Source organism: Lynx canadensis, chromosome B4 (assembly GCF_007474595.2).
Source record: "Lynx canadensis isolate LIC74 chromosome B4, mLynCan4.pri.v2, whole genome shotgun sequence".
NCBI classification, from domain to species: domain Eukaryota; kingdom Metazoa; phylum Chordata; class Mammalia; order Carnivora; family Felidae; genus Lynx; species Lynx canadensis.
Window position 1 is genome coordinate 25,216,773 of NC_044309.1, and position 140,961 is coordinate 25,357,733.

Below are 140,961 nucleotides of genomic sequence, written 5' to 3' on the forward strand. Positions count from 1 at the left end.
GAATCAGCCCAGACCCCAAGTGTCCTGCAGGAAGTACAGGGGTTCGCCTTGGAGAGAGGGGTTTCATGAAGAGCTTGAACACCGTCTGAAAATCCGGGTATATTCTGGAACCTGGATTCTTAGCTCTTCCTTTTCTGCCTCCCTCCCTGAGGCCCAGACTCCATCTACTATTTCTCTGGTGTGTGGACCTGACTCTTGGGGTGTGGGGTGGTGGTGGCAGTGATGGTGGTGATGGACCTAGAACCTCACCTCTCACAGTGGAGACTGGGCTCGCAAGGGGATGGGCGCAGTGAGTCAGGTCACCCAAGACCTCCTGAAGGGCCAGACTTTTTTCCTGATTTTCCAGAAAATTGTGAGGGAAAAGCCAAATAACTTAGTTGATAAAATATTTTAAAGTTATCATTTCTAAACTTGAAAACAAACCCAGGTATATGATGGAATGGTAAATTTAATCGACATACCCCTTGACAGTCTTAGCCTCCAATGAAGACGCTGCTTTACCATGAGTTTCCTTCACTCACCCCTCGGAATTAGAGTACTTTGGGGGTAACTTTGAGAAGAAATGGTCTATAACACTTACTATGGCTTCTCTCTCTACCCTGCTAGGTGAACAGGGTTGATATAAATTTCCTTGCTGAAGAAAATAACTAACTTTTGTTGATAAATTCAGCCTTGCCAGAAGGGAGCATATCATGCAACCCCAATGAAAGAAGCCACCTTCTTCCTCCTCCTTCTCTCCTCACATTTTCTGTCCTAAGTTACCGTAAAGCCACACTGGGGATACTTTCAAATGCCTGGGCCCATGTCATTAAGTCTGGGCTCCAGGCTTCCTCAAGAATCGCTCTGACCACCAGGATTTCTTTCTTCTTCTTTCTTCTTCTTCTTCTTCTTCTTCTTCTTCTTCTTCTTCTTCTTCTATCTTCTTATTTTTTAATGTTTATTTATTTTTGAGAGAGAGAGAGCTCGATCAAGGAAGGGGCAGAGAGAGAGGGAGACACAGAATCCAAAGTAGGCTCCAGGCTCTGAGATGTCAGCACAGGGTCCGACACGGGGCTTGAACCCACGAACCATGAGATCATGACCTGAGCCCAAGTTGGAGGCTTGACTGAATGAGTCACCCAGGTGCCCCTGACCACCAGGATTTCTGCCCAACTTGCTCCTAAGATCCCCCCATATGAAGCAGTCGCCACGAAGAGCTGTTTTGAAGACCCTCTACTAGCCACAGCAGGGAGCTTGCTGCTGTGATTTTTTCCATCCGAGAACTAGGATGTCCCTTGTTTTCATTACACAGTTCCATAAAACTCTGTATGCCAGGGTCAGTGATTTTTTTCCAAGTGCCAGTGAAATCAAGCCAATGTCTGGCTCTCCAGTGATTTCCCATGAGCTCAGAACAAAACGCAAACTCCTCCTGCCTGTCTCCTCAGACCCTACCATGCTCCCCATCACGGTGGTTTTCTTTCTCTTCCATGATGTGCCCAGCTTACTGTTATCTGAGGGAGCAGGCGCTGTGTGAAGTGTTGTATCACCGAGATCTTTGCATAGCTTGCCACTTTCTATCACTTCTGTCTCTGCTCAAACATCACCCCTCTGAAGCCTCTTGGTCAACTAACTCCATCAACTGGCCTCCCCACCCCCCCCACCCCCCGCCAGGTCTGCGTTCAGAAACATAGCACCTTCCTTTCTTCACGGAATTTACCAGTATCTGAAGCTGTGTTTTATCCACTGAATTGGTTACTTCTACACTGGTTACTTCTATCCCTTCTCCGTCCCCAGCCCCCAGCCCTGAATTTCAGCACTGTGAGAACAGAGGAGCCTTTTTCTGCCCCCACACTACACGGTATCCCCAGTGCCTGGCACAGATCCTGTTAAATAGAAGAAGCGCCGTGATCATTTGTTGAATGAATGAATGAATGAATGAATGAAAGTGTCAGACACTGTGCTGGTGGCTGTGGATCAGCAGTGAGTGAGACCTGACCCCCCACCCCCATGTGGTTTGCAGGCCAGTGGAGGAGACAGGAAATTGAATGGTCACCCCACACGCTGTCTTGCGGTAAATGCTGTGAGGGAAAAATGTCGGGGTGGAGGACAGGCTTGAACGGGACACTGGTCTAATGGAGGGATCCAGGGGGCTTCCCTGGGGAAGTGATATAATCTGAAGCATGAGAAGATCTTTCCACTTGATCATTTGGTGCTAACTTGGTAATTAGCCTGGCTCTAAGAAGATAACAGAGTGGAAGGGAGTGAGTGGCTCCCCGGAGTAGCCTCTCCAAGCCCGGTGGACTTTAGTTCACAGGTCTTTTTACATCTGAATCCACCGACCCGTCCCTTGTCTTTTCTTCTTTCTCTTTCATTCCTTTTTGTTTTTGAAAAGTATTAAACTCTCCTCATGGAAGACACTGATTTTTTTTTTCAAACTGTATTTGCTTCCCCTTAACCCCCCCCCCCCAGTTGTTTATGTTTCCAACACAGGTGCTTTAAAAATGTCTTTTCTTACGCATTTTGATCTTTTCTGCTGGTCAGTCACGGTCTCCTGCGTGTGTGATTGGAGTGGAGCTGTTCCACCTCCTTCCCAAGTCGGCTCAGCACCGCGCGTCCCTGTCACACACTAGCAGCCTCCGGAGCGCTGGAGCCACTGGCTTTTCAGAGGGATAACAAACTGGAACCCAGCCAGACTCTGCCAGGCCCCTTTTTGTTTCTCCTTAAATTCTGTGTGCGCTTCAAAGGAAATGTCTTCTGCAGGTTTCCCCTTTTAGATCAGTTCCTGCAAATGGTGGTTGGTAGAGCTATCTGAAGCTCAGCCAAGTTTCTCTGCACCTTTCTACCTTCCCCTGGGGCAGGCAGACCAGGAGCCTAGAGATTTAGGAGACAAGAGGTGTCAAAACAAACAAACAAACCAACGGGCTGCAAGAGGTTTCACATGCTCAAGCCTGGGAAAATGAGCCGTCCCTTCTCCATTCTCTGGGCTACTGCCGGTGAATCTTCCTTTCAGCTGTCTCAACCTCAAAGTGAGGGAAGCACTGAGGTGACCCAGTCCTGCCCTCTGTGCATTGATGACCTACATGTGCAGGTCAAGGAAAGGACTTCACGTCCTCAGTCAGAGAGGTTTCAGTTACGGCCAGTAAGAAAATGCTACTTCCCCAGGCCAGTAGTTCAAGTTCCAGCTGTTAGAGTGATGCATGCGTTCCTGGTTAGCCCACTGCACCCTCCAGGTGGGTGGAGGATGGAGCCCTGCAGCCTGCATCTGTGGAAGGTTCTGGGTGCCATGCACCAGATGGTCCCAGGCTCTCGGGACACCGAGTTCCCCATGTGCCTCTTAAACACAAAGAAAAAATGTCCCTTTTAGGGGTTTTTTGGGGATGCATGCTGGGCGCTTACCCCTCCACAGCAGCAATGGGAGGATGATGATTGTTTAAAGTTTTTGAACTTTGAACAATTAATTGAATGTAAAGTGGACGTTTACAATAATCTGAGAAACACACATTTTCAGGTAAAAGGGTCAGATCTTTGTAGGCAGCGATTATTACAAACAACAAAAAAAAATCCCGCTTTATGGGTAAAGGTGTTTGGAAATCAAGGAGTGAAGATATGCTGGAATGAAAACTTTTCCTGAGATATTCTTGTGAGGAAAGATTGGTCTCACTTTAGGTGGAAGTTGAGATGGAAAGAAAAACACATCCAGGGAAACAAAAAGCTTACAACAGGGTTTTGGAAATGAGGTCTTTTTAGACAGATGGATGTCGTTTTGGAATTGTTTTTTTGCAAATTGTTTTTTAACTCTCTGACCTGAAATCGTGCTTGGAATTTTGCAGAGTGAGGAATCCTTTGTGGTGTTGGTTTTATCACGTCCTGTTAAGAATTTAGTATCTATTTTATCAAGAGATCTATTTGATCTAAGAAGATCAGAAGATTTTCTTTCTCTTCCAGTTTCTTCAGATTGAGAGAACAAGAATTCAGTCTAAACGAAAGAAAACTATGATGTTCATCCCTCAGGGGAGAGCGGTCTTCTTTAACGATGCTGGTGGCTTCTCCCGCTTGGGGAAAAGGGCGCATTAGGCCGCTTTGCTTTTCTGGAGGACCTACATCAGTATCTGTTTTTGCTAACCGATAGAAATCTGAAGAGAGTTTTTGCTTTTATGGAAAAAGATGAAAAGCCCAAATGGCTTTCAGTGTTTGTTTGACGGTGAGCCATTACAGAGGCAGCAGCGGCCCCACCGATTTCCCTCCCCGGAACCTCTCTGTGCGTCTCAGCACCAAGCCACGTCTGCGAGCATGCGTGCTTTACCTCGATTTATTCGGTATATCCGTTAGCAAGATGTGTCCTGAGGTATCAGGAAAACCTAAGAGAACTTATTTTTTGGGTCTTGGACAAAAACTTGTCCATGTAAATTCCTGGTAATTGCTTCTTCACTCTACGCCATTTCAACTCATGAAGCATTTCCTAGGAACTCTCTGTCTTCATGGGGTGGGGGAAACCTGTGATCTCAAGAACCAGAGCACAGGTAAATAGGAGGAAGACGAAGAGGTTCTTGAAACCCCTGGTTCAAGATGAAGTTATATTCACAGCACTAGGAATAAGTCCTTCATTCTTTGCTTCAGAAAATTTCACAGGTATTTCTGAAGTTCAGTTCCCGTATTTAACGGATTTAAAAAAGTGTGCTGGAGTTCTCCCACATGCTAGATTCTTCCATACATGTTTCTTGTCAGATGGACCCAGTGTGTTTTAGCTTTTGCTTGTTAAAGTTATTTACATGGCCTAAGGTCAAATGGTGTTGTTTCACGTCTTGCTTGATGGAAACGTCACTGGACTCCATTGTTTTTATAGGAAAAGATCAGTTTCAATGAGGTGGTAGAGAACTTCACTTCTAATGTATCTGTTTAGCAATACATTCACCTGGCATTCAAATCTTCTGGAGAAGACATAAAACAATGAGGTCGGTATCTGGAGTTTCAGTGTGGTGGTTCCTGATCTGAGCGGGGCTGGTTCACACGTTGTCGTGCTCACATACCAGCAAGGGAGAAGGTCAAGCGTAACATTCTTTCCAACAGAGGCAATGGAGCGGTGGCTCTGCTTGCTCGAGAATTATGTAAGAAATTGAGATGTCTGGAGGTCATCGATGGTAACCGGAGGAGAAAATTGAACTGAACAGGCTGCTTCCACTTAGTGAGGCTCCTCTAGGAGATTATTTACAAGTCTCAGAGTCCAGCTCTGGTAGAGCTCAGTTTCACAGAGTCAGAGAAAAGCTGTAAAATAAGCTTGAATCAGCCCATCCAACATTTGAAAAGGGCAAGGGACGGGGGAGGGGGTAAAGGAACAAAGGGGGAGGGAAGAAAGAGGCCTCATTCCAAAATCCGCTTAATTTATTCCTTCCCTCTTGTCTTTGTCTCCTTGGCTCTCATCTCTTTCACCACCAAGTCTGCAAGTAGAGCAAAGGGGGGTGAATAGCCAAAATGGTAGCCATCTCTGCTGGTCTGGTAGCAAAGCCTCTGGACTTAGGCGGCCATTTTCCCTTGGATCATGGATGTCCAAAGTCACATTCTATTAGCTCAGCAGCACATGCAAAATAATAACCATAAACCCAGAAATGTGCTGTGGAATTTTCTCCAGCTCTCTTAACGAGCTTTGCAAAGCTCCTCTGTCAAGGAGAGTGGGGAATGTGTAATTTCAAACACATTTTTAATAGTTTCTCTTGGCTCTCTCCGAAGAAGAGGGAGGCATGCTGACGCGGCTGTAGGAGAGGCAGCAACTTTACAAGAGTAATGTTAAACAAATCACCCAGGTGCTAGTAGCACTTGGAAAGCACGGGGAGCTGCCTGGGAAGCTGGGGCTCATCAGGCGGAGAACAGCGCTGGAATTTGATGTGTGGCTCTAGAAGTCAAACCATTACGGCATATGGCAGGTACAGATGAAGACAGGCACCTTCAAGCTCTCTGTCCAAATCCTTCTCAGGTGCTTCCACTTTCCAAAGTCCATTTTCTTTCCTCTTACCCCCAAGCAAGATTTTGTAAAACAGAGGAAAGGGGTAGAAGGAGTGGAAAATGGGAGCAGGTGCCAGACCACCAAGGAGAATCAGCTAGGATGCCCAGAGCTCTTGGTCCTTGGCTCTAGCAGCAGATAACTTCATGGTGTAACTCAATGTCTTAGACACATTGCTGAGAATTGAGAACTCCTAGAGATGGGGTGAAGGAAGCGTTGGACTCTTGGGCTTCTCTTACTCGAGAGCCAACCCCCTGACCCCGCCACCGAAAATGTATCAGAAAGATGTGAAGAACTGACAAAAAACCATCATGCTGAGGATAAAAGCAGTCGTAGGAAGAATTCCACGACCTCCTGCCGGTCTCCATTTTCCCAGCAATATTGACACCTGACCAGTTTCCTAACTGAAAACCAGAACTCGTGGTAAGATAGCAGGTCAGAATATTTGAAATCAAGATGATTTTGAAAAATCTGTGACTATGGTTATATGGTTATGTAAATTTCATTCAATGAAGCTACTGAAGTCATTATGGTTTTCAAATTTTAGGAAACGCTAACTTGAAAAAAACCTTTCCTATTTTTTATCCAATAATCGGTAATGGCAAAGTTACTTCCTCATGATCAATTTCACTGTGCGTCTGTTTTTAAGGGAGAGAGGGAATAGAGATTTATTGAATCAGGGGGCTAAAAAAGATGCTGGGGTCATCTATTCCAAGCCCCTCGTTTTACAGACTGGGGCTCAAGGAGATGACAAAATCAGCGGCTAAGAAACCCAGGGCCCCTGTTTCCAACCTCGGTGTTATTTCTACCACCTACTGCAGCCCATTGTGCGTCTACTTTATCGGAGCCAGTTCTGCCTCAAGGGGTTGTGCTCCCGGCCATCCATCCTCCCCCGTTTCTGTCTGCAGTGGAAGACAGTGAGCTTTGTCCTTGACTCCCAGACCTTAAGCAGCATCGTGGCTCACGTGGGATCCCCAGGAAGGAAGAAGCTGAGTGGGGTCTGGCGTTCCGACAAGTAGGCTAATCGTGGTGAGTGGCTGGTAGGAGCTGCGAGGAAGACACGAGCTCCCTGCAGCACCGTTTTCCCCCCAGCCCTGAGTTTACCCTCCCTGTCTCTAGGTCATCCATTTCTTCCCTGACAAAAACATCTGGTTGTTTCCAAACTGAAATTTTTATGCATTTCAGCTCATGTAGGAATGTCGAAAAGCTGTTCTGAAAAACATAGCTCCTCCCTGTGCCAAACCAGTTGGGCTGGAATGAACAACTGTTGTTATAAATCTCTACTCTGCCTCTTCAACGGCCCCAGAAGGTACAAAATAGAATGTTTCATGAGACCGGCCAGACGGATTGAGTAAGACCTGCCCAGAGGAGCCCTGTGCCTAAAGAGTATGGAAATACCCCTTCCTCTCCACTCCTCTCCTCCGCCCTCTGACTCTCTCTTTCAGACAATTTCTGGTACCACTGGCAAGATGACAGCATGTCTCTGTGTTCACAACAAATTCTTTTGTGTCCTTAAGTGGAAAAAGATTTTATGACACGGCACAGCAACTGCTTGTTCTATGAGTGATTCACAAAGAAAACTCAGCGACCTAATGATGTGTGTCCTCGCCAAGACCCAGACAGGGAAAGGGAAAGAAAAAAAAAAAGTGGCCCAGAATCAAAAGGCTGAGAGGGACTTTGGAAGTCATTGAGGATGCTCGGCCACCTTTCCGCTTAGAAGTTCCCACCGTGGACTGTGGGATTGCCTGACTGGCTGCCTGTTATTTTGAACCCACTCCAGAGGTATCCTTGTCCACGGGGTGAAACACCTGCATGTGAATTCCACGCACAAAATCTCCAGTCCCCTGGGGCCTTGTTCTCCTGAATTACTCACTGTTTCCTAGCAGTGTGCATTCTCAAGTTGGTCTGTTGCAGCTCTTGGTGTTCGATATAATTAAGTGCTAGAAATAAAGGCTCCTTGACTTCTTCCTGCAAAATGTCTGTCTGCCGATGACTTTGACCAGGTCTTGCCCCCACGGGGAGCTCACTACTGCAACAAGACAGCCCATGCCGTTGTTAAATGGCTGTCATTGCTAGGAAATGCTTCCTTCTCTTGCTGAACAAGTCTGTCCCCCTGTCACTTGGACTGCCTGCTGCAACATCTCCTCCTTCTTTTTGACAAATGGCCCTATCAATATTTGAAGAGAGCACTCACATTTCCCCAGCTTTCTTTTCCAAGCAACACATCCTCTATTTTTTTCAGCTACTTCTCATGTTCTTCAGAACTCTACCCATTCAGTCTTCCACCTCTCCTCACCTTCTAGTTGTTCTTAATCCCTCTGATCTCTTTCCTATGAATTCATGCCAGCCTGAGTCTCCTCCATTCTGTTCTTCAGTGATTTCGTTTTGGAGACTAAGTGTAAGACTTTACCCTTTTCTTCTTTTTTCTTTTTTTCTGTGTTAAGGGTTCATGCCGCCAGTTTCAGCCAAAATTTGAGCCTGTTGACGGCGTGTTGAATCCCAAGTCTGTCGTCTACGGCACTGGCGCTCTCTTGATTTGTTTTCACTTGCAACATTGATACTGTCTTTCTTCCTAAAAGTCACTGAGGAGGGGCGCCTGGGTGGCTCAGTCGGTTAAGCGTCCAACTTCGGCTCAGGTCATGATCTCTCGTTCCGTGAGTTCAAGCCCGTCGTCGGGCTCTGTGCTGACAGCTCAGAGCCTAGAGCCTGTTTCAGATTCTGTGTCTCCCTCTCTCTGCCCCTCCCCCATTCGTGCTCTGTCTCTCTCTGTCTCAAAAATAAATAAACGTTAAAAATCTTTTTTTCTAAAAGTCACTGAGGAAGAAGTTAAAAGTTCAGACACAACTCTCTAGATGTTAGCAAGCCATGACTCATTCTTCAGATTCAATTGTTCACCAATCTCAAATGCAGCCGATCTTGTTCACATCCAGCCTGTATTTCACCCTATTTTCTACACAAATCTGAATGGGTGTTTTTCATCACGTGTTTTGCTGAAATCGTTGCATAACGTGTCCACCGCGGCTTCTTCCTCTGTCAGCCTGGAGATGCTGTCAAAAATGGAACTAAATGGAGTAGAGGGACCTATATTATTGGCAGTGTGGCGGCAGCTTTCTAAACACCTTTCTCCTGAACCTGTTTGGTTAGCTAGCTTTGCTGCTGGTATCCTCCTTGATTTCCCTGGGGGGGAGACCCTTTTCTTCTGCATTCAGAGCACCAAGATGCCTTCTGTGGACCGTCCAAGCATTTATCCGCCCCATCCCCTAAACCCACGCCAGGCTGCCTTCCAAGGTCACGTCTGCATTCCAGTGGCAGCCCTCTGTGCCTCATCCAAAAAGAGCGAAAGAAAAATTTGCGGCGACCCCAGTGACTGGTGTGACCACAGCTGGAGTCTGCTGGTTCTGTAAAGCCAGGCTTCTCATCAAAATCTCCTTCTTTGTGCATCTGGCAACTCTCCCCAGGCAACCAGACCTCTCCCCCCAACAAGGCCGACAGGCACTCCTGTCACACGGCGGGGATCTTTGAGGAGGCTCAGGCCGTGCGTCTTTTAACCAGTATCGAAAATGGCTTCAAGGGATTTTTTTTCCTTGGAGGTTCTTTCCTATATCATGCTAAGCCAAGTTAGGCCAGGTGGGGTTTTAAAAACCTCCACCTCTTGTGTTTTTGTTTTTCCTTATTTCTTGACTCGACACCCTTCATCCTTAGCAGCAAGCAGAGGGCTCATATTCATTCATTCATTCATTCATTCATTCATCAAAGAGTTGTTAAGCACCTACTGTGTGTCAGTCTGAATCCCTGGGGATTCAGTGGGGAGCCACGCCCACAGAACCTTGGTGGCAGGGAGCTGCCAGTCTAACTTAGGAAGCCAGGTTTTAAATGAAAAAACAACAGTGTGAGATGAGGGTTATGGGAAGAATATGGGGCGCATCTCAGTCTAGAGGTCAGGGCAAAGGTATGTGTGGGAGATTACCTGAGCGCACCTGAAAGCCTAAGAGAAGACAGGGGTCCCTGGGAACCCTGCCGGGAGTTAGGTTCCCCCCAGACACCTTCGAATTCCCCCAAAGTTGAGGGTCCTGTCTATATTGTGGGAAAGGGATCTAATCGGATCTTCTTTCATAGCCCATCTCAATTTAAACTCTGGGGCTGTGGAAGCCTCTGTTTATCCACAGAATATTTTTTTTTTATTGTTTATTTTTGTGAGAGAGAGAGGGCAAATGGGGAGGGGCAGAGAGAGAGAGAGAGAGAGAGAGAGAGAGAATCCCAAGCAGGCTCCAGCTCTCATGTCAGCACAGAGAACGCCGTGGGGCTTTGAACCTATGAACCATGAGATCATGACCTGAGCCAAAGTCGGATACTTAACCGACTGAGCCACCCAGGCGCGCCCCGTAAGTGTGTTTTTGACAACTGTCAGCAAGACTCTGTCTAGGGCTCAGCAAGGTCACTGGAGGGTCCTTGCTGACCCTGTTTTCTGGGGGTCGACACAGGCGGACCTTGGCGCCTACTGAGCCTGCGCAGGAAGGCGACAAGCAGTATCACGAGACGCGTTTTCTCAGCCTCGTGTGTCTCGGGAAGGGGTGACTCCACTGGTGAGGGCCGGCCTCCGCCTCGGTCCCGTGCTCCTGCGGGACAAGCTGCTCCACAGCCCCTTCCTTCGCCTTCCCGCCAGGTGTCTCCTGCTTCCCACCGTCCCAGGCCGCGCCAGGGCTCGCTCCTTCCAGAAGCACCTGGACCGGGAGGCTTTGAGCGGAGACCCGGCCCCTGGCCGCCGCGGCAGACGTGGAAAATTGCCCCGTTGCCTTCTCCCTGCACATTTGACAAGAATTAAAGCTTCCCCCCGGGGGACCCGATTTCACATCTTGAAACCAAACTGTTTTTCCTTCTTCGAGTCTCTCTCCTCTCGGCCGCGGATTGAGAAGGAGCGGTTGCCTCTGCGAGCCTGCGGCCTGCGCGGCGGGTGCGGCGGGAGACGGCGCCCGCCCGGGGGCGCCCGGTTTAAATTAGGCCGCCGCGGCCGGCCGTTCGCGCTCACGGCTCTGAACGTGTTTCAGGGCTGTCACTACTCATATCCTACCGGGGCAAAACCTTGTTTTTCCCTGGAAAAATAATAAAATGCGGAGCCGGTGCCTTTTAAAATGGCTTCTGTTTCACAATTCAAGTTGAGTTTTCTGTCAGGAAATGATTAGCCGTTAGGCCTTTTAAGGTGGAGGAAGGGGGAGGTGAGGCGGGGTGGGGGGAGGGGGGACGCAGAGAAGGAGGAATTTCGGGGGGGTCTGCTCCGTCGTCTGCCCTGAGTCAGCCTGGCTTGGGCCGAACTGGGTGGGCAGGCCCTCGGCCTGTTCCTCAAAGGCTGACGGCATGGAATAATCCAGGCATGGCGGAGCCCACGCTCATGACCAAGCAGCGGCTATTCTATCACTCTTCTGTCTGTGGTGGGGTCACTTATGCAGCTCTGGGCAGGGCCCCATTCACAACGGACAGGGTCCAGCATAGCTGGACGGAATATACATCTGTAATGAAGCCAGGCAGCCACTGGATGTCAGCAGCCGGTGTCATTTCAGGACCACGGGGATGGGCCAGTGAAAAATCCCAGGCGGCCCTCTACAGGCCAGCCGCCAGGAAAACAAAAGTGGAGATGGTACGGGGCTGGGGAGAGGGGAGCGCGGGCAGACTGGGGAGGGAGCACAGCCATCAGTGTGCACGCCTGGGCGGCGAGTATTGCAAATTGAACGCTAACGCGCACGTACGTAGGGCATCGTGGAGCGCGTTGGTGAACATCCCCCAAAGGGCGGAGAGCTCAAATACACGTTTGGAATTTTCATTGGAAACACATGCACAATTAAACAAAAATGAAAGCGTATCTTAGAAAAAGTGAACTTGCACCTAGGCAATTAGCAAGCTGGTTCGTTTTGATTTGCTCCGTTGTGGGGCTCAAATCACCAACTCTTGATGCTGTGGCAGAAGTGGAAGTCTAGAAGGTTTTCAGATATGTTTAGTCCTATAGAAGCCTTTCCAGATTCAGGCTCTGGCTGGAGGGCAGGATGGAGGCTGGGCTTTTTATATTTAACACCTTGTGATTCCCAAGTTATTCGGTTTGGAAAAGGGATTTAGAGAGAAAGTATTCATCGTATTTTTAAGCTTTTCATAATGCACAGAGAAGTGTGTCTCCTCAGCTCGGTGAGTTTTCTCAAACCAAACACAACTGTGTGGTCAGCATCTAGCTCACAGGAAAGAGCACCAGCAGCCCCCCAGGAGCCCCACTCAGCTCCCTTCCTGGCACTGCTGTTTCCCCCTTGGTCATTATAGCTTAAATGACACTTTTCTGGTCAGCCACCAAGGTGATGATCGTTTATCTTGTGCCTAAACTTGAGGGCAGAGCAAGCCCAGGTCACAGGCATGCTGTGTACCCCAGAGCCCTCCACAGGCTCCCCTGGCTGTGCCTCTACTTCCCTCACACTTTCCAGTATTACCCAGAGTCTGGCTCAAATATCGCCTCCCTAAAAACTCTCCAGATTTCTACCGCCTCGATTGCAAGTGGCCCTTGGAGTTTGTAAACTCCGTCATCTTATCTTACATATTGTCTTAGTCTGTTGGGGTTTCTGCATGGAAACCTGGCTTGTAAACAACAGAAATTTATTTCTCACAGTTCTGGAGGCTGAGAAGTCTGGGATCAACGTGCCAACAGATCTGGTGTCTGGTGAGGACCTGACTCCTGGCTCATAGATGGTTGTCTTCTCCCTGTTTCCTGAAATGGTGGAAGGAATGAATGAGGTCTCTATTACAAGGGTACGAATCCCATTCATAGGACCTGTTAGGTCCCACTCTCATGACCCAATCACCTCCCAAAGGCCCCATCTCCAAATACCATTCACCTTGGGGGTTAGAATTTTAATATATGAATTTTGGGAGGATTCAAACATTCAGTCCTATCCCAAACATATTGAGAGCCAACTATTACCAGGCTCTCTGCTCTTGAGAAGCTTAGGGACCTGTGGGGGGAGAAAAACAAGTAAACCACAGGGTGTGGTCACTGCTAAGGCCATAGTCTGCACAGGGGGAGGAAGAGAACCCAAAAAGGGAACATGTAGTTTGGTCTTAAGAGGTCAAGAAAGGCTTCCTAGAAGAAGGGAAGCCTAAACAGGGACCCCGGAGGACCAACTCAGAGCCATCCAGGTAAAGGGGAAATGGAGTTCAAAGTAAGGAGAATGGTAAGGAGAATGGAGTTCAAAGCACTGACAACAGCATGTAAAAAAATGGGAGAAAGGTGAGAGGTGAGGTGGCAGAGATTGGCTGGGATCAGCTCATGAAAGTCCTCTATGCTCTGGGTGACCTGATGTCCCAGTTTGCCCTCGTATAGTCTCTACTCACTTCTCTTGTCCCAGCATAAAAGCCACCCCTGCCCCTCCTTCACTTTCAGTAGTGATTGGTTTGGACCACAAAGTGATATGGTCGCACTTTCAAGCCATACCAAAGAATCTGAATTCGATCCTGGGGACCCAAGGAGCTGGTGAAGGCCTTTGAGGAAGAGAGACACACGATCACATCTGCAGTTTAAAGACACTACTTTGGTGGCAATAGAAGAATGTTTTGAGGAAATGAATACTGGAGGGAAGAGGTGTTTCAGATTATTGCTTAAATCCAAGGTAGAGATGATGGTGGCCAGGGTGAAGAGATTGAAAGTGATGGTGGATGAATCCAAGATATATGAGAAATATGGAGAAGGAGGAATCACAAAGTCTCTGTCATTTGGCTTACTCTGTGTTCATTAGTCATTTATATGCTGCCTTCTGAGGTTTAAAACTGGATTCTGCTGGCAGCCTAGTGCTCGGGTTCCAGGAACACAGAACCCTTGGAAGAGCTGGAAGAAGAGAATGACCAGCCCAGCGTGGTGTTTTCCCTCTCTGGAATGCAGAGCTTTCTTGTGCTGAGCCGGTCCCAGCAGTGGCCTGGGTTGAAGCCAAGGTCAGGGCTGGGGCAGGGCGGTGCTGGTTTGGGGTGCCACAGACAGCGTGGTAGCGATGGGCTTCTCTGCTAAGACTTCACCCTTTGACTGGGAGGCGGGTTCACATCCTGAAAGTTTGAGGAATGTTACAGGCTTGTGAATTACATTTTAAAAAATATTTTATCAACACCTCTAACGTAGAACCAACTCCAGTCAATGCCACATGTGTTTTCCATGTGTGTTGTGACTGTAGGAAGTAACCAAACAACTCTGTATTGAACTTGTCAGAATATAATCAAAAATTCCGCTAATTACTTCAGCATGAAGCCTACCGAGCGCTCTCCCTTAATCATCAGAAGCAGGTCCTATTAGCGAGCACCGTGGCTCAATAACACCACTTTATTGTGTTTCTTGGACAACTGCAAAAGCTTATCTTTCACTGCAAGGTTTTCTCATTTTTGGAACCTTCGTCCCCATAACAGTCATCATTACTAACTACATCAAGAGAGCAGTTCTGGGAAAAGTACTGTGCAAAGAAATTCCTGAAATGGGAATGGACATTCATGTTGAAGTGGTGGTTTTTGCCAGAAAGTTAAACTCTAGCAAATGAATTGATTTTTCTAGGCGGCTGGCTTCGTTGCCTGAGCGAACGCAGCAAACAAAAATCTGCTGTGTGTACATGCTAGTTAGCACGTTTGTTTTATCTCTGAGAAGCCAGTAATAACGACAGAACAAAGTTAAAGCAGCTTTGAGGCCAGGAAGAAGAATTAAGAGGTTTGTAACATTTACAAAGAAAAACATGACTTCTCTTTAATCTTTCTTGTCTTTCATTTTGGCTCCCTTTAAGCATCTGCACAGTCTGAGGCTAGAAAGAAAGAAAGAGAGAGAGAGGGAGAGAGGGAGAGAGAGAGAGGAGGAAGAGAAGCAAGTGAAAGCAGGGAAAATAAATAGCAAGTTCCCGAATAGAGAGAATGCATAAGTATTTATATGGATAGGAGAGCCTTACTGCAGCGTCTGTAAATGTTTATATTTTGTTTTTAAATGAAATATGGGAAGCCCCATTTACTATTCAGAAATCCAAATTTATAAAACAGATTTTTTGGTTATTGTTGTTAGCGGGAAGAGGAGGTGGAAATGGGCTGGAATAGGAGTTTGTTCACAAGGCATAAAAATTCTTTACTTTGCAAAATGATTCACTGAAAGCTTCCTTTAAATAACAACTCTGCTGGTGCATTTAATTTACCAAAAAAAATCAATTTTAAACAGAACTTTAGGAATAAAGTCTGTGTTATGCGGTGGAAATGTAGTAGGCATTTAAAAATAAAAACAGACTGGAGGGAATATTAAAATAAATTTGCATTCTTTGAATAAATTCTTACTAGGCAAGTATCAGGATGTGGCCTAAGCAAGAGCCTGATGAGAGGGTCAAGTGTGTGTGTGTGTGTGGGGGGGTGGGGTGCGGCAAAGAGAAGGTTGAGGGAGTAAATTAGGATTAGGTAGGATTAGGTGAGGGAAGTTGGATTTAATTTAAAAACTGGACACAGAATCATTTAAAGAATGAGTTTTCATAGGAGACCTTGCTTCAGTAACAGTAACTGAATGGATTTCTAGTTCAAGAGGCAGAGAAACTCCCCTGCATTTAAGCATGCAGGTGATTTCCCCTCCCTGCCCAATTTCCAATTGAAGAAAGCAAATAAATACATAACTGAGAAATCTGCATCAGTGTTTACCTGGTTTCCATAAAAGCAGGAAAGACAGGAAAGAGCACTGAGGCGACGGGCAGCAGACTCTAATATTTCTGGGCTGCTACTCCTGGGAAGATTGATAGAGGTGACTTGAAAGGTCATATACAGGGGCACCTGGGTGACTCAGTGGGTTAAGGGGCTGACATCAGCTCAGGTCATGATTTCACGGTTCATGAGTTCAAGCCCTGTGTTGGGCTCTGTGCTGACAGCTGGGAGCCTGGATCCTGCTTCAGATTCTGCGTCTCCCTCGCTCTGCCCCTCCCCTGCCCACGCTCTGTCTCTCTGTATCTCAAAAATAAATAAACATTTAAAAAATAATAAAAAAAAGAAAGGCCACATGCCTAATGTAAAAAAAGTAATTAATATTAGTAATTTGGGTCTAAAAGCTTACATTATTTCAACAGTAAATGTGGAGCGGAGCTGGGGGATATAGAGTTAATAGGCTGTTTCGAATCTTGTTTTACAAGAGGGACAACAAAGAGATATGATTTCTTGCCTGTTTGTGACCAATTTTGGGGTTCAAATATTATTGAAAGGCAACCTCCTGTAAAAACAACAACATAGGAATATAGAGAGATAAAAAAATTATAGCATAAGTCATGCCAAAAAGAAAAGAGAAGACCTCGTATCGGTCTTTTCAATATAGAGAGACAATTTGGGGGAAAGACAGAAACTTAAAATCACACGCAAATAAGCATAGCGTCCAGAAAAGTTATACCCCTTTTCTAGCATGCTATGTTAATGAGTTTTGGGGATCTGCAAAGGCAGGTAGACTTGCATAGGAGCGAAGAGCTTACCTGTTACCTATGCAGAAGTAAAGGTCCCGTGAAGAAGTCAACCTTTACATGGTGGGACAATAGTCACCTGTGGAGAAAGGTGGCTGGTAAGAAATCTCTAATGTCAGGATGATCAAAGAATTTTTAAGAAGAGGTTTGCCCCATCTGATATTTTGTTTCTTAGGCTGCTGTAATTCACATTCCCTTCACCACCTTGAGTGTTCAGTAAAAGCTTCACAGAAGGTTTGGAAGTAATTAAAAGCTTGTATGAGGTTTGGAGTGACCAGAACATTGAGGGGGATTAAAGGCAGACGGGTGAGAGAACACATCTGGGCCAGAATGAAACTGTGGGTATCCCAGAGCCACGGCAAGTGCTGCAAAAAATATTGAGGGTGGAAGACACAAACGATCTGAGCAAAATTCACCATGAGAATTTAAGTTCCTAGAAATTTGCCTCATTGAATGTGGAAGAGTGGGTCAATCGTTTTGTTTTTAAAAATCAAGGAGCCATGTGACAGCTGGGGTACACAATGTCTATATTATTAGAATTAAAAAGATACATCTATGAAAAAGCAAAATGAACAACACCCACAAAGCATTAAATAAGATATACGAGGTTGGATCAAGTAAAGCAGTTGCTACATTAACTTAACTTGCTCTTAAATGACAAATACTCAGAGACTTGGCTTCGTGGCAGGATGCAGTAGGTCCCAGTTCCCTGATGTTCTCCCTGTAAAATCCAGACAAATTTAGAAATTTTCCAAAATTATATGTTTAAAGACACAGCAGAGTTGTGGAAACAAAGAGAACTAGATGGGTAGGAATTCTGGCAATTACCGGCTACTCTCTTTGCTGAGCCCACTTGCCAATTTGGTTAAAATATGAAGCTGACTGTGTGCTGTTTACAAGAGACTCACCTTAAACAAAATACTGTTTGTATGAGACTCTATTTATAAGGGCACAGGAAGATGGAAAAGTAGGAAGAAAAAAGTAGGATGGAAAAGTAGGAAAAGTAGGTTAGATACAAACACTAACCAAAACCTAGCAGATATAGCTGCATCACTGGCAAACAACAGGATTTCAGACAAGAAGTGTTAATAGGGACGGAGGGATTTCCATAAGACACAAGAGCCAATTCATCAGGGAGGCACAAAAATTTTAATTTTGTATATACCTACTGGTTATAAAAGCTATAAAGCAAATGTTGATAGACCTAAAAGTGGTAACTGATAATCCACAATTTTAGTTGGAGATTTTAATACACTGTGCTCAGTAAGTGATCATAATTGATAGTAATAAGCAGAGAAAAAAATTAACAGAAACATGGGAGATCTGAATGTAACTGACACGTAACAGAATATCACACCCAGCAACCACAGAACACACATTCTTTTCAAGGTTACATGGAACATTTACCAAAATAGACCATATGCTGGATCATATAGTAAGTGTCAAAAAATTTCAAACGACTAAGGATACACAGAGAATGTTTGTGACCACAGCAGACTTAAACTTGAAAAGAGTAATGGAAAGATAAGAAAATCTCCAACTTTGAATAACACATGTATCAAAAAAGAAATCACCCTAGTAGTTATGAGATATTTTGAAATCAATAATAATAAAAATGTGGCATACCAAAACTTGTGGAATGCCATTTCTGACCAAAGAAAAATGGATAGTTCAAATAAATATAGGGGGCGCCTGGGTGGCTCAGTCGGTTAAGCGTCCAACTTTGGCTCAGGTCACGATCTCGCGGCCTGTGAGTTCGAGCCCCGCATTGGGGGGCTGTGCTGACAGCTCAGAGGCTGGAGCCTGCTTCAGATTCTGTGTCTCCCTCTCCCTCTCTCTGCCCCTTCCCCGCTCATGCGTGCACACGCGCGCGCACTCTCTCTGTCAAAAATAAATAAACATTAAAAAAAAAGAAAAGAAAATGATGGTCAAATGAAAGTTGACATCCTCAGTTGTGAGAACTCAGCTTCCTCTTTCTTCATTTGGGTCTCAGACAACTACAGCCAACGTGAACTCACAGAAAATTAATTGATTCCTTTCTTAGAAAACCTCAGAGCTACCTTAATGAAAGACTACCTTAATCCTTTCTTGCAAGAACTCTGTGTTTTTAAAGCCCAAAGAATGGGCTTTCAACAGGACCCCAGTGAGACAGCCAGCTGGTGTCCAGGCTCTTGGTTCTCAACATTCTGCACATCACCTGGAGAGCTTATAACCAATATCCCAAACTGTCCCAGAGGCTCCACCTAATCTGGGCTTCCTACTGCATTTGGAGAAGGATTTAAGAAAATTTGATTTGAATGGTAAAAAATACAGAGTGCAGTTGACATCTGGATTATACCTATATGAAGAAAATAGCAAAAAGAGACGAATATCTTTAAAAAATTGCAACGATGTTAAGTGCACCCTAATTTAATAAATAAATCATAACATAGGTTTTAACAAAATCAGTCCAATGGTTCTAAATTTTATTCAGAATAATATAAAAGACAAAAAGTTTGAAAGGATAAGGACTTAAAAAGTAAGTAGATTTATTATATAAGATATAAAAATTAATCATAAATTTATAGGAAGTGGTATTTTACATTAGTAGGGAAAGAATAGATTGTACAATGCATTGTGTTGCTAACCACTGGAAGAGGGAAAGAGGCATGATTTGATATCTTTTCCAAAGGCTACTTAATGAAAATTCGTGAGAACGAGGGGCATCCCATGTCAAAGTTGGTAACCTTGAGTGTTCCCAGTTTCCCTATTGGTAAAGAAAACATGATTGCAATGGTTGCCTGCTAAGATCCCTCTCAGCTCAAATCCAAAGTAAGATGGTTCTGCATTTGTTTGTCCTTTTCAAAGCTCAATTGAGCGGTGGCATTTGGTAAATCAAAATAGAAAGACAAAAGTTAAAATAAACTTGTCTGGCTTTCTCTCTTGAAAGAAGAGGAAAGATGTCTGAGATGGCCCATTCTGGCCTCGGGGGCCTGAGGGACTCCTGGAGCTTTTTGACATGCACTGTTTGTTTTCAATGGGAAATTACTCAAAATGTAATAAGGAAATATTTTGCTGAGTAAATAGATTCGTTTACATCTTGTGGCATGGACGGTTAAAAAGAATCCTGGCCTTTTAGCTCACTTGGCTGAAATCCCTCATCCAAGAGAGGGATTTCTCTTTTCACTAGTACTTCTGTCTTTCCAAGGGGTTCTTCCTCCTCCTTCTTTTGAAATCAGATATTTTAAGAAATTCGAAATCCAGAGAGGGAAAATAGACTTTATTCTACTGCAATGGGGAAGAAAATTATTAATGTTTTGTGGCCAGAGCCTTTCCTGGACCTCCTGTGCCTCTCTCAAGAGAATTCTGGCTTTGTCAGCTCGGAGCCTAGGTTTAGGATGTGGAGGGAGGCAGTGGCTCAGACAGACACACAACTGGACAAGGGAGGACAGGGGGGTTGATGCTGGAAAGGGCAAGATTATTCATGAAAAAGAAAGCAGAGATGAATGGGAGGAGGAAGATGAGGAGTAGTGCAACTGGGCCACGGAGAGACCTGGGACTGGGAGCTGAGAGGGAGGGAGACCAGGTCTGGGCTCAGCTGCCATCTTGGGGGTGAGCACTGGCAGTGGGCAGCCTTGGAGACAGGACTCCGCATGACCGGCTGCACTGAGCGTGTAGCTTTCTCCACGTTTCTTGGCAATTTTTCTGTAAGTGCAAGTTGGAACTGATTTCATTTATATTTTTCAGCAGAGTGTGGTTCTTTGAATCAAAACGTATGTGCCGAAGCCGGGCCAAGTGGGTTCCAGTTATATTTGGGTTACGCCACAAAAGCCAAAGGTTGGATCACTCTTGGCCCTTGTCACTCACTTTTCTCTTGGCCTTGCCCCATCTTTTTGCCTCATATAAGGGTTCTCCTGTTCCTTGCTCATGGGTCTTCTCTCTGCAGGCTGCCCTTTCCCAATTCCTTTAATCTCTGTATAGGTAAAAATACATCAAGAAAAAAAAATTAATCTCAAATACTACCAGTGTCACCTCATCTTTGTCCTCATTTGCAGACTCTGAAGAAAATTTCTAATATATTCCTTTTCTTAAATGTTTCTGTTTTAAGACAGAGAGAATGAACAGGGGAGGGGCAGAGAGAGAGAGAGAGAGAGAGAGAGTGAGAGAGAAAGAATCCCAAACAGGCTCTGCACTATCAATGTGGAGCCCGATGAGGGACTTGAACTCATGAACTGTGAGATCAGGACCTGAGGCAAAATGAAGAGCCAGATGCTTAACTGACTGAGTCACCCAGGCGCCACTCTGGAAAAAACTGTTTGGAAATGATTACTTGTTTTAAAATGACTGCAGGATGTTCCCTACCAACTGGCTATCTACACACATAATGGTATTATTTTTGAATTACAAAACCCAGGTCTCCAGGGGCACCTGGGCGGCTCAGTTGGTTGAGTGTCCGACTTTGGCTCAGGTCGTGATCTCACGGTTCATGGGTTTGAGCCCTGCATCAGGCTCTGTGCTGACAGCTCAGAGCCTGGAACCTGCTTTGATTCTGTGTCTCCCTCTCTCTCTGCCCCTCCCCCATTCACACTGTCTCTCTCTTTCTCTCTCAAAAATAAATGAAAACATTAAAAAAACAAAACAAAACCCAAGTCTCTAGTGGAAATGTGCAATGCTGGGTCCTTGCTTCCTCTCATACCCTCCTTCTGCTTCCAAACACACAAGCACTCACTGAAAGGCAGTTGCCAACACCTACATGTTATATGCATGCTTCCATTCAATGAATAGTTATCAAATGCCCGTGTGCCAGGCACTCTCCAAGTGTGAGGATATGGCAAGACAAAAAGACAGAACAAAACAGATTAAAAAAAAATCTGCTTTCATGTGTTTACAATCTGGGGGATATATATTAGATAGATAGTGGTGAGCATTAAGAGTTAAAACTGAAGGGAGGATAAGGCTAGAAGCTATCAGAATAGATGGAGACAGTTAAGTTTTTGATGAGGTGGCCAGTGAGTTCTTACAGAGGAGGTGATGTTTAAGTAAAGACCTGAAGGACATAAGAAGGAGAGCATTTCAGTAGAAGGAACAGCTAGAGGAAGGCTGTGAGGAAGGTGCCTGCCAGAGTGTTTGAAGAAGACTGAGCGACTGGGGGAGGGGAGGCAGGGGAGCCACACAAGATGATTTCCGAGAAGTTGTGGGGGCGTAGGGGAGATCACAGGGGGCCTTGCAGGTCATAGTGAGGACTCGGGCTTTTACTTTATGTGAGATGGGAACCCACTGGAGGAATTTGAGAAGAGAAGGGACAGGATGTGACAAATTATAACAGGGTCATTTTGGCTTCTGTTTTGAGCAGAGAGTGAAGCTGAGGAGAGAAGCAAGGAGGCCAGCTATGGAGCTTCTGCAGTGATTAGATGAAAGAGGATGGAGGATGGCCCCAGGGTAATAGCACTAGAAGGGAGGAAGACTAGATTCTATTATATTTTAAGGAAAAGCTGATGAGATTCGCTGGCCATTTAGATACAGGATGTATGGGAACTAGAAGATTCAAAAGTGATTCTAGACGTTCGGTAGGATAGAGTTCCTATTCACCGAGAAAGAGGAAAACTGGATGGAGCCGACCTGGATGGGAACATCAAGAACTTGGTTTTGGGCATGTTAAGTTTAAGATATCTAGAAGACATCCAAATGGGGGTACCAGGTAGGTAGCTGTACCGATAAGTTCAGGGCAATGGCTGGGACTGTAGATGTAGATCAGGGAGCTGCCATTACATGGTTGTTATTTAAAGACACAAGACAGTTTATGATCAACAGGAGAGCGTCTATAGATGGACAAGAGAAGATACCCAAGGACGGAGAACTGGAGTACATCAATGTTTAAAAGTCAGGGAGTGAGGGAGAACCAGAAAAGGAGACTTAAAAGGTGTGGCCAGAAATGGGTTGTCCTGGAAGCACAGGGAAGAAAGCACTTCAGGAAGGACTACACGATCAGATGTCAAATGCCGCTGATGGGTCAAAGAAACTGAGGATGAGATTTGACCACTGGATGTAGCAAAGTGGAGTTTATCAGTGGCATGGACAAAAGCAATTTCAGTGGAGTGGTATGGGTGAAAATCTTGCTAAAGTGCTGCACACAAAGAGGGAAATTAATAGAAAGAGGGAAGAATTGCTGGAGCAATGTCCTTTAATACTGAAGGGAAGGCAATATCGAATGTACAAGTAAATGGGTTGGCTTCAGTTTGGTGTATGGATCCTAACTGGAGAGAATCTGGAGAATATGGGAACAAAAGAGGATTTGTGGATGGATGTGGTGATTGGAACTAGTGGAAGACCCCCCCCCCCTTCTTTTAATTTATTTATTCTTTTTATTTATTTTGAGAGAGGGAGAGAGAGAGCAGACACACAGGGGAGAGGCAGAGACAGAGAAGGGAGAGAGAATCCCAAACAGGTTCTGAGCTGTCAGCGCAGAGCCCAGTGCAGGGCTCGAACCCACAAGTCATGAGTCGAACCTATGAACTGTGAGATCATGACCTGAGCTGAAATCAAGAGTAGGATGCTTAACTGATTGAGCCACCAAGGCACTCCTAGTGGGAGACTTTTGATTACTGTCTTTCTTTTTTTTTTTTTTAAGATGAAATAAGAAGATTATAAGCTGGGAGGGAAGGTGGAGAAAGAAGCATGAAATGGTTTTCTAGGTTTTCTGAGATAGTAGGAGAGTGAACAGACTGAAAAAAAAAATCTGTTTAACCAACAAATAGCATGAAACATCCATTAGAAGTTAGTGATCACAAATTAAAACAAGACCAGTGAATGTGGTCTTAAAACAAGACCAGTGAACTCTACCCCCAGACAGCTGTTCCAAATAGAGTTGGATTTAACCACAGTTGGGATTTTGTCATGGGAATACCCTGAAGCAAGAGAAAAGCCAAGGCACTGTGGGTATATATGAGGGTGTGAGTGAAATTTTAGTTGACTAAAGAGCAAAATGAGAACATGAAGGAGGTAAGGGACGGTGGAAAGGTGGTAGGATTAATAAATCGTAAGTTCTACTGTCTAAGGACTTGCTGGTGTTGGGGTAACAGAAAGAAGGAACTGGAAGGAGAGGAGATATTGGATAGAGGACAAGAGCTTGGAACTCGAGAAAGAGGATTTGAAATTTCTGTTAATGTCAGGGTAAAACATGTGACCAAAGGAGTGAGTGACCGAGATAGGATGGTGACAAGACCACTGGAGAAGAGGTGCTGAAGGAACTGGTTTGCCAGGGTTTTGGAATGATCCTGGGAAGGGCTGAGGGTTAGGGGACAATGAGGGGTAGGAAGACATGGAATCTGAAGATAAGGGATCCACAGAGTTGTGGATAGTGGTGTGCTGGAAATCTCTAGCAATTGGCTCTCTAAATATATGTATATTGTTTATTATAGACTTTTACTGATATAAAGGATATGTAGTAGCATACAGTTAATAAATAGTAATAAAATATAAATACCTATGACAATATAAACAATAATCTTCATTCTAAATAACATACACCTGTCACTTCACTGCACCCTTTTTATCTTGCAAAATCTACTATAGTTATTTTTTATTGTGGTAAAATATACATAACACAAAACTTACCATTTTAGTCATTTTTAAGTATGCAGTTCAGTGGCATTAGCACATTCACGATGTGCAACCATCACCGCCATCTATCTCCAGAACTTTTCATTATCCTATACTGAAACTCTGTATCCATTGAATAATAACTCCCTATTCTCTCCTCCCTCTAGCCCCTGGGACATTGTTCTACTTTCAGTATCTATGAATTTGACTCTTTTAGGTCCTCATATTAGTGGACTCATACACTAATGAGTGTACCCTTTTGTGTCTTTCTTTTTTCACTTAGCATAATGTGTCCAAGTTTCATCCATTTTGTAGCATTTGTCAGAATCCTATTCCCTCTGTAAGGCTGAAAAATGTTCCACTGTATGTATATATTGCGTTTTGCTTATTTACCCCTCAATGGACACTTCAGTTGTTTCATCTTTTGGCTATTGTGAATAATGCTGCTATGAATAAGGGTGTAAAAACATCTCCTTGAGTCCCTGCATATAATTCTTTTGGGTATATACACAGAAATGGATTTGTTGGATCATATGGTGATTCTGTGTTTACTTTTTTGAGGAGCCCTCCTAGCATTCACTATGGTAACTGCACCATTTACATCCCCACCAGCAGTGCACAAAGGTTCCAGTTTCCCTAAATCCTCACTAACACTGTTTTATTTATCTATTTTTTGGTAATAGACAACATAATGGGTATGAAATGGCATCTCATGGATTTGATTTGTATCTCCCTAATGATTAGTGATGTTGAGAAACTTTTCATGTGCTTATAGGACATCTTCTATATGTTCTTTGGGGGAATGCCTATTCAATTCCTTTGTTTAGTTTTAAATTGCATTTTGGTTTTGTTTTGTTTTGTTGTAGGAGATCTTGATATATTCTGGTTACTAATCCTTTTCAGATATATGATTTGCAAATATTTTCTCCCATTCTGTGGATTCCTTTTTTTTTTCTCTGTAGATGTGTCTTTTGATTCACAAAAGCTTTGAATTTTGATGAAGTTCTATTTGTTTATTTTTTCATTCATTGCCTGTGCTTTTGGTGTCATACCCAATAAATAATTGCCAGATCCAATGTTCTGAAACTTTCCCTTATGTTTTCTTCTTAGAGTTTTATAGTTTTAGCTGTCATATTTAGGCCTTTGATTCATCTTGACTTAATTTTTATATATGGTGTTAGGTTAAGGGATCAACTTCATTCATTTGCATTTGGATATCCAGTTTGTTTGTTGGTTTGTTTTCAGCACACTTGTTGAAAATTTTCTCATTAACTGGTCTTGGCCCCCTTATTGAAAATCATTTGATCATGTATTCAAGGGGTGATTTCTGGGCTTCTTATTCTGTTCTATTGGTCTGTATGACTGTCTTTATACCAGTACCGCACTCTTTTAATTACTGTAGCTTTGCAATAAGTTTTGAAGACAAGAAGTATGAGTCCTCCAATTTGATCTTTTTCAGATTGTTTTGGCTATTCATGGTCCCTTGAGAATTTTAAAATGGATTTTTCTATTTCTGCAAAGATGACATTAGAATTTTGGCAGGGATTGTCTTGAATCTATAGGTTACTTTGAACCATATTGACATCTTGACAACATTAAATCTTCTATCCATGAACATGGGATGTCTTTCCATTTATTGATGTCCTCTTTAATATCTTTCAGCAATGTTTTGTAGTTTTCAGTGTATAAGTCTTTCAGATCCTTGGTTAAATTAACTCATAAGTATTTTGCTCCTTTTGATGCTATAGTAAATAGGATTGTTTTCTTAATTTCTTTTTTGGATTGTGGATTGTTAGCGTTTAGAAATGCAACTGATTTTGTGTGTTGGTTTTGTATCCTGATGGATTTCTTGTGGAATCTTTATGGTTTTTACATACATGATAATTTTATTTATTCCTTTCCAATTTGAATGCCTCCCCCCTTCCCTTGTTGCCTAATTGCTCTAGCCAGAGGTTCCAATACTAAGTTGGATAGAAGTGCCAAGAGCAAAAATCCTTGTCCTTATCTTAGAGGAAAAGACTTTAATCTTTCACAAGTCACCATAATGTTAGCTGTGGATTTTTCATATATGACCTTTATTATGTTGAAGTACTTTCCTTCCATTTCTAGTTTGTTGAGTGTTTTTATCATTGAAAGGTTGAATTTTTTCAAATATTTTTCTGCATCAATGGAGATGATCATGTGGATTTTTTCTTTCATTCTGTTAAAGTGCTGTTTTACACTGATTAATTTTTGTATGTTTAACATCCTTATACCCCAGGAGTAAATCCTGTTTGGTCATGCTGTATAATACTTTTAATATGTTACTGCATTTGGTTGATAGTACTTTTTTGAGGATTTTTGCATCAATATTTATCAGGGATATAGGTCTGTAGTTTGTCTGTTTTCTGTGTAGTGTCTTTGGTTATAGTATCAGAATAATGCTGGCCTCATAGAATGAATTAGGAAGTGTTTTCTCCTCTTCAACTTTTTAGGAAGGATTTGAGAAAAACTGGTGTTAGTTCTTCTGTAAATGTTTGGTATAATTCACTAATGAAGACATTTTTGATTATTGATTCTAATTCCATACTATTCAGATTTTCTCTTTCTCATGAGTTAGTTTTGATAGGTTTTATGTTTCTAAGAACTTGTCATTTCATCTAGGTTATCCAGCTTGTTGATATACAAGTGCTCATAGTACCCTCTTGTAATCCTTCTAATCCATAGAATCAGCAGTAATGTCCTTGCTTTCGCTTTGGATTTTAGTAATTTCAGGCTTATCTCTCTTTTCTTAGTTGTCTAGTTCAAGTTTGGTGAATTTTGTTGATCTCTAATAATTTTTTTTTGTTTTGTTCATTTTCTTTATTTTTCTTTTCTAGTCTCTATCTTATTTATCTTGACTCTGAGGTCTAATTTTTCCTACCTTCCATTACCTTTAGGTTTAGTTTTTTCTTCTTTTCTAGTTGCTTAAATTGCAAAGTTAGGTTGTTGATTTGAGATCTCTCTTCTTTATTGATGTATGTGGCTACAGCTATATATTTTCCTCTTAGCACTGCTTTCACAGCATCCAATAAATCTTTGATGTGTTGTGCTTTTGTTTTTATTCATTTCTAAATATTTCTAAATTTCCCTGGTGATTTCTTCTTTGATTCATTGGTTGTGTGAGTATGTTGTTTAATTTCCACTATTTGTGACTTTTCCAGTTTTATTTTTGTTATTGATTTTCAACTAGATCTTGTTGTAGTTGGAGGAGATAACTTCATATATCTATATTTCTAAATCTACAAGGCTTGTTTTGTGAACTAACATATGGTCTATTTTGAGGAATGTCCCATATGCATTCTGTAGTTGTTGGATGAATTATAAAGCATATATCTATTAGGTTTAGTTGGTTTATTGTGCTGTTTTAGTCTTCAATTTCCTTACTTCTATCTGGTTGTCTTATTCACTATTGAGAGTGGTATATTGAAATATCCAACTGTTATTGTAGAATTATTTCTCTCTTCAATTCTGTTGATTTTTGCTTCATATATTTTGAAGATCTGTTATTAGGTGCACAAGTGTTTATAATTGTTATATCTTCTTATACTGAGTTTTTTATTAGTATATAATTTCCTTCTTTGTCTTTTGTGAAGTGGTAAATTTTAATTTCTTTTTCTTTAAAGTTTAGTTATTTTGAGACAGAGAGAGAGAGAGAGAGAGTGCAAGCAGGGCAGTGGCAGAGAGAGGGAGAGAGAATCCCAAGAAGGCCCTGCTCTGTTAGCTCAGAGCCCAATGAGGGGCTCAAACTCACAGACTGTGAGATTATGACCTGACCTGAGATCAAGAGTCAGATGCTTAACTGACTGAACCACCCAGGAGCCCCTAAAATTCATTTCTATTTTGTCTTCCATTAGTATAGCCATCCAGCTTTCTTTTAGTTACTATTTGCATGAAATATCTTTTTACATCTTTTCACTTTTAATCTATGTTTCTGGATCTAAAGTGAGACTGTTGTAAAGAGCATATATTTAGAGTATATATAGTTAGATTATATATAAAAATATATAATCTAACTATATGCTCTTTCCAGGAGTCTCACTATTTATGTGTGTGTGTATTATATATATATATATATATATGTATATATATATATAGTTGTGGTTAGAGGAGATAACTTCATATATCTATCTTTCCAAATCTGCAAGGCTTGATTTGTGGACTAACATATATATATATATATATATATATATATATATATATATAAAATATATCTATCTATATCATATATATCATATATATATATATATATATATATATATATATATATATAAAACCCATTCTTCTGGTGTCTATTTTTTGATTGGACAGACTAGTCTATTTACATTTAAAGTAATTACTGATGGGACTTATTTCTGCCATTTTGTCATTTGTTTTCTCTATGCCTTATAGCTTTTTTGTTTGTTTCTTCTTTTAAAAATTTTTTAAAAAATATTTATTTATTTATTTAGAGAGAGAGAGTGTGAGTGGGTAAGGGACAGAGGGAGAAGCAAACACAGAATCTGAAGCAGGCTCGAACTCGAGAACCATGAGGTCATGACCTGAGCCAAAGTCGGATGCTCAACGAAGTTGGATGCCGAAGTCAGGCACCCAGGTGCCCCTTTTTAATTTTTTATTTCCTTCATTACTGTTTCCTTTTGTAGTGAGTTGATTTTTTTTTGTAGTGAAATACTTAAATTTATTTCTCATTTTCTTTAGTGTATAGTCTATGGCTATTCATGCTATTTTCTTCAAAGCCCTTACCATAGGCTTTACATTTAACATCATAAAGTTATAACACTCTAAGTTGACATTATACCAGCTTAATTTTAATAGCATATAAAAATTCTGTTCCAATATAGCTCTGTCCCAACCCCATCAACTTACTGATGTCACAGATTACATCTTTATACATTGTGAGTCCAAAAACTTAGAGTAATATTTTTTATTTTTTTTTAATTTTTTTTTTCAACGTTTATTTATTTTTGGGACAGAGAGAGACAGAGTATGAACGGGGGAGGGGCAGAGAGAGAGGGAGTCACAGAATCGGAAACAGGCTCCAGGCTCCGAGCCATCAGCCCAGAGCCTGACGCGGGGCTCGAACTCACGGACCGCGAGATCGTGACCTGGCTGAAGTCGGACGCTTAACCGACTGCGCCACCCAGGCGCCCCAGAGTAATATTTTTTAATAAATTAGTCTTTTTAACCATGTGGAAACTGAAAAGTGGTGTCACAAACCAAAATTATAATAAAACTAATTTTTATAATTGTCCATATATTTCCCTTTACTGAAGATATTTATTTCTTCATATAATTTATAGATACTGTCCAGCATCCTTTTATTTCAACATGAAGAATTCCCTTTTACACTTCTTATAAGGCAGATCCAGTGGTAATGAATTCCTTTAGCTTTCTTTATCTAGAAATTTCTTAATTTATCCCTCATTTTTTTTAAAAGTTTATTTATTTTGAGGGGGGGCACAAATTGGGGAGGGACAGAGCGGGGGGGGGGAGAGAGAATCCTAAGCAGGCTCTGCACTGTCAGTGCATAGCCTGACATGGGGCTTGAACTCACAAACTGTGAGATTATGACCTGAGCCATGATCAAGAGTCAGATGCTTAACCAACTGAACCACCCATGTGCCCCTATCCCTCATATTTGGAAGGACAGTTTTGCTACATAAAAGTCAAAAGTTTGAAAAGTTTTTTCTTTCAGCACTTTGAATATATCATCCCACTGTCTTCTGGCTCCAAAGTTTCTGATAAGAAATCTGCTAATCTTATTGAGACAATGTATGTGACAAGTCATTTCTCTCTTGAATATTCAAGGTTCTCTTTGTGTTTGTCTTTTGACAGTTTGATTATAATGTATTTCTGGGGGAAGTCTTTTTAAGATTATAGAACTTGTAATTTGCAAGCTTTTTGGCTTTTCAGATTCATATCTTTCATCATATTCAGGAAGTTTTTGGCCATTTCCTTTTCAAATAATCTCTCTGCCCTTTTATCTCTTCATCTTCTAAGACTCCCACAATACATGTGTTGGTTGGCTTGATGCCCAGGTTCCTTGGGCTCTATTCACTTTTCTTCGATCTTTTTTCTTTGTGCTTCTCAGAGTTAATATTTCAGTTGTCTATCTTTATATTCACTGAGCTTTCTTCTTTCTGCCTAATCTGCTTTTGAATACTTCTAGTAAATTTTTCATTTTAGTTATGTAATTTTCAACTCCAAAAATTATTTTGTTTTCTATCCCTCTCTTGATACATCTATTTTATTTTGTTCACACATTATTTTCTTGAATTTGTCAATATGTTACTTTACCCCATTAGAATCTTTAAAATAGTTATTTTAAAATCTTTGTCTAGTAAGTCTGCCATCTGATCTTCCTCATAGATGTTTTCTGTTGATTTATTTTTTCCTTTGAATTTTTTTAATGTTTATTTATTTTTGAAAGAGAGATAGAGCATGAGCGGGGGAGGAGCAGAGAGAGAGGGAGACACAGAATCTGAAATGGGCTCCAGGCTTTGAGCTGTCAGCACAGACCCCGACACAGGGCTCAAACTCACAAACCATGAGATCATGATCTGAACCGAGGATGGATGCTTAACCGAGTGAGCCACCCAGGTGCCCCAATATATTTTCTCCTTTGAATGGTACATATTTTTCTGCTTTTTAAAAAATATCTTGTGATTTTTTTGTTTGTTTAAAACTGGACATTTGAATATTATGTTAAGTCTGGAAGTCAGATGCTTCCCTATTACCAGGGTTTGATATTAAAAAAATATTATAGGGTCTCTCTGTGCTGGGAAGAAACCTAATATATAAATTTAAGATCTTCTTAGATTTTTAGATTTTTTTTCTGAGCCTATGTCTTTCCTTGAGCATATTGGTGACTGTATAAATTGCTGCACATGTTTGGTTGCTTTTGAATGTCCTAGTCCTAAATATCTGGCTCCCAAATGTAAAAAAAAAAAAAAGGGAAAAATAAAGGGGGGTTAAAAATAAGCTTGGTTTCTTTAAATTCCTAAGAAGTCACTTCAGCCAGTGGATGGGGCTTCCAACAGTGGTGGCCCACCTCTGTGTCTGCACCTCTACAATCAAGCAGCAATCAGTGATCAGAACACAGATTCCAAATATGTGAGGGACAAGGTCCTTTTTGGCTACCTTGGTTCCCACAAGTTGCTTCAGGAATGTTGGCATGGATGCCTGCCATAGGGTTAGGAGCTGGGGACTGGAAAGGCACTACTATGCTAAATGCTGATATTGACTGAATTTACCCTCAATTTACAGGCCAAGCTTTCCCCTGGAAGCTGCAAACTTTTAAATAGACTGAAGAGTTCTAAAATATGTACATCAGACAGATCCTAATAATACAGTTGTCATGTGGGTGGAGAGATGGATTTCTGGAGCTATGCACTCTGTTGTCTTCCCTGACGTCATTCCTCCACTAGCAAGTTTTATACCCGCATCATGAAATCAGGCTGGAAATAATACTTGATTACTGTATGATTTAGCAAATAAATCACCCGCATCATTAGTGTTGGTTGATATTTTTGTTTATTTTGCTTAAGACGAAAGTGAAGCAAACTAGAAGTATGCCAGAACTTCACTTGTTTGGTAATGATGTGAAAGATTTCTTTGTTGACCTGGATAATAGTTTCCGAACACTGAGAACATATTTACTCAATTTTTTGTACTATTCATAATGTAACACTAAGAGACACAACACTCTTAATTTTAATGTTTAAGAATCTGCATTCTTAACATTTCCTTCTCATTTTCCTAAATCTAGACCAGATCAGAAAACTATTTCTGTAAAGAACCACATAGTTAATATTTCTGCCTTGCAAACCATACTCTGTCTGGTGCAATGACTTAACTTTGACAATAGAGCGCAAATTAGTGATAGACAATACATAAACATGGCTATGTTCCAATACAGCTTATTTATAGATGCTAAAATTTGAATTTTTTGTACTTTTCACAAGTCATGCAATATTATTCTCTTTGTGAAATGAATGAACTAAGCATTCCTGACCACTCTTCTAATTGCACAACCTGCCCCAACTCCTCACATTCTTCCATAAACCCTCTGTTCATAGTTTTTCATACCACTCAGCACGAGCTAAAACCATTTTGTTCATTTACATGTTTTCTCGTTTACTCTCTTTCTCTCCACTTTAGAATGGGAGCTTGATGAGAACAGAGAGACCTTATGATTTAGCTTCTTGTCTCTAGCACCTATAACCGTGCCTGCCATCTGGTAAGAGCTTATGTTGATTTTTTTTTTAAAGAAAGAATGGAATTCAAGAGTAAATCCATATTCACCTTACCATCACTTTCACTCTGGTATGTATTTTTATGCGACAGGGCCAAAGAATATTTCACATTACAAATGATGTGGAGAATTCCCGCTCCATTTTGCTCCTAGAAAAGCTGCAAAGAGCCATGCCCTGAGAGCACGCTCGCGTCTGCAGGAGGTCCTATAGCTCCTTATAGAACGAAAGCACTGTTTCAGCCAGGGCAGCTATATAAGGCAACGCTCTGTTGGAAGTTGGTTGAAAAATATTTGTGAGAAATGTTTTCCTTAGTGTTCACAGCTTAATGGAAAGTTGTTATTTTAAAGGTGCTGCACGAAGCCAGTCGTGTTCCTCGAACTGGTTCTCTATGAAACAGCTCTAAATGAGTTTCAGGCTCTCTGGGGACTTTTTTGATAGAGACCAAATTTCACAGTTCCTGACTTAGCTGTGTTTGCTCAGGGAGACAGTCTTGTTTGTCCTGCTCAGTAATTGTGAGGCGGAGCTTCCTGAGAAACCAGCCAGTTTCACCAAGGCCTTGGGTGCGGGCGGGTGGCTGATGCTCCTGGCCTCCTCTCAACGTGTGTTAAATCTGTCTTCTAACTCAAGGTGGATCTGCTGACCTGTAAAACTTGGAATAGGTGTCACTGCAAGATGCATGCTAATAAAAATTATCATCTTTAAAACTGACCCGTGTCCCTGTTGTGATCATGGAAACAACATCTGCAATCATATCCAAATAGAGCATTTTCAGTATTCTTTGCCACTTTTATCATAGGTTTCAGAGTTTATAAGGCAACAGAACCTTGTTAGTTGGAATGTCAGTATTACCTAGATCAACAAAAATTCTTACAATTTGTATGTATAACTAACTGCACTCCAGAGCCATATAGTTTAAGCAGATTTTCTTTTTTTTTTTTTTTTTTATGAAATTTATTGACAAATTGGTTTCCATACAACACCCAGTGCTCATCCCAAAAGGTGCCCTCCTCAATACCCATCACCCACCCTCCCCTCCCTCCCACCCCCCATCAACCCTCAGTTTGTTCTCAGTTTTTAACAGTCTCTTATGCTTTGGCTCTCTCCCACTCTAACCTCTTTTTTTTTTTTTTCCTTCCCCTCCCCCATGGGTTCCTGTTAAGTTTCTCAGGATCCACATAAGAGTGAAACCATATGGTATCTGTCTTTCTCTGTATGGCTTATTTCACTTAGCATTACACTCTCCAGTTCCATCCACGTTGCTACAAAGGGCCATATTTCATTTTTTCTCATTGCCACATAGTACTCCATTGTGTATATATACCACAATTTCTTTATCCATTCATCAGTTGATGGACATTTAGGCTCTTTCCATAATTTGGCTATTGTTGAGAGTGCTGCTATGAACATTGGGGTACAAGTGCCCCTATGCATCAGTACTCCTGTATCCCTTGGATAAATTCCTAGCAGTGCTATTGCTGGGTCATAGGGTAGGTCTATTTTTAATTTTCTGAGGAACCTCCACACTGCTTTCCAGAGCGGCTGCACCAATTTGCATTCCCACCAACAGTTTAAGCAGATTTTCCACAAGTGTCTCAAACTCATCAAGTTAAAAAAGAAAAAGAAAAGAAAAGAAAAGAAAAGAAAAGAAAAAAGAAAGAAAAGAAAAGAAAAAAGAAAAGAAAAGAAAAGAAAAGAAAAGAAAAGAAAAGAAAAGAAACCAAACTTTCCCTCATAATACCGCTGACCTGACCTGGTTCCCATGAAATGTATGCTACCTCTGTCTTTCTTTTATTCTTCCAGTCACCCAGCTACTACTCTCCCGGACCCTCTGCCCTCATTTAGGACTGAGCGCTTTCATTTCTCTGGAAGCATCCATCAGAAGGCTCCCCACGTGCTCTGTGCTCTACTCTCCCCGCTTCCCCTGCCACAAAGCCTGCCCCCACACCCACCATTCTTCCACTTCCAGGCCTCAGGAACTATGCCCTGTCCATTTTGTGTCTTTAGAGCTTTATGGAGTCCCTGGTTGTGGTGATCTTGCAGAAAGTAAACAGAGAGGATCTCAAACTCCACGAATATCCTCTGAATCCAAGGGCAAGGAGAAGTGGCCAGAGAAGGGCACCCCTGGTTACAGTACCGTTGGCCAGCATGAAGAAGGTTTGGTCCCCAGACTTAGACAAAGGCAACCATAGCAAGGGCATGGGAACCCAGAGAGCAGCACTGGGGGAAGAGGCCACGATAAGGGTCTTCTGTCAACATATTACCTTTTAGGAGCTGGGTCAAGGGAAAGTGTGTGGCTCTGGGAGGCCCGCCGGGCCGTGGTCAGTGGTAGGCATTAGAAGGTTTTTCAAGCAGCAGCAGCAGGCAGAAGGCCAAGCAAAGAGATTGGCTGGGCTGGGAGGCCGTGGGGGCCACCATGGTGTGCAGGGGCCAGCTGTGTCTTTGAGCAGAGGTTGTTCTGGGACAGGCAGACCCAGGAGGAAGCTCAGATACCGGGAAGCCGGAGAGCAGGACACTGGCAGAGCAGCTTTGCCGGAAGCAGACTGGAGTTCCACTGCCAGGAGAGTCCCAAACCCTGTCCTCAGCCCCCAGTTAGTGGATCCCACCAGCTTAAGAATGTAAGGGGGCTTTGGAGCAGAATCCTTTTGGCATAAATACTAGGCCTGCATGGAACCCTCCTTGTTCAAAAACGAGTGGAAAGGAAACAAAAGCAGCCAACAATGTGGAGGTCATTTTTTTCCTGCTTGTTCTTAGATTCCCTGCCTCTGGAGACCGCTCTGTATCAAAGGCCTTCTTGCTCTCTGGAGGCACCAGCCAGAGACCAGAGGGAGGGAGAAAAGTAGAAACCAGGATGTTCTGTCTTTGCTTGGAAGGCCGCTCTGCAGTGGCCCCCAGAGCTCCAGCTCCCACTGGACGGCTCCTCCTTTCTCTCTGTGGTCCCAGCCCCCTGTGCAGCTAGGGCCAGGTAGCCTGGCTCCTGGCTTCCCCTAGCTCCTCTGCTCTCATCTCCTCCTTCAACCCTGCAGCTAGTTCCCTTTATATAACTTCCCAGTTTAAAATACCCCGGGTGTTTATGCTTTCCTGATTGAACCCTGACTCATACAGGATTAGGAAGAAATTCTCCAACACAAGAAGGAAAACATAGCCCTCAAAAGGCTATGGGAATGTAATTTTATAAAAGATCTGTTGCAGAAAAAGGAAGTCATATTTAGGCAGCATCTGCTAAGGACTCAATCAAATTTAAGAAAACATGGACTTTATGAAATGGGACTGAAATCAGTCATCAAGCTAAGATTCTCTTGAAAAGCTAAATGGGGTATGGAAGGAATGCTATGAAATACAAGATGAAATAAAATATCTGAATTGCTATCCTGGAATACCAAGTTAGTAATATGGAAGACAAGCTTAAAAAAAACCTCACAAAAAAGAAAAGGAGGAAAACATATTCTGAGAGAAGAAAATAGTTATAGAGGCCATCTTTCTAAACTTAGTAAAGAGTTTTATATTTTGGTTAATGCAAGATAGAACATTTATTATAAAGCCAAGGGACCTTTGGCTAAATTTCCCCTCTTCCTGTTTTTCAAATTTAAACTTTAGTTAACATATAGTGTGTTGGTTTTAGGAGTAGAATTCAGTGATTCATCACTTACGTACAACACCCAGTGCTCATCACAGCAAGTGCCCTCCTTAGTAAGAATCACCAATCTAGTCCATCTCCCACCCATCTCCCTTTGTCAACCGATAATTTGTTCTCTATCGTTAAGAGTCTCTTGCGGTTTCCTTCTCTTCTCTTCCCTGCCTCCCATATATCCATCTGTTTTATTTCTTAAATTCCACGTATGAAATCATATGGTATTCGTCTTTCTCTGATTAACTTATTTCGCCTAGCATAATACATTCTAGTTCTCTTCATGTCATTGCAAATGGCAAGATTTCATTCTTTTTTATTGTCAAGTAATATTCCATATATATATATATATATATATATATATATATGGTGGAATATCTTCTTTATCCATTCATCAGTTGATGGACATTTGGGTTCTCTCCATAGTTTGGCTATTGTTGATAATTCTGCTATAAACATCAGATGCATGTACCCCTTTGAATCTGTATATTTGTATCCTTTGGGTAAATACCTAATAGTGCAATTGCTGGATCACAGGGTAGTTCTATTTTTAGTTTCTTGAGGAACCTCCATACGGGTTTCTAGAGTGGCTATACCAGTTTGCATTCCCACCAGCAGTGTAAGAGTGTTCCCCTCTCTCCGTATCCTCACCAAACCCTGTTGTTTCTTGTGTTGTTAATTTTAGCCATCCTGACAGGTGTAAGGTGGTATCTCATCATGATTTTGATTTGTTATTCCCTGATGATGAGTGATGTTGAGCATCTTTTTCATCTTTTCATGTGTTGGTTAGCCATCTGGAAGTCTTCTTTCGAAAAGTGTCTATTCATGTCTTTTGACTATTTCTTAACTGGGTTATTTGCTTCTTGGGTGTTGAGTTTAATAAGTTCTTTATAGATTCTGCATACTCGCCCTTTGTCAGATATGTCATTTGCAAATATTTTCTCCCATTCTGGAAGCTGCTTTTTAGTTTTGTTGATTGTTTCCTTTGCAGTGCAGAAAATTTTATCTTATTAAGGTCCCAATAGTTCATGTTTCTTTTGTTTCCCTCACCTTCAGCAATGTGTCTAGTAAGAAATTGCTCTGGCTGATGTCAAAGAGGTTGCTGTCTGTGTTCTCCTCTAGGATTTTGATGGCTCCCTGTCTCACATTTAGGTCTTTCATCCATTTTGAATTTGTTTTTGGATATGGTGTAAGAAAGTGGTCCAGTTTCATTCTTCTGCATGTTGCCATCCAGTTTTCCCAACACCGTTTATTGAAAAGACTGTCTTTTTTCCATTGGATATCCTTTCCTGCTTTTTCAAAGATTAGTTGATCATATAGTTGTTGATTGGCTAAATTTTTTAAAAGTTAGATTTTGAGCAAGATATAAATGTGTGTCATGTGGAACGCCTGGGTGGCTCAGTCGCTTAAGCATCCGACTTCGGCTCAGGTCATGATCTCACAGTCCGTGAGTTCAAGCCCCGCGTCAGGGTCTGTGCTGACAGCTCAGAGCCTGGAGCCTATTTCAGATTGTGTTGTCTCCCTCTCTCTCTGACCCTCCCCCGTTCATGCTCTGTCTCTCTCTGTCTCAAAAATAAATAAAAATGTTAAAAAAATTTAAATGTGTGTCATAGTTTGTATCAGGAATTCTAAAAGCCAGTTGTGAATCAGATTCACCTGAGAACTGTTAACAAACAAAAAATTCATGAACCCTAGCCTCAGACGGTTTTTGAGTAGGTCTGGGACAGAGCATGAGACTCTGTAATTCAAAAAATGATCTCAGCTCATTTTGACACAGCTGGCTCTGACCAGGGTTTTAAAACTATGGGTTTGAACAAAAAGTTAAATTACTGCACCATCTGGTGGCAGGATACCCTAACTGCAGATTCTGTGTGTTGATGGTGGGGGTGGTTCCTGTCTGGAATAGGTCCTGATTTCTCTTTCTTCTTTCTTTCTTGCTTTCTTGCTTTCTTTCTTTCTTCTTTCTCTTTTTAAAGTTTATTTATTTACTTAATTTTAGTAACCTCTACTTCCAGTGTGGGACTCAAACCGATGACACTGAGATCAAGAGTCCCATGATCTTCCAACCGAGCCAGTCAGATGTGCTGGCCCTGATTTCTTTTAACCGAGTTAATGCTATTGAACAAAAATTAGGCTCAGGTCATGATATCGCAGTGTGTGAGTTTGAGCCCCACGTGGGCCTCGCATTGGGCTCACCACTGTCAGCACAGAGCTTGCTTCAGATCCTGTCTCCCTCTCTCTCTGCCCCTCCCCTGCTTGCTTGCTTGGTCTCTCTCAAAAATAAACACTTAAAAAAATTATCTCAATAGATGTGAAATAAACATGTATTAACGTTCAATATTCATTCATGATATTGGCTGCAAATGTTTGGGGAAGGAAGAAGGAGATCACTAAGTGAGTTGGGCATGAAAAGACAAAAGAAGCACCAACGTCCATAATGAATTAAGGCCCAAATACCCTTCCGTTAGTTTTCAAGCGGGATGCTCTTTTTTGAGAGAGGTCCTAAGCCTCTCCCTGCCATAGACACTCTGCTGTCAGGGTCATGCTGGCCTCTGGGACTCACTGAATCCTTAAGGCACTCAGGCCTAAAAAATGGCAAAGAGGTCAAAAATTGACTCCCTGAGAAAAATTCTTCAATCATGGATAAGGATAACCAAAGGGAAAAAAAATGTACAAAATACTGAAAATGAAGGGAGTTTACCTTGTGTGGTAGTGTGCGGCCCAAGTCACAGCCACTTGTGGGACACCTGAGTATCAAATCCAGCCTTGTTTTGAGACTTTCTTTTCTGGGTGTCAATTCAAAAATGCCATATTTAACAACCACCATTCAGGAGTGTTTTCCCCCTCCCCCTGCAGATGTTAGACCCTGTGATGTTCCGACCAAGAAAAGCTGAACCCTATTTCACACCTACCTAGGTCCGTGCTCTTGGTTCCAATTTCCTTTTTTGAAGCTCAGCTTCTTTCCCAAAAAAGCTGGCCCAAGAATCACTCCATCTTTCCAGTGAGACTCCACCTACCAACGAGGGTGCAATCCAGCCCTTGTGGATTCAACAGTAAAACCATATTAAAACACAACACGACCATGTCATTTTCATCCTACAAGACACCCAAATATGGTAAAGAGTTGTTTACAGAAAGAAGTGTTCACACTGGGGCTGTTGGTGTATGTGTGCATGCGTGTGTGTGTGTGTGTGTGTTAAGTTTGTTTTTAGTATCAGAATGCTGACTTCAACTCAGAAATGAATTGCTAAGTAGCTATATAAAGAAGAAAAAGGAGACAGAAAAGGAAAATAATTAATTAAAAAGGAGTCAGAAAGTAAAACCAAAGGGTGGGGCTCGGTTAAAAAAATCGTGTGCTTGCATAGGCTATTTCTGAGGACAATGGTGGAGGAGAGAGTGAAATGTAATTCCAGATACTTTATTGCAGCTACACTTTGAGCTAAGAGGGCAGCACAGGAAGCAGTCAGCTCCGTTCTGGTTTAACGTGATCAGGAGCCTTCCCTCTGGGATGAGATGCTAAATCCACTGGCTCCTTTCTGAAAGGTCTTAATGAGCCAGCTCAAAGTTGAAGCTGTTTCTCCATTGGTCAATGGCAAAAGTATGGAAAATTCCAGACAGTAGATAAACAAAAATCTTCGAATGTATTTGGCTTTGGGGGTGCATGATATATGATGGTAGAGTTTTCAGTAGCAGATTTCCTTCCTAATGATGTTTTTCTTCGGCTAATAAGGCAGTCCCCCTCTCTGTGCCTGCACATTTGTGGCTGCACCAGCTCACCCTGCCTCAGAAGCTCTGCCACTCTGGTTTTCGCCACTGTCACCTGCTCATGTGCAAGTCCTTCTGATGATTTTTAACAAATGTAAGCAGATAAATGCAGTTAAGCTCTACTTATTGTAGAAGCTGGAACCTGGCATTGTCTGTGGTGACTGGGTAAAATAACTTAAATATTTGGTATACATATTGGTATGCTCTCTCTCTCTCTCTCTCTCTCTCTCTTTTGTGTCTATGTGACAAATACGATTTCCTGAGAAATCTGAACATAAGCTTTATAGGAACCAGCATTGACTCTAACTGGGAGTCATTGGGTAGAGACTCCAACGACATGAAAGCAAAGTCACTAAATGTCAATTCACTTCATGACCAATTTCCTCAATTAATGAGGATTTCTTCCCAAGTTTGGTGTTGCTTTGACCTGGCCACAGGTCTCTGACCCTGCCCGCTTCTGTCCTTGTCACTTGTGTATGCAAGTGGCCAGCTTTCCGGTAACTACACAAGATGCTGACTGTCTTCTACTCCAACAGATTTTGCCCCTGACCTGGTATTTGCGTTTTCAGCAGTATCTGCCCCTGCCTCTATAGCGTTTTAGAGAGAGGAGGATCCTTCCTGAAACAGGGCCCTCTCTGTTTTTGCTGATTTGACCACTGCTTCTGCAGCCCCACCCTTGCCAGGTGCCTGTACCTGCCGCCTGCCTCTGGCAGTGAGACCGCAGCAAACTGGTCGCCTGGTGTGAGGGATTTAGGGCCTGGGCAGAGGTCACACTGGTCACCAGCCCACTTGGTGATTTGGAACACTGGCTCCGTGATTTGCCTGCTTCGTGGCCCCACCGCCTGCCGAGGCTGTGACTCTTCATGGCCACGGTTGGGGAGGGGTTGCAGAGGGACAGGAGCCTGGTGATGGTACCTGCCCAGGTCTCCACGCCCCCCAGGGAACTGGGCAAGTGCTTTTGTTAAATCTCAGCGGTGTCCAAGGGAATTGCCTCAGTGTCCATGGCAGGGGGACTACTCAAGCGGGTGTCACAGACTGCCTGCGAAGAGAGGCAGGGGGACCCAGGGTGGGACTGTTTGGGGGGGGGGGAAGTGTGGGAGACAGAGGTCAAGGTGGCACCTCCAGGAGGACGGCCCAGGAATGGAGAAATGGTGGAGCCGGGTGGAGAGAGATCCACCCGCACATAGTCAAAGGGCCTCTGGTTCTGAGTGAGGACAGAGGATCCAGGGGCAGGACGGTAATGATGTACATTTACTCAGGTTCTCTCGGAAAAGGTAAATGTGAGGGGTGCCTGGGCGGCTCAGTCGGTTAAACACCCAACTTTTGGTTTAGGCTCAGGTCATGATCTCCCAAACTGAGATCGAGCCCCCCCATCCAGCTCTGCACTGGCCGCGTGGAGCCTGCTTGGGATCCTCTCTCTGCCCCTCCCCTACTCTCTGTGTCTCTCGCTCTCAAAAATAAATAATTAAATCTTAAAAAAAAGAGAGAGAGAAAAAGAAAAGGTAAATGTAGAGGAAGTAAAAGTCCTGAAGTTACTTTCTGATGTCTTTTTATTACTTTTTTACTTTTTACTTCTTATTTTTTTAACTTTTTTTTTTTTTTGAGAGAGAGAGGGTGCAAGTGTGTGAGGGGGCAGAGAGAGAGGGAGAGAGAGAGAAGTAGGGTTCACCTGGAGCGGGGCTCAAGCTTGCAAGCCATGAGATTATGACGGTATATATAATGTATGTAATATATATATATATATATATATATAATATATATATAACCGAAAAACACAGAAATACGATTTTTAAGTGTACAATTAAGTGGCATTAATTACATCCATAATGTACAACCATCACCACTATCTATTTCCAGCATTTCCTTACTTCCAACAAGAAACTCTGTACCCATTAAGCAGTAACTGTGCATTGCCTCTTCCTTGGCTCCTGGTGACCTTTATTCTACTTTCTGTCTCTGTGAATTCATCTCTTCTAGATACCTCAGTTAGGTGGAATCATAAAATATCTTTCCTCTAGTGTTTGGCTTCTGTTACTTAGCATAATGTCTTCAAGGTTCATCTATGTTGTACATGTGCAAAATTTCTTTCGGTTTTATGGCTGAATAATATTCGATGTCTCTTTTTTGACCACCGGATTTCTCCCACTTTGCAAAAACACAGAGTACTCCATGGCATACACGAAGCCGTGCACATCATTGAAGGCTTTGTCTTAAAAAAAGACACCAGGGCTGGTGGCGAAGCGGCCCCTGGAAGTTCAGCTGCTGAAGAGAAGAGTTGCCGCCTTAATAAATCCACTCTTTCTTTCCACGGACATCTCCTCCCCATCAAGAACTGACCACATTTGACCTTTCTGAGTTGGGCAAACTTGGAAGAATGGCCCGGCAAGGAGTTAAATATATGGAGAAAGATGATTCAGAGTCCATTTTAATCTTTGCCTACACCTGAAAGGAAAAGAAATGTTCCTAATTTGTGGTTATTTACAGCACTGTAAATCAAGCAAATGCCATGAAGTGCCAATAAAAATTTTTAAAAATCAGCCTTAAATAGCTAAACTCTCAACAGCAGCTCATAAAGTGAGGCTTGGCAGTTGTTAGGTAGTTATGGTTAAATTGACAGTCCTTTGGGGAGTTAAGATATCCAAGAAGCAGAGGTAGTTCAGACTATAGTGATAAATGGTTGGGCTTGTTGGTTGAAGAGATTTTATAGCACACATTTAAGCTTCACCGCCTGTGAGAAGGTGAACAGGAAAAAGAGGTTATCACTTCTTCATAGCCGCTCCATTCATTATCGACCTCAGGGGGTCTTGCGGCACCCGAGAAAAGGCAAGGCGGAGGCTATTTAAAGGCGGAAATCATTTCTAGGTAATGTGATATTGTCAGGCAGAGAGAGAGATAGGGAGGGAGGGAGTTAGAGAGTTGTGCAAATCTAGTAAAGATCCAAAAAGAGAACGTTAAAAAAAAACAATATATCAGAAAAGGAATTTTTAAGACCACAATAAAGAAAAATAACAAAAATGTAATTTCCTCTGAGACTTTCTGACAGAAGATGGTAGGGCACAGTTATACTGACTCCACTCCCTATGCTAGAAGCTCCCCAAATAACAAGAAGAAAAGCAAAACAAAAGAGGGCACGGTTCCATAGTTGATGAAACTTGGCTTGGGCTCAACCACAGAGTATGATGAATATCTGTTGTATGCCGTGACATTTTCACCAGATGAGTCCTACCTCTCAGGCAGGGGAGTGCTCTGAAAGCAAGTGGAACAAAATGCTAAAATAGCCAACTAACTATCCCTTACTTAGAAAGACAAGGACTTGGGTCATGAGGAGACACAGGAAAAAGTGTAAATCCTGATGGGCTTTTCGTTTCTTAACCTAGAGCTAGAGGGAAGGGGGCTGCCAGACTTATTTCCCCCTATCCAGAAATGGATGAGAAGTGAGACAGGCCTGAACAAAAGACAGAAAACATGACCTGGCTTCCAGTCGCTTACCTGAGTCAGTTGAACAAAGAAGTCAATGGTGAGAGCTGCCATATTTCACTATGAGCTTTTTCAAGTCCTGCCTGGGACACCTGCTCCTCCTGGAGAGAGGAGTTATGCCCTCATACAGAGCAGATTGCCTGAGAAATATGAGCCCAATGTTGTTTTGAAGCACATACCTGGACTGAAGTTGCCAGGGACACTTTGCCCTCCCTGGTCCCACAACCATTTTTTAAAGTTTATTTATTTATTGGGGGGGGGGGGTCAGAGAGAGAGGGAGAGGGAGAGAATCCCCAACAGGCTCCACCCTGTCAGCATAGAGCCCAACATGGAGCTCGAACTCACGAACCATGAGATCATGACCCGAGCTGAAACCAAGAGTTGAAGGCTTAACTAACTGAGCCGCCCAGGTGCCCTGGTCCCACACCATTTTTGAGCAAAGAGTAGTAGTAAGTTTAAGGACAAAAGGTGGGACCTGAATGTTATTTTCAAAAAGGACAAAATCAAACAGAACAAGCAAAAAGCAAGTGCAGAACCTATATGAAAAGAAAATTTCCAGAAAAAGAATAACATTTATGACAAATATTACTCTATGTACTCTACCCAGAAACTAAAAAGGAAATACATTTTGAAAAGCAGTCTCAAAGAGGATATAAATGATACAATTATCACAGAGGAGAGAATAATAAGGGCATGAAAAGTGAGCCTCCTAAGGGCAAGAAAGAAATACAAGATAATTTAAAAAACAAAACAGGGGTGCCTGGGTGGCTCAGTCGGTTGAGCATCCGACTTTGGCTCAGGTCATGATCTCACGGTTTGTGAGTTCGAGTCCTGCGACAAGTTCTGTGCTGACAGCTTGGAACCTGGAGGCTGCTTTGGATTCTGTGTCTCCCTCTCTCTCTGCCCCTCCCTCCCTGGCACTACGTCTCTCTCTATCTCTCTCAAAAATAAATAAACATTAAAAAATTGAAAACAACAACAACAACAACAACACCCATAGAGATGTGAAAACAGAAAAAGGAAAACTCAATACCACTAAACTTAAGATGAAAGACTGAAATAGGAGATTTAACTAGAATTTGACTCTACTCTGTTAGTATGCATGACTGATACCCAACACCTAGTAGAGTTTCTGGTGCAGTGTAGGTACATATCATTGAATAAATGAATCAGGAAAATGGCAATTTCGAAGAAGGGAACAGAAAAGGGAACTGAAGAAATAATTTAGATATAAGAATTTTTTTTTCCTGAAATAAATTAGATTTCAGTCTGTAGACCCAGAAGACACAGAATGCTGTAGAATGCTTCAGACGGTTAAGTTGCTGAACTTTTAAGTGTAAACAAAGAGTTGTATGGGCCTTCGGGCAAAAACAAAACAAAACAAAAGACAAAAACAAAAACAAGTAATGTATTGACGAGAATATAGATAATGTAGGGCTGGCCTCAGAGTTTCCCACCACAACATCTCATTAGTCAGTTAGTAGTGGAGCAGTGACAAGAGTTCCAAGTGGGAAAGTAAGACCCAGACTCATATACTTTTCTAGATTGTTATGAATGTATAAGGGAACAAAGGACAGCTTCCACCTGAGGGAATACAACATTCACGAGCCCGTCTTGGAAAAAGAAAACTATAAAAAACAAAATCCATCCAATCACATGATAAATGAGAATAGAGAACTCAGGAAAGGGAAGCAGTGTATAAAAGGACTCATAGTGAGCGTTAAACCCATTTCTGTAACAGTGGGACCTATGATTTCAGAGAATAAGTAGCACAAATACCAACAATGTAAAATTAACAAGAAAAGTGTTTAAATGGCCTGTGAGAATGAAAAGAAGTATGAGTTTTAGTGACTTCATCCTTCATATTGAGGATTCAGCAGATAGTATTTAAAGTGTGTAGCTCTAGAAATAGAGAAGGGGAAGATGCAGTACACGTGTGCTTCTCAGCTGCCCTTTCCCCCGCTGCTGGTTCCTACTCAATGCCTGAAGAAGCTGCTCTTACGTTGTCAGGCAGAACCTACGGAGTTAAGAGGAAAGAGAGAGAGGGAGAGGGAGGGAGATTGCAAGGAGAAGAGGGAGAGAAAACCAAGGAAGAGTAGGAAGGGGAGGAGAGAAGGAAGTGGGGGAGGGAGGTGATTTATTTGTTTCCTTTTGTCCAGACCAGAACCTAGAGAAGAGCCCCAAGGTGAGTATGGAGCTCCAAGTTCTTAAAGAAAGTCTACCTTGTGAAAATAGAGAGCTCTCTGAGAAGGCAGCTTAGGCAGGGTGAGGCCCTGACCTTCAAAGCACTCTGGGATTGCTAAGCAATTAGCCAGGGTCTTCTTTTTTGTGGTTCTGCAGTCTGGTGAGCAGAAGGGATGACTGTAGGTGCCTTAACAGGGCATTACAGCTTGCCAGGTGGTCCATCTCCTGATCACAAGGGCTGAAAGTGTCTGTCCCATCCCCATAACCCATAAGTTGTCCACTGCCTAAGATGAACTTGGGTTCACATCGAAGAAAGTCTTGAGCAGGCAATGAAAATGGGGATTGAGCAGCTAGAGAAAGAATAACAAACACAGTCAATGAAACAGGCAGTTTCTACTGAAACGATGGCTGGAGGAGAACTATTACAACTGGATAACAAACAAATAGACAAACAAATGCATTTAAGGAAGTTCAAGCATAGTATTTTGCAAGATATTTTCTGTAAGAAACCTCCTACATACACACACACACATACATACACATGAACACAAACATGCACATCTGCATATCCAGAATGTACTAAGAAACACTTTAAAATCAGTGAGAAAAGGACAACCCAATAAAACAATGGGCAAAAAAGTTGAAAAGGCACTCCACAATATCCAAATAGTCGATACATAACAAACCCACAAATTAAATATTAATTAAATTTAATATTAAATGGTATTAATATTAAATAATATGAATCTATAATATTATTTTGTTTTAATATTAAAAAAACAAATTAAAACTACAGTGAGAGGCCTCTGCAAATCTACCATAATGACTAAAACATTAAAAACTGTGTAGCAAATAGGTCTCTCAGATCCTGCTTGTGGAGATGTAATCTGGTGCACTGTAATGGAAAATTGTTTGATAATATCCACTGAAACTAAAATATAACTCAGTAAGTTCACTTCTATCTGGCAGAAATACATACCTAAATTTACCAAAAGAAATGTACAAGAATGTGTTTATAGTAGCATTATTTGTCATAGCCCCCTAATCGGAAACCAATCCGAATGTCCATCAAGAGTAGGATATATTAGGGCTGCCTGTGTGGCTCAGTTGGTTTAAATGTCTGACTGTTGATTTCGGCTCAGGTCATGATTTCACGGTTGGTGGGTTCAAGCCCCACACTGGGCTCTGTATTGACGGCATGAAGCCTGATTGGGATTCTGTCTTCCTCTCTGTCTGCTCCTCCCCCTGCTCACACATCCATCTCAAAATAAATAAACATTTCAAAAAAAGGGTAGGATGTATTAATAATTTGTGGTATATTCATATAATGATGTAATAATATATAGCAATAAAAAAAATGAATCGGGGCGCCTGCGTGGTTCAGTTGGTTAAGTGTCTTGATTTTGGCTCAGGTCTGTGAGTTCCAGCCCTGCCTCTGGCTCCACACTGATAAAATGGAGCCTGCTTAGGATTCTCTCTCTCCCTCTCTCTCTGCCTCTCCTCCGCTCATGTGCTCACTTTCTCTCTCTCTCTTTCAAAATAAATAAGCTTTATTTATTTATTTATTTATTTATTTAATTTTTAAAATTTTATTTATTTTTGAGAGAGACAGACAAAGCGAGCATGAGCAGGGGAGGGGCAGAGAGAGAAGGAGACAAAGAATCCGAAGCAAACTCCAGGCTCCAGCTGTCAGCACAGAGCCTAACTCAGGGCTCAAACTCACCAACCCCAAATCATGACTAGAGCCAAAGTTGGATGCTTAACAGACTGAACCACTCAGGCACTCCTAAATAAACTATTTTAAAAAGAAGACTGAATTGCTGCTATATGCAACAAGAGGGATGAATCTCACAAATCCAATACCGAGCAAAAGAAGACAGAAAAAAGGGTATAACTCTATGACTCCATTTATTTAAATTTCAAAAATAGGCAGAAGTCAGACAAATGTTTACCTTTAGGGGGGAGCTTCTGGAATATTTCTAATGATTTTTATCTTCATTGTGTTTGGTTATACAATTATATTCCCTTTGTAGAAGTTTGTTGAATTGTACAAATCTATGATTTGTGAAGTTTTCTATAATTTAATTAAAATGTTTAGAAAAAATCAACATGCATTTATAATAAAATCTTTCAGTAAATCAAGAATGAAAGAATATTGTGAAAATATAAAAAAACTAACACTACAAACCAATATCTTTTATTACATATCATATTTAAATACTACCAGTGAGCCCATTAATGTCAGGAAAAATACAAGGAAGCTCACTATCACTTATATCATTAAAAAATTGTTCTGGTGGAAAAAATGTTCTGGGAATGTTAGTCAACCCTGCAGGTAAGAGAAATAGAGTATAAATATCAGAAAGGGGTCAATAAATTTCATTATTTGGGAATAATATGATTGTATACCTGGAAATCCAAATGATACATCTGAAAAATTAATTTAAAGACTAGGTGAGATGGCTAGCTAAAAAAACCCTCAATATTTAAATATCAATAGTTTGTCTATAGACAAATGATAATTAAGATCATAAAAAATAGAAAAATCACATTCACAATGTAATACAAAAATAAATATCAGTGAATAAAAATTAAGATATATGAAGAAAAATAAAACTGTTGAGGATCAAATGAAAGAAGAAAATTAGACAATAAAACTCAATATTGCAAAGTGTCAATTGCCCTATATATTCATGCAATCCATAAATACCCACACAATTCTGGGAAGAGTGGGGATTTGACAAAATAACTTATCATGTTTATCTCTAAAAGTTAAGATGAGGAGGGGCACCTAGGTGGCTCAGTAGGTTCAGTGTCGAACTCTTGATTTCGGCTCAGGTCATGATCTCACAGTTTGTGAGACTGAGCCCCACTTCAGGCTCTGTGCTAACAGCATGGAGCCTGCTTGGGATTCTCTCTTTCCTTCTCTCTCTGCCTCTCCACTACTCATGCGTTCTCTCTCTCTCTCTCTCTCTCTCAAAATAATAAATAAACTTAAAATTAAAAAAGTTAGGATGAGGAAAACAGGAAAATTATGAGAAGGGATAATAAAAATGAACTCTATACTCACTACTATAATAAGAAACTGAATAGAGAGTTCAAAAGCAACTATTTAGATTAGTGGATTATCTAGCAAATTGTTTTGAGACACCAGCTAGGTTTTCTTTTGTGGGATGGGGGTGGGGGTATTTGGTGAAGAACCAGATACCTAGTTCACTTTTTAAAATGTAAAACCTTTTTATTTAGACTTTATCTTTTTAAAGCAGTTTTAAGTTCACAGCAAAATTGAGGGGAAAGGTACAGAGATTTGCCATATGCACCATGTCCCTACACATGCATATCTTCTTTCATGTTCAACATCCTCCACCAGAGTAGTACATTTGTTACAATTGATGAACCTACATTGACACATCATTACACTGAAAGCCCATAGTTTACATTACAGTTCACTCTTGGTGTTGTACATTCTATGGGTTGTACAAATGTGTAATGACACGTGTCCATCATTATGGTATCACACAGAGTGTATTAAATGCTCTATAACTCTTCTGGGCACTGCCTACTCACCCCTCCCCATCCCCACCTCCTGAAAACCACTGATCTTTTTTCCATCTCCATAGTTTTGCCTATTCTAGAATACTATATTGCTGGAATCATACAGTATGTACCCTATTTCACATATTACTAAGTGAAAGTTTGGCTATTTTCCTCTGTGTCTTTTCATGGCTTGATAGCTCATTGCTTTTTAGCACTGAATCATTCTACTGTCTGGTTATACCACAGGTTATTTATTCATTCATCTTCTGAAGAACATTTTTGGCTGCTTCCAAGTTTGGGCAATTATGAATAAAGCTTCATCTTTGTGTGTAAGTTTTTGTGCGGACATAAGTTTCCAACTTTTTTAGGTAACTAACAAGGAGTGTGATTACTGGTTCATACGGTATGCCTAGTTTTATAAGAAACTTTCCACTGTCTTCCAAAGTGGCTATATCATTTATGCTAGCAATGAATGAGGACTTCTTGCTGTTCCATACTCTTGCCAGCATTTAGTGTGGTCGGTGTTCTGGACATTGGCCATCCTAATAGGTATATAGTTGTATCTATTGCTGTTTTAATTTCAACTTCCTGATGACATATGATGTGGAGCATCTTTTCCCATGTTTAGTTGCCATGTGGGTATCTTTGATGAGTAGTCAGAAAAGGTCCTTGGCCCATTTAAAACCTAATCAGGCTTTCTTATTGTTAAGTTTTAGGAGTTCATTGTATACTTTGGATAAAAGTCATATTTATCAGTCATAGTTATCATATGTGTCTTTTGCAATTTTTTTTTTCAGTCTGTAGCTTGTCTGCTCATTCTCTTGGCATTGTCTTTCAGAAGATTTTAATTTTAATGAAGTACAGTTTACTTATTGTTTCGTTTATTGTGCCTTTGGTGTTGTATCTAAAATGTCATCGTCAGCCCTAAGGTCAGCTAGATTTTCTCTTTATGTTATCTTCTAGGACTTTTATAGTTTTGCATTTTACATTTAGGTCTACATTTTGAATTAGTTTTTGTGAAAGATGTAAAGTCTGTGCCTAAGTTTATTATTTTTTGCATGTGGGTATCCAATTGTTCCAGCACCATTTTCTCAATTTTATCTTTTCTTTCAAAAATTCTTGAAATTTACCATTTTATCTTCTTCATTTTATTGCCTTTGCTACTTTGTTAAATATAAGTTGTATATAGTTGTGTGGGCCCATTTCTGGGTTCTGTATTCTGTTTCATCATTTAATTTGTACATTTTTTCACCCATACCATGCTGCCTTGATTACTGTTTAAGTAATCTAATTAAGTAAGTGATTTAATTTAGGTAAGCTAATTACTATTAGCTTTATAGTAGATCTTAAAGTCTGGTAATGTCAGTCCTCCACCTTTGCTGTTCTTCAATGTTATATTGGCTATTCTGGGTCTTTTGCCTCTCCATATAAACTTTAGAGTCATTTTGTTGATATCCACAATATAACTTGCTGGGATTTTGAGTGGGATTACACTGAATCTATAGATCAAGCTGGGAAGAATTGACATCTCAGCAGTATTGAGTCTTTCCATCTATGAACATGGACTATCTCTCCATTTATTTAGTTCTTATTTAATTTCATTAATCAGTGTTGTCATTTTATTCATATGGTTCTTGTACATTATTTTGTTAGGCTTATAAATAAAGATTTCATTTTGAGAGGGGTGCCTGGATCATTTTTTTATGCCAAAATAAATTGCCAATGGATATAAGGTTTAAACATACAAAAGTAAACCATAATACTAACAGCAGAAAAGATGGATGAATTTTTGTATGATCTTGGCACTAAGTGTGAGGTACTATGATTGCAAGTGCTTTATATGTAATAGCTAATTTAATCCTCACAACTCTACTAAGTAATCATTTTTATGGTCCCTATGTTACAGATAAGGAAACAGAGGCTAGATAGGTTAAGTGTCTTGTCCAAGATTATAGAACTAGTAAGCAGAAGAGATAAGATTTGAATATCAGAAGTCTAGCTCCAGAGTTTGTGTTTGGAATACTACACTGCTTCTCTGGTAACCAAATATATGCAGTGCCCTCCTACACATCCTATGTATATGCACAGATGATATTTAAGTTTCTGAATTTAAAAACATTACGCAAAGTAAAAAATATTTATAAAAAGCAATCTTGGAAAATATTTACACTATATATTATAGACAAGGTACAGAATTTTCAAATATGCAAATAATGTACAAAGCACTAACAAACGGATGACAGAAAGGAAGGAAAAAGAAGCCAACAAAAATAGAAAGACATGAATAAGCTGTTCATTGAAAACAAATACCAATGGCCAATAAGCTTATATGTGCCATTCATCTTGAAAAAGTACCAGTTAAAACAATGATAAAATATCACTTTTGTCTACCACACTGTCAAGTATTGAAAAGTTTAATAAAAATCAAGGTTTTGAACAAGTTGAGGAAAAACAGACACATCCTACTGTCAAAAGTGTAAACTGGTAGAAGTTTGACATGGTGATTTGGCAGCATCCATCAAAAAAATTAACATAACTATCATTTGACCCATTAATTACACTTCTAAGTATTTATTCCATAGATGGAATGAGTGGCTGAAGATACATATGCACCAGAATGTTTGCTGCATCAGTATTTATAACAGTGGTGTTGAAGTATAGTCTATATGATGATGACAACTCACCAGTTGTCGGTTATTAGTCTGTGAGGAGATAAGGGATCGGAATATACATCAACTAAGAGTACTGTGAGTTCACGTGACATTTTTTTTCATAGAAGTTTTTCTTGCAGTATGTTGGTTTATATTAGGGCAAGCTCCTTTGCTCAGTGTGAAATAGCACTTTGAATAGCACTAGTTTATAATAACTAAAAAATGGAAATAACCCAAAAGTCCACCCAGGAGGTATTTGCTAAGCAAATTATATTAGATACAAAATAAAATTCTACATATTCATTTAAAATAATGAACTCTACACACACACACACACACACACACACACACACACTCACGATGGAATGGAAAAAAATATTGCAGAACAATATGAATATAGTAAGAAGTGCAAGATGAAAAAGTACAAGTTTGTGTATGCATTGAGTTTCCGAAAATACACACAAGACATTGTTAACCATGGTTATCTTTGGGGTGTGGGATTGGGGTCATGGGGAGATAGGGTATGGGGTTTTTTATCTTATGCCCTTCTACACTGCTTACATGTTTCTACAACTAGCATAAGTTACATTTGTACTTTTTCAAAACATGATTTCAAATTTTAAATTTTATTTAAAAGTTGTGAATATAAGTCAGAATGAGACTCACTGCAGATCAAATTTCCAGAAACTGGCTTTGGGCTGCAGTTTGTTTCAGAAGACTTACTGAGGCAATCTTTGCATGAATTTCCACGGAGTCATCTGTGTAAAGATGTAAAAAGCACATCAGCTTGTTTGTCCAAACTCAGAAGTTGGTTTTTCTCACCTTAAAAAAAAAGAGTTTATTATGGGCAATGCATACACTTCTCAAACCAAATTTTTAGTCCGTTTCTAAGATGTGTCTGAATAGTCAGGATTCTGTCCCCGCAGTGTGACAATCGCTCACCTTATTCGGACCATAATTGTTATAAAGAAGTATAGGATCAGAAGACTGTTCAGGAAGGCCCAAAGATGGCAGACCACAGTATGAATTGGACAAAATCTGGGGGTCCTACATGCTTCATGGACGCCACGGTTTATATTACCAAAACTTACGGGATATTAGGCCTTTCTGAGTCATCTGGAACACATTAATAATCATTACCAGTTGTACAGTACATGCAGTTTGCAAAGTGCTTTTATATCCACTGTCTTACTTAATCCTCACAACAGATCTTTGGAGTAGGTAAATTTCATAGATCAAATTTTATAGATGCAAACACTGGGTATACAAGGCTTATTGCTTATTCCCCAAAGTCACTAAGCAGCGAAGAGGCAAAGCCAGGTTATGCCAGTCCAAGTTCTTACCACCACCCCACACTGCTTTCCAAGGCATGGCCGACCTAAGCTGCCCCAGACAGAAGAGTCTGGGAGGCTTGCTTATTCTCTGTGTTTATTTGCATGATGTTATGCTGTTGAGCTGGAGGAGTTTAAAAGCAGACCATGGCTGTTGCCACTGTTTGTTAAACACTGCTACTTGGAGCAAGCAGAGAACACAGACCGCAGCTTGAGTTCTTAGTCATCTTGAAGAAGATCAGGCAGGATGAATACAGGGAAAAGCAATTCTAGTTGATATGGATGAAGGAAGCTCTCGCACATGCTGTTTTCTATTGGTATGTCTGTTCTTTCCTACCTTTGTTCTACTTTGTGCTTTTCTCCATGACGTTCAAAGTAATGATAATAAAATGATCTTTCTCGAAGGTGTTCCCAACTCTGATCCCAACTGTTAGTACTTCAAATGTTTATTTATATTTTTCAGGGAAAGAGTGCATGTACATGTTGGGGGAGGGGCAGAGGAAGAAGGAGAGACAGAGAATTCCAAGAAGGCTCCATGTTCTCAGCACAGAGCCTCATGCGGGGCTTGATCTCACGAACCATGAGATCATGACCTGAGCCGAAGCCAAGAGTGGGATGCTTAGCTGATTGAATCACCCAGGAACCCCAACTATTATTACCTCACAGCAGTCTTTCGTGTCAGATAGCTTTCCTTTCCCAAGGCTCTTCATTAAACTATCCTTTTCTCATATTCCATGTGTATTTCTACTTGCACTCAAACCTTATATAGAGGAATTATAATTATATGATAACACTTTCCATTTATTAAGCACCTTTCAATACCAGGCACTGTGGTAGGCACTTTATATATCCTATATGATGATCTCTAAACCTTGTATCAAATCAAGGTATGACTCATTCTTCTCACTTTGCAGATGAAGAAACCCAAGCCCAGAAGTGACTGAATCTGGATCTTATAGTAGTGAGTGGGAAGAGCTGAGATTCAAACATAGATCTGTCTAGCTTCAAAGTCAAGATTGTCTCCAGTACATACATAGCACGTGGTAATAATGCTTACTGTCATAGCTACTGAAAGAAGGTATTTAGTGAAAATGTTCATTTTGAAGTTATGTATTTTAACAGCATCATACTCTCTTTTCCTCGGCTCTTAAAAGGTGGGTTGGTGGTCTAAGGTGATGAAAGTCAAACCTAATACAAATGCAGTACTCCCATATCATATCCCTTACCAACCTAAAGAGAGTTACAACATATAATGGACCCTTCTGTTCTTTCTCCACCTGGTCAACTCTCAAAGGAAAACAAAATTCATATGATCATTGAGGTCTAGAAATTAACTTTTATTTTCAATCTGTCAAGAACTCCTGGCAGTTATTAATTTTATTAAAATGATTACATATGGCAAAACAAAGAATAGAGGTAATTCTATTTCTCTACAACATAAATTATGAGTTAGATTCTTAGCTGCTGGCTCAGCATTGTTCAGGATTCTTTTAAAGGATTTGGGAGGGGAGACTTTAATTTCCAGAAAATGTTAAAGCAGCAAGAGAAAAAATAAATTAAAAGTAATTGCAAATGGAGATATTGCCAAGGATGTCCTAATTATAAAATCTTCTTGATGTGTTTATAGGCCAGATTCCAAGCTTTGGTATTAAAAAAAAAATCATGTGAAAGCTCTCCTATATTGGCTTGTCATCCATATTTTATATCATAGAGCAAATCTGCTGATTCTTTTTAAAAAGATGGCAAAAGTGAATTATGACTAATTCAAACAAAAAACAACCAGCATCCATTCATCTAACTGAAGTATGTCAAAACAAAATCAATTTTATTAAAATATTTAATACCAGAATAACTTATAATAGTATGAAAAAGAGTGAAGTACTTGTCCTTAGTTTTCTCTGACATGATCACATTTTGACAAATTAATTTATAAAGATTCCAAAGTTTTTATCATGGATCCGTAACTACTTAAGGATGTAAACCAAAAGAACTCATACTTCATCCGATCATACAGTCATAACTTAACATATCTTGCTTTGCACTTACTGTTACTGCAAACAGCAATTTAGAAAACAAAGTAAAAATATATATATACAAAATATTTTTATATCAAATTATCTTCATTACACTAAATAAACCCAATCCCCAAATGCTATGTTACATGAAAAAGTGTCCTACAATTTATATCAAGAATGATATTGTCCATGTATCAACTAGAGCAGCCTTTGGTTTTAAAAGCGTTTTGCAAAATAAGGAAAAATATCACCACACGGCTGCACTATTGGCTCTCATTCACACTCACAAAAATGCTTTCCAGTTAAAAAAAAATTACAAAATAGATTACATACCCAGAAAAAACATCCCACCATAAAAGAGTCAAATCCTTTTTTACTTCTCTGTAGCACATATACTCTGTTATATTTGGCATCTCTGGTGTTTATTCAAGTTTCAAGTCTCCCCAAGCTGATTAGAATATTATTGTTTGATTGAAACCTATATTCTTCTTGATATTGATTATTCTCACTCAGTGATAGTCTAATTTAGAAACAAAATGTTCTTTCTTTTAATGCATGATTTCACTTAATTTTTACTTAAATGTCCTACTTGGCAAATTCAAAGACTGTCAATGTTTTGTTTTCCATATGTTTTAAATTTAAAAATCAATTTTATGTCTGTATAAGTATATTCACATAGAGATACGTTTCTTTCATTGTCTTGTTCTCGTTGCAATATAAATTGTCCATCAGCAATTATAATTTGAAATGAACCAAATAAAAGGGTTTCAGCCATTCCATATGAAAAAGTTTCCATCACAAAAAGCACTGACCTCTAATGCAAACAGGATTATGTGTTAAAACTAAACTACAGGTTTAGTTCTGCACGGGAAAATTCTGAGTAACTTACGTAATAAAATTTTAAAACACTTATGCAAAACTTAAGAAAGAGAAAATCCAAATTACTTCTAAAGGGCATTGTGGTGTTTCCCAGCAGTGCTTGGAAAAAGTTTTCCAGATCACAATGGATTCACTGGGATTCTTCTTAAATAAACATACTATGTGATTGCCGCTCCTTTCATTTTGGACCTTTGTAGTGTGTCAGATAGGCAGGCAAGATACATGCATGAAATTCTCACTGTCACTCTGAAAAGCATGCTGAACAATTTTTAAATACTGCAGCAGTTTTTTGTTTTTTAAAGGAACATCTCATTTGGGCTGTGTAGATTTCCAAGTTTTACCATGTGAATTACTGAAAACATTTTGAGGGCTTTCAGCAGTTCTGGTTTCTGTCCTGAAATGGTTAGGCCCATCTGGAAGGACACACACGGACTAACAAGCATTGTGGCGTTGTCATTTGAGGCACAGCAGCTCTGCTGTGCCCACGTTGTTGCTTATTTTGGGGGGAAGCAAGGCACTTACTGTAATGGCAATGCAGACACTTTATGCATAGTTTGAGTAACATAAAATAAGTTACTACTTTTGATTAAAGTGAGGTTTTTATAATTTATATGTCTCTTATAGAAGCAACTAAATGATATATTTAGGATAATTAAAAACAAGAAGAGGTTTGAAAGGGAGTCATTTTCACTTTTGCTTCGGCTCTTAAGATGAGGGTTGATGGGAAAACACTGACACGAAGAGCAGCCGTAGGTCTGAAAAGGGACAAACCCTTAAAATGGCTGAACCAGTGGCACTTTGACCGTCTTTACTTCTGCTATATGTGATGACTTCTGGATGATGCAGCTGGTTGTTCCCTGCAGCGTGTCTTTGCCCTGTGCAAGATTGGTTAAGGCCATCGCTGCATTAATCTCCTTCCAGTATGTATCGTCCTTGCTTGGTCCCTTCCTATTGGCTGCACTGGATTTAAGCAAAAAAGAAAGAAAATGATCAAACACATTGCAGCATACACAGAAAATGCCATCAGCGAAACACATAAATGGCAAATAAAAACATATTTCTCACCTGTCACCCTTATTGGATCCATTTTCCAGAGCGTCTGTAAAGACAAGCGAAAATTCAATTACTTTTCTTTTTTTCTTTCTTTTTTTTTTTAATTTTTTTTTCAACGTTTATTTATTTTTGGGACAGAGAGAGACAGAGCATGAACGGGGGAGGAGCAGAGAGAGAGGGAGACACAGAATCGGAAACAGGCTCCAGGCTCTGAGCCATCAGCCCAGAGCCCGACGCGGGGCTCGAACTCACGGACCGCGAGATCGTGACCTGGCTGAAGTCGGACGCTTAACCGACTGCGCCACCCAGGCGCCCCTTTTCTTTCTTTTTTAACCTTAGGAGCTGCATCATTAATTTACCGGCATAGAGATTCATCAGGAAATCTGGTTGAAATTAATTAATTTTTTTACAAAGAAAAAGCAGTTTAAATTAAGATACAAAAGAAATCTCTTTGCAAAGAAGCAAGATGAGAACAGGTAATAAAGAATTAAAAATAGCTTTCATAAGTAAACAAAAATCTGATGTTAATGTATGCTGAAAAATCGGGCCTTTTCATGAGGAGGAAGACAGCACACAGGGACAGGAACACTAGCTCTTCCTGGGCCAGGTTCTGGTCTCACTCCCTCACTCACCTGCTGTCTACCTTTGGATAGACTATGATGCCCCCACAGTCTGGGATGCAGTTTCCTCAACTATAAAATAAGGGAGTTCCTAGAAGATCTTTAGAGTGCCTCTGTGATTTCATGGGACTCAAACCTTCATCTCAGAAAAAGGACTGGCAAATAGTTCCCTCTGACTAGCTAGCCAGAGTGACAGATTCAACACTGGCAGCAGCACTGGACTTCTGGCATGTTAGAGTAAGCAGACATCAGTCTTCAAGCTGCAAAGGAAACCCTCTTACTGTAGGAAATGAGCATTAGGGTGTGAGCTTTGCTTATGCACTCTCTCTATTGGTGTAGATTCCCTCCCTCTCTCAGGCACTAATGTCTACCAATGCAAACATCGTTATCAAGAAGGACGAAATGGCCTCTTGATCTTGATTAAATCTCCCTACGTAGCTCTCAGGCTAAAAGAATATGGTATTGGGAACACAAAAAATAGACATGCTGCAGGGAAAGATGTTCAGAAGGTAAAGAGGGTCCGCTAGCATGGCATGGGAAGTGGGGACAAAAGAGTAGAATTGAAACTCCCCATCAGCCTATGAGTCTCCAAAACTAGGTTAAGTCACCACCATCATCATCAACAACAATAGCTACAGAATGAAGCACTTTGCCCCACACAGGAAACATGAAAAACACAATGTGTGTTCAAGGCCTTCTTCTGTTTCTATGGCCTTTGGAAAGCTGTCTTTTGCTGCCTGCAGTCCTCTCCCTTTGTTTTACCCCCCCAGCTCAAAAGGTATTTTTTTTTTCTCTGCAATGCTCAAGGCTAGTTGGGTCAGACAGCATAATTTCCAGATTTGGGCTCTAAGAGAGTCATGGGACTTGAGAATAAGAGCATCAACATAATCATAATACAGTGTGACCAGGATAAAATTCTCCAAGGAAGATATGGTCAAGAGAAAATGATTAAATGTCCATGGAGATGAGGCAGCTGAACTCCTATGTCCTTTAGGAAGGAAAAAGAATTGGGAAAGCCTGTTAGTGCATCCTGAGTCAGGCCTCAGGTCGCTGTGAGCTCTTTTGCATAACCCTTGCTAGAGACCCAGGAAGTTAAAAAAGAAAGAAGGCAAGTAAACAAAACAAAAACATAAATGACAAGGTTGTTATGAAGAATAAATGAGATGTTATGTGTCTGGCCCTAAACAGAACAACAAACATTAGTCTCCTTCTTTGATCTTTCACTTATCCTTTGGGGAAATAGCTGGGTCTGTGAGCAGATGGATGGTCACCATCTGGATCTTCTGGTCCCTACTAGGTTGCCCTGGATGGTTAGCTATATTTCTGCTGCTTTTGATATTTTGAATTGTAAAATTACTTATGTAATTGGAGGCAAAGAATGACAAGTTTTAATTCATGGAACTCCAATAATCTTAGTTTACAGGTCACTTTCTATGTGCTAGGCACTATTCTAAACACTTTGTGTCTTAGCTTATTTAGTATTAGTGACTTTCTATGTGCACAGTATGTCTCTGTTATGTCCACTAAGTCATTCTTTGTTTCATACTATTATCTGTAAATCTTTACTCAGGAATGACAGAGACAAGGCACTACTAAAACAGAGAACAAGTCAAGGCCTTTGTTTAGGAGGAGGGAAGCCAGCAACATTGGATATTTTACAGAGGAAAAAAAAAAGATCTAGGCCTTTGCTCAATTTTGCCCACAAATTGCAACAATTCTGTTGCCAAAGTGAAGCAATAGGTTATGGAGATATTTATTCAATGGAAAGACTTGGCAAAAGCAGAATAAGTTCCATGAAGCTTAAATAACATTAGGGAAATAACAAAACATAATTTAGAAAAGACCATGTAACTGATGCTCTGGCTTACAAACAAAGCAGTCTCACAGATTCAAAGGGGACCAGAGTCAGATTCCCTACCTGAATGGTCAACCCGAGAGTGATTGCTGCATAGATGACAAGAAGGAAGCCTGGGGCTATCAAATATGTAATGGGTTACAGAACCCAGAAATGCCCTAAATGAGTGGAGGAGCCTGCACGTGAAAGGGGAACATGTAATTCACTGTTAAGGTCCATGGAGAGCTTGCATTTAAGACGAAGAGTGAACTTGTATGTCCTGCAGCCCCATTTATGCCTGGATACTGCTGGCGCTCCCTGGGGCTGCCTCCCTGAACTCATTCCACTGAGAAACAAGTTTACTACAGCCAACTGTGAAATTATAAAACTCTGCTTACTCTTGGGGTGTATGTGTTTTACAGTTTGGTGCCTATGAAAATACCTTTGAAGTGTAAAACATAGATTCCAATGCTGTTTGGGTATTCTTAATTAGTTTCACAAATTTCAACAATATGCTCGCCTGTATTCAAAAGAACGCATCCTGTATTTTATTTCTCAGGCAGATGGGTATGTTTAATGTCATTAGGTATGGATTTAGGTTTTTCCCCATCAACAGTAGAAAAGTCTTCATTAAAAAGTAATGAACAGAAGAAAACATTTTGCTTCTCTATCAATAGCAATGCTAAAACAGTGTGTAACAAAACTCAATGTCAAACATTTCAAACCAACAAGGAAGAGGTGACCACTACTTTTTTTTTTTTTTTTTTTGGTGGGGGAGGAGTCTCTGTGTCCAGGGTGCTTTTGGTTTAAACATAAATTGGTATTAGGAGGACATGCTTTTCCTGTTGGTGTTATTGGTGAGTTGCCTGCTGTCACTAGGATATTATGCGTCCAAGAGCCACCTCCTTCAGAGCTGGGTGTTCTAGTTCCCAGAAGAACCAGCAACAGGAAGATAGCAAACAGGGGTCCTTTTACTCTGAAACATTTGTGCTTTTGTAGGAAAGCAAAGGACAATCAAGATCTGGTAGTTTGGGGAGACTGTTTTTCTATTCCTCATGTGGAGATGAAATCTGGGGAGATACCCCAGCTATTTTAGAGAACTGATATCATTTGAGGGGAACTCAGAAAATTTACAATCCACTCGTTATATTCAATAACTGTATTGAACGTGAAGATGTTTTTTTCTTATGCTGGCTCTTATCTGATTCAAGTATTTTGTGTCTTTTCAGCCAATAGTTAAGAGCAGTGAGTCTACTGACCCATCACCAGGGCTCAGGGGGCTCATGCCACTTCTGTCACTACAGACAGGTGGTCTCATAGGCTCGCCTCCAGAAGTGGCATCGAGGAACAATCTGACAGGAGAAGGAAGGATTCTGTAATGCTGCTGAAAAGAGAGAAATCTGAAGTCTGAGCCAGAGCAGACGTTTCACTGCTGTTAATTAACATGCACAGACTTAGGGTCTGACTGCCCCACATTCAGCTCAGCTGTATCTCTCACTCTGCAAGTAGCTTGGCTCGGCCTCTCCAAAGTCTGGGCTAAAACGCCTTTTTAGATTGTAAGGTTCCAAAAATCAGCTACGCTGTCAATTACCATAAAAGCAACTGGTTGGCAGGAACAACTTATTGAACCAGCCAAAAGAGCGTGTTTTAAGACCAAAAAAGAAAAGGAAAGAAAAAAAAGAGGTGCGTAGTTAGGAAAATCTTGGATGCCGTAAAACCCAAACCATGTTAAAACTTAAAGTGGGGCTATCCTCAGTTTGGACATGTGTTTCCTTATAAAGTTACGTAGAGAAACAATTATATTGAAAACCACTTCTATTGCAATTCGAGATGTGTAAGCACCGAGCTCTGTGGGCAAAGTGTCCACTCAATTTTGATAAGTGCAATTTAGAAACGTATTAGTTCTGATATATATTCCTGAAGTAAAGAGTTATAGTCATAAAAAGAGACAAAAATATGGCCAAATCTGTTTCTCTGAGATTTTTTTTCCAAATGTAATCAATAAGCCCTAAAGTTAGGAATGTTTCAAAAGTTCTGCAAATGTGAAGTAGTAACTCACCCCACTGAAATGTAAATAAAGAATATAAGGATTAAAAAAAATAAATAATCTAAAAATCATGCTTTATGTATTTCCCTAACTTAAAATGGAGACAGTCAGAGCTCCAGATGCTTGACAACTGTGTTCTTTCACACTGTGTCCGTTTTGGGGCTATTACTGAGAACAGCAGGTGTGGACAGCCAGGGTTTGATGTGTTTCTGATCTTGGACGTCCTGAGAGCCCCCGGGACGCCAGATCAGTTTCTGGAGTGATTTACATACTTGGAACAACTGAAGTAAAGAACGCAACCCTGGCGAACTGGGCAGACGGAAGACCTCTCTGAAGATTACAAACTACTGATGGCTCAAAATCTGCAGGACCTTACACCAAATGGACGACGCGATCCTCGGGGCTCCCTGCTCCCACTTCCCATGGTCTCTATCTCTACTTCCCCCACACACTACTAGATCCAGGCAGGGCCACACACACACCTACAGATTGGTTCCACTGTGACTCTATGCTTCTTTGCTTTTAAAATTAGCATTGATGGGGAGCCTGGGTGGCTTGGTCGGTTGAACATCTGACTTCAGCTCAGGTCATGATCTCGAAGTTGGTGAGTCCCAGCCCCGCGTCGGGCTCTGTGCTGTCACCTGGGAGCCTGGAGCCTGCTTCGGATTCTGTGTGTGTCTCTCTCTCTGCCCCTCCCTTGCTTACACACTCTCTCTCTCAAAAATAAAACATTAAAATTTTTTAAAATTAGCATATGCTGTTTTCCTCTAATAAGAAAGGAACACAGGTTCACTGCAGAAAATCTGGGGAAAAATATACAAGAGAGAAAAAAAGGAAATTTAGGGATAATGAATATAATATTTGTATATATGGCTTTCCAAGCAAGTTTATATACGTTTTTAAAAATGGGGTCATTCCGTACATGTTTGCTTTTTTTCACTGAACTTCTACTTTTGTCTTACACTTTGTTAATAAATAAGGTAATAATCTGCCATTTGGCTTTCCCTGATGTGGCAATGGTTTTTGTCTGTGAAATAGAAACAGATTGAAAGAATTCAAAATCCAGCTTCATCCAGTTTAAACTTGAATATTGACAGACCCCAATGTTACATGAAGGGGTTATCTTTAAAATAAAGTAAACAATTACTAACATTGATTGAATGCTTATTCAGATGCCAGGCACTATGCCAGGAGCTCTAAACCGTTATCTGCTGAAATGCTTACAATAACTTTGTGGAAGAACGTCATGGCCCTTATTTACAAATGACACTGTAGCTTAGAGGGGTCCAGAAACTTACAAAGGACTCAGTTTGGCAGTGGGGGTGGTGAGTCTCAGCTCTACATCAGTTGACTCTGAAAGTCATGGTTTTTTTTTTTAACTCTTGCATTCAATTATTTGAGTGCTCTCTGTTGATAAAGCCACCTTCAAAGACCACGGCAAGGTTTAATGCACTGTTTACATGGAAAGCCTGTGGAATGACAACCTATTAAAAATCTATTGGAGCGCCTGGGTGGCTCAGTCAGTTAGACGTCTGACTCTTGACTTCAGCTCAGGTCATGATCTCATGGTTTGTGAACTTGAGCCCCACATTGGGCCCTGTGCTGCCAGTGTGGAGCCTGCTTGGGATTCTCTCTCTCCCTTTCTCTCTGTCCCTCTCCCACTTGTTCTCTCTCTTTCTCTCTCAAAATAAGTAAAAATAAGCTTTAAAAAATCTATTAAGCACATTTTCTGTTCTTTTTGTTAGTATTTTAGACCACAGAGGTGCAAAAAGAGACTTTTTTTCTGCCTATAATGTCATCTGTAATATAAAAAAAATCTGCCCAAATCACAGAGTAGGGACTCTAAGCTCTCTTGAGCTCTTCCCCATGCTTTAATTAGAGTGACATTTTAATAGATGTGATAGCCTTATAACCACTCTTCTCTTGCCCAGAGTGAATTACTGCTAAATAACTCCTAGACAGCTGTGGCTGCATCACTTTTAGAGGAAATTTCTGTGGTTAGCCATTCTTTGGGGGTAGTTGGAGCTTCTGAATGAGTAATGATAAATCATTCTAAGTGATGTCTGCCCCAATAGGAAGGAAAAAAAATACCCAACAACCTGTAACACTTATCTTTTGATGACTGAACTGCTTCTTCCAGTTCTACCACAACCAAAAGTGAGTTCTACTTGAACACTTCAGCATGACAGGACAAGATTGTAACTGAACTTGGGGAGGTACCACGGACATTGCTCATTGAGTTTTGAGAGCCTTGAGGTGGGGGAGTTTTGAAAGCTTTCTGAATAGTGAGAATTATAAAATGAAACCCACCCCATCTTCATGGGTAGAGTTAGTATTTTTTTCCCCCTTTTGCAATATGCTAGCTAAATTATTTATCCTGAGGCCTTAAAGAATGAGTGGCTTCCAAAATCATTCCAGAGTTTGAAGAAAAATCTTTTCCAAAAATTAAGCCAGTGTTTCCTCCAGCCATGACTTCTACCATCTGGCCCAAGATTCTTTTCCTTCCTGCTACCTCGCATGCGGGCTGGCCCCTCACTATGGCTAATGATGCCCAGATGTCCTGGATCCACAGGATCCCCACCTTCAGCTGCCTCTCTGTCAATGCATCATCTCCTCTAACTCCTGCCAGGAAATAAAAATTGGAGACCACACCCCTCCCTTCTGAACCAATCACGAAGAGCTCCCTGGTCAGGGTGTAGGTAAGTTGATATCTCAAAGCTTTCAGGATAAGATTATATTTCCACTAACAACAACAGAACATCTTTATTGTTTCCGTAGTACCCATGTCTGCGTGTAAACCTGTAAAAGTGTTGCTTGGCTCCTTACTGGTCAGGGAGTAGTAGCCTTGAGGGCATTCCTTAGCTCCCTTTCTTACTGTGAAACGGGTATTCTGACCTCATTAGTCTAGGCTGGAGGACTAAAGGTGTAGGAAGTGGGATTTGTAACTTGAAAGTAACTTTTCAATAAGCAGAGTACCACCCAGTTATAATGTCTCAACTTCACTTTTAATCTTTTTCACTAAATATATTAAATATCCTTGATGCTAAGTTATTCTGCATATTCCTATCTGCTAAGATTGCTCCTCTGTGATCTCAAAGACTCCACCTTCCCAAAGTCTAAAACATTCAGTCTGAAACTTCACTTTGAAGATTAGAATGCAGTCTATGGGGAGGAAATTGTTGGTGAATGACCAGAAAGGGGGTCTGGAAATGTTAAATATTCTCATTTCTATTCTTAGCTCATCGCTATTAACTACGAGGGTGGTCTGGTATGGAGGCAGCTCAGGGCAGTGGTTGGAGCCCAGACCCTGGAACTAGAAGCAGGAGTTGGATCCCTGCTCTAACACTTACTATCTGTGTGACAGCTGGCCAGCTCCTTGACTTCTCTGTGCTTCAACTTTGTCACCTATACAATGGGGCTAATAGTACTAGACTCATAAGCTTCTTATGAGGACCATATGAGTGAACATTTTCTGAAAGAGAAGGGAACCTGAGTATATATACCAAGCACTATATAAACCCTTGTAAAATAATAATAATAAAAAAATTAACCTCCTTTCTCACTTTTTTACATCTAAGATATGGGGTTGAATGTAGTCACTAGGAAAATTAGTATGGTTCAGAGATTTAATAAGAAAACCATTATGTAGGGGCGCCTGGGTGGCTCCCTTGGTTGAGTGTCTGACTCTTGATATTGGCTGAGGTCATTATCTCATGGTTCATGGGATCAAGCCCCACGTCAGGCTCTTTGCTGACAGCATGCAGCCTGCTTGGGATTTTTTTTCTCCCTCTCTCTCTCTGTCCCTATACCCCACCCCACCCACCCCCACCCCCTGTACACATGCTATCTCTCTCAAAATAAATAAATTAATTAAAAAAAAAAAAGAAAACCATTATGGAAGAACAAAATACTTTAACTCTGGGCAAAGCCCATAGCTTAGATTCATGGATTAAGTGTGCAGAATCTATCATCTTTAAGGACAAAATGGCTTTTCTGATGTAGTTTTGTGCCAAACTAACACAACATGCCAAGATAAAGAATCCTGGAGCCACGAGAAAGAATAGCTACAAACTTTAAGTGTCTAATGGATTCTGTTACTTCATTTTCTCAAGGGGAATACTGGAGATGTTACCCAAAATGTTTCATCCATGAAAGCTAGGTTTCCAGCCAAAGTCTCAGAAAGTGACTTCCTAACGATGCATGAATAACTTCTGTGTGTGCCTGTGTGTTGCAAGGAGCATTAATTGTTTATAAAATCACTCCTTTTACATGCAAGTTGGGCTACTAGTTCTGAAAACTGAATGGACTTACCAATTCTTAGCTAAATCTTAATTTTGGTCCAAAGTTGATATTGATACTCATTCTCTAAATTCTACAATAGCACAAGAACTCTTTCTTCCGAGATCAGTTTTATAGCTGCCACACTGTAGTTCTAGAAGGTTGACTTGTTTAATGAATATATAACTGCATAGTATTAGGTTATGAAGTATTAATATGTGTTTCTTCGGCAAAAAGAAATGGAAAATATGCATTTGTAATAATCTAGAAACTGGCTGGAGAGTGTGGCTCCATCTATGTATTTTTAAGCTCTTCAGTATCTCTGAAAAACCATCAGAAAGGATTTTTCCTTTGATATATGAACCGTAGTGTATCTTTGAATTGGCTCACATTTTTGCCATGCTTTTCAAATTCCTCAAATTACCATCTCCAGAAATGGCACTGGAGACCAGGAGACCTTGCTGTTAAACCTGTCTGACTGCATTAACACCAGAAATGACACAGTAAAAGAGATGACGTTCACAAACTTCTTGGATCTTTCCGAGGAGTAGCAAATGACAGCTTCTCTACTCACAGTTCATCTGCTGTATTTATTAATAGAAAAGAAACATATTTTAGACATAAGATGAACAGTATTACCAGCCCTTCTACTTTTCAAATACATTTCAATGTTCTTAATATACTTAAAATGTTAAAACTGTACTTGGCATGTCAGTGTTCTATGTTCACACATTTCTACATTTAAAGGTTCTGCGATTTTCTGCTTTTCATTTCAGAAACAGTCACTTAAAGTCTAAAGTGGGGTGGGGAGGGCTTTGAAATGAAGATTGGGAATATTTTTGCCAATGATATTGAAGGACATGAGAATTTAAAAAAGGAAGTAGATGTAGGGTGCATCGATGACTCGGTTGGTTAAGCATTGGACTTGCGCTCAGGTCATGATCTCGTGGTTTGTGAGTTCAAGCCCCGTGTCAGGCTCTGTGCTGACAGCCTCAGAGCCTGGAGCCTGCTTCGGATTCTGTGTCTCCCTCTGTCTCTGCCCCTCCCCTGCTCATGCTCATGCTCTGTCTCTCTCTCTCTCAAAAATAAATAAACATTTAAAAAATTTAAAAAAATGGAAGTAGGCATAAGGGGGAGGTAAAATTCCTTCCTATGCTTTGGCTGTGGTTGGAGTTCTCAGAGTATTTATTCCCAGTCTAGAGGTCTTCTGATGATCCGTTTTGACCAAGAGCATACCAAATACCCCGTGCCCCCCACTTTAAATCTTGCCAGAGGTATCCACTCTAGATTTTGTTCAGGAATCTACATCCCAGAGCATATAGTAAATTCCAGTGGAATACAGATCCCAATCCACTATTATCACCTAAATTTAGAATTACAAGAGATTTCTAGGAAAAAAAGGGGGGGATAAATTGCTGAATATTAATAAGTTGATTTGTTTGGGGGGCGGGAAACAAATACATTTTATGGATCAAAACCCACCTTTTTGTACAATAATTTGTTGAAGCACAGGATGTGTCCTAGGACTATAGGAAAATAGCCGACTCATGAGGTATGTGACCTTGTGTAAATTATTTATGCACACTGCATCCAAGTGTCTTCGTCTATAGCATGGGGATAATAGTAACACCTACTTCCCCCTGGGGTTGCTGTGAGGACTAAATGAGGTAGTGAGTGTTAAACTCTTGGAACGGTGCCTGACCCGAAGGAAAGTCTATGGTGTCACGATTCCTGAAGTGAAGAAGAGACACTTGTTAGTCATTCTTCACCAGTCACAGGGCTATGTCAAATTCCATGGAGAGGCTAAGCCCCATAAGGGGCTTCCACCACCACGTCCTAACCTCTAACGCATATTCTCGAGATGGTGTAGAGCGTTGGAATACACAAGGGAACTTCTCCAAAGGGCAGGCTCCTGGATCCCACGTCTGAGATGATGATTCTGTAGGTCACAGGGATGCCAAGGCACGTGCCTTTGAACGAACTCTGCAGGTGTTCTAATGCAGATGGGAAGAGGGCTGCCACTGGAGAAAACTGCCCTGGAGCATTAGGAGTGGCTAATTCCCAGCCACTGGAATTCCTGGGTTTTCACTCAAGTGTAGCAGCATGAGGCAGAATTTCTTTGGTAGTTTTCAAAAATCATTATGGATTCTTGGTGTTCCAACAAGGGTCAAATAACAAGGCTGTATTCAACAAACCAAGTTCTTGATTCTACCTTCATGTGAATAGGAAATATAACACTTTTGTTGGAAAATATAGTTCAGAAATGGGCACTCCAGCTTCAGAGATACTTTTTTACTATTTTTTGCTCAAAAAGAAATATAATAACACTAAAAATGACTTTTAAAAGATTTTTTATTCTTTTATTTTAAAGTAATCTCTACATTCAATGTGGGGCTCAAACTCACTAGCCCAGATCAAGAGTCACATGCTCCACTGACTGAGCCAGCCAGGTGCCCCCCAAAATGCCTTTTTTGGGGGGGATAAAACTTTACTTGCATTGCTTTCCCAGTTATTATAATTTTTAAATTTTTTTTTAATGTTTATTTTTCAGGGAGACAGAGACAGGTGTGAGCAGGGGAGGGGCAGAGAGAGACACACACACACAGAAATTGAAGCAAGCTCCAGGCTCTGAGCTGTCAGCACAGAGCCTGATGCGGCGCTTGAATTCTGTGAACCATGAGATCATGACTTGAGTGGAAGTCTGACGCTTAACCCACTGAGCCACCCAGGAAAACCCCCAGTTATTATAATTTTTAATATGCTATGACATATAATTAAGGGACAGTAATTACAAGTACAAACTTGAGAATAAAGAAACCCAAGATTTTCACTGTAATATATTACAGAATACTTCAGAAAAATCAAATCATCCTCTTCTAATTGGAACAGCGATGGTAACAATATACTGTTATAAGATCTGTGTTTTCTGTTTTGAAAATAAACATGCTGGCAAAGCTCTATATTGCTGTGATGGTGGGGTCTTTTATTTTTGTAACTCTTTTATTTTTTTATCTTTCCTTTGGGAAAATAGGGTGACAGTTAGTAATCCGCATAGGGTCATCAAAAACTAATTATTCAACCTAACATAGAATTTTTTATTTCTAGGGTAGGATAATAAGCTTTTTTAAACTAAAGTAAACTTAGTTTCTGCTGCCTTTAGTAGAATATTTTATTCAGGCCTGTCTCAAAAAGAAAAGAGCATTGTTTTATTATACATCAACATAGTGATGAGGTTCTACAAACAGCTTTTGGCTATTTTTAATGTTATTTTTACAGCAACACTGAGACGTAGCTAGAGCTATATGATCTCTACACAGGAACACGGATAAGGGGTACAGAACCACCATGGAATAAGGATTAGGGGTACAGAACCACCATACACCAAGGCCAAAAATCACTAAAATTGAATGCAGTGGTTATGATGTTGAATACAGTTCCAAAGAAGGATTGAGAGGGTCCTGTCCTAGATTTTCTTTTGAACAATGGCAGAATGCCAGAGCATCTGTGACCAAAGGACTGAAGAGAACCAGAGTGCTAAATGGTGGTTGCCTCAAAGCCACCTAATGGTCCATGAGCAGGCTGAGAACTCAGAATGACTCTTGGCTGGGTGTCTGCGAAAGGGTGAGCTGAGAATGTTCTTTCCCCAGAGTATGCATACTTATTCTGTGTTGAGGTCACTACTGCCAAGGGTCTACCAAAATTAGACATAGCAAGTCTAAAATGACAAATTTCCACCATAGCCTTAAGAAACGTAGTATTCAGGGTCGCCTGGGTGGCTCAGTCAGTTGAGCATCCGACTTCGGCTCAGGTCATGATCTCACAGGTCGTGGGTTTGAGCCTCACATAGGGCTCTGTGCTGACAGCTCAGAGCCTGGAGCCTGCTTCAGATTCTGTGCCTCCCTCTCTCCCTGCCCCTAACCCACTCGCATTCTGTCTCTGTCTCTCTCGAAAGTAAATAAACATTAAAAAAAAATTTTTTTTAAAGAAAAAGAAATGTAGTATTCAGGAGGGGTACTTCTATGAGCATTACAAGTATTAAAAATTACAAGTATTAAAAATATAGTACTTAAGCATGGAAACAGATCATAAAGAGAAAAGCAATCACCCTTAAGATCATACATAAAAAACCCCAAAAACCAGAGCTCAATGACTACCAGGAAAGGAGAACAAGTACAAAATACAAAAAAGTTCTCGCGAAGGCATTTCATAACAATTTAAATACAAAAGAATGGCATGCTTTCATGATTTAAATATATTTAAATACAAGCAGCTACCATGATTATTGTCTCATAAATATCATGTGCTATTATAAGTCAGGCACCTTTAAAAATAAAAAAATAAAGATTTATTTTAGTCATTAAAAATTATTGATTTAGAGAAAGGAACGATGAACCTAATGATTTTTCCAGATTAATAGTAATCCTCTGCTATTCTTTATATTTTCTACCCCTTCCCATATTTTTTGGACTTTAGAGAGATATGTAGTATTTTAACAAATAATACAGGCCAGTTTTTTAAAGTTTATTCATTTAGTTTGAGAGAGAAAGAGAGAGAGAGAGAGAGAGAGAGAGAGAGAGAGGAAGAGAGAGAGGGAGAGAGAGAGACAGTGCATGTGAGTGGGGGAGGGTCAGAAAGAGAGGGAGAAAGAGAATCCCAAGTAGGCTCTGTGGGGGGCTCAATCCCATAAACCGTGAGATCATGACCTGAGACAAAATAAAGAGTTGTATGCTCAACCAACTGAGCCACCCAGGTCCTCCTAAACCAATTTTAAACAAAAGAGAGATAGAAGGGAAAGGCAGAAAGTTGTGCAAAGAATAAAAGAAAGCAAAAGTTACATTTCCAGAACAAACTAGACCCACTTACCCACTCTTTTGTTTCTGGTGATAGAATACATGAAACATTCTTAAAAATAATTTAAAAATGAAATTATTCAATTATAAATTTTGTCCAGACACCCAGAAATAGATGGTGAATAAGAAATGAGAAAAAGATAGTCATTATTGCCTTGAATCAAAGTATTGTATAAAAGAGCCTGGCTCTCATACATAAGAGTAAACAAACTACATATTTTCACCATGAAAGCACACAAAAAAATTGCCCTTTTCTTTGGGGTGGGGGGAGACTAATAAGAGCCAGAAAAATCATACATTCCTTGTAAGATTCCCAAACTCTTGTAGGTACGTGGCCTTCTCCCCTCCCTAATAGGATTTGGTAGTTCTAGTCACTTTTCCACGCCCAGGAGGTGGAAGCAAGAGGGGCTGGTATTCAAGGGTAGACTAGTTTTGCACAAGAAACCAAGAACTGTGAAGTCCCCTGACCCTAGAAAAGTACCACAGCACCATTGTTCATGACATCTTCTGTTATTTCAGATGCACACCCAGTTAATTCCCTGCTTGAGTGCACCACTCTCTATTATGCATACAGGTTGCACATGGGTCCAAAGCCAAGGTTGCTGAAGGCGTCTACTGAGCATTGGAGGAGAAACCATCCTTCCTAGGCCACCCACAATGGGAGCTGAACAAAAGTTACAAAACACACATGAAGAAGTGAGCCATTGTTTCAGGCCTCAGGGCAGCACTTAGTTACACAGACCTCAGTGTCAGATGAGAACAGGAGGTGAGAAGATGGAGTTGGCCAGTAAGGCATTTTAGAAAAAGTATTTCTCTTATTTTCCAAATTTGAAGTAGCTGTATATAGTTTCCAGTTGATTTTCAGCCTACTTTAGGAGGTTTATAAAAGCTGTTCTATAAGATAGATAGTTTATTAGACAACATAATACATTGATTCTCACTTGGACAAGAAGATGACCAAGAATACTCTCAAAGTGAAAGAAACAAGAAATTTGAGTTGACTTATAGGAGCTCATAGGAGAAGAAAGAGTACAGAAATGAAAGATGAGCAGTGATGAAGAGCCCTAGGTAAAAATGCATTTAATTATTCACATGAATAATCATTATAGTAATAAAAATAATTGGCAGGGCTAGAAAAAGCAGAAAGTGGTCCCAGAAATAGAAAAAAGATGATTTTTATACTGAAGAAAAGAGGAAGTAATGGGAGTTGCATGGGGGCAAGTGTCGGAAGCATCTATCAAGAGGTTGCTTTAGAACTGAGAAACTTAACAGAAACCCATGGGGGAGGGGAAGGAAAAAAAAAAGAGGTTAGAGTGGGAGAGAGCCAAAGTATAAGAGACTTGAAAACCGAGAACAGACTGAGGGTTGATGGTGGGAGGGAGGGTAGGGTAGGTGATGGGTATTGAAGAGGGCATCTTTTGGGATGAGCACTGGGTGTTGTATGGAAAAAAATTTGACAATAAATTTCATATATTAAAAAAAAAGAAATGGGAGTCAGAGTTTATGATTAATTGAAGAATTTTTCAAATGGGATCCCATGTTAACTTTAGCAGTCTTGGAGGCACACAGAAAGAGAATAACCAATTAGTTATTCAATTCCTTCAGCTGCTTTAATGGGATTCATGCCTTTGTTTCGGTTTATCATGAATTAAGTACACCTGTTCCCTGCTAATCAGTGCAAACTGTGAAGGATGCAATCACTTAACCACACTTGATTCCCCCCAAAGCAAGATACACTGTTGTGTATAGATTTGGAAGCAGATAGGTTGGGGTCTGAATCCCAGTTATGCTGCATGTTAGCATGTGGTGTGGGGCAAGTTACTTCATCTCTCTGAGCCTCTTTTTTCTCATCTGCAAGATAGATACAAAAAATACTGAACAATGAGGAGTACTGTAGAAATTAGAAATAATCACTGTAAGACACAAGGCACCCAGTAATACTCAATACACGGCAGCTACAATTATTCCGCAATTGGAAATACGTTCTTTCTAATGGTAGCAATCTTTGATGAATGTTGGATTTACCTTGAAGGGGAGCAGATAACAAGTAACATAACAAGTTGAAATAGTTTCTGTATTTGAATCATCTAAGCTAGGTCAAGGACAGCCATGTTATGTCTACGATGCTCTAGTGTGCAGAATTCTCAAAGCAGCAAGACTGCATATTATGAAGGCTTCAGTTTTGCAATGGCTTAGAGAATATCACTTCATTTGCTCTAATAGCCATAATATGCAAAACATGAGCACGGAATCTTCGGTGAAAGTGAGAATGAGCATACCAAGGCAAATTCCAGGATTATGTCAGCAACTGCTCTTCTGCTGCTCATTTTGGGGTAGGCCCATGTAACAGCTATTGGACCAGTGGTTTTCATGTGTTACCACACAATCACATAGCTATGTTGCAGTGTTTACTCTTAATTGCTTGGAGAAAGTTTTAAATGTGAAGGCCCTTACTCAAGATAGAATATAGCACTTGAATTTGGGGAAACAGCTTTGGAAATTCCCAATTCTTACAAGCTACTTCTCTTATATTTGTTATTAAGAATTTTCTGTGAAGATCTGACTAACTTATATTCCTGTCCTTTTCACAAGGAATAAAATAACTACTTAAATAATATTTAAAAGATGTTAATTGCATCACTGCTTTATCCTAAACAACTGTATTTGATATCCTTAAATTCTTGATTGATTGGAGAAAGAATATATAATTTCAAATACTCATGATATGTTACAAAGAGACTGATAATTATTAAAAGTTCTTCCCACTGCATGTCAGAATAGGAAGAACACTTGATTTCTTCTAGATTTTTTTGTCGTTTTGGATGGCTGGCATTTGATAGAGAATGTATAACTGCATTACAGTGAATCTGAACTGTAGAAAACCAAATTATCTTCTTGTGTCAAATGGAAAATTATACTTTGTACATATCATTTTATTTCCCTATATCCCCCCCTGCCTTTTGGGGGGCATAGTTAAGGGCTAGGTTAACACAATTCAGGTGTTGATAATATTTTATTGAGCATTTTGCAAGTCATAAATGTGCAATTTATCTCATTTCCTTTGTGTGCATATATCATCTACCCGATTTTATAATGTGGAAATTGAGACTCAGAAAAAATGACAGGTCCAAGGCCAAATTGTTAGTAAACAATAGGGTTAGTACTAGAAGCCAAATCTTTTAATGTTCAGTGCAACAGAATTTGCTCTTCTCCAAGTTGTCTTTATTTACATTATTTACTTATTCATGAGTCCACGGTTCATGCAGCAAATATTTACTGAATGTATCTTATACGCCAGGCACTGTTGTAGGCCTTAGACATACAGACCACAAATGGATTTCATCCCTAAGCAACTCATACTTTGAAAAATAAATGACAACAGCTCCGGATGGGAAGTGCTGTGGAAGCAAGGAAAGGAGGAAGCCAAGGTTGGTGGGGGTGGAGGTGGGTCGTAAAAGGAGAAGATACCCTTGGGCAGCAGGTAGAAGCCTCCATTCATGCCAGCACGCCCAACCAATGTTCTCATCATTTGAGTGCCAAGTCCTGGAAAAGATGGGAAAGCACAGGCCTGGGGTACAATGAGCAGGAGTTACTCAGGGGAAGAACATGGGGAAAGCCTCCCAAGGAAAGGGAACGGCTGGCTGTGTGAAAGCACAATGTCATGACGTTGTATGGCTCCTTTGGGAAACTCTTTTTGGCGTAGTTGAAACGAAGGAGGCATGAGACAGGGCAGTAGGGAAATAAACCAAGAGAGATTAGCAGAGGCCAGGCACTGAGGGGTTTATGGGTTTGTGTACCAAGATAAAGAATGTGAACTCTACCCTGAAAGGTATGGGAAGTGAGCAAAGGATATTTAGCAGTGGTATGATGAGATCTGGATCTTAGAAAGCCCTCTCTTGCCCCAGTGGAAGACCCGATTGGAGGAGCCAGGCAGGATCACGGCAGGGACCTGCAGCAGAAGTGAGGAGTCCTTGAATTAAGGAGGTAGCAGTGGGGGTGGCAAGCCAAGATTTGAGACATAAGGGGGCAGACTTGTTGAATGACTAGGTGGGTGCAGGGATGGGAGGCAGGAGTCTGAGATGTCCCTTAAATTTTTGTCTGGGATGACTAGGTGGACAGTGATGACATTCTCTGAGTCAGGGAAGAAAGGCAGAAAAACAAATTTCCCTTCGGAGGAGGCAGGCCATAATATGTCCGATTCTGACATGTTGAGAGTATGAGATGCTTTGACAACCTTCAGGTGTGGATGTTGATGTATTCATAGAGATGTATGATGCCACCCTTAACGTAAAAGAGAAAACTGTGTTTCTGGATAATTTTTAGGAATTTTTTGATATTTTCGACTGAAAGCATTTATTTTACCATGGAAATTCATCAACATATAGGAAAAGTAGGTATACAAATAGGTAAGGGTGGGTCTTACAGGAATCTAAATACAGAAGCACATAGATCTAAATATTTTTCCATGTGCTCTGTTAATATTATTCAAATATATGATTTTAAAAAGTGTGTAAAATACCAATCTTGAAAAGTGAATTATTTAAAAATCTTTATTAGTCCCACACCCATAAGACATACTGCATTTACTCTGAGAAGGAAATGTACACCCGAAGGGGGAAGGGGAAAAAATAGTTTCCTTGAGTGAAGGAACGGGAAGAGCCGATCTGTCTGGCCGCTAGCCAAGTGAGAGAATATTGAAAAAGCTAGATGTTTCAAGATAAATCTCCACTAATCCATCTTTTACCAAAGTTATCACTTAAAGTCCACCTTTTGACATGAAATATTTAATAGGAACTCATTTTAGTCACAAAGCACCCTTTAAAAGAATATAATATTGGACCCGTACTAGGCTAAAAGAAGAAGGTATTAGGTGACTGAAGAGAAACTTGCATTTTAAAAAAAGGGGTGGGGAGGGGTGCCTGGTGGCTCAGTTAAGCATCCTACTTCGGCTCAGGTCATGATCTCAGGGCCTGTGAGTTCAAGCCCCACATCAGGCTCTTTGCTGACAGCTCAGAGCCTGGAGCCTGCTTCAGATTCTGTGTCTCCCTCTCTGTCTGCCCCTCCACTGCTCGTGTGCTATCTCTCTCTCTGTCAGAAATAAATAAAAACATTTAAAAAGTTTTTTAAAAAAAGGGATGGGAGAAGGGACTTGTGGAAAGCCAAAAGTTCATGAGAGTTTCTATTGAAAACTGAAAGGCTAATGACAACACAAAAGTTTCTTTGCTGTTGAGGACAGACGCTTCTTATAGAATGGATAAATCAATAAAGTTCATTTTCTAGTGGCATCTGGAACCACAATTTCAATCTGTTGAAATGGCACAAAGACAAAGAACAAAGCACGAATAAACACAAAAAAGTTGTCTTTTAGCAAGAAGCTCCGTTTAAATGGCTTCCACTCTGGCAGCTTATATTCAGCTCCCTGATGGGGACCAAGTCCCTCAGGAAGGTGGCTTTTTGTTGGGTGCGTCCATGATGTTCATTCGTCTTGCATAGAAAAATTAGAACATAACAAGCTTCTAATCATCACTTGTTAATTCAAAACAAAAAGAATTCTTTATTTTTCCATTGAAAGCAGATTGTAGTAAAAAAGCAGCATTCTCCAAGGTCATATGCTGTTGGCAAAGCTCAAAAAAAACCTTGTAGTCCAACTTGCTTATGTTCAGCTGTGTTTACTTAGACTTAACATGACAAAGTCTGCCTCTGATTATACTATTATACTGTGCAGTCATCTGCCCACAGATAAATAGATATTACACAAACTTTTGGAGAGAATGACATTTGGCCTCCATAATTTTGGAATAATTTACTAGGTACCTTCAACTGAAAACACCAAAACGCTCCACAATATGTTTTTGGGAATGAAACATAAATATTTCATTTTACAAAGGGAGCCGTCTCTCTGACCTTTATGGATTTTAGGTGATTTACTAACAAAGTATGGTACTGGTTTGGAAGGTGTGGGGTAGCTCTGTAACAGGCACTTTGAGGCAACATTTATTTCAGTCTTTTCAATAACCATCAAGATTTCAAGGAATTTCTGTAAACACACTGTCACTTAAAGAAAATAACTTTCCATCAACTTTTGCAACAATTCTCCAGAGCAGAACATGCATATAAAAATAAGAGTTAACTAAATTATTTCCAGAGACTGCATCTTGGAGTCATGTTTATACTATCGGTAGAAAGCAAAAGCTCAATGTTTTACCACCATAGCTTACACTAAACGCACAATTTTGCTTTTGGAGTAATGTAAACCATTTCCACAGCATACAGTCTGTTCCCGATTACCTAAGAATTGATGCTGGCCCATCATATTTACTTTGCTTGCTGTTGTATTTACGTAACAAAAGGTGTACATACTTTCCTCTCCAAACTAAGACCATTTCCAAGGTGGGAGTACTTATTATATTCCCCGGCTATCAGTCAGTAAACCAATCAATCAACAGATCTTTAGTGCACTTTGCTAACAGCTGGTAATACAGTAGTGAACCAGAAGGAGACGGTTCTGCCTTCTGAAATTTACCTAATGAGAAAAATGATAAATGGAACACATGCTGTCACTTTCTGGGTTGCTCAGTTTAATTTATATAACTATGAAGGGTTTTCCTCCACTGAAATGGATATATTCTCAACCCTGACTCTCATTTTGTTATTGAATTAACTTAGGGCTGGAGCCCTTCATTCGGAATTGTGGTCTGTCAAGGGAGCCCCAGGTGCTGTGTTGTGCCAGGCCCTCGACCAGCTTAGGCCATGTCTGTGAAAGGATTAGGTTTGGACTGATTCATTTAATGCCTTCTATTTTGGCTTTTATTCCAATTTACTAAATTTGCTTTGATAAGCGCTCCGTAAAGGGAACTTACGTAAAGGAGGGCACTGCCACTGTTTTAGCAACTGCTGCTTACACTTAATAAGCAAAGATCTCCAAAAGCCTTCCCCTCTAAAGAACCGAATCGACCCACGTACCTTACGGCACATTCCCCCATTGTCTTCTTTTACCGACTTTGAGATTCACAAAAGATGATCTCATGTGTGTGTGTGTGTGTATGTGTATATATGGAATATCTTTCTAAATGTGCATGCCTTTAAGGTCAGCAAACAAATCCATAACATGTGCTGGAAACTACTGTCCTCCTCATACCAGTCTCTGCAAGAGAATACATTTAAGCCTCATTAGCTTTCAATGTAAAACTGCACCCACAAACATTCTAGAAAGGGCAGATTTCTCAGATTCGACGCGTAGTCAGAGAACTGAATCCAGGAAAATGAGGGAGTACGAAATTCTCTTCTGAAGCCCAGCCACATGACAAAGCCACGATGAAACAGCAAGCCCGGTGAGAAGGCTGCTGCTGCTCAAAAGAAATGACTTTCACAGCCTGACATGTAGGTCCTGTGAGAGCTGCCTCAAAGAGGAAGGTAAGTGGTGTCAGAAAACATGGGGGACATGCGGATGACCACACAGTTTACTTTCCAAGCATGGGGGCCGGGGTGGGGCAGGTGATATATTAAAGTAATGAAAACCCTTTAAGTTCCAAGCCAATACTCAATCACTTGCTGGGTGATTTCTTACAGAGGAAAAGTAAATTTGCAAATCTTGTTAGATTGGACCGAGACATAACCAAGTACTTGCACAAAAACTAGGACAGAAGCTCATTTTTAAAAGGAATACTAACATCCTATATGCACAAATTATTTTCCATTCAGTCCCGGCTACCGGGCGGCAGTGTTAGGTCTAAGAAAGGAACAGCAGCCATCGGTATCTCCAGACAAGCAGTTCACTCTCTAAAACACAGAATTTAACACAAAAGAAAATGTTAGTTAGCAGATCACTGATGGGTATTAGTTTGCAGAAGACATGTAATTGAATCAAACTTATACGGCTCTCAATGTTAACCAAAGTTGGAAGGAAAAAAAAAAAAAAAGGAAAGCTTTCACAACCAAAAATCTTGAAAAATTTCCTCTATTTTCTGGTTTCATTTTTCCCAGAACTGAAACACCACAAAATAACACCACCTCAGTGCACTCACTTCCAGCTCAGTCAGGAAGTGCTGAGGTACATAAACATTTTTTATTTCACTTTTTTACAAGAAGGTGACCAACATTTTCTTAGCCTTCCAAAAAGCTTCAGGTTTGGAATACATTTTGGTTAAATGTCAGCAAAGGAATTTGCTCATCGTTCAAAAAGCACTTTTTCTTTCCAACCTTGGAATATACGTAGCAACCGTGTTGTGAATGGAATGACAAAAAGGCTCTGAGCCACAAAAGGGAAATCCAGTTTTACAATTCCGAAAAGAGTTGTGTGGGGAAGCATTCTGTACAGGAGGAAACAGGAATAACAAGGGACATTCATAAAGCACAGCTTGTCGAGTGCTTTCACGATCATTATCAATAGCTCTGGGAGGCAGGAAATTTTCTTTCCCTCATTTTACAGATATGGAAATAAATCAGGGAAGCTAGATGATTTATCTAATGTTTCTCTGTTAGTGGTAGAGAAAAAAATATCTGAACCCAGATCTTCAAGGTCTAAAGCCATAACTGGAAGGCATGGATTGAAAACCAAACGCCAGCATCATGCATAATGGGAAAAAACAAGAAGTGTTGCCACGAAGGTCAGAAGCAAGATAAGAATGTACACCTTCATCACTATTATTTAACACTGTACTTGGGGGTGTAAGTCAATGCAATAAGCCAGGGAAACAAACTCATGGCAAAAAGTTCACAAGGGAGTTAAAACCATCACTCTTTGCATGTGATGCAATTGTATTACTAGAAAACAAGGAAGTCAGGTGAAAAACTCCCCAAAGTAATAAGTAAGTTTAAGGTGGTACCAGAGTATAATGTTAACGTTTGGAAATTAATAGCATTCTCACATAAAAAAAACAACAAGTTAGAAAGATGCGATGGAAGAAAGGACTCGACTTACGGCAAAACATAAAAACAATAAAATACCTAAGAATAAATTTAAAAAGAAATATTTGAGACTTATTTAGAACATTTTAGAGCCCTACTAATGGCCGCAAAAGAAGACATGGACAGATATACCATATGTTTGGATAAGATGATTCTACATCCTAAAAATATCAATTTTCTGTAATTAATTTGTAAATGTAACACAATTCCAACACAAATAACAAAAGGTTTTTTGTAGTAGACAAGTTGATCTTAAAGTTAATATGAAAAAATAATCAAGCAACAATATCTAGACAAACTGAAAAAAGAAGAATGAAAGTAAGCACTGCCAGATATTAAACATATTCTAAAGCCTCACTAATTAAAACAGTGTGAGACTGGAACATGAGTAAAAAGAGAATTCAGTAGAGAATAACAGAAAGATAAGATAGGCTCAGTTTAAAATGTGGTATTTCCAACCAGGGAGGAAGGAAAAAGATACATTGATCAATAAATGGTATTAGGATAACTGAGTAGCTACATGGAAAAAAAGTTGAATATTTTTTTTCACGTCATGTGATACCATATCTCAAACTAAGATGCATTCCAAATAGAGAAAAGACTAAAGGTAACAATCGAGACCATGGAAATATTAGAAGAAAACTTGTGATACTCCCTTCAAAGTTGTTAAGTGAGAAAGTTCTATCGCTTAAAATCTAGAAGTCATACAGAGAAAAAGTATGAAATGTAATTACATTTTTTAAAGGTGAATGCTTGGGGAAAAATCAAAAGGAAAATAAACACATATATATTTAACCGGGACAAAATATGTGTTACTCACAAGTATCTCCCTACTCCATAAAGTGTTCTTCAAATTAATAAAATATTATCCACAAGAGAATCCCATATCAAAAAAGATATGAATAGATACACACACAGGAAAAATGAAATTTTGTGACTGGCTTATTTCATTTAAAATAATGTCTTTAAGGTTCATCCATTTTATATCATGTGTCAGAACTTCCTTTCTTCTTAAAGCTCGAATCGTGTAAACACCACATTTGTTTATCCATTCATGTGTCAGCAGACACTGGAGTTGCTTCTACTTTTTGGCTATTGTGAACAATGATATTATGAATGTGGGTGGACAAGTATCTGCTCGAGTCCCTGTTTTCAGTCCTTTTAGATATGTACCCAGAAGGAGAATTGCTGGATCATGTGGTAATTCTATTTTTGCTTTTTATGAAGAATTAGCATACTGTTTTCTATAGGGGCGGCCCTGTTTTGTATTCCCACCGGTGGTGTACAAGGGTCCCAATTTTTTCACATCCTCGCCAATAGTTGTTAATTTTTTTTAAATGCTTATTTATTTTTGAGTGAGAGAGAGAGAGAACACAAGCAGGCAGGGGCAGAAAGAGAGAGGGAGACACAGAATCTGAAGCAGCCTCCAGGCTCTGAGCTGTCAGCACAGAGCCCAACGTGGGGCTTGAACTCATGGACTACAAGATCATGACATGAGCCAAGTCGGACGCTCAACCGACTGAGCCACCCAGGCATCCCGAATTTTTTTTTTTGGTAGTAGCTATCCGAACGGGTATGAAGTGGTACCCCATTGTGGTTTTGATTTGCATTTCTCTAACGTTGAGCGTCTTTTCATGATTTGCCATTTGTATATCTTTGGAAAAATGTCTATTCAAGTCCTTTGCCCATTTTTTAATCGGGTTGTATTTTGTTGCTGAGTTGAACAGTCTAACTTTTATATAAAATAGGGAAAATAATAACTTATATTCATATTTTCTTTTAAATATATAAGGAATCTCTGCAAGGGCACATTAAAAGTCAAATATTTAAAAAATGTACTTAGATGACATCCCTCTGTTACATATTTATAGCGTCCTGTATTTCTTTGTAGTATTTGGCACACCTCTTTGTTCAATGCTTGTTTCCCACAATATGCTGTTTGTCATCTTCATTGTTTTAGCTCCACGTAGCAGGAAGGATTCTTACTGATTCTTTGTTAACAGACTCACTAACTGATGAAGAGAGTCATTTATCACGTTAGAACATATTATGTTATGAGGATGCTAAACTGTCGGATTACAAACAGTAGTAGTCACGTTGGAAAGCAGAAGGAAGGACCTGAGGGAATTAAGCAGTAAGCTCAGGGCTGCGTTATGATTTTTCTGTGCTCTAGGTACCTTTGTCTTTGCATACTCTTTCCTACATAAAAAAATGTTAAAGTTATATATATGTGTGTGTGTGTGTGTGTGTGTGTGTGTGTAATGCTTATTTGTTTTTGAGAGAGAGACAGAGTGTGAGGAGGGGAGGAGCAGAGACAGAGGGAGACACAGAATCCAAAGCAGGCTCCAGGCTCCGAGCTGTCAGCATGGAGCCCCATGCGGGGCTCAAACTCACAAACCACAAGATCATGACCTGAGCCGAAGTAGGACGCTTGACCGACTGAGCCACCCAGGCACCCATGTTAAAGTTATATTTTATGACTACATCAACATATTGATGTATATAAGCCACGTTTCCTATATATGCATTACTATTATGTTCATTTTTCTTTTGGTTTTAAAAGAAATTAAAATGGAAGTATTTCCATGGGTCCTAGGCTGTGTGCTACTGTGGGAAGTTGGCTCTCAGAGAAGTAACCAAGGAAAAAGTAGTGGATGTGAAGTATTTTTCTTAAAGGAAGCAGGCTTATGATACCAAAGACTTGGTCCTGGGGGATGAGAGGAAACATAAGTATGCATGAGCCCAGCATGCACAAAGACAGGTAAAAGAAACACAAATTCAACAATATTGGGGCTCATCTTCCCTGCTCCCGCACGACTGTTCCTTGGCCCTCTCAGACAATCACTTGCCACAGTAGTTGGCATCCACCGGCACCAAATATGGGCGAATCTTGCAAAACTAACTTAGTAAGTTTTGAATTTCAAAGACAATGAAAAATAAAATAGAACTTTCTTCCCACCCTACTCTCTAAAATGTTCCTTTAGTTAAATCACTTGAAATTTCAAGGGAAATTTATTTTAAAAACAACTCTGCTTTTCTAAATGGAAGCTTATAGTCTATAAAAAAATTCTATTTGAAAGCATAGTGACTCATGTCGTACATGTGCAGATGAAGTTAAAGTGGCCTGTGCGTGATTCCATCAGAAATGAGCAGCAATAAAACCAAGGTCAACTCTGCACCCTTAAAAAGATGGAAAAGTGGATAATACTACCTTCTGTAAATTTTCTAAATAATTTTCTCCTACAGTCCGTGAAGAGGGAAACTATTACCTCTCTTCACTGATTTAAAGAATTTTTTTTAAGAAATTCTTCCAACCCGAGAATATTAAAGTATTTAACACCTAGTGTGACATGAACAGCAGCCACTTAGAAGAGATGTTGGCTGTACAGAAAGGGGCCACTGGTACACACTGTCGGGTGTTTTATGCTTTGTTGTAGAAAAAACTTGGCTTCCAACCTCACGTGTTCTTCCCTCTGGTTTAGTTCACTGACCATCACAAAGTCTTTAAAAAATTTTTTTTTTATTTTGAGAGAGACAGAGAGAAAGAAAGAGAGACAGAGAGGGGGAGAAAGAATCCCAAGCAAGCTCCGTGCTGACAGCATGGCTCCGTCTCACCAACTGTGAGATCATGACAGAGCCGAAATCGAGAGTCCGATGCTTAATCGACCGAGCCACCCAGGCTCCCCACAAGGCCTTTGATCTTTTGCCTGAATCTATACAGAACCTATATTTTTCTTGTGAACCATTCATTTATGCAGCCATTCATTCATCTATGCATTTTCTTTATACCTTAACACACACACAAAATCAACTACAGATCAGTTTTGTTGGGTGCTAGGGATGAATGAGACAGAACCTGTATTTTAAGGAAGTCAAAATGTAAGAAGGGCAACAAACTCGTTCTTTCCTTCACACTGATTTCTGGCAGTTCTGGTGACAAGAACAAAGGTGAGCTACAGATGTGGCTCCCTACCATATGCATGAACGGCCATGAAGATAGCAGGGTTGCTTTAAGAGTAGAATTCTGTGCCCGTCCGGAGTGGGACTGAAGGTGTATCAACCAGTTTTCAGCCAAATGGAACTCTGACTTCCTTATCTTTGACGCCTCTTCCTTGACAATCACAGGTTGTAATGAGAAGCTCTTTCCCTAACTTGCTGCCTACAGCCACCACAAAGGCACTGCTGTCCAAAAGAATCACAGTGTGATCCACACACGCAAACTACATAAGCAGTTTTCAGTTTTCTAGTAGCCACACTTAAAAAAAGTAAAAGGTAAAGGATAAAAATTATTTTAATAAAATATTTTTTATCTCAATATAGCCCCAGATATTATCATTTCAACATCCGATCAATATAAAAAGCAATGATATATTTTCCATGCTTTTTCCCCCCATACATTTAAACACATTTCAATTTGGATTAGTCACATTTTAAGTGCTCAGTACCCTCATGTGACTAGAGGCTGCTATATTGGACAGCACAGTTCTAAGTGACTCCAGATAGAGAGTGGACACACGAACCACTCTGAGTCATTCCTTAACTCTCACAGTGATATAGTGAATTCCAAGGAATCTTCAAAAGTACAGAAAATGTGCATAGTTTCCTACAGCATTCCTGTGAAAGCAGAGATTCCTAGAATTGTCCCACAATGAAAAAGCTGAAGATAAGACAGGGCTTGACTACGGCCATATATTTTGCTTTCTATTTTTAATCCCTGGTTTAAAGAAACCTCTTATTCCAGATTCACTGCTAACTGGTCACGATGACCATTTCCCCTTTTTACCAGCTTATCTTCAGTTTCTGCATTAGTACGAGAAGGAAAGATTCCTTGATGTTGTTGACTCGGTGCACGTTTCAATACGCTCTTTTCCCCTTCACAGTCCCTTCTTATCTTATTTATGGGACTCTGGGAGAAGACTGAACAAGGCTTATAAAAGGCTTATACGTAAGCCCCGTACTACTCAATAAATAAAGAGTATCAGTTTAAAGACACACCCGCACTACTCAAGATGGAATCCACAAATTCCTTCAAGAGCCTATTCAGGCCTAACTTGTCAATAATTCCCGGTATTTAAAAATTCTCTGATCCTTTCCCATGCAGAACGTGGCCTGGAAATAAGAGCCACTCTTTTCAGTTCTATTCTGATTTTCCCTTCTTCCTTCAGCCCTTTCCTTTCTCAAGTAACTTTTCAAGTGTTCTTTTCCCCACATCACTATGGAGTGTTTTTTGGAGGTTTCTCCTCTAGATTTTCTTTCCTATTATACATTTCCTCTGCCTTTCTATTTCTGATACCTTTATTTTTTATACCTGGCATGTAATCATATTTATACTTTCTATCTTTGCTCTAGATTATTCTCTCTCAAAATCAGATTCCCTAGCTCTCTGTAAAGATAGAGTTATCTGATGCATAGTCAAATATTAAAACAGTCCTTTCCTCCCAGGAAAGAAGTTTACATATAGTTTACCTCAAGTACCCAAATTTAAAAGATCAATGGTTAAAACAAAGAGGTGAATGAAGTGACTTTTGACTCTGGCTGAGTCTTTTTATGACAGCAGAAAGAATTTGAAGAAAATAGTCTAATTGTGATGAGCTGGTTAGAGAAGGCAAAATGTGTCTGAACTTGCTCCTTTATTTTATTTTATTTTATTTTATTTTATTTTATTTTATTTATTTATTTTTTCAACGTTTATTTATTTTTGGGACAGAGAGAGACAGAGCATGAACGGGGGAGGGGCAGCGAGAGAGGGAGACACAGAATCGGAAACAGGCTCCAGGCTCTGAGCCATCAGCCCAGAGCCTGACGCGGGGCTCGAACTCCCGGACCGCGAGATCGTGACCTGGCTGAAGTTGGACGCTTAACTGACTGCGCCACCCAGGCGCCCCAACCTTTATTTTAACATCCCCCTCCCCCCCCCAGCCTTCCTCTGGGATCGGTCAGAGAGTAAGCTAAGGATCAGGGAATCAGAGAAGCTACTCCAGTGCTTGTGGGAAACATGCACAGGGCCTGATTTCCAGTTTGAAGATTTCTACCTCATCAACACAAGGTTATAATGACATTTCTGGTCTACCCCTAAGTCCATACCTCTGCCAGTTTCTCAACAAAAATGTTCACTAGTGATATTTCTAAGTCCCATCGTGGGACTGAACGGGATGTTTCCTTCAGAAATACGATACACTGTAGCCCAGTCCTATCCCTGCTTTCAAGTAAGATGAAAATCTTTTTGTCCTGCTCAATCACAGGTAAGAACAAGACTATACATGCTAGATAACCTTGGAAATGGAAATAGAATGAAAGCAGCAATGCTTTAAAATCACAGACCATCAACAACAAGGGAAAACCTATCACTGGGGGAAAGAATGTATCTCTTAGAATAACACAGTTTCAAATTGGGATCAAATGGAAGAAATGATCTAATCTACTCCTTTCTTAAAATACTATCCAGGGGCACCTGGGGGGCTCAGTTAGTTAAGCGACTGACTTTGGCTCAGGTCATGATCTTGCAGTTTGTGAGTTTGAGCCCCACATCGGGCTCTGCTGACAGCTCAGAGCCTGGAGCCTGCTTCAGATTCTGTGTCTCTCCCTCTCTCTCTCTACCCCTCCCCTGCTTATGCTCTATGTCTCTCTGTCTCTCAATAATAAATAAATGTTAAAGAAAAAAAATTTTAAATCACTATCCATTTTTTTACACCATTTTCTATTCCTATATTATGTTCTTGAGTTTTCCTCATCATATATGTATCATTTTCTTAAAGAACATCTCATGAACCAAAGTGTTTTCTGTTGGATTCATTGATTTGTTTTCTTCTTTTCCCCAGAAGCTTCAATACCACCCTCAGTTTCCCGACTGGCCAGGGGGATGGAATGGGCAAGTCCATTACAGAGATGACCTCCACACCAGCTGTCCTGACCTGGATCCAACCCCACGGAGGTCGTGAGAGCACCCTGTGCCTAATCATCAACTCTGCTCCAAAGAGGAACTCCGAGAAAGTTTTTTTTTTTTTAATATATTTTTTAAATGTTTATTTATTTTTGAGACAGAGAGAGACAGAGCATGAACAGGGGAGGGTCAGAGAGAGAGGGAGACACAGAATCTGAAACAGGCTCCAGGCTCTGGGCGGTCAGCACAGAGCCTGACGTGGGGCTCGAACTCACAGACCTTGAGATCGTGACCTGAGCCGAAGTCGGACGCTTAACCGACTGAGCCACCCAGGCGCCCCTCCGAGAAAGTTCTAAACTCACACAGCCCCAAGGAGACTAGAAACTCCAGAACTATCTTCAACTGGGGTTCCAAACCTAGGGGTAATAATGGTTGGGTTTTAAGGAATCCTTGAGACTCCGAAAATTATACAGACTTAGAGCTGAAGAAGAGAAGCTCCCATTTAATATCACAAATACCTTATAAGGAAAGGGAAGGGAAGGAGCCCCAAGGCCCCTTAGGTTTGCTTAGCATCCTGGTGGGTGGGTTTGAACATGCAAAGGTAGGCCTGGAACAGAGTTTGGGAGCTGAAGCTGGAGACAGCTGGATTACACTTACACTGAGTGAAAAGAACTTGGAGCGTTTGAGGCAACTGGGGACCTAGGGGGTAGCAGGAAAGGGGGGGAAGGAGGAAGCGTGAAACTAGTGAGATGCTGTTAGGCTGTGGACCACACAACAGGAAGGGAAGACTCCCATGTGGGCTGTCTAAAGGACACTTAAGAACAAGGAAAAGTAGTGCTCCGTATGTGACTGCTGCGATATAAGTCCCTCCTCCGGTCCCTCCACATGGTGCATACGGTCTGCTACATGCACACGTCTCCTGAGAGTGGAAGGCCTTGCTGGCACTTGAGGAAGGGAGTACATCTTGTATCTGAATCAGTGTGATGCACAACAGGGACTGCGTATGTGGGATGGCAAAGTAACCCATAAACTGAATATAGTTTGGAAAGTACATGGCGACAGATGCTTTGAAGACAGAACCCTCAGGCATAGTCAGAAATCCTCAGAAGGGCTCAATCTTACATAGCACGAATAAAGTGTGTCCAAGAGAATCCTCCTGAGATCTAAAGAATCAGAGAAAGCTCTTCTGCCACGTGGGTCACACTACAGTGTGGGGTGGGGAGAGTGGATGTGAGTTCCACTGGAGAAGGATCGAAGCTTTTTATCCAGTTTTCAAAGCAGCCCGTGTACAAAAGGGGAACAGCTCCAAATAAGTTAAGAGTCACTGCTTTGGAGAGTTCTACTCCATAAATGATTTTTTATTTTGAGTGCACTTCACCAGGATGGAAAACACCGTAAAATCAAGTGGAAAGAGCCTGAAAGAGTTGCTGAGAGACTCAACTTCTCTTTCTGGCTCTGCCATTAAGTAGCTATGTATCAGTGGGTCACTCCCTCCCACTCCGCGAGAAAGCAGGAGTAATTATCCTTATTTTTACCACGCAGAGTTGTAGTGGCGATCAAACGAAATAACAGATGTTCATGTGCTTTCTAAAGTACATAGAGCAACACAATATATTATTAGCTCTAATCTGGCATTAGAGTTGCTAACCTAATACCAGAATAGTAAGTACAAAAATGACCTTAGTAAAAATATTTTTACAATTCAATCATGGATACGATCCCCTTTTCTTGCCATAATAAACAATGGGATTCTGCTTTAAAGGATATTTTTATCGTGCATCCAACTTGTGGAGTCTCACTGGGTTCTAGCTTCACTTGACAACTTCTATTTTGTGACTCTTCTGACCTACTGCCTTGCTCCTCTGCAGGCGAGCACGTCAAACTTGTGCACAGGAAAAAGAGGTTTTGCTTGCTTCATCTACGCATGGCAACGGGGCATGACATTTGATCTCAACACAGGGATTAAGTCATTCACAAGCAGAGCCCAAAGGGAGGAACAGCTCCAGAAAAACAACCAGCCTTGCTGGTACTACAACGTCCAGAAATTCACAGTCGATTCTGCTACAGTTATAATTTGTAGTCTGTCTGGCCCTGAGAAATCCAACTGCAGTCTCTGTGGTTTAAATAAAATGTATCTACAGCAGCTTGGAGCCATGTTTTAAAATGTTCCATGTTATTTTAGTTCAAGGACAAGCTTTTAAAATTAAAAGAAAACTTTGGCTTTAATTATAGATTACAAGTGAGGGTTTTATTTTTTCTTTTTTATAAAGGAATGCTATTGAGTCCAACTTTTGGGGAAAGCATTTAAAACAAAAAAATTAATTCTTCCCCTGAAGTAACGATCTTCATTAATACAGGAAGATCAAACACCGAGAACATACGCTCACATGTAAAGACAACATTTTTTGTGGTTTGAAAACTAGGATAGTCACAGTGTATGTACTCAGTATGATATTTTCCAGTAACTTCAGTTACATTTCACGACCAGGATGCAATATTTTAATAGGCATTACTGCTGACACAGTGACAGACCTAATAAAAGGCAGTTGATATTGTTGTTTAACCTTAAATGTAAGAAAGAACCAATATCTCACAATATAAACTTAAGAAGCAGAAGCTAAGTTACACTGTTCATATAACACAAGGATTCAGTGCAGGCGTCTGAAAATACCAAGTGTCTACACTATCCTCAAAACTTGGTTTAATTTAAATCTAATGTTTGTGAAATGTATCTATTCTGCAATTCAAGGCACAATTTTTCTGTGGATTTATATAGAGTGGCTTCAAGTAGAAGGGGCTACTAGCAGGGGCTGTAAGGGAAACCCTAGATGTCTACCCCAGGCTCCAGGCAAGTGCCGGCTCCTTTCCTGCCTCAGCATTCTGGGGCCACTCAGGATGTTACAGGAAGGGCTCTGACTGTAGCCCTGCTCATTTTCTCAACATATTTGTTTCCACTTCCAAAGGAACAGGCCCCTGTAATAAAGGGCCCATATCACCCCTGCTCTGTGTGATTTGCTGGGGAAGGAAGATAATTCCTTCTCCACATGTTTGGACTCCACAGCTCTCAGGGAGATTGCTTCAGGCAGATGCTTGCTTCCCTCTGGCCACTGTTACGTCCCTGGATTCCTTCTCCTCTCTATAGAGATGCTCTGTGCTTCTTCCTGGGAGTCTATGGCCTGAGTGCCATTGCCTCTCCTACAGAGAAAGCTCTGTCCTCATGACATCATCTCCAGCCTCAAATGCCCAACGGGGACCCTGAAAGAAAGAGGCTGCGGTACGATAAAGGAAGTGATGACATAAATTCTGGACTGAAGGTTGTAGCCACAGACGAAGGAGCCACAAGGCTGACACTAATCTTCTGGAATGGGCACACGATTAGGATGGCCCAGAGAAGCCAAGGAGTCTCCTTTGAAACTCTCGCACACATTCAATCGCTTAGAGATTTACAAGTTCTGCTTTCAAAATACCGTGTGGGAAATGGGGGATGATAACGGTACCTATTTCACGGGGATCTTATGAGGATTAAGTAAGAAAATGCATGTCAAGTACTTAGCACAGTGCCTAGCTCAGTGATTACCAGCTATTATTACTATCATTGTTATGCCCCAAACTATTTAGACCATGCTGTTTGCATCTCATGGTGGGGGATTCCCCACAGCACAAGGACATAGGCTCCTTTGGAGGTAACAAAAGGGAGCCAGGAGGTAGAAGGTGGCTTAGAAAAGGAGGCAGGAGGATCTCCCAAGGATAAACTACAATCTTTGTAACTTTCCCTAGGTATGTGAAAAAATAAAGGACAGTTGTGCAGAGCAAGGTTTTAGAGTCAAACAGATCTGATCTCAGATCCTGGCTCTGCAACATCACAGCTTATGTGGGCAAATTCTGCTAAGTCTGTTCTCTCAAACCAAGGATAGTACAATATAGATCATAGAACTACTGTGGGGGCTGAATAAGATAGCACATGAGGGTAAAGCACAACACAAACACATTGTAAGTGTTCAATAAATGGCAGCTGCTGTTACTACGTGTAGTCAACATTCATCATCCCACTGGTAACCATCTAGGCATCTACCTTAGAAATACATTGTCAGGGGGCACCTGGGTGGCTCAGTCGGTTAAGCATCTGACTTTGGCTCAGGTCATGATCTCGTGGTTTGTGAGTTTGAGCCCCATGTTGGGCACTATACTGACAGCTCAGAGCCTGGAGCCTGCTTTGGATTCTGTCTCCCTCTCTCTCCCCCCCCCCCCCCCCAAAAATAAATGAACATTAAAAAAAAAAAAGAAACACACTGTCAGTTGTCTGACGGTTGCCAGAATGTTAAAACGTAGGCCTCATGTTATGAGATAAAAGCATTGTTAAGGAAAGCAAGACTAACCAAATGTATAAAGGGAATACATATGTGTGATTTTTGTGCTCATATGTAACTAATTATGTAAATCTCAACTAATTTATTTAGACAAGATTTGATTACCCATTTTAAAGACCGTCCATACCGAAAGCATTTAAAGCAGTATATTTTTCATATGTGATAATCAAAAGATCACACTAATGATAATGCTTGTTGTCTAAACTTTCGAGGTTGAATGGGCAAAATCTTATCTAAATCCCCATAACTGAGTGATCTCTGCTGGGATAGGCAGAATTTTGCCCCCGTGAGTTTTCTTCCAGGGTCCCATCTGTGAATATGTTACATTACATGTTAAAAGCGGTGCTGCAGATACAATTAGGATGATCGATCAGTTGACCTTAGAATATGGAGATTATCCTGGATTATCTGGGTGGACTCAGTTAAATCACATGTGTCCTTTAACTCAGAGTGTCTCCTGTGGGGGCGCAGGGCAGAGAGATTCAAGTGTGAGAAGGAACTTATGTGCTGTTGCTGGTTAGAAAATGCAGGGGACCAGACAGAGGAATGGGGCAGCCTCTAGAAGCCAAGAGTCAAAGAAATGGGGACCTCAGTCCTACAACTACAGGGAAATGAATTGTGCCAAAGCTTAAGTAAGCTTGTGAGTGAGCTCCTGTCCAGTACCCCCAGCTAAGAGCCCAGTGTGACTGGCACCTTGATGTCAGCCTAATGAGACTCTGAGCAGAGAATCCAGTCATGAATGCCACACTTCTGACCTACAAAACTCGGAGATAATTAATGGTGTTAAGTTGCTGTTTGTGGTAATTTTTATTTTTAATTTTAGAGACAGAGAGGGTGCATGAACGGGGAGATGGACAGGGGGAGAGAAGAGAGAGAGAGACAGACAGAGAATTCCAAGCAGGCTCCATGCCCAGCACAGACCCCAACACGGAGCTAGATTCCACGACCCTGGGATCATGACCTGAGCCAAAATCAAGAATCAGATGCTCAGCCGACTGAACCCACCCAGGCGCCCCTGTTTGTGGTTGTACCAAGAGAAAACCAACACCTAGGCATAAGAACTGTTCTTTGCTTTATAACCACAGCTATCCCTTTTGAATCTGTCATGGTTAATTAATTTAAAAATATTCATTTCCTGACTGTGACAAAAAGCTGTCTATTCCTAGTAATGTACATGCCATGATCTCAAGCTGGCCTTCTGGCATTTCTCTCACCCTTCTTAGTTTCAAGGCCTTCACTCCATATTTTCTTAGAATAAGTGCTTGGATATACTGCTGCCCATTAGCATATTCGACAGAGGCTGTACAGGATCATTGGAAAAGAAAGCCCTTCAAATCTCTATCTTCCAGGAAAAGCCTTCTTGTGAGGGAGGCAGTGCCTGCAACGTCTGGCTAAGAATCGTGTCTTATGTGTACCGCTTACTCTCTCTGTCCAACACAGGACATCGACCAATGATGGTAGGTAAAGCCCTCGACCTCATCAGTATGATTCGAGTGCTTCAAAGCCTATACCAAAGCATTTGCTATCTAATTCGGGGAAGGACCCACCCAGTGTTACAGAGACAGCCTAACACAATGACAATTAAGTTACCATAAGCAAAAGACTCTGAAAATGTTAGGTGTTCCAATAAAAGAGGGTGCTGCTCTAGGAAAGATACTGAGAACAGTGGTCTATTTTATATTAATTACTGTATAAATAGTACAGTTTCCACATGTTGACAGCTGGACAATCAAGCATATCCCTGAGGGAAGAAAGAAAACTCATAGAAAAGTATTCTGTGGTCAGTCCATCACTGCCCAGAGACATGGAAATGTGGCGAAATATTCAGTCAGCTTAGCCACAGTTGAACAAACTGAGGAAGAATCTGGATAGCAGAGCCCTGAACAAAGACCATGCCCTTTACTGTTTAAAAAAAAAAAAAAAGAAAAAATAGAGAGAAAGAGGAGAGAGTGAGGGAAGAAGGAAAGGAAGGAAGGAAGGAGGTAGGAAGGAAGGAAGGAAGAAAAAAGGTTTTAGAGAAAGTTGAGATATTTTGATATTTTCAAAATAAATAACATGCAAATTTTAATATGCAATTCATTAATATGATATTTTTGAAATATAACCCTTTCCCTCTCACAGTATATTTTGATGTATAACTTTAATCAGCTACATTTATCACACTAGCTAAAAATTATTAAAGCAATCCAAGTACAAAAGGGTAAAAGAAACCAATCTGAAGCATATGATTTTTTAATGCTCCATTAATTGATAATTTTGCTTGAAGGAAAGATTGGCAAAAAGAAATGGAATTCTTTAGCTCCTTGTTTTTACTTAAAAATTCCCAACAGTATTCACTCAAACAAAGGACTTAAGTTCTCCACTGGAAGGATAAAAAGAAAAGTTAGTTCTAGCATATCCTGCCACATGCTTAACTACAGGGTAAAGCAGTATCTATTCAGATTCTAATCACATCCTAGAAGTGTAGTATTTATTAGGTTGAAGACTGCCAAGTACTACTATATCATAATTACAGACATTTTTTAATTTAAATTATATTTAGCTCTTTAATTCAAGCACTGTAGTTTGGAAAGTGTTACCCATCAAAATGTGTCATGTTTACGTACATGAAACCTAGCAAGAATTTTCCAGGAGTTCCCATGTTCCATTCTGTATATAATTACTCTTTATTCATTACTCCTTTGATATTCAGAATCTATGCATAATTCTGAATGTGTGCAAACTCCCACTAAAAACTATCAGCAATAAACATCTTTTGTAATGAAATCACTTACTAACAGTCTGTATTACAGAGTTCCCTTTAAGATGGTGCACTGAATAAGCTTTATTTACTTTTCTCTCAAAATCCCATTAAAACTACAGAATGTAAATTTAAAAACAGATAAATGCCAAGCAGTGCTCGAAAACAATAAAGGGCACCGTCGTCAAATCAGAAAAGTTGAAAAATTCATGAAAGATGAAATGGCATTAAACTGATGAGGAAATCTAAACAGAGAACCACAACTCAAAACAGGTGGAGATCAAGACTGTGGCAAAGTGTTAGCTGCTTTTCCCAACAGGGAAGGTACTGCAATTCAGCAGTTCACAGAGAATAAAAGTGGGCCACGGGAAGAATCATGAAGGTCACCAGTTAAAGCACAGACATCAGGGGGCACCTGGGTGGCTCAGTTAGTTAAGCGTCCGACTTCGGCTGAGGTCATGACCTCAGTTTGTGAGTTCGAGCCCCGTGTTGGGCTCTGTGCTGACAGCTCGGAGCCTAGAGACCGCTTCAGATTCTGTGTCCCCCTCTCTCTCTGCCCCTCCCCTGCTCACGTTCTGTCTCTGTCTCTCTCTCTCAAAAATAAATAGACATCTTAAAAAAATTAAAAAAAAAAGAAGTAGAGAGTAGAAATTCAGGTAACCCCTAATCTCTATAGGGGTTGTGACTGCTATGAAAAAGGAAAAAGATGTTCTTGGAAAATAAAAACATGATACCAAAATTAAAAGAAAGACTGCAGCAGAAAGGTTGATCAGTAGAATGGATGGGGCAAAGCTGAAGACCAAGCAAGAGATCTGGAAGGTGAAGACGAGGCAGCTGTAAATGACGTGGAAGAGAAAGATGAGAAAAGGTGTAAGAGGAAGAATAGAGAACCAAGGGATCCCAGACCAAGATGATTTCACAGGTGAACTCGCTCCAATCTTCAAGACATGCAGAAAAGCTAATCCTTACTTTGTTTAAACTTTTCCAGAGCAGAAAAAAGATGAAGAACTTTCTAGCTCATTCCACAAGACTGGCATACCTGGAATATCAAAATTGTGCAAGGAGAGCATTAGAAAAAAAGACAACTATAGACAAAGCTCACTTGAGAATTTTGATATAAAATGGCTAAATAGGGGCACCTGCGTGGCGCAGTCGGTTAAGCGTCCGACTTCAGCCAGGTCACGATCTCGCGGTCTGTGAGTTTGAGCCCCGCGTCGGGCTCTGGGCTGATAGCTCAGAGCCTGGAGCCTGTTTCCGATTCTGTGTCTCCCTCTCTCTCTGCCCCTCGCCCGTTCATGCTCTGTCTCTCTCTGTCCCAAAAATGAATAAAAACGTTGAAAAAAAAATTAAAAAAAAAAATAAATAAAAAAAAATAAAATGGCTAAATAGTTAATGAATCAAATCCAGAAATATATTAAAATAATGATACATTGTGATGGAACAGAATTTTTCCCAAGGATTTAAGGAAACTTAAACACTAGGATATTTACTCAATATAACTAGGTTAAAAGGGACAGTCAAATGGTATTAAAAATTGTGGGATTAGTGTCTGATAATTACAATAACCTATTTAGTTATGAGTGTGTTTTGGGAGTGGGGAGAATCTCTTATTAAATAATCTAGGAATGAGAAGGGGATCCTTACCTTGATAAAGTGATTATATCAGAAATTTTCTGCAAACATTATACTCAATGGTAAAATATAAGAATAGTAAAATATAAGAAATATAAGATAAAATATATAATATTCATATATATATATATATATATATATATATATATATAAGAAAAATATAAGAAAAACTCCCTTTAAAGCCTGCCATCACTACAACATTGTTTTGGAAAATTTGGTCAATGGAATGTAACTGCTGAAGGGAAGGAGGAAGGGAAGCAGAGAAAAGAGGAAAATAAATATATAAAACTGTTACTATCTGACAGTTATATGCTTGTGTGTACTCTCACAATATTACATCAATATTATATATCAATTACATATTATATCAATATTATATAAGAAAAATGTACAAAATCCAACAGATTTCCTACATATCTGTGATAACTATTATAATATGTAATAGATAAGAACTCATCCAGAATGGAAACAATAAGAATAACAAAATAAAACATCTAACAATTAAAAAAAATTTTTTTTAACATTTATTCATTATTGAGACACAGAGAGAGAGACAGAGCACGAGCATGGGAGGGGCAGAGAGAGGGGGAGACACAGAATCTGAAGCAGGCTCCAGGCTCTGAGCTGTCAGCACAGAGCCTGACGCGGGGCTCGAACCCACGAACAGTGAGATCATGACCTGAGCCGAAGTCAGACGCCTAACCGACTAAGCCACCCAGGTGCCCCAAAACATCTAATAATTTAATGAGAAATATGCAAACTCTATGTAAAGAAAACTATAAAAATTTATTGAATGTCCTGAAAAATAATCAGAATAAGTGGAAAAATATACTATGTTCCTGAGTGGAAAGACTTGGTATAGTAAGGATAAAAATATTCCCCAAATTAATACATAAATTCAATGTAATCCCAAATGAATTTCCAATGAAATTTTTAAAATGGAACTTGTCAATCTTATTCCAAAGTTCAACTGGAAAGGCAAATTCAAGAGACTTGAGAATATTTTGAAAAAATTGCAAGCGGACATACCTTGCCATATGTCAAAATGCACAATAAGGCTACAGTCATGAAAACAGTGTGCTACTGATGTAGAAGTGTTTTAAAAAGTTTGGCGGAATACATTAGAGTCTAGAAATAGACACACATAAAGGAAGGTAGAGTATACTAACGGTAGCATTTCTTTTCTTTTTTTTTTAATGTTTATTTTTTCAGAGAGAGAGAAAGAACGAGCAGGGGAGGGGCAGAGACAGAGAGAGACAACACTGACAACAGCAGAGTCCGACGCAGGGCTTGAACTCAACCAACTGTGAGATTATGACCTGAACCTAAGTTGTAAGTTTAACCGACTGAGCCACCCAGGTGTCCCTAAAGGTAGCATTTCAAGTCAGTAAGGAAATGTGGAAGTGCTCAATAAATTGTATTGGAACAGATCGTGTTGGGGAAAAACCAGAAGTCAGACCTTTACTTCACATAACTTACAAAAAATTGTAGGTAGATTATAATTATATAAGTGTTCAATTAAAATAATAAAAGTAGTAGAAGAAAATGTAAAAGCGAACTTTTATAATCTTGGGACAGGTATTCCTAAAAGTGACACAAGACATAAAGAACACATTGCCATATTTAATCATCAGCCCTTTCCCCTCTTGGCCTCCTTACCCACTCAGGGCCCAATACCCTCCTTGGGCAAGGTCCTTTACCTGCCACCATGGGGGCTTACTATAGCCATGCCCCCTGAAGCTCCTTTGAAATGTTTCTGAGCTTGGAGTCCAAGTTCTAATAGTGGTTCTAATAGTGACAAAATGGTATGCATTTAACTACGACTTTCTGTCAACCGTGGGCTTCCTTATCTCCCTATGCATTTCATAGAATCCCTGATTATCAAAGGCAGAAGGCAATGACGCGTCCTCATTTGACAGCTGAAGGAAGGAAGGCCCCGGTGAATAAAGAGACTTGCCTTGGAACACATCCCCAGTTGCTCGCAGTTCTGGCTAAATACAGTGCTCCCAGTTTCTAAGGCAAATCTGCTCTCTCCACATTATAACTTCCTGTGGCCTAATCTATAAGTGGGTAATCTCAGGTCAGGTAAGGAGGCTGACTACAGAGAAAATCTAGACCCAGCAAAGTCATTTTCCAAACCACATACGAAACAGTAGGGATTTAACTATCGCCAAGATACAGATTAAACTTGTATTGTTTCAACAGAGTCTCTACTCAGACCTTTACACTGTCATTTTAATAAAGCACCTAAGAGACAGGATGTGGTCAAACAGAACATAGATAGGTCATTTGTCTTTATTGTTCTTCTCTGAGCTTCCTACTAGCATTTCACTGAGTGTGTATGTTAGAGGGTAGGGATTAGGAATGGTATTTGGGGGTTGGTAATATGTCATGAAATCATAAAGTTGAGCTTTTTTATATTTTCCTAATGAGAGGAAAGTTATTGTAACTATAAACTAAATTTTACTGCTTCAATCATAGTAACCATGAAATAGTCCTCAAACACCTTTCAAGATAGTTGAAAATTACTATTCCAGATGATTTATGTTTATACTTTTTAAAGCACAATTTTAAGGAAAAAATATAAATAAATAAATCTGAAGGAAAAAAGTACACAGGTTAGATAAACCAGAGGCCCCATGGGTTATGAGTAAATCTGAACTGGTGCCATATTTCTGAAAAGGACTAAAGTAAAGGAACCCAGGAGACACAGTAAAAACTAAGACACGACCAATTGCACTACTGACAAGGTTGTGAAAAAACTCCTTGATCCAGCTGGATAGATTTAGCAGCTCAGAAAGAATTAAAGGAGGGAGGGAGGGAGAAGAAGGGAGAGAGGGAGAGGGAGGGAGGGAGAGAGGGAGAGGGAGGGAGGGAGGGAGAGAGAGAGAGAGAGAGAGAGAGAGAGAGACAGAACAAACACCAAGACAAAAAATGCAGTCAAGACAAGGATAAAAGAAAATGCAAAACAATGGCTCTCCACCTCAGTTGCAAACTAGAGAAGGCTATGTGGGTTCTCAAGTAGCCACAATATTGCAACCATCTTGCTTGGAGTTAGGCTGAGACATCACACCAAAGGCACGTGGCACCAAGCAGCTTCTGGCCAGGGATTTTACATTTAGAAATGTAAGACCCAGTAACATTTAAGGAATTCTCCCTCCTGCCAGATAGCCATCCTCTTGCCCCGAAGCCATGTGACAAATGATCCTGAATACCACGTTGCCTTTTATGCATCTGTTGTCTAAATCAGTGTAGAAACTGGAAGGAGAGACTCTGAATTCTGGCCCTTAGCAAAAGGGTACATTTTAGTGTCATAATGACAGTTTTGGCAGAATGGGGCATTCTTACTTGAAATGTCTCTGCCATACTGAGAGCTTTGTCCACCATAACCTGAGTCTGGCTCAGTCAAAGGGACTATCAGTTCTAAATTTCAAATACATGAGCAACTATGTAAAAATTTAAAGAGCAAACTGTTTCTTGGACATCCCATTTCATGAATGTCTCTGATCACCTTTCAGCACTTGCAAAGTTTTCGTTTTCATTTGTGCTGTTTTCCAGTTTAATGTTATATCACCCAAATATTCCTCTCAAAGTCACCGTTTAAAGTTTTTTGTTCTCTATCGCTTGATCAAAGGTAAAACGGTTTTTGCGTACTGTGTGTGTGTGTGTGTGTAATGGCATAACAAAGGGAACACATTCTTTCTGTCAGAGATATCCACCTTGGTCACTGTATCAAAGAGACTCCAAAGCACTGAAGTAAGTGGGCAAGAGGCTGTTTTTAACCCTATCTGTAGTTCAGGGATTGTGGGAGACACAACACACACTTGAGAGCATCCTCACATGCCATCACCAAAGGGCTGCCCGAATCTGTGACACGGCGAAGTCTAAACTTCAGTTTTACCTCTTCTAGGTACATCTGGATGTGTCTGACCTGAAGAAATGCTAAAGGTGAATCAGACTCTGCAGTCCCTCAGCGCGTCTTGCACCAGAGTCTTACTTGCCTGAGAAAAACAGGTCATGGCTCCTTCTCTGACTGGGAGGACCTAACATCATTGGAAGTGGATGACTGATGTTGTTGCTCAAACCTGACACTAATCTATCTTCCCCAAACCACGTTCCATTGGGTTGTTGTTATCACCCGAGAGCTTTTATCTGACCACTACCAGGTAAGGAAGGACTCAATGCCTCCAGTGTGCACCAAAGGGAGAGGGAAGATATCACTGGTCATTTTCAAAAGCCGCTTTGTCTTCCTAACTACATTCAATTCAGTTATCACCACTATGACCATACATATGTGCAGAGAGAGATGCACACTAGCAGTATTAGCTTTTAGGCATTTTCTGCAAATCATTCATATTTCCCTTAGTAAGCAAAGGAGGATCCCCAGGTAATGATGTCTATTACAACCTGTAGTCTAAAAACGTGTGTAAAGACCTTTTTACTGCAGCCGTTACAATAGAGAAAAGAATTTTAAATGCACATACAGCTAGCCTAAGTTCTCGAAACTTCAACACTAATGCTTAAGTATTTACTTTTATTTAAAAGTAAAAGTAAAAGATCTCATGGTTCGTGAGTTCAAGCCCTGCGTCAGGCTCTGTGCTGACAGCTCAGAGCCTGGAGCCTGCTTCCGATTCTGTGTCTCCCTGTCTCTGCCCCTCCCCCACTCGTGTTCTGTCTTTCTCTGTCTCTCAAGGGTGAATAAATGTCTAAATAAATAAATAAATAAATAAAAGTAAATGTCAATTAAGTAGCTGAAATTGCCCAAAGCAATTAGACTAATTGTACCAAGGGTCTGGATCATATCTCCAAGCAATCAAGCAACTCATATCCAAAAAAACTAACAATTTCAATGCTTAGTATAGAGCCTATAGCAATTTCCAAATCTGCAAATTCAAGAATTGAACTAGAGGATCCTTTCAAGTTCGCTGTTGGGTTTATAAAAATCGTTGACTATTTATTTCTTCAGTACAATGAATATGAGAGAAATTGGGTAACAAAGTTGTGAAAGAAGAAAGGGAGAAAAGAGGCATTATGCATTAAACATGCTGTCTTGCATCTAAACTGAAAACGAAGAGAAAGTTCAAATTTTGTAAAAGAACTATCTCATTTGTGAGGGAACAAAGGTGTTACTTTTTTGCTTCCCCCAAACTCATAATTATAAATGATATAATTTCTAACAGAAAACAAGAGCAGAAGCTTCCAAAATTTAAAAGTACCAAAATTTTGGCCTGGAAGAAAACACATATTTATTCTGAGTAAAAATTCTGTTACATCAACAAGACACATTTTGACATAGAAAAATACCTGTTTAATTTTAGAAACAAAGTAGGGAGGCAGAAGGGAAAAACTAACTACAGCTAACCAAAAAAGAAAGAAAGAAAAGAAACCACTTCCATATTCATTAAATAGAATGTCTTGTTATTTTCACAGGCAGTAAAAACTTTTTGACATCCCATTTAGTCTCAGACTGGAGAGGTGTCAATGGATCTTATTTGACCTCTTCAGTGTGTAAAGAGTTTACAAACCTAACCAAATTTAGAATTAGTGGGAGTTACACACTTATGTTCCTTATACATAAGAGAAGAAAATAAGGCCCTTTTATGCCAGCTTGGAGTTGGGCTTGAATTTTTATGACTTATTTAGAAGCCCTAGGGAATGAAAAAAGTCTCTGAATGGAAATACTGACACAGGCTTAAATATAGTGACATGGACAAGCACGTCTATGAAACAGCACCAGGATGTGACTGACCACTCCAGCACGTCTGAAATGCAGGCAACATCATACAATCAATTACAATGGACTCAGTTCCGGTAGAAATGTAATGGCAAGTTAGAGAATCAAAATTTCAGGTTGGTAAACTTGTTTTTAACAGGAAAATATGCAAAATGTATGGGATGTTTACTCTGATACGCGGAGGAAAGAGAAAATGTAAAATTTCTGCATAGACTCTCTCCAATTGTATTACAGGATTAAAAACAGTCACTCTTAAAAAAAAAAAGTCCAAGCTGTCATGTCAATCCTGAGAGCAAATGTGACTCAAGAGTTTAAATCAGTGGATCTGAATCTGTGCTTTCTTTCTCAGATCTTACATGGTTTTGTGCTAGACAGAGACAGACAACAAATATTTGTTTTTGTTTGTCTATTTGCTATATTTTTAATTCTTTGGTGGTTTTTTAAAAACTAGCTAAACTTTTCCATTTATCATCCTTTCATTTTCCTGAAAGTCACTTTTTTTTACTTGAAAATTGGTTTAGTTTCATTTTATAGTTTCTCAGTTATTATTTTGAATCCCTTCAACACCTCAGAGTTTCCAGCTACATTTTTTTTTTTACTATTTTCCTCTGGTTTTAAATTTTTCACATTTGTCTTTTTTTTTTTTAAAGCCATTCAAACGTATTCAAGATCATTTTCTTTCTTTTGTCATGTTCACAGATACAGATCAACATATATATGTGCACATTAAAATGTCTTTCATGGTTTAAGAAGCAAAAAAGACCACATCATTAAAACACTAACTCGTTTAAGTAACGGTTATGGGCAAATATGTGAAAGACGCTGTACTAAGTGCTAAGGGGACTATAAAATGAATAAAATGCCACTTTAGGGCCTCAAAGAGCTTTTAATACACATAAGGCAGTGAGTATCAGCACAAAAGAAGAGACAATGTCGCTACATTTCAGAAAAACAGTGTTTCTAACATTCACACAAATGTGATATCACTGTTGCTATCATTCTTAGGTAACACATGGAAGAAACACAATGTAAAAGGGTAGAAAACATTGGGATCAAAAACAGTCCTTAAAAATTTTCTAAACTAACCTGCCATATACTTTCAATTTGTTTGTAAGCCATGTTGTTTTCTGGGGCTGTAGGTCTCAGTATTTACACTTAGGTTTTTCCAGCCTCTCACACGATACCAAGTAACAAAGCAAATGAAAAGCTACCCCTTAAGGAGCCAGCAAACTGCTCATGCCAATATTTGTTCTCTTTTTCTATTTTTGTTTGCCATTAATCTCTCAGTTTCGAACAGGAGATGGAACACTTATGCAATTTCATTTCAATTTTGCAAGTGAATCTATAATGAACATTTAATTTAAAAAATCAAGCTACTTTAAAAATATTCCATATGAATGTTTTGCCATCATCACTGACATATACTTAAAAATCTATGGTGTTCTGAATATCATGCTTAAGTTTTGATATTTCTATAGTAACCCTATGCCTACCCAAAAATCACTTCTGTAGATCTCACTTAAACCATCACTGCTTTGGAGTGAGTAATTAGGAAGAATTCTTTTCAACAGGCTATCAGAAAGACAGCGTTCTTTATTCAAAGCTGTTAGGGGCAAGTTTGGAACTGTGGTTAATCCAACATTACTGATTTAAATGGATGGAATATCATATAAAAAGCAATAGGAGGAGGTAGTTTAGAGGAGAGAGGATATTGAAGCACACTTCATACGCTGTGTTTAATATTATAAGCTTAGGAGAGCAGAAAATTCTGTATTTTTAAAACCAGTACTTGAGTTTCTATCTGGAAATTTCACTTATGTGGAATACCTCATTCCCAGATGGTGTCAGATAGGTGAGGTATTATTGTAGTAAGGATACAAGACAAGAAATTGGATAACCTTTCAAGTATCCTTTAAATGTCACTAACTGGGATGGTGATAGAGGGTTTTTTATTCTCTGCTGGAGTACATCAGCAGTCATTTGCATGCCAGGAAAGAACGTCTGGAATAATCCAAAAGGGCAAAGCTTAGTTCTTTCACCAAAAACAAGGACGTGACAGGCACAAAAAGGGAAATGAAACAGGATAAAAGCATCCAAAGCAGACTTACTGTTCAACAAAATCCCACAGAGAAACTAGCATGTACACAGAGACACATACCATCTTAACAATCGGTTCTTGACAAAGCCTTCTCTTGACTACTACGATGCTTTCTTTAAGCTACTCACAGACACAAAACCCAAAATTGATGAAACATATAAATTAGGAGTGAGTATTCACTGTTCAAAAAGATCTGCCAAGACAGCTCTTTAAATCTTTCTTCTGCTTCTTTTAACGAGGGTTTCTTGGATGAGCAGCCTAGCACAAAACACAGGGCTTCAGTGAGCCTAGAACAGGGCCTGTGTAGAGTGGCTCTTAATGAACATTTTTGTGTGTGGAATGAATGCATGAAAGAGCACCTCTTATATGAGTGGACTGTATCTCAGAAATGTACCTGTGAAGTCGGCTGTTTAGAACGGAAGAGAGCACAACTCCAAAGAAGCCATGCTATACATAAATTAAGGTTAAATCCGGGCTAATCCGATGGTTTTCTGAACTCATTAGCATACCTGGGTTATACTACTGATAATGCCAGCTTCAATTCTGAAGTACATGCATATGCAGGAAGAGAGAGAGAAAAAGGAACATTTCTCCTCTTGGTGCGCATCATTAGCTGAGAAAAAAAAAATGTTTGGAAATGGCATTTAGCCTCTGGCATCCATTCACACTTTCTACCTCCTACTTCTTTCCTTAGTGACCAAAATCCCTGGTTCTTTTTGCTCCAACTGTGGCAGGCCATCCAAAGGGACTCTATCTTCCAGAGAATTCCATGCACCAAATAAGTGACTTCTTTTTTCTCTCAATCAAAAATCTCCATTTCTTCAGGGATATTCACCTCAGTCAAGTGGAAGGGAAGCTAATCTGGTTAATTCACACTAACATAGAAAAGAGTTCTATGTTCCTATGTATGTTTTTGCTGCACCAGATGTGTCTAATTAAGAGGGATTTTAGACAGTTTAACAAGATGAAGTTTAAGCATTCAGCCTGTGGGAGCTGGTTAAATTTATGAATTATATACTTGCAGAGCAGTGGGGCTCGGAGAATAACCATTCGAATGTACTAGCCATTTATAAGTTGTGAGCTGCAAAAAGAAAGAACATAACAGGGACTTGTCCTCAAGCCGAGCAAAAGAAGTGCGGGGAAGTCCACACATTTTATTTCAAGACTTGCCTGATTTTCCCCTCGTCAGTACACTTCTTAGAAACCTCCCTGCTCTCCTTCAGCAAAGAAGGAAATTTAATAGGCTTTTAAGGGTAAATCAGACTCGAACGCAAGTCAGGAAAGGCTCCAATGAGAACTTACTCTGTAGGTGGGACAGATGGCAGATGGCTCCTTCACGGATGGTCGCATCTGGAGAATATCAGTACTGATTCAATAGGAGTGGAGGTGGATATTAAAGACACCTCAGAGGGCAGACCCATCGAAGGGTTAGAGGCCTTGAGGTCAGTTTGTAATGGGAATTCACTCCATCAAATACCTGAAAATTGTCATCCATTAACCTAACATGATGATAAGTATTATAATTTAATGCAGACAACTTAATTCAACAGACAACACTGAGTAACTAAATCTTCTTGAGTAGTATTTTTTTTTAGAAGCAATAGCCTTAATAATTCTAATCAATTCTAACAGTATAATTTCTGCTCTCAGAAATGTTTTTTTTAGCCAATATGTGTTGAAAGTCTAATACACCCCATGAAAATAAAAATCTTTCTTTTTCTACACGACGGGGAGACTTAAGATTACAGAGAAATATTTAATGTCTACATAAAATCAACAGAAACATGTTTGTATCTACGTTGATGTTGTCAGTCAGGTGGAGAGAAAGCTAATCTGATTAATTCACACTAACTTAGAAAAGAGTTCTATTCACCTACATGTTTCAATTAGGATTACTTTATAATATAGTGGGCTTAACTCTCCTAGAATTTAACAAGAACAAGTGAAATAGAATTCAGCGATGCATTATCCTTCCACATACGAACTCTTTCATTTGGCCTTTTGGTTCCATATCATTAATGAAATGCATCATAAGATAGCAAAAATGTGTGGAAAAATGAATAAAATTTTTTAGCATAGATAAACTAAGAAATTGTGTTTAAAGGTGATCTATTCTTGAAAAACAATTTGAAAGTTGAAATCTTTGCACTACTGTAAAACTGGGGTGGGGGAGGGGAGTGGTGTTTAATAGCAGATTTAGAGGGTTTCTGTTTAGGTGAAGAAAGAAAGATATAACCAGAAGGAATTGAAGGAATTCAGAATAAGCCTGTATGCCAGTGAAAACCATAGTAGTTGCTCAGAAAGTATTTATTGAAATCCCCTGTTCTATTTATGCATGAGTGGCATCAGCCAGATACAATTGCAGCAACGTTGTCATTCGCTTCCCCCAGAAGACAGCCATTTATTGTTTCGGGCCAAGATTTAGCAGACCAGTCTTAGACCACCAGTCCTTCTCAATTCTCTATCCACAAAACCAAAAAATGTATTCTGTTCTTTTAAAAGTTTATACACATGCATGGAAAACCAGAAGTTTACGTGTCTAGGCTGCTTTCTCATTGCTTGCAAAACTAAAAAATAGGTTTTTATTTAAAAATAGAACTTGGCAAATGAATAGGCCATTGAAGACTTTAATAAAAATAAATGGCCAAGATATTTCACTTTGAGAAGCATCAACTATACAGGCATGCTAATCACTCTTTGGTTTTCTATTTTATTTTCTTTGAAAAGAGCATGCATTTTCTTTTTTTAAATAATTGTTTTAATATTTATTTTTGAGAGAGAGAGAGAACAAGCAGGGGAGGGGCAGAGAGATTGAGAGACAGAATCTAAAGCAGGCTCCAGGCTCCGAGCTATCAGCCCAGAGCCCTATGAGGGGCCTCTAACTTACAAACTGTGAGATCATGACCTGAGCCGAAGTTGGACCCTTACGCATTTTCATAAGACGCATCACACTGGGTAAATTTCAAATTTGCTTTTACTAGGCAACATAAAGAAATGTGTAAGAAATTTACAAAAGTAACAGACCTTCAATTATTCCATCTAATCAAAATTAATTTTCATTGTTTCCAAAAAATCTTCCTTGTTTTTGTCCATACATATTTGTAATGTCACAATTGCATTCAATGTTTCCACAATTTTAAATTGTTTTTCACTTAACCTTATGTTATCAATATTCCTCATGTTGCTTTATAGTCAGTATCAGTATCATAAATAAAAAGGTTGATTTTTATGCTATTTTAATCTGGCTTTGGATTAGGATAACATTTACATTTTTAAAAACTGACATACTTCCCATATCTTTACATGCTTGAGAAAAATGCAGAAAGCATGAGAATTAATTACTTCTTCAAAGTTTGGGGAAAAATCCACTGAATATCAAATCATGTGTTTTGGAAATGGAGTTTTACTAAAAACCTTGATTTTTCCTGCATCAGTGGTCATTTACAACTTTTCTCATTATAATTTTATAATTTAATTTGTGTGGATAATACCAATTCATCTGTACATTTGCATATGGTATACTGTCAAACAACTGTGCATAATACACCATAATTTAAAAATATTTTTAATAACTATATATTGATTGCTATAGCTCTTTTTTCACTTCCAATTTTATTCCGTACCAATTTTTGCTTTTTTCTTTTAGTATTTCTTTCAGAGTGAAGTCTTAATTTATCTAGTTTTCAGCTTTCCATTCTAACTTTTTTTTGTTTTATTTTTATTCTTTTCATTTATCTGTACTTGAATGACTTGATTTCCTATCCTTTCTTATCTCTTCAAATAAAATTCAACAAAGCTTTAAATCATCTCCAAGTTCTGTCCGCTCTGCTCACACTAGATATACGTAGTTTTAAATTTTTAAAATTATTAGCGAAATAGTCTTTTATTGCATCTTTTACTTCTTCCTAGACCCAATCATTATTTACAAGACTCATTTTATATCTCAGAGCATTTAGAGTTGTTTTCACTGTTGGCCCTGGAACCGCAAACAAACAATGTGGCTAATTTAAGTCTTTAAAAATGTGTTGAGGGGGCGCCCGGGTGGCTCAATCAGTTAAATGTTCGACTTTGGCTCAGGTCATGATCTCATGATTCATGGGTTCAAGCCTTGCATCAGGCTCTGTGCTGACAGCTTGGAGCCTGGAGCCTGCTTCAGATTCTGTATCTCCCTCTCTCTCTGCCCCTCCCCCGCTCCTGCTTTCGTTCTCCCTCAAAAAATAAAACAAACATTAAAAAATTTTTAAGTAAAAAAAAAAAAAATGTGTTGAGATTTCCTCTGAATCCTCACAGATAACACATCTTACTTGAAAAGAAGACCTCTGGTTAAATAATCTAAAAGGTATATTAAATAGACCAAATTTAAATTCCTTTATAAAGCCCTACTATTCACATAACAAGGTCTTTACAAGGGTCACCGGCAGCAAAGTTTGTGCAGTATTTAGCAGAGGGCCTAGCATGTCATAACTACTCAATAAATGATTGGAGGTAGTAGATATAATAATAACAGTCATCGGGGTCTGGTAGTAGTTATGTTTTCCTACCTCTTATTCAGGCTCAGCTGTATTACTGATCTGGAGAAGAGTAACTAGCTATGCGTTTCTGGTCTGGGTTTTCTTATTAATGATCTAACATGGCTGAACTAGATGCTTCCTGAGGTTATTTCCAGCTCTAACATTTCTAAGTCTCATTTGAAGGCATTTCCAGGACCTGGACTCTTATCTATACCAGATGTAGGTCACACATATCCTTTGCTCTGAAGCAAGTTGCTCAAACACTCTTTATGAGCAAAACTCTCTGGAAACTGAAGTCAAGACAGAAATTTTTACCAAACTCACTACTCCACCAGAAAGATCTGGACAGGCAGAAATCAATCATTTTTGGAATAAAAGTAAAAATTTCAAAGCTATTTATCAGCTCTACTTGTGCTTTCCAGGAATAAAAGTAAAATTTCCAAAGCAATTTAAGCCAAACCTACACTTTTCCTTCACAAGAGTCTTGGCACCCATGCTAATTTGTGTTCATTTTCCATCACTATTAGCAATCATCTTAAGAGAAAAGATGAAATACAAAGTACTTGCATGGCTGGTTATAATTCAGGGCATTCCTCCTCCAAGAATGTGTACCATTGAGATTAAAAATTACTATGAAGAATGAAAATTCTCATATTCATCATTAAGAGTGAAAATCCCCAGTAGACCATTATCCACTAAGAAGCACATCTGGTAATTAGAAACAAAACAAAGCTTTCAAATTAAATTATGGGCTATATGTGAATAATCTTGTGCAAAAGCAATAAAAATTATGCCTTTATACCTGATGAAATAAACCCCTTGCTGCAGTTTTAGTGCTGTTTTAAACAAGGTGTCATGAAAAGCACGGACTTACCTGTACGATAGACAAAGTTGCCTTCGGTTTCCGATGATGAAGGAGACACCAATTCTTCCTCAAATTCGTTGGAGCTAAAAGATCCCGAATGGTTTCTTTGCCTTGTCTTTCCCATCATGGCAGCGTTTGTGGCCATGACGTGTCTCAAAGAGTCGTTAAGGTAACGATTCAATAAGCTGCTCTTGTATTTTGGGGGTGATACGTAGTCCTCACTGGCCCGTGACTCTGGCCGCACTCCAGCTTTTATGACTGAGCTCTCACTTTTAATCACAGGATGGTGAACTGGATTATTATAGCCCCCTTCATTTATGTGGTTTCTTGGAGGATTTTCTCCGTCTAAGGGAGAAAAATATCACTAGGTAAAACTTACATATACTTTTCTCCCAGCCACCCAACTGTTACAGTTAATCACTGAATATATACATAAAGAAAGAATATTTATTTAAAGTGTATAAAATTGTCATTGATATTCAAGATTAATTTTTAGGCACAGGAAGCAGGAATCTATGTAATCTCTCCCTATGGTATTTTAATTTTAATGAATTTCAGAGAAAATGTTATTCTGATACACGATAAGTCTATAAACAAGAGGAAGCAGCCATAATTCTGTTGGTCATTTATAGTATTGTAAAAGTGAAGTTACTTCATGCAATAAAAAAGAACCATTATGGCACCATTATGTTTTGTGGAGTCAACCTTAAAAAGAGCAATTGGGGTGAACTTCCTGGTAATGGAGGCAAAGCAAAATAAAAACATTAACAAACCTTCGGAACACGAATCATCGCTGCTTACACTAAGCCTCTCAGCATTTCCTTGAACGTATTTGTTGTACAACTTTATTCTTAAAGCCCAGCTTAAATCTGGCTGTCGAACAGTATTCTTAAGCCGACGTCTTGCATTAGCAAACCAATTTGACACCTAAAAAAGTTTTATTTTTCAATTAACAAAACATAAAATACGACCCATCACATAATTACTTTCCCACAAAGGACCAAAGCCTTTCTCAGTATATCTGATCATTAAGTATTCTCTGAATGTAATAGTACTAGACATTCATCCCATTCATTCATTCAACAAACATGCTGAGCACTTACTATAGAGACTGAGTGCATACTGTATTCTGGGAATAAACAAACAACAACAACAACAACAAAAACCAAAAAACAGGCCTTGCAATCAAATGTTCAGTATAGTAAGAGGGGTAGGAGAGTGTACAAATAACTTGAAAAATTTTTTTTGATGTTTATTTATTTTTGAGAAAGAGAGAGAGAGAGACAGAGCATGAGCAGGGGAGGGGCAGAGAGAGTGGGAGACACAGAATCGGAAGCAGGTTCCAGGCTCTGAGTTGTCAACACAGAGACCAATGCATGGCTTGAACTCATGAGCTGTGAGATCATGTCCTGAACTGAAGTCAGCCGCTGAACCGACTAAGCCACCCAGATGCCCCTAAATAACTTTAATATAGGAAAGAATGTGATGAATGGCTTAAAAGGCATTGAAATATAATGATACAGGAATCCAAAGGAAGGAGGAGTTACTTTCATATATGATTCAAGACATCATGAGGAATTAAGTGAAGAGTTGAAGGAATATATCATGTATAATGGATAGGGAAGTGTGTTCCCAATAAAGAGGACCTAGGAACAAATATAAGTCAAATTCCAGAGATATTGTGGTGGGTAAGGAAGACAGAAAATTTAAAGATGACCTTGAGTCATCCCTGTGTAATCAAGAGAAGGACAGTGCCATTTTGAGAAAGAAAGTAGAACTGTTTAAGGATGAAATGATGTGCTTGGTTTGGGGAATGATTAGTTTGAGGTACTAGAAAAGCATACTGGTGAGATGGGCAGAAAGAAAACAAAAATGATATCTGAGACTTAAGGGAGAGGAAGATCAGACACGTGTCAAATGCACAGAAGTGACAGCAGGCAGTTTTGAGTAGGCAGAAAGGTGGTTGAAGACCAAACCCGGGACACCTCTAGAGATCCAAGGGCAGGAATATAAAAGAGGAGCTAGGAAAACAATCAAATAGAGCAATGAGACAAGTAGAGGAAGAAAAAACGCCAACTAACACCCAGCTTTAAGTTGAAAGTCAAGTGCTTCTAAAGCAAATAGGTGAAGACAAAGAAACAAACACTGTAAAACAAAGGAAAGGTATTTCCATGTTTGTAAAAGATGCTGTTGGATTTCCAGAGGTTAAGATGGTACTTGAGATTTCCTTCAAAATATCAGGCTATCATCAGGGAAAAGATATATAAGTAAATGACCAGAAAGGCCAATACTGGCTTTTAAAAGAATTCTCTTTCCAGAGAATTACATCTTTCTGCCAATTTATTCTAGAACATGAGTCCACATTACTATAATAGTTTGTGTGGCAATGCTTGCATTGGAAGTTTCTTTTTTATTTTTTTAGATTTATAATATAAATATACAGTTCTACACATTGCCGAAGACCTAATTATTGAATGAGCCTATAGTGAATCCTCCTTTTTTAAAAAACAAAACTACGACTTTTTCCTCTTTATCTCCAGGGGTTTTTAAAGCATAGTAGCTTTCCCCAATTTACACACACATACACATACATGCACACATGTATACAAAACATATCATATATAATATATACATTCAATATTAATTACTTTCTTTGTGTTTTAAGTAACAACTTTCCTCTTAAATTTATGTGCATTGATGTGATAACTCACGTGGCTTTTCAGAAGTCTTAGTCTTTATCAACCCCTCTTTCCTATTAAGTTGTGCTATTATAGCTATGATTTCATCTGGCTTCAAATTCCCAGTCTTCTCCAACCTCTATAGACAGACAACTTCTGGGACTATTCATTCAACAAATATATATTGAGTAGCTCTTGTGCTCTAGCCATGGTGGTCAGTGCTAGGAATGTTTACTGTTAAGATAAATTTCGTCCCCTGCACACATGGAAGGATTAGCAGAGAACTACATATTAACTGTGATATATGGGTGAACATTCACTATGGAAGCACGAAATGCCTGGTGCACATCATGGCCGATGTATTCACCCATGTCCTTATTAGTAATAACTGGGAATTTTAGAACATTATTTTCCTGAACTTCCATATCTTCCATTCTATGAACTTGAATGAATCTTCACCACCACCATCAAATTCAAGTGTTGATGTGCCATTATGATTTAAATGCTTACCTTCTTCAAATCCTCATTAGTGTCCTGTTGTCCTATAACTGTGGTGTAAATGGAAAGAGACTTGGTTTCCTGTTTTGAATTTGCCAAATACATGTGTGGATTTGGGAAGTCACTCAACTTTCCTGAACTTCAAACCCTTCATGTATAAAATGCATTAGATGGTTCCTAACATCCTGGCCAACCCTGAAAACTAAGATCTGTGAATATAGTCTACACTCTCCTACAGAAGTGTTAATTCATTCCGTTTACAGTTGGTACTAACCTATCTTGTGCTCTTGACCACCACCCTTTCAGGCAATCAGACATGTGTGTTTATGTCCTTCTCTGCCCCCTTGACATGCAGAGGACAAACCGCAACTTCTCCTATGCCTATGTAACTTATATTTATTGGAATTCAGCACCAAAACTTTATTACTTTCTTTACTAAACATCATATAATTCAGACTAACTTTAAATCTTAACTAACCTTAAATCTTAGTACAACCATCACATAGTACAGTATAAAATACAATTCTTATGCAAGTCTTCACATTTTTATTAAAATGCAATGGCCTTCTAATTTCAAAAACATTAACACACTATAATTCTAACATACAAAAATGGGGACCTTTATTTTTTATTTTAATTTTTAAAAAATGTTTATTTATTTTTGAGAGAGAGAGAAAGATAGAGTGTGAGTAGGGGAGGGGCAGAGAGACAGAGAAAGAGAGAGAGAGACAGAATCTGAAGCAGGCTCTAGGCTCTGAGCTGTCAGCACAGAGCCTGATGCAGGGCTCGAACTCATGAACTGTGAGATCATGACCCTAGCAGAAGTCGGAAGATCAAATCACTGCACCACCCAGGTGCCCCAAAATGGGGACCTTTAAATGTCATGGTGGGATTACATTTTCATATACAGGGATCATATCCTTTTTTTGTGCTCTATATACTCAGCTCTTACCATAATATATTAATTACATATGAGAAGATTTCCCAGAAAGGTTTGCTGATACCTAACATGGGCTGTCTCTGACCTGATTTCATAACTTTGACTGGCAAAAAAAAAAAAAGCTAATATATTTACTCTGCCAGTATTTTATTGCCAGAAATTTACAGAACAATTAAGGACGGGATATAGTCCAAGGTGCTTAATATCTGCTTGCATTAAGTCATGCAAACAGCAAACAAACAGTTGGTTAAGAAATTTGCATAAATGCTGTTTTGCAATTTTTTTTCCTGATGAATTAATGTAAATTCCATCTGTTTCACAGAAGGTAAAAATACCAGTTCAGATTTTCTACCTTCAACTTACTATGGATTCCTTGCAAATCTCATTAACTTCTATTTTACATGAAATAGGCCTCCATGGTAACATGGATAGGTTCTGCAACAGCATTTTGATATCAAACTCAGAGCTTTAAAAACACTGTATTTTATAGTGAAAGCTTGGAAAACCAAATATCTAGAAGTTGGAAGGGAAAACTAAGTAGTTTTCATCCCTACTCTAACAGAGGTGTTTACATTGATCGTATTGACAGAGCAATCATTGTAGTAAGCCCAAAGGGATAAGATGGCATCTGTCCACCTTTGAACATATAGAATTAACAAACTTATTCTGAGTTACTCAACGGAAACGTTGAAAACCTCATTTCCACACCATGTAGTGTAACACTTGGAATAATGTAGAAAGAGCAATCTGAGATTCTGTTGAATATTTAACAGTTGCCATAATCCTTGCAGTTGATAACTACATATATATCTCAACAGAAGCACTCAGCTAGCAAAAAAGGCTCTATGTCAACAGAAGGGGCAAAATCTTAGAAAGTAGCAATTTTAACCAATGGCACATGGACATTATCATAGGAATGTGAAACTTCTATAAGAAGAGGAAGCATTAACATTCAGTCATTAAATGGAATCTCAAACTAACTCCACATGCATTGCACTCTGTATTGTGATCATGAAAGAAGGCATCCCAAGAAGACATATCACTCTTATAAATAAGTAAGTAAATAAATAAATAAATAAATATGTGTATGTATATATACACACATATATATGTATATATACACATATTTAAAAATATATACACATGAACAATGAGAAACTTTGAAATCAAATATAGCCCCCATCTGCCCTTCTCTGAAAAACTTCTTCCAAGGCAATTATTCTGTAGTAAGCTCTATATCCTATGATAATACAAAACACCAACTGCATACCATTTTGTGTTATTCCACAATAAAGCTGTTTACATTTAGGCACTACAGAGTGTATTTTTTATAATGTTGAAACAGTGGGCAGCCATAGAAATTAAGCACAATGGAATATTTTGGTTGATTAAAGTACACACACACACACACACACACGTCATTACCTGTCAATTTTATGAAAATGTTTATATCTCGTTAGGAAGATGCCAGATTAACAATAAATAGCTCTTTCTGCTTCGTTTTTCAGGGCTATATAAAATGTAGCCACGGATTAACGTCCTTAGAACTTCTATCTGTCAGAAAAAGTACCTTTTGTGGTCCTGAAGATATTTCTTCCACTAAAGTTTCAGTTTCTTGCTTCTAGATCTAGTGGAGACTGCTGACCAGGTTTTATGCCCTTCCTTATCAATTTAAGAGCAACAAAAGAAGGCAAAACTACATTTCATGAGAAGTTTAACAATTTGACACACAGCCAAAAGGAAAATGTTAAGTGTAATAGACATTCTTGAAATAGGATACTCTTGTAATTAAGGAATAAAAGTTATGTTAGCCACTTATTAACATCAGTCATGAGAAACGGATAGGAGGTACTGCAATAAACAACAAAAAGGAGTTTGGAACCAGTAATAAGGGGAACGCTCCATATTTGTCCACCGACACAAAAATACGACATATTTCCAGATATACTGAAAATAATAAAATGAGTTTTATTCTTGCTGGTCTATAAACCTTCATATAGCATTAAAGATAATGTGTGTTCAACGGAATGTATTTTAAAACTAGAATATCTTTGTCAGATTTCAAGACATTAACCAAGTTTCAGAATGGTGTTTTGGAAAACCACATGGTGATTATAATGGTATTCCCCAATTAGACCTCTTCACTCTACAAACATGTACGAACAGTTTATGGAAAGTACAGTGCTGGGGTGATATGGGGGTATTGAAAGACATGAAAAAGACATGATTGCTCTACTCAAGAAGCCTGACTCCACAGGAGAAATTTATTCACTGGGGTCTAATTTGCAGGGATCAAAAGCTTTATTCAGCTCACAGGTTTATATTTTTTCCTCCAGAAGTGTAAAGTATTTACATAATTTATTTGGTTTCCCATAGAGTCAGAATTTGCTTGGATGCTTAATGTATATTTGACTTTCACAAACTGTCCCACATATATCAACATAAGTACAGTTGACTCTTGAACAACACAAGTTTGAACTGCATGGGAACACTTACACAGTTTTTTCAACAAAATACAATACTGTAAATGTATTTTCTCTTCCTTACAATTTTCTTAATAACATTTTCATTTCTCTAGCTTACTTTATTGTAAGAATACACTACAGAATATGTATAACATACAAAATATGTGTTGATCGACTATTCATGTTATTGGTAAGGCTTACAGTCAACAGTAGGCTACTAGTAGTTAAGTTTTTGGGGAGTCAAAAATATGTGGATTTTTTACTTGTGGGGAGGGTTGGCACCCTAACACTTGTGTTGTTCAAGGGTCAGGTGTAGATAGATATATATGTGTGTGTGTGTGTATATATATATATATGTATATTTACATATATATATATGTATATTCTTACGTAGATATCCTATTATGCCTAATTGAAAATAACTAGACCCAAATTGGATTCCTACATTTAACATCCCTTGGCTATTCTATACATTTTGATTTTTTCCATTTATCACTACACAGTTCCAGAAACCAACTTCATTTCCTATAAAAATTTGGAAATCGTTAGGCAGGGATGACTTATTATTATAAACAATTATCTTTGCTCCATTTAAAAATTAAATAATTTAGTGCATTTTTATTTTCTGAGATTTAGTGTAAGAGAAAGAAAATGTAATGACAAGTTTTCACTACATGAATGAAAACTTCACGTTAATTAGAAGACTGTAACAGGGTTACCAAGATCTTTAATACAAAAAGAATGATTATTTGTGTTCAAACTATCATTAGAGGTAGAAAATAATTTGATTCTGTATTAAAATTACAACTATGTGGACTGCATCTCAACAAAGCCACTGTACACAAAAATTTAAACGTCTCTGCTAATGACAATATAGTTTTCATAATTAAAAAATGTTCTAGGGGCGCCTGGGTGGCGCAGTCGGTTAAGCGTCCGACTTCAGCCAGGTCACGATCTCGCGGTCCGGGAGTTCGAGCCCCGCGTCAGGCTCTGGGCTGATGGCTCAGAGCCTGGAGCCTGTTTCTGATTCTGTGTCTCCCTCTCTCTCTGCTCCTCCCCCGTTCATGCTCTGTCTCTCTCTGTCCCAAAAATAAATAAACGTTGAAAAAAAAAAAAATTAAAAAAAAAATGTTCTAGTGTGGGGGCAGCTGGGTGGCTCAGTCGGTTAAGCCTCAGACTCTTGATTTTGGCTCAGATCATGGTCTTCCCTTTCATGGGGTTGAGGCCTACATCGGGCTCTTACCTCACTGTGAGGATTCCTACTATTTGGGATTCTCTCTCTCTCTCAAAATAAATAAATAAACTTAAAAATTTAAAAAAAATGTCCTGGGGTGCGGTGGCTCAGTCAGTTAAGTGTCTGATCTTGATTTCAGCTCAGGTCTTAAACTCCTGGTCGTGAGATCGAGCCCTGCTTAAGATTCTCTCTCTCTCTCTCTCTGTCTCTGTCTCTCTCCCCTCTATGCCTCACCCACTCATGCTCTCCCTTCTCTTTCTCAAAAAAAAAAATGCTCTAGCTATGTCATATTTTTTTTTGCTTTCTGTATGAAAGAATGCAAGCATTAAATATGGAACTGTATGATAAACCAAATTAATCTAATGCTTTATTGCTGACATCATTGTGAAACATTCAAATAGCTCTATAAACTGGTGTATTTTCAAAATAAATAGCATACCTGTTTAAACTGAAATTTGAACATATGCATTTATTTTCACAAGTCAAGTTTTTCTGACTGGAATCACTGAAAATTCATAGTTTTATGTTAAGCAGATATTAAGCCAAGAACACTAAATAAATTTTCCCCTCCAGTGCTGCAGCAAATCACTATTAATACTATTGCCTGTTAACATGAAGCAAAACAGATGTTTTCCCCTACAATTGTATTCTGAATATAAGCAGACAAATGCATATTATAGTTTTAATAAGCTTGAATACAAGTCAACTTTCATGCTTTGTCAAACTTTCCAGCAATTCCTAAAATGACAATTTTAAATACTCTGGAAAGCAAGTTTTATTTTATCTAGTAGTTAAATATTGTCTTTATTTGGGGTCTCCCTCACTATAAATTTAATGAAATAACCAAAACTTCACAGATGCAGTCATGTAGTACTACTATAATATATGAAACTTCTTAGCTCATTTAGCTCCTCCTATTTCTGAATAAATTTGCTCTGTTTGCATGCATAAAAGTTCATGCCACCAAATTTATTAAAGAAGACTGTGGTGTGTTGGAAAAAGCATTTGATCTGGAATTACATTATTTCCAGGCCCACCTCTACCCCTTACTAACACTTAACTTCCACAGTGCCTTGGTCACATCGTCTGTAAAATGCTGATAACTGCTCTTCCTCGCCATGTTTCTGTGAATATCAAATAAGACTCTGTAGGGAAAAATTATTCAAATGTTGTTGGTTGGAGTGTTGTTGGTTGGAGAAGAAACAAACTTGTACCCTTTCTCTACTCTTGACAAAGTAAACCAACTACTTGAAATTGGTCTCTTCCTAACCACAGTGGGAAGATTCCAGAAGCAAAATTTGTGGCTTCTATCTAACACTTGGGATGTCTCATATTAAAAAAAAAAAAAAAAAAAAAAAAAATTCAAAGCCCACTTCTTGCCCTTCCACGCCATCTCCTAGCTGTCAGTAAAGGCAATTTTTAAAGTTATCCTGTACTTGACCTTTCATATGGGGCCCTAATGTGGAATGCCTTTCTGCATGGCTCTCAAAGCATCATCCAGGGCCAGCAGCTTCAGCATCATCCAGAGAACTTGTTAGAAATGCAAATCATCCACCCCACCCCAAACCTACTACTGAATCAAAAACTCTGGTGTGGGGCCCAGCAATGTGAGTTTGAGCAAGTCCTCTGAGGGATTCCAACGCACACTCAGGTTTGAAAATCCCTGCAGATAGTCCCATCTGTAGCCATCTAGGTGCCGCACACCGGTCCAGATTCCTAGGCACCTTCTCATAACTCGCAGCTGACTTTTCACCGCCCTCCCTAACAAAACACCGAGCAGTCCCGCCTGAACGGGGCATGCGCACTGAATTGGTAGCTAAGCTTGAGAGGAAACCCAGAAACTTCCTACAACACAACTCTGCCCCCGTGCCAAGCCCTCAGCATCCTCGGAGGCAGGAGCCCGAGCACCTAGACGGGCCTCCGGGGGCCTGATCCCTGCGCGGCGGGAGGCGCGCCACGTGCAGATCCGCGCAAAGTCGACGCGCGCCCGCGCCTCGGCGGCGGTTACCTGCACTAGCGTCATCTGCGAGCCCAGCGCCAGGAGGATCTTCTCGGTCTTGGTGGGGTACGGGTTGTCACGGTGCTTGTAAAGCCACTGCTTGAGGGGCCGCGCCATGTCCTGCAGAGCCTGCCGCTTGTGCCTCACCTTCCCGCCATTCTGCCTGGCCCTGGACACCGGGAGAGGAAGGCCGGGTGAGCCGCGCCGCCCGGCTGCAGCGCCCCCCACCCCCGGGGTCCCCCGCGTCTGGACACCTTCGCGCCCGCGGCCACGCGCCCACCGGGAACGGCTGCCAACCCCGCGTCCCGCACCCCGGGGCATCCGGCTGGGAGGTAGGTGCCCGCCAGGCGCCTCCAGGCTGAGGCGAGGCCGGGGCGGGAGCCACAGGGCTTCTGGGCGCGAAAATCCTTCCCTGGGCACCTCTCTTTGAAATGGCCTGGCTGTCGCAGGGGGTCAGGTGGCAGTGAGGGATACTAAGTTTATCTTGGAAGAGGGGATATCTTGAAGCCAGCACCCAGGGGTTAGAGGTTTAGGTGACGAAGGCTAAGTCATCTGACTGGCGACCCCTCGCCCCCCTGCACCGCGCCCTTGAGAGGCTGTGGCCTCGCGGGTTGGGTCAGGCTGCTGCCAGCTCTCGAACGTTCTTTTGGGGAACTCACGCCTGGCTTCCAGGCGCTCGGGGCTTCCAGTCGCCCGCGGTCAAAGTAAAGGTTGCCCACTGGACGTCGGGAATAAAGCAAGGAATGACGGCCGTCCCCCTCCCCCCGCCCCGCTTCTCTTCTCGCTCTCTACTTCCTTTGGTCCTCTGGAAACAGGGGGAACTTTCCAAGCAAGTTGTTTGTAGAGGATAGAGGCTGAACCTAAAAAACACTCTAGGGGCCTTTTCCCGACTTAAGGTAGGGTTAAAAAGCGTGGAGCACTCCGTCTCATTGGGTAAAGTTAAGGAAAAAGAAAAAAAAGAAAAAGAAAGAAAGAAAACCCTGAGGAAAAGCACATTCAAAGGAGGAAGAGGCCGGAGCAGCCCGGAACCGGGTGCCGGGCGCTGCGCTCCCCCACGGCTCCGGGAGGTGTCGCCGCGCGGCCGCTCGCGCGGCCGGCTAGTCAGGGAGGCTAGCGCGCCTGCGCCTTAGCCTCCAGGACTTTCCCCTCTTTAAACACTTTGAAATGCAACTCCATCCGAAAGGACTGGTAGTAACATTTTGACGAAACCTAATCTCTATTTTACTAACCAACAACGCCGCAGAACAAGCAGCTGATGCAATCTCTCAGGTGGAGACGCCCAGGACGGCTCCCCCTCCCCCCGCGGGGCGCTCCGGGCGCAGCCGCGACGCCTCCGCAGCAGGCGCTGCGGGCCCACCCGCGAGCTCTACGCTCCCCGGCAGCCCCTCACCCGGCTAAACCGAAACTCGGTCCGGCAGGCCCGCGGCCTCCCCCTCCGGGCTCGCAGCGGGCCCCGCCGAGCCGCGCGCGCGTCCCGGGCGTCCTGCGGAGAGCCGACCTTGCCAACACCTTGGCCGAGGCACCTCGAGCTTCGAGGCCGTGGCGAGGCCCTGTCGTGACACGAGAGGGGAAGCCCACGGGGCTGGCCTGACCTGCGAAGCCCCGATTGCTTGCCCCTGCCCTGTTCCTGGGCGTCCCGCTCAGTCCTTTCTGCCTCGCTTTCCTCCGCTCTTCTGCACCCGCGGTCCACAGAGGGGCAGGGAGCCCCCTACCCTGAGGTCCAGGTATGGGAGGATTGAGGCACCGTTTCCAACAAGCCTTTTGAGCTATCTTGATGAACCGATTCCCCTATATTTTGAGAAACTAATGCCTTAAAAGGACAATCCGCGAGACCAGGGGCGGAGACCTGCCCTCCCGGGAGCTCCGGGCCCCTGACCCCCCGGGCTGCGGCTGCGGCTGCCACTCCCACCCCTCCAGGCTGCAGGCGGGCAGGGGTCCCGGCAGGGTGCGCATACCCAGTCCTGCGGTGTCTCAGGCCGAGGTTGTCCTTGAGGGGCGGGCCGTCCGGAATGCCCACCTCGGGGCGGGCGTGGGGACTGTCTAGGACGCCACCATAGGGCCGGCTGCCCCTTTCCCGTTCGGGAGCACCGCGGTCCTCAAAAAGCACGGCGCCGCTGAGCTTGTTGAAGACGATGGTGTTCATGGTGCCGGCAGGCAGAGGCGCGCCGCGCGGCCGCTGCGCCTTGAGGCCTGGCCGCCGGGAGCTCCGCAGGGCTCGGGTTCTAGGAGAAGATGCATCACGTTACTCGCTCAGTGCTCACCTCCCTACGCGTCCCGAGCCCCGGACTCCGCGGAGGCTCTGGCCTGGGGAGCCGAGAGGAGGAGCGGCGGCGCCACACCTGGACAAGGGAACCCTTGCCTCTCCCCACCTGGCTACACCGCTCCTCCCTTCGCACCAATCCCCCGCACGCTCCAGGTCTCTACCCTCTTCCTAGTCCCGGCGATCGTTCCAAGGAACCTCAACCAGGGATAATTTACCCGCGTAGGCAAAGGGAAGTAATTCCTAAAGGAGTTCTTTTCTCGGTTTTAATCTGGAAGAAGTGCACTCGGGTTAGCGGAGCGGAATAGGCGCGGCGGAGTGGCGGGGGGGGGGGGGGCGTTCTTCAGCCACAACGGAAGTCTAAAGCATCTCGGAGCTCTCACTCGGGTTGGAAGGAGGGGTTGGAAGGAAGGGAAATTTTTGGGTAATATGAACAACTGCATCTGCAAGCCCCGGTTAATGAGTCCCAGGCCACACCGGGATTCCCGGGATTTTCATGTTTTCTAGATCCTGGATGGTTTGGCTGAAACCCCGAAATTCTTATTCCGGCTGAGGTCCCTGGGGGGTGGAGGTAAGGGCAGGGAAAGTGAGCTGACTTCTAAGCTACAAAGTTAAGTGGCACCAGGGACAAATGTACCACATAGTCTCCCTCCCCCCAAGTCTTCCTACCACCCCCCTGCCCGCTGCAGGACGCGCAAGGTCCCTGCTGGTCAAAGGCGCCGGAGTCCCGGGCCTCCCAGAACCCGCTGTCAGTGCTGTCCTCTTACGCAGCGTGGGTGTGAGCCTCGAACTCGAAGCCCTGACTCACCCGCCCCTTTCTGGGGTCTCGGGGAACCATTTCAGAGGTTGCATAGATGTTAGGAGCGGAAGGAGGCGTCGCGGTCCGCGCACCACCAAGCCTGCGGCTGCCGTCATTGAAAAAGCTTTCAGCTCACCTCCCAGGTCGCGGCGGCCGGGAGCCTCCTGCCGAAGAGCGCAGGCCTCAGGTTCAAGTCTGCGCCGCCGCTTAGCAGTGGCGTTATCGCCCCCATCACCCCGCCCTCGCGCTGCGGGGTAGCTCCTGTTTCTTCCCAGTAGCCTGGGCACAACTGCCAGAGCCCCCTCACCCCGCCCCGCCGCAGCGGGGGCTGCTACCCCTAACACACACACATATCATCAGCCATGCCGAGCTCCCACACTTGCCAACGCCCCCTGCCCCGCCCTCCAGCCATCACAGGAGCGGCCACGCGCGACATTTAGGGCCGTGACCACAGAGGCTAAGCGACGGCTACCGTCAGTGTTCGTGGAGAGGTGAAGTCAGACTTCTGCTGGCTGCCCCGTGTACCACAAGGCTGAGTCCTCCCACGCAGACAGGTACGTGTCTGGAGTGTGCACGCAGCCTCGGCGAAAAGTGTCAAAGCAAATTTCCGTGCTCGCAGCCTCTGTTCTAAGGTCAGGACTAGCCTTTTTTTTTTTTTTTTTTTTTTAAATCGGTGCGCTTAGTGCTTTGCGTTCACGCTGCGCTATTTGTAAAACACGCCCTTTTCCAGTCCCACAGTGTTTCCCCACCACAGTCCTGTCCTCCTATATTCAACGGCTAGTTTTTCCTAGCGACTCCGCTGCGAGGTTTGCCCTACCGGACCCTTCCGCGCTGTCCCAAGCCCACAGAGACATCGCAACCACAGACACCCGGCGCGGTCCGGGTCTGCAGGCAGCAAGCGAGGTGGCCGGGGGCTGCGAAGGTCCGAGAACTGGGTCCTGACTCGAGGGGTTGCGGGGTGGGTGAGGGCATGTGAAGCGCGGTACCTGGACCTCACCCGGCGCCCCACTACGGTCCTCAGCACCTCTTCTCCGCCCTAGTGCTCCCCACTTACCCTCACCCTGACTCACTCCAAACTGTTGCTTGGGGAGCTCCTTCCCCGCGGAACTACCCCGCCCAACGCCCGCGAGCAATTTTAAAGCCAAGGAGGGGCAATCAGGTGGGCGCCCAGGCGCCTCGCGGACCCTCTGGCCAGCCTTGGCCACCACCCGGGCGCGTGCCCACTGGACCTCGGAGGGAAGTGGGGGAAGGGCGGGGACAGCGGAGGCTCCCGGGGCAGAGGGAAGGAGTAGCTCCGGGGCCAGAGCGAGCCTCCCGTCCCGAGGCCCTGAGCTGGGACGCCGGGACCCGCGGGCTGTACCTGTGGTGGTGGGGCCGGCGGCCGGCGGCAGGGCGGCTGGCTCTCCCGCGTCGAGGCTAGGCGCACTCCCATCCCCGCCTCATGTTCTCCGCGCGGGCTCCAGCGCGCTCACCGCCGCCACCGCCGTCGTCTCGGCTTTATTTACTCAGACGGGCGCGCGCGGCCCGGGAACAGGAATATCGAGGCCTTCTCATGTTTCTTGACTGCCGGGCCCAGCCGGCGAACATCCTGCAGGCGCGGTATCCACGTTCCCGGGCCGGCGAGAGGAAGCCTCAGCACCCTCCCGGCAGCGGGCACTGCAGTTAACCCTCGCAGAGGAGCCGCCGCTGCAGGCGCCGCCGGGGAGTCCCCGGCCCGCCGCGTCTTCCCCAGCGGGGCCCCGCTCTCAGATCCGCCGGCCCCGCAGGCGCTGAGCAAAAGGGGCTATTTCCTTCGCACTTAGGGGAGAAATCGGAGAAGCCGCGAGTAGCGCCGGGCTTGGGCTCTGGAAGCCGAGACGCTGCGGTGCAAATCCCGCGTGTTAGCTGGCCCGAGAGCTGGAAATTTAGCCACGCGTGGCTAGGCGGGAGAGAGCTTTACGACGCGCCCTTAATTTTCTTCGCGATTAGCTGGAGTACAGTTAGAGCACGGGTTTGTGTCTACAACGCGTGAGCGTATTGCAGAAGGTGCTTGGCGCCCCGGGAGCTCCTTTTCTGCTGTCACTGGGCTTCTGAGGTCCGCGCTGTTTCAAAGCCAGACACACATTCACCGTCCGAGGCCAGGGCTGGAGAGGCTGCGCTCGCCACGGGACGTAGGGGTGGAGGGAGGCAAGGCCGGGGCGAGCGAGCCCAGGTGCCCAACCCACTGTGACCCAGGTATGGAAGAGAAGGCGAGCCCAGGGCCAGGCATCTGCATGGAGGAAGGGGGATGGCACTTGGGAGAATCCCGAGCTGGGACACAGTGCAAGGGGAGAGAATGCCTCTCAGATTCCTTTATTGATGATGGTTCCCTTCCCACCATCACCCCAAATAGGAGAGTAACAAAAGCTGTGGTTTAGGTGCTTGAAGATCCGCAAGGCGCCGAGCACGAAGCCGTCCGCCTTCTCGCCGCCGGCCTTGAGGCAGCAGCGACACCTTCATCTTTTTATAAGAGCGAAAGTAGATTTTTCCAAACCTGAAAGTTATGGCATCATTTGTTCTTTTCTCCTTCAAGGTGGCTGGCCAGCTCTGGGGCAGTGGCCCACCTAAGCATCTTCCATTTATGTGGCCTGGAAGTGGTTAAAATATATGTTAAAGCTATTATTGCCAAGACTAATCACACCTTTGAATTTTCCTCTGTGTTATCTCCCAAACTATGCGACGGCAAACGGGCGGTGGCACAATCTAAAGCATAGAAGGACGAACTTTTAAGTTTTTGCGCATTAGGTAGATAAATATTATCATTTGATCACATTTTCCAATGTCCGTGTTTTCTTTTATTGTATCATTTGCGGTTGGGCATTCTCATTTCGTCATTGGCGCTGCACTTGACTTGTTGCAGTGTGAGTTCAATAGACACAGAGGTCTACGGACCTCGCTGTGGGAATTTAAAGTGAGGGAAACATCAGAACATTTCAGCCACAGACTTACAGCGAGGAAGTTTCACAACAACTGGTATTTGATAATTCACAAGAGGAAATAGCCCGGTTTTCCCCTATCCTCTCTATAACACTCTCTATAATGTGGTCACCAGACATTATCAGGAAATCAGCTGTAAAACGCCCCTCTGACATATATTTTGGTCAGCTGCTCTCGGTAAAGCAATGGGCAGTATGTAGTCGCTTGCAATTTCATAGTACCATACTGACTCATGGACTCATGGAGCAGGATACTTTAGCATAAGATACTACTTTTGTTGCTTTAGTCTTAACTGCATTTACACAACTTAAAAATGCATTTAGAGGACTTTGACTTAAGATCAATTTACATGTGAGATGTGTTTTCTTAAAGTCTGATATAAAATATACAGCAAAAAATGTTGCAAAAATTTTTTAATTTGGTATAGGAATAATATACACCTTAGACTTAAGTCACTGAAAAAGTAATGCAGAATTACTTTAGAATATAGTAATTAGAATCCATTTTAAAATGAAAAAACAAAACCCACAATGGAGGGTAGGTTTTAAAATGAAATAGTATGGAGAATCCTTCTGTAATGTACAAATAAGCATGTATTTTGCGATAGATCAAAATTTTATTTTTGCAAGTTTCATTCTCTATGCAAGAGTGAAGTTTCTTCTTTATTTTAACCCACAGTTCAAATACAGTTATCATTATCTTTAATTCCACCTTTTCCAAAGGTGAATTTTACTTAGCTTCTAATGCTGTATTCTAAAGTCAGTATATGAAATGCTATATCATAATCCTCAGAACTAAACCTTGCAATTTTAGAAAGCACTATCAGAAGCTTTAGAGAGTATATAGTTTGTGGGAGATAGCCATATGCAGGGAAAAGAGAAAAACAGTTTAGGCCAGAAGTCAGAAAAGTTGAGTCCAAATTCTCAAAATCGAGTTTGAATTCTGGTTAATTTGATGTTGGCTTAGTCTGAATTTGCTAAAGTATAAAATGAAGATGTCAATTTTTCCATAAATTTGCCATATACTATTATTAAGATATTTTTTAAATGTGAAAGTAACGTATTGCAATTGCTAAAGCTAGAAAAATGTCAAGTAGAACATTTGGCAGAAATCTTAATTCGTTCTGTTAGACCTAGAGTGTAGTTATAAATATAAATAATTTTCCTTTCTTACAAGAAAAAAAGAAGCTTTCATTTTAAACATTTTGATATTTTACCAAGGGGCCTGATGTTTCACAACAAATATTGGTCAAAGTTTTTGAAAATAAGGATTGCTTTTAAACTCTCTTTTCTGGTTATTACTTATAGGCAATGAAATAAATTACAAAGCCAGGGAAATTCTGTCACTTTCCATCCAAATGTTATTAAATAGTAAATTTATGGACAAATAGCAGGTTCAACCTCACACTTGGCCAGCATGAGTCGTGGAGATACATGTTGAAGTGCGTAAGTGGAACAACATAACAAGCAGAGAAAGACACAGCTGCAGAAACATCGTGGGCAAACTAGTAGAATAGGAGCCCTCCAAATTCCGCAAGGCATTTTCACTTTGTTTATAATTTGACTTTGATTGCATTAATAATGCAGGATAAGTTTTGTCAGAGAGGGGGGTCTTCTCCATAAATTCATTCTCAAGCAAGGAACAGAGTCCAAGTGAAAGTCCCTCTTCTGCTAGCTCCACCCAGTCACGTTCCTGAGACTCAACCACCGAGAGGTGGCCACCACTGGTTTGATGTGTATCCTCTCGATGGTTTTCTCTGCGTTCACATCCATGAATACAAACAAAACATAATAGTTTTGTTTTATGACCTTCTGAAAGAAATGAGACCATACCTTACAGAAGGGTATAAACATACAGAGACACACAGAACTAAACTAAAACTTGCTTTCTCATTCAATTTCATAGAGAATTTTCATGTGAGTACCTATAAATACAAATCCATAGTTTTAACTGTTACATAATGCTCCATAATCTATTTAGCCATTCCTCATCATCATTTCTGCCTTTTCAATGTTCACTATTATAAGCATTACACACCCTTGTTTATGATTATTTCTGCACACATGTAACATTTTTCTAGGAATCGCTACACAGACATAGAATTACTGGGTTGAAGGAATCATGATTTTAAAATTTTGATAAATATTTCCAAATTTCCCTCCAACCTGTACCTGCACAAAGTCACCATTTCCTGACATGCTAACACAGCATATGTTTCGTATGTTTGGACTTCATAATGTTTGCCAGTATGATGGGTAAAATAATGTCTTCTTGTTTGAGAACCTTTTCATTTGTTTATAAGCCAGTTGGGTTTCTTCATTGAAGCAACTTGCTTATATCTTTATTAGATGCCTTGTCGCTTTTATAAAGTCTTTATAAATGATTTTTCCATGATATATATGCTTTATATATTGCAAGTGTCATCTGGCCTGACATCCATCTTTTGCCTTTTTGGTTTTGCCTCACAGAAGGTTTAAATGTGAATATAGGTCAATAGGTCTGCATTTTCCTTTTTGAATTCTGGGTTTTGTGTCTTCCTTACAAAGGCTTTTAAAATATTTTCTTCTAATACTTTAAAAAATTGTTTTCATTTGGCTCTTTAATCCTTCTGGAATTAATCTGTATATGTTGTGAGATAGAGCTCTAATTTGGCTTTTTTTTCTTCAGTTGAATAGTCAGTTATTCCTATGGTGTCTATTAAAGAGTTTCCCCTCATTGATTTGAAATTACTTTTCTCGTATAGATGGCGTATTCCTTTCCACATGTAGGTTGGTCTAAGAAGGCTTTAAGAGATGTTGCAAAACCCAATAGACTATAATAAATTTAATCTTCAAAAATTTAAAAGCATCCTGCCCGCCAAAGACTTCCAATATTATTCTGTTTCTAATTTCAGAGCATGTCAAGTATCGAAATAGTAATATGCATGGCCTGGTTATGGTTCTAATTTAGAAGGCTAATTCAATACTGTTCTAGGACGAACTTGCCGTTTATTTTGTCGCGGTCCTGCTCAGAAGGAAGAGAGCAGTTTCAGGCAGCCATATTCTCCAGGGTAGAGTACGGCTGCACAGAGCTTTTCAAATGCATCACAGAACCAAACGATAACCGACCATGAGCAATATAAGGTTATTTGTAAAAGTGATGAGTTCCTGCTATCCGTGATTTGTGAAAGTAAAATGCATTTTTTTTTCTTGCTCAACTCTTTGTGAAGTGTGATTCCCCCCCTTCCCCACCGCCCCCAATTCCCCACCCCCCCCTGCAAAGCAACCTGTTAAGATGAGAACCTTCAATCTGATTGCATATGAGTCAAATTCACTCTGGACAAAAATGCAAATATCTTCTTGCCCTCATTTCTACAAAACATTAGCTACATAAAAGTACAGAAATGCAAATGGTAAACAGTCAGTAGCATTGAGATCCAGGTGGATTGCTGTTTTTTGTTCTACTTCATACAGCTTGAGACAGGACCTGAAGTAACCCTGGGACACTAATACCTCATCTTTTCCCTTGATTCCAAAATATTTTCAGTAGCCACCGACAATCACAGAGTCTCTATTCCATTACACACATGAAAATACACTATAGACTGGGGTCATAAGGAGAATCTGGAGAACATTTTATCCTCGAAGTGTACATTGAAATACAAGAATTTCTCCCAGGAGATTATTGTATCTTGAAAATCAATTTGCTCGCACATCAAAAAGTGGCCATTTTAATAAATTTAGCAAAGACTTTTGATCACAAGTTAGTATGACTCTATATTTGGAACCTAATGGACTTCAGGTACTTAAGTTTTAAGATTTAGTTCAGTTTTAAGATTTAATTACTATATGTACCTCATGCTGTTTCAAGCTTTTGACTGACCCCATCCATTTTTCCTGCTTTCATTTTCATCCTCCTGTTTTCACCTATGTGTAGGATATTTGAATAAGTTCACCAAAGGAATACATTTGAGCAAAAGTGATGTGTTCAACTTTTGCTTAACATGCTTAAAAAGAAATTGCTTGCCCTCCTCTTTAACTCTTCCCAGTTACCAAGGGCTAGAACACGGATGTGGCCGAGGTCCACACCTACTAATCAGATAACAACTCAAAGAACAGCAGAGCCACAAGATGAAAGCAATCTGGGACCTTGCATGGACCACATGGGTGAGAGCTTCTGGGCCTGGGCTCAGCTAACTTTTTCTGGAAAGGGCTGGACAGTAAATATTTTAGGTTTTGTGGGCCATAAATTCTGTGTTCAACTCTGCCAATTACAGTGTGAAAACCGCCATAGATAATGCTTAACTATGAATGAGTCAATGAATGAGCGTTGCTGTGTCTCAGTGAAACTATTTAATGCACACTGAAGATTCAATTTTATGGGATTTTCCTGTGCTACCCAATGTGCTTCCTTTGACATTTTTTCAGCCATATGTAAAAACCGTTCTTCCTTCAGAAACAGAAACAGTCAGCAGGCTAGATGTGACCTGAGGTCGTGTTTGCTGATCCCCTGGATGTGGCCTTCTCAGCTGGACTGATGTGAGAGACAAATAAACTGCCCCTCCTGGAAGTCACTGTATTAGGGGGTTTCCTGGCCAAGAGGACTTAGTCCGTACCCTACATAATGCATGCCTGTACAAAGTTACTACCAGTGGGCTTAAGCAAAGTGCTTTTTAGATGACTAGAGGCTGCCACAAACAAAGAGAATGGGAAAGGGGGTGTAAAGAAAGCATGCTTTCTCCCCTCTCCTCCCAAGAACGTGTTACATGTGTGTAGAGAATCAACCTCATTATTTTTACAATATTCTTGATGCTGTTATTATTTTTTTTATTTTAACCACCTTTAGAAAAGGTATTGACATACCTTTAGACCCAGTATTGGTGTTTGAGTTTTGGTGCTTATGTTTTTAAGGAATGGAAAATGGTGATTAATTTGTAAGAATTACTGTTTTCTGGATCCCTTCCTCCTGTCTCTCCCCAAAACCCCACAAAATTCAAACGATTTTTTTCATTGTTTTCTTTTTTAATAATCAACAGTATATATTTATGGGACACCTGCATGCAAAATCCTGTGCCAAGAACTGCATGATCTTGATTTAAAAGACATGATCCTTGCCTAGCTTACAAACTTGTTAAGAAAGCACCAGAAAACAAACATACCTCATCTAAAACGTTTTAAGGTGCCTGATATAAAGATTTCTTGAATCCAGTAAATCTGTACATCATCTGTAGAAATGCATGAGGGAGCTTGAAGACGATAGAAGGGCCATTTTATGTGTCTGCTAAAAATTTTGTAACCGTATTACCAACATCCTTCCCGAAAACATGCAAAAAGATCATTACTTCAGAAATTTGAGCCTGATTGAAAAACAGCGTTTTCACCTCTTACATCAGACTTTTTTAAGTTTTATGCCAAAAACCTCTGGATTTCAAGAGAGAGTTTTAGGGCTTCCATTGAAAAAAAAAATTACAGCGAGAGTAAACACACAGGTTAGCGGGTGATTTTTCTTTCCTCCTTTCCTTGTCCAGGCCTTCCTGCAACCTACCTCTGGCCCTCCACCTTCACACTCCTTTGGAAAACTGTTGAAGGGAGAGAGGGATTGAAGGAGAGGAGTTTTGTGAATAAACTTGTCATATGTGGCAGTGAGGTAATTCTCAAGGCTTGTAGGGAGAAGCCTCCACTGCTCCTCAGCAAGAAGAGACAAATTCTTGCCCAAGTATCTGGACTCCAGGCCCATCAGCAGGCAGCTGGTTGGGGTTGGGGGGGTGGGGGCATCAGGTCTGCACCTAGAACTACACAGTGATCTTAAGTCATTAGCCATCCATTTGTTTTGATATTCATTGAAGTTTCCTAGGTGTGCTTTGATGTCATAAATCCTGTTTAGAAAGGAGTGTGGGCTACAGGAAAGGGAAAAGGAAAAAAGGTGTTTTGCCAATGAATTGTGCAATTTAAATAGCCCAAAGTCTAGGATAAGAGAAGCCTTGTGATATCCAAATGTCACAATTTTTTTTCTTAGACCTGTAGTAGCAGTCAGCTCAAGACACAATATCCTAACGTTGCTCTTCTGGACTCTTATAAATGGGGACATAATAAAGGATTTTTTTTTTAATTACATAATATGAACACAGCACTTACTATGTACTATTCTAGGCACTTAACTCATTCTCACAGCCACCCTTTGGGGTAAGCACCCATTAGTACCCATTTGGTAGAAGAAGACACAGAGGCATAGACTGGCCCTAAGTCACAGGTTGATTGCTGGTGGAGCCAGGATTTGAATGCAGTCTGGCAGGTGCCAGGGTTTGTTTGCTGAATCACCTAACTATAACCAACTGCCTCTTTGCGGTACATAGGAATGGTAGAAAGAAAGAACTCTAAATACTTGACTGCGTAATTGTAGGCGCAGCTAAATATGTTGCACACCTTTTGGTTCCTCACTTAAGAGCAGGAAATTCAGTGCCAATGTGTTTGCTTTCCTTTCCGTATGTGGCCTTTTTTCTCCGCATCACCTAGAATGTGATGTCTTCCCACAGCTCCGACATCATGGTCAAAAGGTTGCACTTCATGCTAATCTTCATGTGTGTGGTCACATTCAAGAGCCAATAACTGCTGACTCTTCTGTGGGTTCTCTAAATCTGGAGAACATCCTTCCCACCAGGCAGTGAAGTGGTTCAGCGATGAAAAACAACATGCTTTGGAATAGCCCCAGCAATCTGGAAATGTTGCTTTGTTGTAGGAGTAGACACAGCATGATTATAAGTGGCATATCTCAAGGGAGGTGAAAATCAGTAGCTTTGACTCAGGAGCCTGAGGAAATGATAGTGGCTCCTACAACTTCATGAACTTCTTCTTGCTGTTATGTCTTTGTTCTGTTTTGTTTTGTCTTGTTTTTGTTTGTGATAGTTGTTAGGCCTGCTTCTAGCATTTGTTAGAGGACGTTAGTCCAAGGCAAGAGTACAAATGAACGCCTACACCCCATATGCCTAAATATTTAAAAATTGCAAATCAAGCTAAAACATTGTTAAATAAACTATGTTGCATCCCTCTACCTTGACAAATATACTATCATGATGAAAAATCAAAAACTGTAAAGTTATGATTTTTGTTGGGAAAATATCAAAGACAAGTTGGTTTCATTGTTACTGCACATGTCTGGACTCTTTGATGTTGGACTGGCAATGTTGAGATGAGTAATAAAATTAAAGAGACATAATTCATCATTTATTATGTATTTATTTAATTAGATTTATTTTTCTTGTCTTCATTTCAGCAAAAATTGCTATGTTATTGTAACCAGTATTCTCTCAGAATTTGTGTTCTGAAAGATTACAAATAAAATGCAAATCTACTAAAAATATCCAAAACATATTGAATATATGAAATACATGAATATATTTTCATCAAGAATGTACATTAAAGGGGCGCCTGGGTGGCTTGGTCGGTAAAGCGTCCGACTTCGGCTCAGGTCATGATCTCACTGTCCGTGAGTTCGAGCCCCGCGTCGGGCTCTGTGCTGACAGCTCGGAGCCTGGAGCCTGTTTCAGATTCTGTGTCTCCCTCTCTCTGACCCTCCCCCGTTCATACTCTGTCTCTCTCTGTCTCAAAAATAAATAAACGTTAAAAAAAAATTAAAAAAAAATAAATAAATAAAAAGAATGTACATTAAAATAAATAGAGAAAAATTCAAAGTTAAAATTATTTTATTATGAAGTGCTATTTTTATTCTAAAATGCTTACATTATATAATAAATAGATTCAAATAGAATTCAAATAGAAAATAGAAAGCAATAACTAATGAATATAGGATTTTAAGTAAAGCTGAAATTTTATTTAATATTTTGGAACATTAACTTAAAATATCTTATATAAATAAAATTATTTGTTAACGCTAGTGTTCAATGCACAGCTAGTTGTCAATATAAAGTATTGATATCTGATTTCATGAATGATTTGTCTAGATCTACACACCAGTCTTTGAGTGATATGAATTGTTTAATATTGCAAAATGTCTTTTGCTGCCAGGTGCAAACATTGCAAAGATTTGCTAAATACTGAATACCTACAGAGCCGTGGATTAGAGAAGCAAGAAAATGATGCCAGGCAGTCCTGGAAAACAAATACTGCATGAGGTAAGGCTATATTGCATTTATGGGATCTGCTGAGTTGATTAATTTGCCTTTTCTCCTTGCTCTTGGAAGCAGTACTCACCTCCAATGTTCTTAGCAGTACAGCCCAAGCCTTTACAATATTTGGATGTGATCACCTTTTACTTTGAGGACATACAGCAAATGATGTGTAGAAGCATTTTATGGGCCCTGAATGATGCTGGTCATGCACGTGCATGCATGCCTCTGTGTGTATGTGCGTGTGTTTGTGTGTGTGTCTGTATTTGTGTGTATGTGTGTGTGTGTGTGTGTGTGTGTGTTTGTGTGTGTGTGAGAGAGATGTAGGCCCTTTCAAAGAAAGATTTAGGGTAGTGGCTCTTTGCTTGGGTCTATGGGTGGTACTGGTTGTTTTGAGTGTTTTTAAGTTTTTAAGTATTTATTTATTTATTTATTTATTTATTTATTTATTTACATACTCACTTATTTACTTATTTTTTTGAATTTATTAAACTTAAGCCCTCTGATGAATCAAAATAAAATTACACTTACTGAAACCTTTCCATGAGTTTTCCTTTGATGATCCTGCAATGATTAACACGTGTTACAACCTCTGAAGTTACAGAAAGCAGGGTCAGTTTTAAAGCCCTGACAGGGTAACATACACTTTTAACAGGGGCAATTATTGCAGAGCCATCCTGTAGGAAATAATGTCTTCACTGAGGGTCAGAGGATTATACGCCTGAGTGAAGTCAGCTTTGCAAGTTATTTCCCTTAAGATCAACGAGGAGACAGCTGATTGTGGGCACTGAATATGGTTACCACTTACGTGCCTATTCACAGGCAACCATGAGCTCCACAAAACGCTTTTTATTTCCTTCACTGCCATGTTTTTTTTTTTTTTTTTTTTTTTTTAAATTTTTTTTTCAACGTTTTTATTTATTTTTGGGACAGAGAGAGACAGAGCATGAACGGGGGAGGGGCAGAGAGAGAGGGAGACACAGAATCGGAAACAGGCTCCAGGCTCCGAGCCATCAGCCCAGAGCCTGACGCGGGGCTCAAACTCACGGACCGCGAGATCGTGACCTGGCTGAAGTCGGACGCTTAACCGACTGCGCCACCCAGGCGCCCCTTCACTGCCATGTTTTTAACATGTAGCCCATGAGCCGCCTTAAACAGGGGCGCTTGTTAAAAATGCACATTCCAGATCCCATCTATATATGCTGAAAATCAGGTTTTCTGGGCTTACACCCTATGGTGATGCTGATAAGATGTTTCTCCAGCCCTGCTTTGTAAAAGAAATTGATGTAGGGCAATGGCGCATAAGCTTTTTAAATTATACACCCTGATTAGTACAGATATTTTGGGCAGGCGTCTCTAGTATATAATCATTTCTTTGTAAATGGTATACACGTACTATTGTGCTATTATGTAAACTGTAAAACACACACACACACACACACACACACACACACACACACAAAACAGATTTTTAAAAGGCAAAGGTGAAATAAACAATATTTTATTTTATTTTATTTTATTAAGTTTATTTACTTATTTTGAGAGAGACAGACAGCACTAATGGAAGAGGGGCAGAGAGAGAGGGAGAGAGAGAGAATCCCACATAGGCTCTGCACTGCCATCACAGAGCCCCATGTGGGGCTCGAACCCATGAAGCTGTGAGATAAATAAACAATATTTTAAATTAATTGTTTTATCTCTCAGTGATACAAAAATATTTTTTGCTTCCAGAAAAATACCATCGTTAATAAATACATATTTATTAATATTATCAACAGGCTATTTTTAATGAAAGCAATATAATTTGAATTGCTTCATGCTTTAAATAACATCTTGGTTTAGGGGCACCTGGATGGCTCAGTCGGTTAATCATCCAACTTCTGCTCAGGGCCTGATCTCACAGTTCCTAGGTTCGAGCCCCTCGTTGGCCTCTGTGCTGACAGCTGGGAGCCTGGAACCTGCTTCAGATTCTGTGTCTCCCTCACTCTCTGCCCCTCCCCCACTCATGCTCTGTCTGTCTCTGTCTCTCAAAAATAAATAAACGTTAAAAAAAACTAAAAAAACTGTCTTGGTTTAATAATAGTTTAAAGGTTGGGACTCAAGTTCAGGTTAATTAGAGACTTGTTTTTCATGTCATCTCTAAAAAAGATACTTTGGGACAAGACAGACTCACACAGAAGAGGTGTATTTCTGACTGTACTTACCATTTGTTTTCAGCCCATCCACAAGTTTTGTAAAGAGTTTGCTTAAAATTGTGCTTACAAGTCTTCCATGATTATCAGCCAGTTCTTGTAAATGAATCACAAAGTGTTACATTTTTATTTTCAGCAAATGCCTTTAATAATTCCCTGAAACTCCTTGAGAGATTTTAAAATAGATGTGAAAATTCTGTTTTCAAGTTTTTAAAGTGTGACAGGAGTTTCCTTAGGTAATTGAAGTCATTTTCAGGAACAAAATCACACAGTGATGGGTACATTTCTAAATCGTGAGTGTCTTTTGGAAAGCAGTTACTTTGTCAATTGTTGTTAAATGTCATCTTTACCTGAAGGGGGCAGATGAAGAGTGTTTTATGTTTTTAAGTAACAAAAGGTAGATTCCCATTGAAAGTCCCATCCTCAAGAAGATGAACAAATTACTGTGGCTTAAATCTCAAGTGTAAGAGAAGGAAGTGGTGAAAATCACAGTACTGCCAAGAAATGGGCAAAGGCTAGAAAATGGGAGGCCTGTATTTTATGCCCACTCCTTTCATTTGTATCTTGTAAAAATGGAGCGGTCATAAATTCTAATTGTAGACATTGCCATTCACTGTGGGAGGGGCACAGAGGCCTCTCAGATGACGCTTAGCCCTAAGTAACCGGGCAGGTCGTGGAATCCTTCACTGTGAGAAAGAATAGTAACAGTAACAAGAGCTGATAATTATGGAACTCTTAGGTGCCAGGCCCTGCTAGGGTTTTCTGTGAATCACTTCATTTACTACTCACACAATGCCCTGGGCACAGTCTTCGGGCTTTTGTGGATGAGGAATTTGAGTTTGAGGTCATGTAGCTACTAAATAATGGAGCCAGGAGTCTGGCAAGTTTGGGGACTTCATTTGTGGACATGAGGAGTTAAAATGCAGGTATGACCCCAGACCTACTGATTATCACTCAACTCTGGCTTCCCAGTAAGATGGAGGAGATGTGGGAGGGTGCCCGGGGGCTGGATGCTACACCCTCAGGAAGCACCCTCCCTCCTGCTGAAGGAGCCCTCTGCATTCCCAAATCTGCAAACAGAGCAGAGGGTTGAGTATCTGAAATCATCAGTTGATCTTGTGGAGCATTGATTTCCTGAAGCCTACAGACTTCTTGGCAGAAGTTCTCTGTATGGTTGTTTTGGATATCATTTACTACGGAATGTGTTTCTTTAATTTCTGTGACATAGAGATGTAGTATTAGAGGCTGGGGCATTTTCTTGGACCATTGTAAATATTAGTTTGTGTTTTCTTGGACGGCTTCCTCTGAATGAGTCAATATATAAGCATCCATTCTATTCCAGGCAATGCCTGGATCCAGTGGTTTCAAAAATCTGTCCCTTTACTCTCAGGAAAATTACAGTCTAGCAAGAAGGAGGTAAGTGGGTAGGTAATTAATACAGCGTGTTGAAGTTGTTAATAGGGCTCAAACGTCTGTGCACAGACTCAAGAAGACAGAAGGCTTCCAAAAGGAATGAATGAAGTCAGGTAGGTAGAGTGGTAGGGGCTGTAGAGAAGGCTTCATTCACGTGTATCAGGGTACTTGAAATTTGACATCATGTGTTCTCTCTTTCCTTCCTCACTTCTGTCCTTCCTCATTTCTGTCTTCACAAATTTCCTATCATTGCCCTTCTGTTTTTTTTTTAATTTTTAATTTTTAATTTTTATTTATTTATTTAATGTTTATTTTTTGAGAGAGCAAGTGGGGGAGGGGCAGAGAAAGAGGGAGAGAGAGAATCCCAAGCAGGCTCCACGCTGTCAGCACAGAGCCAGATGCAGGGCTCAATCTCTCGAACCATGAGATCATGACCTAAAGCCAAAATCAAGAGTCAGATGCTTAACCTACTGAGCCACTCAGGCGCCCCCTGGTTTTTGTTTTTGTTTTTAATTCCTTCCTTCCTTTCAAACAGAATCACTTTCTTATTATCAGAAGTCATATTATTAACAATAAACAAAAGGAGGATAAGCAAATCTTCGCCAATAGCCCTTACCTAGGATTAAAAGTTCTCTGTTTAAAGTTGTCTTTAAAATTATTGCAGTAATCAGTGCCATGTATCAGAAAGACATAAATCCCCAAGGTCTTCGAATCATGGCACTCCTACCCTCAGTGCATAATTCTTATAGTTTGTTTAATAAAGAAATATGTCTTATTGTTTCAAACACTGCATACGTACCTTAAGAAAGCTAGATTTCCCTTTATGTGTCAAAATTTTAATCTTATCGAATTATCTATCACTAATTTTCTCAATTATCCTTAATTATCCTCATAATACACTTTACAGCTAGTTAGTCCTACATATTGGATCTAGTTTTTATGGCTCTCAGTTTTCTATCCTAGCATCATCCTTAATTTTTTCCCCATTGTTCAGCAACTTGTTGACTAGACCAGACCAAGGATCTCAACAGAATGATTCATCTTTATTCTGTCTGGGTGCCTTCTGGTGTTGTCATTGCATTCCCCCCATCCCCACTGTTTTCTTATGCTGAAAGTTAGGTCTAAACTTTTTTGGGTTCAGGTTAAACATTTTGGCTAGAATATACCATAGGGGATGGTTTGCAGTCTACTATGTGTCACGTCAGGAGATGTATTATTTGATAGCTCCACCATTCTTGGGGCTAAACTTGAGCACTGGATTTGGGTGATGAAAATCTGATCCCTCCATGAATGTACACTTACGTTTTCCTCCTGTGACTAGAAAGAAATCTTTGTGGTATTACTTTGGCACTCTGTGAATGTCAGATTCCCCATAAATCATGCACTTAATGCTTTTAACACTACCTGACAATCCTTGCCTCGGTCAGTAATTTCATTAGGGATCAACAATGATTAAAATCTAATTCAATCCTTCCTTTTCTCCTAATAGGTGACATTCTTGTATAAAGTAAATCTTTCTCTCATCAGGTGGGGTTGGGTTTGTTTTTGTTTGTTTGTTTGTTTTGTTTTGGTTACTCTGTAATATAGTCTAACTGGAGAGGCATAATTAATGTTTAATATTCCCCATTAGATACATGTGTTCAAAGGGAAAACCTTACTTAATTAACTGCCTCAAATGATAATATCTGACAGGGAATGGTGCCTTCCCATTTTTAAGTACCATTCTCTATTCATGGATTTTCATTGATGCATTCAGTGTCCTTACAACCTCGAAACACTTTTGGTCTCAAAAGTTATAAGTTGAGTAATTCAGCATCAGTTGTTTTACACTGCAGTGTTCTTTAAAAGAAACAGATACAGCCAATTCTACAATTTTACGAATGTTTTGAAAAAATGAGATTGACAAGATGGTGAAAATCCCTTTCACTACACATGATGAGCCACCTGGCTCAGAGTATGCCCTCCACCAGTTGTAGTGTGTGAAGTTCAGTCTGTCAGCCTCACAAGATTAAAATGAATTCACTCTTGGAAAAATGGAGTTACTGAGACTGAAAGGGAGGCACCATTTCAGTAACTGTTCACTTGCACCAGAATCAAGGTAAGATGTCTCTATTTGGGGACTTTTTCTTTTTTATGTAACAACACAGATATTGGACTTTAGATTTTTTTTCTTTTCTTTTTTTAAAATGAGTTGATAAATGGCTAACTACTGGCTTAATGGCACAGTTAATTCTATAGCACATACATGAAAAGAGGTGTGTATTTCTTTCCTTATTATACTGTCTTCTACAGTGAAGTTAAACCCAGAAGAACATGAAAATGATAAATGTGTATGAGCAGGTACATGTGAGCATGTGCAGACACGCACACACACACACACACACACACACAGATATATTATTTAAAAACAATTTTTTTTAATTTTAGAGAGAGAGTGTGAGCAGAGGAGAGGGGCAGAGAGAGAGAGAGAGAGAGAGAGAGAAAGAGAATCTTATGTAGGGTCCACGCTCAACACAGAGCCCAACGCAGGCCTTCATCCCATGACCCTGGGATCAAGATTGGAGCTAAAATTAAGAGTCAGACACTCAACTGACTTAGCCGCCCAAGTACCCCAGAAAGACGTATTATTAAATTATAGAGTTCCCAACTGTCTTGACTTTAACATTGAAAGTCTCGTGTTTCAGTAAACACTCCAGTCCCAGGCAAAACGGGATGGTTGGTGACCTGAAAATTGCCAGGTAAAAACAGCATGGAATTCAGCAACAGATCTCTGTTCTTTCAAATTATTTTAAATGTTTATTTGTGTTTGAGAGAGAGAGACAGGGTGTGAGCAGGGGAGAGGCAGAGAGACAGGGAAGCACAGAGCCCAACGCGGGGCTTAACCTCACGTACCGTGACCACGACCTGAGCTGAAGTCAGACACTTTAACTGACTGAGCCACCCAGGCACCCCTGAATCTTCCTATTCTTGACTGAGACATTTAATTTTTTTTATTTTTTACATTTATTTATTTTTGATAGACAGAGACAGAGCACAAGTAGGGGAGGGGCAGAGAGAGAAGGAGACACAGAATCCGAAGCAGGCTCCAGGCTCCAAGCTGTCAGCACAGAGCCCGACGCGGGGCTCAAACTCACAAACTGCAAGATCATGACCTGAGCCGAAGTCGGATGCTTAACTGACTGAGCCACCCAGGTGCCCCTTGACTGAGACATTTAATAAGGCCTTTAATTCAGACATGAATTGATGTGTCAAACTGGCGGGAAGATAACTTATTAAGTACATAAGAATATGAATTCAAAGAAGTATCAGGAATGCACTAAAAGTCTTTAAAACTGCTAGTTATGAAAGAGATCAAGAATCTTACTACCTATGTTTTCTTCAGAAGAGGTAACATAATTGCCAGTATTTCTGAATAGTTCAGCTAAAGCTTAGAAAGGAGAATGGTGGAAGGTACAATGTGCTTGAGTTGATTTTCAGTATGGAATTTTACAGAGACTATTCATTGAATGTTAAGGTGAAAAGGACCTTGAGGAATTATAGAATCTATCTTTCCACATCTAGTCAAGGCCACAACTACATCATGATGGGATTATACCCAATATATTTTTAAATACTCTCAAAAAAGGATATTCCGTTGTTAATTTTATGCCTTATCCCAAACTCTCATCCTTTATAAAGATCGGATTTTTTGTTTCTGGTTGATGGTAAAAATTGTGAGCAGCCAAAACCCATTCTTTGACAAAGATTAGAAGATTATTTTTCAATTTTCTTTAAGTATTTTAATTCTAGAAGCTTTCAACTTTTCTTCAAAGTTTGTACTTTTAAGCCTTTAGTTATATCTGTGTTCTCCTCCAAATCCCTAAAGCATACATTTGGGTATGTTAACCAGCATAAAAAAAAAAAAATACAAGTTTTTGTATTCTTTAAATTATAGCAGTCATGAAACTGTCATATTTGTAGTGAAAATAGTATTATATAATAATCTGTGTTTTAGAGTCTTAATAATTTGATGTTTCAAGAAATCAAATCATTAGTTTAATAGACTGCAGGATCTCCAAATGGTTTTACAGATATGATAATGATAACTTATTGTTAAGGATTTGGACTGAAATCTCATTCTTCATCCTCAGGAACAGAGAGATAAGCCTAATCCTAGGTGCTTTTGAGTTAAAAAAAATTCCTTTGAGATCATAAAAGGGAAAGAATGTGATCCTATGAGACATATATTTTATTTTAGTTCTTTTTCTGGTTTCCAGATATTTGACCTGAGTTATTGTGTTTGGTGGGTAGATTAAGAAATATTTTATTTAGGTTGTTGAGTTTTGAGATTGAAAGAGCTAACAGAAGTTAAAGGATATTTGCTACTTGATATCAGTGCAGAAGAATTAAAAAGCAGTATTTTAAACTTGAACGTGCATGCGAAGTCACCTAGGGGATCTTATTAAAATCAGCTTATGATTCAGTGTAGCACAAGATTCTGATGACCTAAAGACCATACTTTTTTTCCCCTTTCTTTCTTTCTTCTTTCTTTCTTTCTTTCTTTCTTTTCTTTTCTTTCTTTCTTTCTTTCTTTTCGCTTAATTGAAGTATAGCCGACACACAATGTTACGTTAGTTTCAGGTGCAGAGCATAGTGCTTTGGCAACTGTATATGTTATGCTGTGCTCACCACAAGTGTAACTACCGTCTGTCGCCATACAACACTATTTCAGTATCATTGACTGTATTCCCTATGATGTGACTTTCATCCTTGTGACTTATTCATTCCCTACGTGGAAACCTGTACTTCCACTCCCCTTCACCCAATTGCCCTTCCCCCAACTGTCCTTCCCTCTGGCAACCATCAGTTTGTTTTCTGTATTTATGGGTCTGTTTTTGCTTTTTTGTTTGTTTGCCTTTGTTTTGTCTTTTTAAGGACCATGGTTTGAATAGCAAGTTTGTAAAGAGCTTAGCTATAGCTTAGTTCAGACTTTCTCTTGTCAACCTGGAAAGACAAATAGTACCCACTGTGATACTCTCTTTATAGGAAGTGATGGGGACATGGATAGGGATGGAAAAACTACTTCAATGGTATTGTTGGTATGGAGAAGTATTTGTAAAAACTAATTAAGAAAGCTATTTCTGGGGGCGCCTGAGTGGCTCAGTCAGTTGGGCGTCCGACTTTGGCTCAGGTCATGATCTCGTGGTTTGTGAGTTTGAGCCCCACATCGGGTTCTGTGCTGACAGCTGGGAGCCTGGAGCCTGCTTCAGATTCTGT

The 140,961-nt window shown here is 40.5% G+C and overlaps 1 protein-coding gene across 1 annotated transcript; it reads right to left on the reverse strand.

The window, feature by feature from the left end:
* Positions 1–54,225: 54,225 nt before the first annotated feature.
* Positions 54,226–120,128, reverse strand: MKX (mohawk homeobox). The gene is made up of 6 exons (XM_030323216.1): positions 119,941–120,128; positions 117,995–118,154; positions 108,945–109,098; positions 108,181–108,516; positions 56,821–56,854; positions 54,226–56,715 (listed from the first exon to the last, which is right to left on the reverse strand). The coding sequence occupies exons 1-6, from the start codon at positions 120,126–120,128 to the stop codon at positions 56,529–56,531; spliced, it is 1,059 nt and encodes a 352-aa protein (XP_030179076.1). The 3' UTR covers positions 54,226–56,528.
* Positions 120,129–140,961: the final 20,833 nt, after the last annotated feature.

Excerpts from the sequence above, each read along its gene's own strand:
- MKX (XM_030323216.1), bottom strand. The coding sequence starts at position 120,128 with ATGAACACCATCGTCTTCAACAAGCTCAGCGGCGCCGTGCTTTTTGAG. Across the intron at positions 118,155-119,940 it reads CTGAGACACCGCAGGACTGG|GGCCAGGCAGAATGGCGGGA; the intron begins GTATGCGCACCC and ends CCCGGTGTCCAG. Across the intron at positions 108,517-108,944 it reads CGATGATTCGTGTTCCGAAG|ACGGAGAAAATCCTCCAAGA; the intron begins GTTTGTTAATGT and ends TTTCTCCCTTAG.